A 121896-nucleotide genomic window follows, 5' to 3' on the forward strand; every position below is an offset into this window, starting at 1 on the left:
TACAAATAATGGATACTACAATTATTAATCGAACTAAGACAGATTATTTATTTACAATTTGTGACTACAGCTAGCTAGTACACAGGTTGCATATTTTGATAAAATAATCCAGAAATACACCAGCGTCGTTCCCCTTGATTAAACGTGCATTGCGTAACCTTTACTAAGGGACCCTAACGTAATACAAATTAATAAGAACTTGTTAGGTTCAATATCCCGTGACAAATTTGATAAGCAAGTTGACTCTAGTTTCATAACATGTTTTCAACAATATCTTTGTAGAAACTGAGCTATGTTTTTACATTCAAGTATTGCATCACATTATTTTATATTTCGTAGTCTTGAACAGTGTGTAATGAATTATATTCTTCTAAACTTTATTCCTACAATCCATGACCCAGCAAAAATAAGTTTTTTTCCCGATCTATATCTATAAAATAAAATCTTTATATTTTTTTGGTCTTTAACTCCTTCTGACTAAACAACGACAACCTAAAGCAGCATAGTCAAATATCATAAGAGCAATCAATCATAATATAGCATACATGCGAAATAAATTTGTATAATCTTGTTTTATTTATTTCTGAAAAATCTTTTTTTTACAGTTTTTCGTAGCACATAGGTAAAGAAAGGAAAATTTTCCTTTTATAAACTCCTATACGAGCACTAAAAGCGCATATCGCCAAAAGACAGTAACTTACTTTTCAATTAGATATAAAAAATATATATAAATAAATTAAACATGTATTTATTATTAACACCAAGCAATTTAAGTTTGTTGCATTTGTCTAAAAGAGCTTTCAAAGTAAAAGATTATCAAATCTGTCAAGCAAATTTTTTATGGATAAAACCATTTTTCCCTAACTCGTTTTTAAGGAAATAGATATCATACATACAAGCTTTAAGAACACTGTAATAATTATCTGGTAACAGTTTTTGGAGACGCTGGGTCTATTACTTTCAGTTTTATTCAAATTTATTCATTCAAATATGTATGCACGAGTAAAACTCCCCAATGTTAGAAATGTTTCCGCTGCATAAATCTTTAATCTTTATACTTGGCGTGATAACAATCAAGCCACTTTCACGCGATGCCTCGACCAGTTCAACTCTACTTTTGACCAAAATGTACTCACATCCACACTGCGATGTTAGTTGCTTATTCAAATAACCACCAGAGTGACGTAATGTGCACTCTAATGACGCACGCTTGGCTAGGTTACTCCAACAACTTCCATAGAAACATATAACAAGCCGCAGTTATGTTTCCTGTCGCCTCTACCACTGAACTGATACATTGTTACCCTTCTAATTATTTGCAGCAATATCATCTACTGACAAAGCGAGAAGAGAAAAAGAGAACGAATTTTGATCTCAATAAAATAAAATTAATGTACATTTAGGAGCCATGTGAATTTTTCAGAAATGAAATGGAGTCCACGATCCTCCTACACCTACAATACCCTGACCGTTAATGTTGACACTGCCGCTAGGATGTTTAACAAGCCTTTTAGAGTATCCGTCTTCAAGACACCCCCAGACATTGCTTATTCCGTTTAATGATAACCTTTCAGATCTCTTTAAGGATTAGATTTCCAGAACATAATTTATAACTCTTATAGGTTAGTGATCGTAACTAGTTTTAAGTCAAAACGGACTTAAAAGATTTTCGATTTTCTTCCCAGAGCACCCCGTTCATTTTCAGTAACCTAGTAATTTGTAAATCTAGCCATAAAATTATATGATATTATAACCATCTAAGACTTTATATCAAACGTATTACTCATTATTTTATTATCGAAAACCCCCACAGTACTAAAACGGGATATATATATTTTAGAAGAATAGTGAGTCAATAGACATCTAAATCTTCGGGGTAGGTAATATATTTTATATCCTCTGTAACTTGGAATACACCAATTAAGTATTCTCACATTTAGTCTGCTATAATTATTTCATACAACGTAAATCTTTATCTCAGATAGAGCGATAAAAGGAAAAAAGTGTGTTTATTTATTTCAGACAAAACTTAAAAAACTATTTCTGTTCAATTCACAGTTAATGGCATAAATATAATCTCAAATATTATTGTAACAAGCAATGTCTAACATTTTCCAACACTTCACTACAGAGTCTATTTACAGTAATTTTTAATATAACTAAAGGATCTAATGAGAGTCTTTTGGTTTCAAGTCGGCTAGTAGTAGGTTATCACTCCAGTCTCGAAATTATCAGCTCGCAGTACCAGGCAGCAAAAGAGTTTATGATTATCGTGGCGCAGACGTTACAGGCTGAACTGCCAATGATCTCTTCATCAGTCAGCCCGAGCATGCATGGGAGAAATCTAGAGAAGCCCTCTCAAGGGATTAGGACCTCTCCACCACCGACTGCTTCTCCTCCAGATTCCCATTTCCTGATCCCTTTCATGTTTCTATATCCCCCATTAAGTTTGAGTATCCGAACTTCCAAATGGAATTTATTACTATTAACGGTCTGAGTGGTCATCGATATAAAGGACTAAAGTAAAATATTTACTCGTATATCCTTAATATAAAGTTAATATTTAGAAGATTATGCATGTGGTGACCCTGTGCCGACAATTTTCCTTTGAGTGCCAGTTGTGTGTAAAAGCAAGTATTCTGTTATAACATATTCGTATATCAAATCACGGGCTTTACTTCGGCCCTGTATACGTGTTAATCTTGCCAACCAGTAAATTTCAATATTGCAACAGTAGGACCAACGTTATTGGCAAAAGGCAAGTACATTCTTCGGCCTTCTGATTTGGGACGTGGATGTGACCTATGTAATAAGTCAGGATGGAGAAGAATGGTTAGACTTATAATGTAATAATATTTTCACAACGGATATTAAATACCCCTCTTTAAACATATCAACTTTTGAATACTTAGCGCTCCTTTATTCTTTCTTTATTTTTAAATTGTTTAAATTTTTAAACTCGGAAAGGAACCTCAGGGTTATTCGAGAATATCTGACATTGAAATAAATATAATAAAATGGCAGGACGATATGTAGCAGATTATGGATGTTTACTGAAGTACAAAAATTGTTTGACACGTTTGGGTTATAATGAACGCTACTATATATAATTAATCTTTGTTCTTATAAACTTTCTCAAAATTATCTTTGCATTTGTTTAAACATATTATTTTGTGGTACATATTCGCAACTTCGAATTTTAATAAAATTATTATTAATTTCCTACTGTCGATCTTTTATGTATTTATAAGTGTTTAATAATTACTAAATAGATATAAAAAATTTTCGGTTATATTTCATAAATTAGAATCTTTAAAACATTATATAAGGGCTCCTAATGTATATTGTCGTATGCATACACACAGTAAGCGTATAAATAATCAAACACTGATTAAGAAGAATGTATGTTTTATTTCTCAGTAATAGGATTGTCTTTGTTTCCCTTTGTTTGTCCCAATATTTATTCTTGTTAACGCTAAGCGGGTTTTACCTCATCAGATGTTAGTCTTCTTTTCTCCTCTCCAACAATTTCATCGAAAATCTACACAAAATTTGAGTTACACCGTGGTCCATTGATTATATCCACAACATATATCGTTGTTTGAATTTGTTTGGTCATCTACATTATTTATAGTTATTCTATTGATTAATGCTAAATAAATTCATTATGTTTCAGGTAAGAAGGATACTGGAAATGTCATCCTTTATCACCAAATAAGCGGTATGTTATCAAGCGACACTTGCACGCTTGTATTAAAATTTTGCTTTAGTAGCTTTTCTCCCACCTACTCTAACAGTCATTCTTGGCAGTAAACTAAACCTATCGATTAAATATCTATTTTATTGATTAGTTTCCTGCTGGAGGGTATAAACCATCTACTGTAGAAGTGAACCCTCATGGGGGGATTCAAAATTGCTATAAAAAACCCAATTACAATCCCCATGCTACACTATAAGACTACATTTAGGATACAGTATCAAGTATAAATGTGAAATGGTTAATTTTATATTATTTAGTTTGATAGTGGAGCACTATAAAAACTACTAACTCAAGATGGTTTAAAATTTATCCGTCTGTAAACACCGAACTGAACCGTTATATTTAAAATTACTTTATGTGGATGTTTTATTTTTTTCGTTTTTTATAGTGTCATATTAAATGATCCAATGGAAGTACATTAAACTTGTTTAGATGAACTTTGATATTTGAAATCAGTATTCTTCTCGATTAACAGCAGATGTGATCAAGATAATCTGCTTATAAACACTGTTTACCCACCACTCTGTGTTCAGCTCTGTCAATAACTGGCTTTGTCTGTGTTGTCTTTTTCGTTTTATTAATCAGCTCAGGAGGCTCATTTACACATATGGACTTAATCACTTATAATGTACACACATACATGTATAATTTATTATCCGTGTATTCAATAAAAATTAACCAATTTAAATGAGGAAGTAGAAAAATAATGTTACTATTAGTAACCTGAACTGTTGCATGAATATCTTATAACAGTATTTCATAGTGAATATTAAATTCACTATGAATATTAAGTGAATATTAGGAAGATGATTCCTTTTATTTTAACAAGCGCTTTTATTTTATATCTATATCGCTTTCTTACATTTGAAATATACTATGGCAAATCTCCGAATTATTTTAAATTATTTTAATATTTACAGTTAAAACGTGAATATGTGCTGAAATGTATTATAATTTATTACTGAAATTTTAAATTGGTTCAGTATATTCCTACATGATAATCGGACTTAAAAAAAGAAAAATTACTTAATCATAAATAATGAGTTAAATATGATTATATCATGATTATATTTCTGAATGTTAGTAAAAAAGGAAAAATTGCCTTTTTAATATTCTAAGCAATTTAATATGAAGAATGCTCAATCAGCCGTATAATAACCAAAAGTTAAATATTACTATTGAGTACTGAGTATTGAGTAATAACTGCTTATAGTGATTTTTTTCGACTTTCATGTTGAACCACAGGTATATATGTATGATGATCTTTTATATCCAATTTTTATTGTTTCAAATTATTTGTAATGCTTTCATTAAATTTTTAGAGCTTTACACTAGGAAGCAAGGACGTATGACAGTGTTCAAATCACTGTAATTCTGATTTCTAACAAATATTTAAAGGAAAATTCCAATATCCGGCTGTCCGGTTATCCTGTCATCAATAACAAGGCTTAAAGAAAAAAACGTATAGTTACATCGGATGTTCCATATATGTTTTCATATATTATATTAATTCATATCTTTCAAATCTTACTGAACCTAACTCTTTTACTATAAATCTACTATTTTAATTTAAAAAAACTATTGTGTTTTTACTTTGTTTTGCAAGATAAACGCTTAATATCGAAGCAATATTAAAATGCAGTCCCAAAAATAATAAAATAAAATAATATTCAACTTATAAATCAAAATAGAGTACCTGGTGTTTTATTACTTTTAAAATGCTATTAATGTAGAATTGCAACTTTACATAACTTAAAAATGTCCTTACCAAGGATTTTCCAACTAATCTTCCATGTACCTTTGACACAAACTAGATTAATTTATCATTTACTGAAGTGGTAAACAGTAGACTTATATTTTGTGTTCGTAATAAGAATATATGAAATCTTAGTTAACTTAAATAAGAATATAAATTCCTTATACTAATCTTTGTGAAAATCTGAGTTTCTTGGTAAAATATAAACTATCTCTAACGAAGAACTTACCTACTCCAAGAAGGTTATTAACAAAATAATTATTTGATATTATACTAAGAAAAAAATTACCATGTTATTCTCTAGCTGTTTAAAGCTTCATGGAAAAAGAAAAAGTCTAATACAAATTTGTTTTACATAGCAGAAAATTAAAATTTAATAGAAAGTAACAATCTTGATCACATTAATTTTATCATTTAATGGAAATTAAATCACGAATATTCCATATAAAATTCTCCGTGATAAGTACTTTTGGATACTGTTTAGGTCGCGTGACAAAATGCACTTGTTTCTCAATGGTCAGTCATGGAAATTTGAAAATGAACCTTTGAAAAGAATCTTGGATGGTATTTTAAGATCACAAGGAACTCAGCTTGTAGCCTATTAATGATTGAAGAAAAAGCAGTTTCTTCGATAAATATTATCGATTATATTATAAGAATGTAAAATCTATAAAACAATATTAATGATTTAATCGCTTTAAAGGCATAGAAAGTAAGTATCTTTATGTTTTATTATCTCAAAACTTATATTTGAATGAATAGACCAACATATTTCAGTAACAATTTACATAGTTTCAGGCCAGATTAGAGAACACTATGCACGTCGTAGTTAATTTAATGAAAGTGCTTATTATGTAATAATAACTTTTGAATGCCACTAGACATGTTAATGGTACGTATCATTTAAGTGTTAACTTTAATAGTTTCCAAAGCTAATCAAGATTTTCACTGGCTCTTTTTTAAGGATTAGCGCGAAAGTATCATTTCACAACATTTCAGTTCGGATGAATTATGTTTCACATGTGATAATAGAAATTGTCATGTTGCCACGATAAAAAATAATAAAAAAACATATTTGCTCTAAAAACCCTAATTTAGCCTATTTTTGGCCCTTGTAATTATCACTTTGTCAATTTATTACCGATCTGTAGAAGTGTTTGCATCGTTGCCCTGATCAAGAATATATATATAATTTAATTTCAATAAACATTGAATCACAAAAAGTACTTGCTCCGCCGGGACTCGAACCCGGATCTCTCACTTCCCGGGTGAATGTGCTACCATTACACCACAGAGCCCTTACTTTATACGATTCAATTATTTTGTATTTGGCTTTTACTTTCACATGTGTTTTTAAAACACCAAACTAACATATGATCGGAAGACCAATTTAAATTCTACAAATTTAATGAATATAAATAAAAGTCATTTGACAGGTATTTGGTCTTCCGATCATATGTTAGTTTGGTTATTTAAACACATATGTGAAAGAAAAAGCCAAATACAAAATAATTGAATCGTAAAAAGTAAGGGGTCTGTGGTGTAATGGTAGCACATTCACCCGGCAAGTGAGAGATCCGGGTTCGAGTCCCGGCGGAACAAGTAGTTTTTGTGACTCAATGTTTATTGAAATTAAATTAAATTAGGCTATTGCCACTTCTACAAATTTAATGTATATATATATATATATATATATATATATATATATATATATATACCAGAAAAGTCTTCTTAGGTCACCTAAGGGTCCAGTTACAATTATAAGAATATATTTTCGGACTGAAACAAATCCGACACCCTAGTAGTGTTTGTATTATTTCCGTGATCAAGAAGTTGTATACATATGTAGGTATTAAAATGATTTCTTCTGCCGAAAAGAGTTTCTTTCCTACCATATAAATGGTGTCAAAGGTATTTTTGATGTGTATTTTGCATTTAAATTTGGCCTGATCATTAACCTGTATACATACATTTGTCATAAAATTCTACTTTTGTAAAATAACGAGAACTTATGGCAATTTTAATCTTCTTCGGGTCATAAATATTTGTGGTGCTGCGTCGTAGCAGCTTTCGAATTTGTGTTCTGAACAGTAAATAAATACGTTTATAGACTTCAAATTTGTATCCTATAAAAGGACGTGTGAGAGATGCCTGGAACAATATACATATGTGTTTCACCAATAGATTAAAACTATTACAAGTAGCTTAATTGTATATCATTAAGTACCAATACACTATCAGTAACGACCTGCTCCGTAGTTCTGGATTAAACCGAATCCAACCTGAACATTAACTGAAACATCGACGAAACAACTTTTTGATGGATGAAGCCGTCAGTAATCAGCACGCAGTTGGTGATGATGTATCATCTGCTTGCTGCAATATATCTGTGTGGCTCAGGGCACCTGACAACGCATCACCTGCATGTAACATTGCAACACAGCGCCTTCTGACAACACATCATGTGTTGTAACAATATGACGCAATCCTTCCAAACAATACATTACCTCATAGCATTGCGAATCTGCGCTACCTGTCACATATAATCATGTAGCAGTGCAGTATAATTACTGACAGTACACAATCTGCATTAAGCAGTTCGGATTGGGGCTACCTGGCAGCACACCAGCAGCGATTAGCAGTTCCATGCATCTCCTAATTACAATAACACTGTATTATGTAAACGTCAGTAGCCTACATTCATCAATTTGGATCAGAGCGTCATTAACATGCAGCATTTGGCACAACGCTTCCAGAACGTAATCAAAAAACGTTGCTCTAATTATAGCAAATAATTGGTATGTAAAATATAGTTTGATTTTTATAGGACGCTCTGTGAAGTTTTAATAAGGTTATCAAAGTTTGATTACTCGTAAAATATAGGGTTATTAAAAAAGAATTAAGCAAAATAGGGTTAAATTGTTTGTAAATTAAGATTGAAAAATATCATGAAAACTGTTTAAATCATTATGTTATATTAACGAGATTAAAGTACTTTACAGTACAATCTTTACATGCCCTACAAATACTACATGAGCACTCTTTAAATATTCAGGCGATATAACAAATTTGCAACATTTCCTGTGTTATGGGTTGCACTGCTTTTTTAACGTAATCATTGCAAGTTTTGAGACAAAAACGATATTAAAATTGGTCTTTGACAAACCCATACAAGGACAAATCGCAAGGACATAAGTTAAGTGAACGTAGTTGCAAACGCAACCTATTTCCGTATTCATTTCAAAAGCAATCCCTTGATGTAAAAATGTGATGTAATTTTTTACTTTGTTATACCAATTTATATGTTTTAGTTCATGGTTTAGCAATATAACATAAAAAGCAGAGTAAAGCTAGCGAATCAAGCAACGGGACAAAACATAACCTTATCACAATAACTTATAAAGATCTTGTTGTATTGCTGTAACAATCGGATGTTTTTATTCATGCAAACAGTAGTGCCAAATGGTTAGGTGTGAGTACCACTTTTCAATGTTGCCTTGGCATTTGTAGATGCACTCATTTCGAGCATTTCAATTACATAGTTTTGTAGTAATAATTTTATGTTAATGTACGTTAAGACTTGTTTATATAAGAATATATTTTTGGTTTGACCAATTTAACATTCTTTTTATGATTATCATTATCACTGTATCAATCTTTTAACAATCCTATATTTTAGCAAGGTCGTTTACCTTGAATTGAGATTACTATAGACATGTATCCGATATTGCCTGGTAGCTGTTTGAAATGAAAATTTATGTTATTTATTACAGATATATGAGCTAAATATTGTTGGCAGGTAACTCCTATGAAACGTATATAGCAGGTCAGCAACAAATCTAAATCTATCTCTGTTTGTTGGTCTCGCCGCAAGGGATTAGTTTTATTCAAGCAAACACTGTAATTGGGTCGTACTTTACCTATTGGCTGTAAAGTCGATATTTCTATACGAGTAAACACAATCTCACCCATCAATATAACTTGATACTGAAAATTTGATCAATGATATGAACATATTCTTATTGGATACATTAGTCAGTTGTACTTGTTATGTTGTTATTATTACAATTGAAAGTGAACAATTTAAAAAAATAAGGTTGTGTTTAATTGTTCAATATTTCTAAGCAAAGAGTGTGTGTGTAAAATATTTATTCAATTTAAAACGTTTTCGTATTAAATCTGTATTTGTTTTATGTTCGTTTTTACACAGAGAGAGACTTGTACAGCAAAGTTCTGACGTTGGTAACAACATATTCTGATGCTAAATCAGATGTATTTAGGAAATTTACGTAAACTAAATGCAGAAGTATTGCTTGTAACTAAAAGTTATTAATATATCACCGTGCTCACTAAAACACACAATAAGCAAGTAGCTGTGCAGAACATTGAAACACTGCCTCCAAAAATCAAAAATGCGTCTTAAATAATCAAAAGTACGGAACACAGCATCGCGTCAAGGCAATATATCATCAGCACACAAGTTGGAACATTGGAAAAGTTCATCACCAGCAGGAATCAGCCGTACCTCCATAATGTAACAGTCCGTAACATTGGAAATTTCTCCGTGCAGTGCAACATCAGTGCGTGTAAATTTATACTCATATATGATTCATTTTATGATATACAATTTTCATAAATACTAAAGACATTGACTTATGCCAATATATAATCAAGGAAAAGGTTGGAACCCTTGAATAATGCCTCAAGGATTAGGATCAGTTCAAATCCTTCATAATGTAACAGCGCGTAACATTAAAATCACTCCCAGCAGTGTAACATCAGCATGTAGTAGTGCGCCGCGCCGTTCACCTGAAAATACACATTCTGCTAGCAACAATATATTTAATGCAGAGTCTGTATACGACGATATCATATTAATTAAAACGAATTAATTAAACTTACGCATTGAATATGTTGAAGTTGATTTTTTATATAAATATTATTATTTATAATATTATTAAAAATAAAATTATTGTTTGTACAAATAATCATACTTGTATAATTAAGAACTAAGCACATGGAACATAACAAATGGATTATTCAATCATTAACCATGCTTTTGATTTTTACAAATTGTTTAATATCAGTTTAAATCACTGTTAATCTCAGTATAAAATAAATAATTTACACAATTTCATTCCTTTTCATATGTATATATATATATAATCATAGTTTTAGGAGGGTTACATTTGAGTAATTCATATATTTTGCTTTTATATGGGTTAAAAATTTTAATGCAAGGCTAAAACATGTATTATTGGCTCCTGTTTAATTCAAATTTTAATTGAATATGCAAACTGCCAAACAGATTCTAACAAAATTGCCTGCGGAAATTATAATTATCAATTATAGGGATTTATAAAAATTTTAATGGCCCAGATCAACCTATGCAAGTCATGGAAAATAAATTAAAAACATAACGATACTTGCCATTAGAGTAGGTGAGTAAATATTAAGCCATTTAAGCCAGTTAATTTTAGATTTTATTCTATACTATTTTGATGGTTTGGAATGTTTTTCTTACAATGTTTACAATAATATAAATGTAGGCAATGAATCTTTTTAGGTATGTTTGTATGTATTTGTGTCAGTGCGTGTGTGTGAGTTTTGTGTGTGTGTTTGTGTTTGTGTGTTGTGTGTGTTTTTGCATATTAAAGAAATTTCCATTCTGTAATCAAAGACACCGTGATTAAAAAAATAATCGGAACCAATTAGGGCTACATTACAGAAAACTTCTTCTGTAGAGCCAGTACTAATACAGCTAACAATAACAGCGAGGAAATGTGAGATGCCAAACAAAGGACAGAGAAAATGCCGCCTTTGATAGTGGAAGTCATTAGCCCTCGCGTTATTACAGCACCAATTTGTCTATAGTAAAAACATTTTCTTTTCGTAATTTAATATCTTTTAGCGCGCATGTCCATTTTATTTCAGTATTCCTTCATTATGTTGTAGAGAGAAACAAGGCTTGTTTATTTTATGCCCTGACATTATAAGTTTAAAAGAGTATTTACTCATGCATACAGACCTGTTCTGTATCTGGCTTTGTCATATTATAATTTACATACATGTAATAAATTGTATAATAAATTTACACCTGAGCTCTACCAACTATACATAATTATTACGGTAGCTGTTTGTGTCCTTCAACATATATACCAAAAATATGATGTTCTATAATAGTTACAGGGTAGGTTACGCCACGTATCGTAACAGGCTTCGCTGAGGTTGCAAGCACAATTTTAAAACTACAACTTATTTTGTTCTCCATACTTCCTGTGGACAGATGACAGAAAGACAATCATAAAACAAAAGACTTGACTCGAAAATGACGCATTATAAAAATCATTCTTGTAGAACCAAAGTTGTATGCAAAAGTAAAATTATACATATACAATTTTTGTCAACATACCTTGCTATGTGATATATTATTATTTATTCGTTAATTTGGTTTATATTTTGGTAAATAGTAAGAGTTTACACACCAAAGCACTATACATGATGATGATCATGGGATAATCAAAATAAAAGAATCAGAACTAGTAATTCTGCATTTATAACATGTGGTTGTAAGAGCTGAATTATTAATACTAAATAATGAATTCAAATATTTAAAACTCAAGATTTTTATCATGCACTCCTACTGAATGCATGGTTTTAGATGCTACAATAATCAGTAGTTTATTACTGGAACTGTATCTCTCCCTCTGCATCTCTTGTTAGACCAAATCCGAAGCCAAGGAAAGCCTCAGTGGCCAAGTGACTGACAGATTCAATCAGCGAGTGAAGAGTGTGTACTACTCTAGGGAGATAGTTTCTAACTCTAATTAGCAGAGTTCTACCACAAAACTTATATGTCAGAGCAAAGGTTTATTTTCCGAAGATTTTAAAAGTTTTGTCATTTAGAATAACTATACGGAAAATAAAATTGATCAACTTGAATTAGTAAAAATCTTTTAATCTACAAAATGTATGTGATATATTCTAATTATCATGTAAGATATCATTTTTCTTTTACTGACACGAAACTAGAGAAAGTCTAAGTTTACCCTCTATAATTATTAATAACTATTTATGGATTCAAACCTATTGATTTGCTATTACAGAGGAACTTTTATAATGCGTGTAATAAAGAGATAGCTTCCAAAATAAATGTTTTGATGCTTAGTCTTGTGTAGCCGGTGTCAAAGCTGTCTTTTAAATTGTACGGTTCAAACTTCCTTAGAAAATTGCTGGCATTGATATAATTAATATCATTAAACTGTAGTAAATTTAAGCTCGCTTTACAAGTCATCTTCAATATGCAGTCGCTGGGTTTTAAACTGAAAGTGGCTGAGCTACAATATGTGCATAACTGGATTTTCCAGTTACGGTTAACATCTCTTGGCTGTCAAATGAGTATTTTTATGTATTATCCTAGTACAGCTTAAGATCATTTATGTGGGTCTGGTGATGTGTTCCTCGAATACGAAAGGCCTCACGAAAATAAAATTTCTTAGTTATTGGAGTGTTTGTTTATAAATTAGGTACGTATGATGCTTTTATTGTGCTGGTTGAAATAGTGTACAAGCCGGGTTAGTGTATGTATTTGAGATTCGTTCCACTCACTTTATTGATATACGAGATGATTTATTTCACATTTTCTTTATATATACTTAAGGTGACGCGATAAATTTTGGATTTACAAAATATTTTTATGTTAAATTTAAACCTCTTTAAGATAACTACCCCCAGTACATAAAAGTAATAAAAAGGTTTAATCCACGTAATCAATATTACAGAATTTTAAAGTAGGAAGTTTAAGTAAGTTTGTAATCAACCTCATATTTATAGTTTCACTAACAGTAATTAATGTGTAATACATCAATTTATTCATTTCGTATTTAAGGAAACTATATTTTTTACTTAAATATTATTTATAAAAAGTACATGTTTTACAATATTTTAACGAAATTATTTTTTTTTTATAAATTAAACATATCACTCCCTGAAAATATAACATGTAGCGTTGTATGTACTGTAAGTATTTCACACTTTTACCTTCAGCCGTTTTCATACGGAACTGATTATACATTTGCTTAAATGTCCAATACTGTAGGCGAGTCACGAGATGGATGACCCCTAGCCTCTTTGCATACCGGCAAATTCAAGGCGCTTATCACCTCTCTTGAGACTGTAACTATTATGTGTACAATAATGTTGTAGAAGTAATTGCTGGCTTAAATACCTGTAAAATATTGTGTTTAACACTACAATACACAGGTCGTCTCATGACTCAAGTACAGTATTAATTAATTTTACTTGAAGCGAAACAAAAATGTCCTTCTTTTCAAAATTTAGGAAATGTAACTTAAATATATATGAGTTCAATAAAAAAAAATGTTATTGTAAACTCAGAATCGATTGCATTACCGTAAAGCAAATTTTCAATATTTTGTGGTTTCCTTGAAATATGCTTCCTTTTTTAGGCCTAATGCGAGTTAATTCACCCCTTCAGGTACACGGGAAGAAGGAATGTTACAGGTGATTGATTGAGTGAATGATTTAGTCAGGGCAATGTTTTATATATGTAAGTATTTAACGCATTAAACATAAAGTAACTCGTACTGTGGCCATTATCATCGACATAACTGACTCAAGCAGTCATCAGACTCCAGGCACCGTCAATAGATACTCGTCATCCAAATGTACAACATGACGGTACTAAAATGACATTAATGTTAATTACAAGTGGTTGTTGGATTCGTATACATTATTGACAATTCAGCACCACATCGCAGCTCTTATCCTCGCTCCCGACGCTCTCTTGTCTCATCCACTAAGACCGAAGAGCACTTCAGTTCTACAAGTGACTCAGTCTCTTTCAAAATCATATCTTACTTCTATTGCATACTCAATTCTTTGACATTTATGTTATGTTAAATCCTACAAGTTTATAAAATTCTATTTGTTTTACTTTCATACCTTTTTGACATGCAATATACAATCAGCTTCAAAAGTTTGCCTGAGTTCAAAGTATTAATAAAAAGAGAGATGTTCTTTGAATCATAAAATGTTTACATGAAGGGCAAAATATTATGTGTTTTTAAACCACAGCGCACAGCAAGTGTGCCGAGCTATAAACATGTCTGAATCTGACGTGTGACGTCAGAGCCCTCTCTGTGGGCGACACCCTATAATAGGGATTGTCATTACCAAGTGCGTGTGTGTTCACAATCATTAAAACAATATGTCATCCCGGAGAGAAGGCAACGTAATGTTTGTATGGAGAGAGCTCTTTTCGTTTCCTGTTCTTTATAATGACCATTGCAATTCATTAGTAGTAAATTTAAAAAATCCCTTAATCAACTTATTTTTAGTGATCAGCGCATTTTATCGTAGCTATAATATTTGCATACATTTTAAGAAATATTCAGACATTTTAGCTCCTTAATGAATTTTTACATAATGCAAAAGTATATAAAAGAGTTCCAAAAGTGTTGAATGTAATACTTTTAAACAAAGAACATGGTTTGAGCTCAAATTTGTTCACTATTTTAATAAAGTAATTTGATATTTTAATTAACATATAAAGTCATGAATTTATTCTGTTTTTATTTCGACTAAATACAATATGTTTTGTATAAATGTATATACATTATATTACACCAACTTTAGTAACTTAACGATACTTCCACATGTACACACATTTATCCATGATATTGTATTATTTATATCGTGCCCTAAAAATATAAAAGTAGCTCTTATAAAAAGTCTGAAGTTATAATTTACTGTCAAGATACCCCTCGTTGTTCACCTAGCTCACCGGAGCTAGAGGAGCCTACAATGGCCTATTGTTCTAACAGCTGAGAATACAGCAGTGGGACCTGCTAATTATCGTCTTCACGGCTAGCTGCAACAAAACTACAAACTATATGCAAACAATACAGGAAAAATACAAAGAGGTCTCATTCAACAGCCTTCAAAAGGTCAGATTCAGAGAGATCTGTGGTAGTGCGGTTAAATACTTCCTCGTATTTCAGAATTATTACTCCGTGGATAGAATCACCCACACTGTCCAATGACTACATTGAAATTTTACCACTGTACACAGTTACGTAATTTACAATCTAAGTTTGGAAGTTTAAACCAACTCTTATGTGTAAATCTACAGCTATAAGGAGCACTCCAATTACGTATCCCGTCACAGGTTTCGCTGAGATTCAATGCTAAATTTCTAAAGTAAAAGTATTTAGCACATTTTATTATTGACAGATAGAACGAATGACAACCATACGCCAAAAAATCTTCACATCTCCTGGCAAACAATACAGAAATTGTGTCAGCCTACTGAGTGATAGGCTCTAACAACGCTCAGTTAAATTGCATTGTTTACATGCAACCCATGCTTGTTTATAAAGTTTAATACCAAAGTTTGTACCCTGCAGATGAAATCACTTTTGTTCATTCATTTTGGGTATGATATCACTGGTATAATATGTAATAATAAAATTCTACACATAAAGTCACCATAAATGTGATGTTGGACGTGTTGAGATAATAATTAGGATACACATGTTAATGTGTCACATGTTGAAATCTGTTATGCGTATACTCAGTTTGTTTTTACTCAATATTTTACTATTCTCATATTTTCTTATTACCATCATGGTTACTTATAAGACCAATGTAAAAGTATTCACTGATTCTCAGCCAAATCCTATGGAGCAACTTACGCTATGATTGTACTCATACAGAATTGATTAAAGAAACAGATAGAAATACAAACTTAAATTTAAGGTTTCTAACCCCACGAGTGATAGGATTCGCTAATGCTCAGCCAGTTTACCTTACACGTAAAAAAGGATAATTCGTATAGCCAGGCAGTAAAAGCTCCTTCTTAAAATCACGTATTTATCTTCTCTGTCTGTGCGATCTTGCGATAAATCTTGATAAAAAGTTCTTAGAGACTTTAAACGTGGTTCATGGGTCCTCTACGTCCAATAAACATATCTTCAGGTTTCTAAAATTGCTACATTGGACTTATGAGTAACAATGATGACAGCGAGAAACTTGCAGATTAATAATACAAAAAAAGTACATAATCTCACATGCTTAAATATAACATATAGGAATAACTTTTTGGTACAGTACAGTTATTTACTCAAATTGTAGGTCATTTAGTCTTTATGTTAATAAAATGAAAACTTTCCTCTAACACCCTAATGAACAACATAAACATGAACTAAAATTTGCATCATTTTTATGGTTTTGAATGGGTTTGTTTATGAATTACATTAACACTGCTATTTTCAAATTGCAAGAAATGTGCTCTTCCAAATGTGCTAATCAATTACATTTAATTAATGGCCACCCCGCACACATAGATCTGTTGTTAATCCGAATCCTCCTTACCAACTAATTCCATGCCAGTAGATGTACTTGCATTTATCCTGTGACAGTAACTAATGCAAGCTATACGTTAGACATGCAGATCGTTTGATAACAGAGATATATGGTTATCTTTACTCTTTGTACAACCTAATCTAAAAATCAGTCGTTTTACAGTAAAGATTCGTTAGTAATGATTTTTCACGTTGATCCGATTAGACTGTTGAATTCCTACAAACTGTTTCGTAACTGTTACTTTGTGTATAATTTATTTTATTTTTAAGCTCTTAAAATATATTATTTGTTTATTAATAAGAATGTTGTGTAGATTTTCATTCGTATCTTTTTTCTTACAAGTTAGAATTAGCCGAATGAAAAGAATTAGTTTTTATAAAATATGCTTAGCTCTTGTTCTTAGTGCATCACGTGTATATGATAAACTATCTTATAATGTTTGTTCTGTGCCTGTAAGTAGATATACAGAATGTCACACAAAGGAGTTGAAACGTTTGATTTTATATTCCTTGCCCATTTATGCACTGAAATTTTTAAACCCTATACATTTAATAAATTAGGTTTTAAAAATATTCTGTGAAAATTAAAGCTCCCTAACAATTGTAGAAACAAAATTGTGACAAATTGAAACTTTTGCCATTTCGCTTCCTATAAAAATTCATTTCTGAATTACCTGATTTGATTAATGGGTTGCAGTTATAAAGAACAGCTGTAACAACGCTCATTGTTGAAAACAACTGTTTAATTGAAGAATATTACTTGTGCTATAAAAACATAACCTAACATCATCCATTACAATTTTACTGATATTAAAGTTCGAGAATGGCTTTTAATGTTGAACAAAAAGTGAAGTGTTGTGCGCAGGCTATTGTTTTCGGCAACATTACAGCCGCAATTGGACAATTTCAGATTGCCTACCCAGGAGTTGAACCACCTAGCAATCCAACAATACCTGAGTGGAAAATCTTTTGTTAGAGAATGGAAGTGTTATAAAAAATCACTCTAGAGGATCAAATGAGGAAAGAGAAGTACTAGTATGCGCATCAATGCTCCGCTCTCCAGGTAAACCGAAATTACTAAGGAAGGTTGAACTTGAAACTGGTGTTCGAATTCTTCAGTACAAAGAATAATTCAGAAAAACAAATTTAAATTTTACAAAAGTCCTAAAAACCTAGTCAAAATATTCGTGAAGATGATCCGGACAGGAAGGTGGAATTTTTTTCTCCTAACATTGGGTTTCATGAGCTAGATCCTAATTGGCACATTCAAATTGTTTTTCAGACGAGACCTTTTTCTACCGTATTGCTGCTGTATATAACATAATTGTAACTGTTACAACACCGATAATCAAAACATTCTTGCACAGACTCAACTCTAAATCAAAATGAATTACTGTTTGGGCAGTAGTCAGTTGTAATGGAGTACTATCCTACGACATTTCAGACAGTACAATGGACCTGGGAAATATGTATATACAGGTTTTAAATAAACAAATCTTTCCTCATTTTACGGTTCCAGAAATGGATCAAGCAATCCTCATCAAGATGGCGCTCCTCCTCATTACGCAAATCTTGTAAAGCGATTACTAAATGACAAACTTCATGGACCGTTGGATTGGTCGTGAAAATGATTTTTTAGATTGGCCACCGCGATCCCCAGATTTAACTGTGTGTTAATTTCTTTCTATGGGGTTACTTAAAGGAATAAGCTTATACTCGTAGCTTCAATAACGAGAAGGAATTAAAATAGTAAATTGAAGAGGACCTTCTCCGGATACTGCAGAATTTTTTTATAAGAGCTTACCGATTCATTTGTTTACCGCTGTTATCAGTCCGTCGCTTGTAGGTGGATTTGCGTTCGAATAACTGTGGACAATAATTTTGTAGGTTTTGTATTAGGCTGTGTTCCAATTTTCAGATCGAAACGCTTTATTTCTCTAGAAAATAACAATAAATAGTTTATTTTTTAATTACTGTTTTTCGAAATGTCACCTTTTGCTAAATTGTTTCAACAATTGCTAGAGAGCTGAAAGTTTTACAGAATATCTAGAAAACCTATTTAATGAATTTTGTAGAGTTTGAAAATGTTCGATGCATAAATGTCCGAGTAATATTTAAATCAAACGTTTAAACCTCTCCGTGGGACACCCGGTATATATTTTTTTTAAGATGGCATTACTTTGACAGTTTGTTAGCAACCGACTGTGCTTCCTTGAAATGATCCATCCTTATCTCTCCATTGATCTATCCGTACATCTGAGTGAACTCTCGATAGAAAGGTAAATATTTTCCTCTTGGTTCGAAGAAGATTGCTATTGATCAATGTGACAAAAAGTCAAAGGACATTGAGTTTGTCTGTCTATACGTCAGTATGCCAGTTTGTGCTATAACTCTCGATAGAAAGGTAAATATTTTCCTCTTGGTTCGAAGAAGATTGCTATTCATCAATGTGACAAAAAGTCAAAGGACATTGAGTTTGTCTGTCTATACGTCAGTATGCCAGTTTGTGCTATAAATCTCGATAGAAAGGTAAATATTTTCCTCTTGGTTCGAAGAAGATTGCTATTGATCAATGTGACAAAAAGTCAAAGGACATTGAGTTTGTCTGTCTATACGTCAGTATGCCAGTTTGTGCTATAACTCTTGATATAAAGGTAAATTATTTTTCCAGGTCTTGGTTCATGACATGTAGATTGCTACTCTTATGTGACAAGAAGAACCATATTGATTTTGAGGTTAAAAGGTCAAGAGGCATTCCACCGCCTGTTTGCCCGTCTGTGCGATAACTCATTCGTTACGTTCTGTTAGGTCCTCCGATGCTTCTTTGAATCGGATTGTTATAAATTATTACAATACTAAGGAACAACAGACTTTATCTTTTTAGTAAAATATTATTCTAACCGATCTAAATACATCGAGTCGTACAACTTGTTTGTTACTTTCACAAATAGCCAATGCTATTGAATATGTAAAGTTCATTTAACTAATTATACCTTTGAAATGTTTTATATATATTTATATATATATATATATATTAAACTGTATAAATGGCAATAGCCTTATTTAATTTCAATAAACATTGAATCGCAAAAAGTACTTGCTACGCCGGGAGTCGAACCCGGATCTCTCACTTGCCGGGTGAACGTGCTACCATTACACCACAGAGCGCTTACTTTTTCCGATTCAATTATTTTGTATTTGGCCGTATCTGTCACATATGCGTTTAAATAAGCAAACTAACATATGATCGGAAGACCAAATACCTGTCAAAACGACTTTTATTTATATTAAAACTGTATAAATAGCAATAGGCCCTTATTTAATTTCAATAAACATTGAATCGCAAAAAGTACTTGCTCCGCCGGGAGTCTCACTTGCTGGGTGAATGTGCTACCATTACACCACAGAGCGCTTACTTTTTCCGATTCATATATTTTGTATTTGGCCGTATCTGTCACATATGCGTTTAAATAAGCAAACTAACATATGATCGGAAGACCAAATACCTGTTAAACGACTTATATATATATATATATATATATATATATATATATATATATATATATATATATATGTTCTATATCGGTTTCTACCAGGAGGGATAGAATAAGATTGAATGGCTACCAGCCCAAACGGCTTGTAAGGAACTTACAGCAAAGACCATATGTGTGATTCTCTAGCAAGAATTATAGCGGTTGTCGTGCAAAGCATTTAACACGCATTTCGTTAACTCCGTTTCAGAACAGCTTTTTGCATTTTTTTTATGTTGAAATTTTATAATTTTTATTGTAATATATTTGAAGATGAGCCGTCCAATCTGAATTATAGACTTTATAAATAAATAAATATTAAATAACACTTACATTTTATTGGATCTCGTTTGACTGTTTTTGCTAGTGTAATATAAGACCTACTGCCAGGTTTTTTTTTATAAAAAATTTTACTCACATAATTTTTGTCTGCAATAAATCTTCATATAAGATTTTAAACATTGTTTGATTACTGATAATCTCTTAAAAATGGATGGTTTTGGATGGAATCGTTTGATATTTGAGCGTAAAAATATATTCTTAATAAATGGCTCATGCCGCCGAGATCCGCGAACTTAAACTGCAACTTAAAACTGCTATGACACTTATCCTTGTGACTGATAAATAATAAGTTTATCTTTTCTATTTTAACGTAATTCTGTTATGTAGTAAACTAAAATTGTATTGTGACTTAATTGTAGCACAGAAATAAATGAAAGCGTAGTAACCAAGTTCGCTGAAGTTTTGTGTTCATTTATATTAAGATACAGCTTTTATAGAATTATACTATCTTTATTTATATTACGTTGTTGTCAATTTATATGTTTAGTACCAACACTAATTTAATCTAAATTTTAATTAATAATCTATGTGACAGTAACATTCCAAAATATTGTTTTCTTGTTTCAGAAATACAACCTTACGAGCTAAAAGCAAAACAGTGGTGATTGAATAAGGAGCTCTTTTAATTATAAATATATCAAATTTTTATATGATATATATTGTTGTATACTATTAGTATGGCAGTCTTGTACCAAATGGGGTGAAATTTAGAAAAGAACTTCTTTTACAACATCTGATATTTACACAATTTCTGGAAAAACTCAGTTTTCATTTTCTTATTTCTTTAAGACTACAATTCTTACATAGAAAAAAAAAGTTTTTTTCTAAAATGTTTTTTAAAACGATGTCTATGAAACGTACGTAGTTTAAATGTATAAAAATTGTAAACGTTTAAAAAAAGTTAACATTGAATGGATGGATATTAATCATAGGTACATCATTAAAATGAGATATTTCTCACAAATCGAAGGCTAACACAGGGTTCGTAAAGGTTATTGACGTGTACCATTGTTGCTACGGCGCAAATACGTATAAATCAGCTGATGCCCTTAATTATTTAATGTAGATAAGTTTTACTATACATTTATTCAACATTTAACCGGATTTATGTCGTTACTTAAGAATGTAAACACATTTCAACAATAGATTAAGTATACTAGCATCCTGAATATTCGTCAGCTTTGTTTTTAATAACTTCTTATTTACATTATATGAAACTGATAAAGTTATTGTTTGCTAAATATAACGAGATGTGATAAATTCTATGAGATTATTTTCGTTTGTTTATAAAAACATACAAACTACACTAAAGAACTATGAAAAGAATTTTTACAAATTATAACATGTGTATCAACAAATATATAAACTTAAACAAATATATTTACTTATGACAAGAAAACGTATAACGTTAAGCCCTCATGTCCTCTGTAACTAACAATTCAGCTTTGTTTGAATGGTAGCTTAGTCTTGTATACTATATAACTCCCCACAGCCTAAAACCTAACAGAACCCTCATCACAATGTTGACAGCACTCCACCCCTCCTATAGCCCGCCTAGCTTTGCTTACCCCACATCCCATACAAACCACCGCTATCGCACCACCCTACCTTAGTCTACTAGTCAGCTTATATCAATAATTACTTGTAAAACAATCTCCTTAATATTTTAGCCCATTACTTATAATCCACTGTGATGACACGACCATATCTAATATCCACTATCCATCTTATATTTAAAGGTAAAAGTATTATTTATTGTTCCACCCCCATCACATTCGCCCCACTAGCACACTACATTCCCTTAAGATCTTACATTCCGAAACTATATATGATGTACTAATTTAACATATACATTTGAAATTGTATAAAATATTTATATGAAAAAAAACAAAAGTAGTATCGTGTTAGTCAAAACTTTCAACAAAATGTGCTGTTTACAAGTTGTGTAATCTGAAACAATCTTTGAGAAACAATTCAGGCTTTCCAGGAAATGTCTTACACTGATATATCGTGTCCCCTTCCTTTTCCTTTTGTAACGGTCTGTTACAAGAATTCTTTGTTTGTTGTTTCCCCCAAAGGTAATTTGGTATGGAGATGATGATTTATCTCTGGTTGACCTCATACCAAAGTGTTGTTGCCGAACATTTCGGGCGAGTGTAATAATATTTTCCACTACTTTCATTCTAAAATCAAAAAATTTGTTGCACAATATTAATTCCAATAATCTTATTGTCTTAGCATTTTTAGATTACCTGTGTGAAGGAGAAGGGCTTACAAGGTTTTTAACTTTTGCAGAGCCCATTCCTCCCATTTAGATATCTCTGCAGCCTCCTCCGTACAGAATAGTTCCTCTGTACACACATTTATCTCACGAAAAATATTTAACAAAAATGTTGTTTTAGAACACTAGTTCTTTTTTTGTGAAAGCTTCTAAGTGTTCCACATTGCAGACACTCTCGCTGACTGAGAATCTTTCATACATTGAAACTTCCCAGAATATTCCAGTGGGGACAAATTTTCATTGATCGACATCGTTTAGAAAGAGAAACGTTTCTATAAACAAGAGCTTACAGGGGAATTTTCAGAAGAAGATCAGCGCATAAAAGTATCTTGAAATCTAAAAATTTGTATAAGTTATTAGAAACGTTAATAATATGGAAGCTACCACAGACCATGCAACTATATAGCCCGGGATATATCAGAGGCAAGATATTGCATAACCAGATATCTTCTATAGCGTCGGAGCAGCCAAAGGGAAGAAGTTTACAAGGGCTACTTATTTATTACATCCTGTTCTTTCCCAGTGACTAGTAGTTACTAAAGGCCGAAAACTTACAGAGTCAAGATTCCAAGTGGCTAGACCTCTAAAAGAGGTCTCTTGTGGTGGGGAGCTCTAAATTAATTAACACATTTAAAGAGCTGGGGGATATAAGCTGGGAACATTTAGATCAAGTGACGAGACGTATAAAACTTGGAGTTCCAAAATCTCATGGAGTAGGGAAACGTATTTGAACTCTAACGTATTTAAAACGTCAACGAGCTGGAGGATTTAAGCTGGAAACATATAAACCAACTGGTTAGACATCTACAACTTTGGATTCCAAAAATGTCATGTGGCGTGTCAGGGTTTTAATTAATACATGATAGCTTGACCAAACCTTCGTCTCCCTAGATCCAGGTCTGAATGCTTATAAATTTGAACTACATAAAACATTCTAAAAACAAATTTGTATATTTTAGCGCACTGTACTTTAATTCTTCGTTAATAATGTCTAAAACAGTTTTTGATGAAGTTATCAAATTGATCATAATGACATAGTTAAAAGATTTTGTTTCTTAAAAGTTTTGTATTAATTTCACATTTCGTATCTACGTGTTGCGTAAAATCAAAGTAAATTAGAGTTATTAGTTGAATTTGCGGTTGAGACTGCTAACTTAGAGAAGTACCCTGTTGGTACTTTGAACAATAAGTAAATTTGAAGCCATATGAGGTCTGGTGTTTGCTGATGTTTGCTTCACTGCGGTATTTTCAGTTTGTGTGTTAAGACTGATAACTTAGCTTCCAGTTGATACTTATGTGTCATTCGCAGAGAGTCAGCATTTTAACACCAGCAGATCTGATAAGTTAGAATCCTGCAGAGAGAGATAGTTCCAGAAGACCGGCAGGATTAAGAGATTGGGTGGCGTCATACGTCGTAATTTTCTAGAAACTGAAATCTCGCAAGGTCCGTAAAAGTGGATAGTTTGCTGGAGGCCAAGAGTTTATATATTTGGAATTTACGATAAAAAATAAGAGAATTAACATTCTTTGAAATATCAGGTACTAATTTTTACAGTCAGCTACTAAAGGTAGAGCGCTGCTCTTAAACACCATATGCATCAAAACAAGACGAATTAGCAAGTCTAGATAACTCTTATTGATTTATAAAATCCGTTTAACTGTAATAGAAATGTTTTACACGATGTTCATTTCGTATCGTTATTTAATTGTGTAACGAGTAAACCCATGTGAGTCTAATTAGACAATTATTTCGGATTATATTACTATGAACAGAACCACGATTTATGTTTTTAAGAAGCCACTGCTTCAATGTTCTGAAATTCTTCATGTGTTGAATCTAATCAATAATGATGTCGGCTTTCAAAATGAAACAAGTGAATTAAGCATTTTTAATATGATAGACGATTACACTACGCTATGTACTCTACTTGTGACACGTTTCTTAACACAAAGTATTAGGCATTAAAAGTTTAATTAGTGTTAAAATTCCAGAGACTTTAAAAGATATTTTTACCGTGGCAGTGTGACTACTAATGACTTCCATTCAAAGGCTTAAGCTGTCAGGCTTTGTTTATTCAGATGTACCATGGAAGCCTTGAAACTGGACTCGTACTTTTCTTTTGCAATGGTTGTAATTATAAGACCCATTGTTTAATATAATTGTTGCCAAGTTTTATTTTAAACCGTACATTTTGCTTATTTATTTATAAAAACAAAAAATAACATAGGTTTTCCTGCTTAATGTTTTACTATAGGCCTGACTAATTTTTTATCAACTGGTGCTTTTACTTTTAATTGAGATACTTCCTCTATTATCGTCAATTTAGTTAATTGAATGGAAAAACTACGATGCAGTTAAAACAACACATTTTTCACAATCTTTATTTACTTATGAATTTTTCTTGCTTGATCCTTGATTAATATATTTTTTAATGTAACAAATATAGGCCATAAACATTTCATAGTTAAATTTGATAATTTAATTTATTTTTTGTAATATTTGTATTAAAACTCGTTTAAAATATATAAGAACTGGTTATTATAATGTAATCGTGGAATATGAGATAGCGCCATGAGGAATAGCACTCTAGTGCTATTTACATATCACCGCATATCGAAATTACTCCCTTGCAGTGCCACGCAATACTGTAATAGATGTTTATTTGGTTGATTTAATTGAGCAAAAGTTTTTAGGTTTCGAAATTATAATTTACGAGTATTTTAGATCGATCGAGTGCTACCTAAAGTTGTTTACTATCGCGTGACCTCTACTTTGAATATTGACCATATTTGCTACCACGGTTTGTCGCTAATTGTGATTTCTGCTGGTCTTGTAAAAGTTTTCTTAATTAAATCAATTAATAATTTATCTTCAAATAAATCTCTATACTTCGGATAGGGCCACCCTTCCGTATACCATTTTTATGTATACTTTTTATCGTAGCCAACGAGAATGGCACAGGGATGCAATAGTGTTTTAGGGGGTAAATTAGCGTTAAAGAAAAAGAAACCTAGTTCCAATACTATGCCATGTGGCTCTCCTTGTGAAGTAACCTGTCATTAATAAGTAAGAGATTCCATTACTTTATGAATAAAGAATTAGTTATGATTTTTTGCTCAACAAACAAGAACGAAGCTTATTTTTAAATAGGAACTTTAAAACAATAAATGTTAATTTTTCTACAGAAAGGTTCTTGATCAATGCATTCAAGTACCTTGCAGATATCGTAAATAACGGATTAATTGACCTTTGAAGGCATTCGTTGAAGAGCTTGAAGGTCACTTTCAATGCAATAAAAGATTATAAAATATGCCAAAATAGTCCTTCTTGGAACAAAATACTTTCCTACTTAGTACTTTCTAAGATCTCGGCGTGGTTCCGAGATGGAGATATTTGTAAGAAGTATTCAAAGATTGCTTTTATCGATTAGGAAAAATTGGTCTTCTGATTGGATTTTAGACGATTTTATTAGTTTTGAAAGTAATAGTGTTAAGGAATAAATTAATAACCAATGACAAATTCAGCGTTTTTCATCCTATTCTGTTACTTAAAGTTGGTTTATAATTATTAACTTGTTTGTGTTCTACCTAATAGACTAAAATTAAAATTAAATGTCTTATCTCTGATACTAAGTCAATAAATCTGCTGGGTTTTTGACTCTATTAAAACCATGATGTTCAAAGTTAAAAATTTAAAATATCTTTTAAACAAAACTAATACATTTTAAATATATTTTTAATCTTCCCCATCGCACTGTTATTCTGTAAACTAATGTTTCTTAACTTATGTATCATATTGATCATACTTTATATTCTAAATGGGTTTTTATAAGTTTTTTAAATTTTCTATAAGTAATGGGCAATCAAAACAGCTGTGGACAATCAATCAAACCGTCGTTGGAGGGAGGGCTGACAGCAAAATCAAGCCTCTAGATTTTCAAACATCTGAACGCTTGTGTGTTACCTGGATTTTAAACCAACTTTTCATAAAAATCTGCAAATCTGACAGTAATGAGGCCAAAGTGATCAGAATCATCGTTCTATGAAACTAATGTTAACTAAGAATATGCATCTGTGAAACTATTAGGTCTCAAGGACCTCCGGTAATCAATCAATATAAGAAGATGCAATATATTATTATGATACAACTAAAATAAATGTTCAATTATTTGAATTGATATTGAGGGTGAGAGAACACTTTACAATCCAATTTTTCATTGAAGTAAACTCCGGTTATAGCTCCGCATTCAGTTCAGTTTGCATTTATACATAAACAGTTAATTATGACACGCTATTATTATATAAAACAATAGTAAATTTGAGAGGATAATAGGGTTTTGCTATAAAATACTCTATGTTCTTATATTTTTTTAATATTGATTATGTTTATTCTTTTTTAAGTTATTCATTTTGAAAACGTCCCATAACACCAATTCATATTTAGTATACATTATATACCTTTTTCAAACTCTTGTTGCCTCCAACAATAGATTTGCCAAGTTCTGTAATGAGGGATTGGTTCAGAAAATAATTAAAAAATGAATAAATAAATAAGTAAGTTAATAAATTGGTGAAGGGATGGTTGACCATACAGGTCCAACAGTATTGACTACTATGTTGAATCTGACCTTAGGAAATGGAGATGAGAAGAGTTAGGCACCAAAGTTATTTTGCAGCAAACCTTAAACGAGTTCCAATAATATATTATATGAATACTTTTATTTTCTGCGAAAATAATTTTGTAAATTTTCACTGTTACACTTTCCTAAATTTACTTTTCCTAAATGAAGTAAGCTCTATAAAATCGAAATATTTTGATACAAATTGATTCTTAAGTTGTATTATGTTACGTAAATTAATTTATCAATACCTCACGTCAGTTTTGCTAATCCTTACGTAAAAATACAGTTTGTTGAAAAACGTTGTGAATAGTCACATCTTAAAGTCATATTTATTTAAATCGTTATATTATTATACTGATTCTTATTAGGATTTTATTGGCTAAGCGTTGTCCAACCTTATTAATCGGGGGATTGGCAAAACTTCTCTTCTGTATGTCTACTAGAATATGTCACAAAAATTGAGCTATAGACTTGAAATTGTGCCTTATACTTGAAGTTTCATTTACCTGCATGGGATTTTGGGTAAGCGTTAGCGACGCGCAAGATATCTCCAACGAGAATTAAATAATATATATTACTATTGATCCAACAACATGTATTGAGTTTAGTATACTTTTATATTACTCAAAGTGCAAGTGATATTACTCCTAAGTATTTTCCTATCCATGAAAACGTTGCACATTGTTCATCACTTAGGGAACACACAAAACTCCTACTGTCGGACTGTCTGTTTTTCCATCTGCCCGTCGGTTTTCAGCAGGTTATCGTGAGGACGGTTCGAACTATAGAATTGAAGTTTTTAATTAAACTTAAAAACCTGTTACACGACGCATCAGGGTCGTGTAAAAATAATAAAAAGTATAAAAATATTCCAACTTTTATACTTCAATTGTTCATATCGGTAAGTTGGACATTTGTTTTTCAAACTGTGTTTGTTGTGTGTGCGTTTTTTAATAGAGGGGAAATTATCTTATAGTAAAGTCTAAAATAGAAGAAACAAATTCTGGGTGTAATACAAATCACATCAAAGGAAAGTTTGCTTCAAAATTGTATAGTTGGAAATGTTCTAGAAAGTTCACTGAAACAATAATCAAACAAATATACTGCTAAATTGAAACTGTATATCTTGTCGTTACTGATATCAATAATATAAAAATGGCTTTTGAAAATGTTATTTTTAATCTTATGTGATGTCTGAATATGCAATAAATTCTTCAGAAAAACTATGGAAGGGACTTTTTTATAAAGACATCAAAACAATAACGCTCATATTTCACAAAACATTACATCACTTAAATAGGGGAAGAAATTAAAATATTTTGTACTGAAAACAACATAAAAATGCTGCGATGTGCTGATTGTACAACTTATGCTGACTTTTTTACGTTATGGTATGCGAATAACATCGGTTAATGGTAAGAAAACGTTACATAATCCATTAAGAAACATAAGTGCCCTATGGTATAAAGGCATTACAACATATTATAAATGAAAGAGGGCTACAGATATCTGTCCTAGCCGAGTATTAAATATAATTGAAATATATCGTTTTAGTGGTCCTCGTGTTCTTTCCTCTTCAGACGACACAACAACTGAAACAAGTTTAAATATTAAAGTTTGGTAAAAACATATTAGGCTAATTAGTTGTGTTATTTATTATACCTCAGTACGTAAAGGTTAACTACGGGGTTTCGGAGAAATCTTGAATTAGATAACTAATCACCATTTTTATTAAGAATTAAAATTCTTATAATAGTAATAAATGTTTTAGATCATTATTTTCAAACACTATAAAAATTTACGATATTTAACTTGACTCACAAACAAAAATAGGAGGACGAAGTTTGGCCTGATCTGGAAACATTGCAAAGGGAAATCAATTTAATATTTCGTGTCAGTGATTTATGAATTAATAATAATAAATGCAACTCTTTGAAGTGGAAGTTGTGTAACTCAAACAAAGTAAATAGGGAAAATATCCCACAGCTCCGCATTAACTTTCAAACGTTATACTATTTTAATAAATTTTACAATGTCGTCTTTTCCTTTTCAAAACTGTCGTTATTTTCATTTTATTCGTAACTAAAATAATTAGTTAACTTTCTGTAAAGTTTTTGTTTCTCATGTTTATATGTAAGGGTTTTATCTAGATTTAAAGTAAAAGTGTGGTCAAATAGCATCACAGTGAAAATTATTCAGACCTACAACAAAGGTTTTCCCTTAAAACCCCCCCCCCACCCCCCCCCCCCCCCACCCCCCCCCCCCCCCACCCCCCCCCCCCCCCACCCCCCCCCCCCCCCACCCCCCCCCCCCCCCACCCCCCCCCATAACAATAATACCATATATTAGTATTAAAAATGAGTAATTAATAAGTAGCTAGGAAATAAATTATTATATAAAATTGCAGTACACGACACTCCGTAGAGGCGCTTCCAATCACTCTTGAGCTGCGATAAGTGAGGTGTCCTTCCTCCTGAACAGCTGGCCACTGCTGTATAATCAGTAGCTTAATTGGTGAGAACTTCCACTCCCCGCGCGATGGTCCGCGCCTGTACAACCCCAGCAGAAAGAAGAGAGAAGGCCTGCCGGCGAACCTGGTGAAGTCCATCGAAGAACAGGTCACACCCAGACGCAACCCGATTTCCCAGGCGAATAAACCTTGCGAAAGGACTGTTGAAGTCGAAGTTGGTTGAGTGGTATCTTCGACCCAGCAGATCTCGAGATCTTGTGTTTGCCGGAACTCTGAGGTCGATTTCAGCTAGGAGATCTGGACAGTTCATGCGACCATTCACTATCTTCCAGAGAAGGACAACATCAGCAACGTCACGTCGCAGGGCAAGAGGTGACAAGTTCAGATTGCTGGACAGTTCCTCCACAGGCACATCAAGATAGGCAAAACCCAGCCGGACACCAATCAAGCGAAGAAAACGCCTTTGTAGAGCCTCCAGTCTCGTCCTATTGCCAACAGTGTAAGGCGGCCACACGGGACTTGCATATTCCACAAGCTGTCTCACAAGGGAACAATACAGAGAGCGAAGAGCAGAAGGGTTGTCGATGCCTCTGGAGAATCTTGCTATGAAACCAAGCATCTTGTTTGCTTTGCTACTGATGTGGTCTATATGTCCAGAAAATCCCATGTCGCTGGCAAATATAACGCCTAGGTCTTTTATACACTGGGACCGTAGAATGGATGTACCAGAAATGGAGTATACGTATATGACTGGAGATTTGATGCAGTGATAAGTTATACAAGAGCACTTACTGGGATTTACAGACATGTTATTCCTGACACACCAATCCTCAATTCCGGAAAGGCAATTTTGAATTTCTTGAGAGTCTTCTGGTGTAGACACAGCGATTGAAAATCTTCAGGTCGTCAGCAAATTGTAAGGCCTTTACAGTTAATTTGTCTAGTAGGTCATTGACAAAGACATTGAAGAGGCAAGGTCCCAGCAAAGAACCTTGTGGAACTCCTGAAGAAGGTGAGAACTGAGTGGAAGTGGCGGAACCAATCCTCACGACCAGAGAACGTTTTTGAAGATAACTAGAAATCCATGACAGAAGAGGTTCAGCCACTCCGTAACCCAGCAACTTAGACACAAGAATTGTGTGGTCGACCTTGTCGAAGGCTTTTGCCATATCGATGTAGGCTGTATCAACTTGGTAGTTCTTGCGAAAAGCAGACAAAACATATTCTTGAAAGAGCAGGAGGTTGGAGACAGTAGACTTGCCCTTCATAAAACCATGTTGGGAAGGATGGATTATTTTGGATAGAAAAAGGATTCAGTCTATCTACCACGATACTTTCAAAAACTTTGCCAATTGCCGGCAGAATAGTGATTGGACGGTAGTTTCCGTATGTCACTGGGATCATTTGCTTTATGTAAAGGAATGATGAAGCCCAACTTTAAAGAGCTAGGGAAGATTCCTTTGTTAAGTGATTCATTGAACAACACTGTGAGGGGTTCAGCTAAGAGAGATCGGCAGTGATGAAGCATAGATGGCGGTATATTGTCAATTCCAGCTCCCTTTGTAGTGTCCAGATTCTTAAGCTTGCTGAGAACTTCTTCTGTTGAGGTTGTTATGACACAAAGAGAATCGAAGACAGCATAGCTAAAGCTAGGTGAAACTCGTAACGAGGGAGAGTAGACTGAGTTGAAATAACTGGAGAACAGCTGGCAAATGCTTGTTGTGTCACTGGCCACTTCATCATCTAAATGCAGACTAGATGGCATATCAGGAGTATTTCTTTGAGCTTTAACTAGTCCCCAGAAAGCTCGTGGATTAGAAGATATGTTTGATTGAACATTGGACAAATATCGAATGTGGCATTCACGAGACAGCGACCTACAAGTATCTCTCAGCCTCGAGAACTCATAATAATGGGCAAGATTGAAACTTCTCTTGAAACGTGCATGCGCAGTTTTCTTTTCGATAATGCATTTTTTTAGGTCATTATTAAACCACCTAGGGAAGCGTGAGATACCAAATTTCTTCAACGGACTTGCATTTTTGACGATTTTCTCTAAGGAACTTTCCAGAATGTCGAACTTTTCATCAACTGAGATCGGCTGGTGAATAAATCCCATATCTGCCTCCTGTAGGGCTGTAAAAGCAGCTGGGAGGTCACATTTCCCCAAGTTGTAGCCGCTGTAGCTGTTGTCACAAGTAGAGGGCATATAGCACTCAAGAGTAAGGGACAGAGGAGGATGATGAATTTCAGGTTTAATCAACCAATAATTAGCCCTGCTAACTTGCACCTCGCTATCAGAATGAAAGACCAAGTCCAGTGTTACTCCTCTATGGTTCTGAACATGATTTATCTGGAAGAGAGAGTGCAGGGAAGACATGTCACGGAGGTATTCGCTGCAATGTTGAGGGAGGCCAGATACAGGTAAATTGACATCGAAGTGAGGCAAGTTGAAGTCTCCGAAAATGAGTGTCTTCTTTGGGAAATTTGCCAATTCGACTGTCTCAGTAACCACATCACAGAATTCACGGTAAACAGAAAGAGGACTTGAAGGGGGGATGTAGACACAGGCCAGAAGAAGATCAAAACCAAATCCTAATTTCAAAAGGGCAAAGACGCTTTCGATGTTGAATCCAGAGTATAGTCGCTTAGACAAAAGCTTCTTACGAACTGCAAGTAGGGTTCCTCCACCAGAACTTTTGTGACTTGTAGCAGCAGACCTATCACATCTATGAACAATGAAGTCAGTATCACCCACAACAACTTCGGAGTCGGGGATATCAGGAGAGAGATTTGTTTCACATAGTAGAATAACATCATCAAGGCATGCAGATAAACTATTTTTTTAACTCAATAAGCTTCGAACGAAGACCATTTACATTTTGGCAGTAAACATTCAGAGAAACATGCTGCTGTTTACCGTTGGAATTTATTCGTTTTTTGGCACAATAGAAGGCGTTCCATTCTTATATCTAATCGTTAGGGAAGTATCACCAGCATCCTGTTTGGACTTTAAGGTGGCACGAAGAGTCTCCAGATGTCTTTTCTCTCGAGGAGTGCGGTCATGAGAGATTGATATTCCACGCATGCTATTAGGAACATCATTTTCCTTGAAGTTTTTGAAAATGTGAATAGCAGTGCCTTCAGACGGCATACAAAGCATGAGAGGACGATTTGTCCTTTTTTTCCCCAATCTAAAATGACGAAACATCTGAATACTGAACATTAGATTTCAAATGAGCAAGAAAATCCTGGACAAAAACGGCATCCGCAGTTTTTGAGGTTGTGTTTGACTCGGGGATGTTATGTACAATAACATTTTTGGCACGTCGATTACGATCGTTGCATTCGGATAAAACATCTTCAAAAAGCTGATCACAACCCGCTACCTGTTTTATCCTTGATAGTGCTTATTTCAGATTCAACATAGGCCAAGCGAGGCTCAAGTTCCAGTAATTTGGAGGTCACCAATTCCAGGTCTTTTTTTATAAGTTGTAGTCCTTCTGAGAGTTCTGTTTTAGTGGCAAGGGAAGACAACTTAGAGAGAAATGGTATCCAGCTTGGCATCTATTGGGCTTGCCAGTGTCTTTTTTACAGTCAGTTCTATGACAATACCATTTTGAATTGTTGTCGTTGCTAAATCGTTGGTATTCAGATTTAGACATTTTTACACATTCTCTGTGAAACCATCTCTCACACTCGGCATCACAGCACAAGCCTTCTTCTGTATCTAAGACTTCTTTTACGCAAACAGGACAGGAAGTAGACATAATACAAAGAATGTACTGTATTTTATATCTCAAAACTATACTTTGTGAAATGCAACAACGAGAAAGCAAACAGCTCACAAATCAGTAGCTACTCAGTTCACCACTGAAAGTGTGCTTTTTATATAACCTAAATTGAATAATGTTGAAATAATGACTGGCAACACTAAGCAATAATTTCAAAACATGAGTAAATTATGTATCATAAATGGAAAAGTAAGTTGATATTTGTCACGTTGACTGACGAACTATGTTATAAAGCAGCGAGAAGCAACAAGGAATGAGATAATACACTCGTCAAACAACCATACTAAGCGAAGCGAATTAAAAATATACAGGCTACATGCATAAATAACCTGCTAGGCTCTTGGGATTCAGTTGATTGAATTTTAGTGTCTATGACTTGTTGAGTGATGATGACAGCTGGAAACCGTTTTGCACTCTCAACGGTAAGTGAAATAGGGTTGAAAAAATTAATTAAATTATGCAAAGATTAAACAATAGAATTTTAAGAACTAATAGGTAGATGCACTCACTCTGGTTCAATTGATGATATAAATATAGTCTAAATACACCTGAGCACCAATAACAAAGTATAAAACAGTAAAATAACTTGCACTAGTAAAATACGTTAGATTCAAACTACTATCCAAGGACCAAAAAAAGACCATATTTGCTCCTCTCACAGTTACATTTGTTTCTTTCCCACAAATTTCACATTATTGATTTTTCGGTACGAGTCCAACATGTTGAAGCCACGAAAAACACGTTTTATCATCTTTCAAAGTAATGTCGTGTAGTTTTATAAAATTGACTGTCATTTTTAATAATCAAAATTACTCATGTAACATTGAAATATTACCCTACGTGTATTATTTTAAAGGGTGTACAGCTGTTGATATACATTATTTAAGTTAATAGTTCAAAATAATTAATCAGTATCGATCGATACTGATTAAGTAATATAGTTTGTCAATTTCGATACAAAAAACCGGGTCCGCTTATCGTACCCTACCCACAAAACACATTATCAAAAACTAACAGAGATTACAGGTCATTCTTACGTCTTTGAAAAATCCTACACGGTTTCAGCAGGCCATAACATAAAATAATCAGCTGACCGATAGTAGCGTCCATGAAAACATGTGAGACATAGCTTTCCGTAAATGATCTGTGAGTCTGGTCTGACAACCCTACTTTAATTGTTTTCACGACATTCGTATTGAGTAGGAAACTAAACAAATACGTACATAGATGGAAAATTTAGAAATATATTTTGGACGGTAGTTTACAGATAAAAAACTAACTGAAATAGCTCGACTAGAACACAATAGACTATAAAATTTAGGAATGGTGGAATACTGACCAACTCGACAGAGCCGTAGTGTCGCCTGCTGAATACACCACGACGGGAGATGAGGTCATTGGATGTGGAACTGCAACACACGAACACAAAGGCGGTGGTTAGCAACAAGTGACATATACAGTACAGTACAGGATATAGAGCATGCATCGCTACCACGAAATTCACACAGAACTACGCTACAGTTGGTGCATATTAAAAACATAACAGTGTACAACTCGTTGAGCACATCACACCAGTTTTGTCAGAATAGTTTGGATGCTCAGAGTGCTGAAGTATTGTTCCAGTTAAATAATAACCGCATTATGGAATTATACATTGTATTCTGCATACATTATGTGGTTTATTCGTTCTGTATGTTTTTTTTCAATTTTACTATATAAGTGTTTATGCTTAATAGTTAATGCTTTGCCTAGTTCTTTGGTTCTTAACGACCAACACGATGCAGTCTCACTCTTCCATAATTTACTTTTCTCACACCAGGTTAGCCGATTTTTTTTTCTTATATGAAACAAAACAATGCCTAATTGAATACAATGCGGTTTGTTGTTGGTGATATTTAAATAGTTTAAGAGGTGTTTGTAATGCATTTTGTAATTCCCGCATTCATTGTTGTATACAGGGTGAGTGGCTCTTGGTGTGACAAAATGTTTTGGGTCATAATGCAATGTAAATGTGATATAAACAAATAAACAAAGAATTCGAGATTACAAAACAGTAAAACAGTCTAAAATAATTTGTGGATGCTAGTTATTGATTAATGGTCGCATCCTTTATCAATGTTTTAATTCCTTATCTTATCACTTTTACCAGTATTGTACATTCATTCCTTATCTTGTTTTGTAAGACCAGTGTCCACATGAATTACTTCTACCTCCAATAAACTATTTTTCTGCTCAATTTAGTCAAGTGTAGGCTGCCATAGACGTCACTACTGGAGAATACGCTGATATGCACTTTATTTGCGGGTTTTGTGATGGAAATGCGCGTGCTGCCCAAAGAGAGTATCAAGCTCGCTACCCTGATCGCCGACTTCCCAGTCATTCTGTGTTCTCAAGACTCCATCAACGTCTTGTGGAGGGAGGTACAGTTCAAAAAAGACCTAACGAAGTAGGAAAAATTGTTCATGATGTAGGATTAGATGAAGTAGTTCTAAATTCAGTACGTAATGATCCAGAAGTTAGTAGTACATAACTTGCTAGAGACATAGGTTTTGGACATTTTGCATAAGAATAAGTTCCATCCATACCATTTTACGCCTGTTCAAGGTCTGAAAGCAACTGATTATGCTCCTAGACTACAAATCTGTCGTTGGTTGTTAAACAGAGACATAGAGCAGCGTCATTTTTATTGAAAAATCCTTTGGACTGATGAGTCATTGTTTACAAGAGCAGGAATTTTCAATTGTCATAATATGCACCACTGGGATCAACAAAACCCACACCGGACAAGGGAACAATCCTTTCAAACGCGTGTTATTTTAAAGTTAATGTTTAATTAATGTTTGGTGTGGTGTCTTAGGCGACCAACTGATTGGCCCTCACATATTTGATGGAACTGTAAATGGAACAAATCTACTTAGATTTTTTGCAAACAAGACCTACCCAACCTTCTTGAAACAATTTGAACAATGTTCAAAGAGACGAGCTTATATCCCAGCAGGATGGAGCCCCTCCACATTTTAATGCAACAGTACGTCAATGGCTGACTAAAAACTATCCTGAGTGGATTGGACGTGGGGGAACTGTCGCATGGCCTGCCCGATCTCCCGACCTTACACCTATTGACTTTTTTGTGTGGGTTTTTTTAAGCAGGAAGTTTATTCCACCCCAGTAAACTCAGAAAAAAAATTACGAGGGAGAATTGGTCTGGCTGCTCAAAGGCTTCGGGAATAACTGTCTTTTGAAATGACCGCAGGAGCAATGAGAAAGCGAGCAAGAGCTTGTGTGAGAAAAGAAGGTCGCCATTTTGAGAATGAACTGCAATGATTTGACTTTTAATGTTTAAACTGCTTTACTTTTTTTAAATCTTCAATTCCCTGTTTTATGAGGCAGTTTGATAAAACATAAAAATTAAGTACAGTTGTTATTAAATTGTGTTAATATTTTTGTAGCTTGCATGTTTTTTTAATATTGAAACCAATAAAAGTAGGTAACCAAATACTTAACTTATGGTCATATGGCATACCATTTTTAAAGCCTATTAAAAGGAAAAGTTTTTAATATCACTTGACACATTCTTGTGTTACAGGGTGTGGTTAAAAGATGGGGTTCAATGATATTTCAGTTTTTCTGAAACTTAGTAACTTTGCCATTTGAATCGATCTGAAGCTTAATTTTCTTTTCTTACCGTTTGAACCGATAATTTTTTAAAATCGAACATTTAACGGAGAATCTAAAAATTGTGTAGTTTGCTCACATATGTCTATACGTTGCTGAGACATATCAGATTCACTTACAAAAACACGGGTTTTTTTAGAAAAACTGAAAATAATTCATTTCAGACCTAATTTTTGGAGTTGGACTTTTTTATAACCGCCATTGTATCACATTTACATTGCATTATAACCCATAAAAAATTTGTCACACCAAGAGCCACTCACCCTGTATTTTGTTTCCAACAATTTTAAATCATAATATCGTCCACAATAAGACTTCCACTTTAAACCTACCCATCGTTTTATCCAGTCCTGAAGATGAGCAATTAAGGTTTTTGGAAAATGTTTTCCACGTTTTTGTGCTGTATCACTGGCATGAAAAATATAATGTTTGACGTTTTTACATTTGGAATTCCTAAGACAAAGAAGTTCTGTAAAAACTTTGCTTCTCTGTATATAAATAACAATATGTGAAGCATTAGGGAACTAGTGCTTGTTAAACACGGTAAGCTAGGAAATCTGGAAATATTGCCCCTATGAGGATTTACAGCAGTAAGTTATATCATATTGAGAAAAAATCATTTTACTGCAAAATGTATAGGGTAGCAAATAAACTACTATTTTGTTTTCTTGATATAACGAAAGAATGAAACTAAAGCGATTTATAAATTGTATAGGATGTTTCTTTGAGTGGCAAAACAACCCATCGCAGTTGCCAGGGAAATATTTAAATGTGAAGAACCTCACTGTATTTTAATTATAAACTTTGTACAGCTTAACAGTTTGTATTTTGAAGTGACTAAAATGTCTCAAAATGAAAAAAAAATGTCGGGATATGTATTTATTATCTACTTAAAATTTTAACCTTACTGTGGCTTATTATGGTCGGTATGCCCCGTATACCTTCGTGACGTATTCATACAGTTCGTTATTTTCTAAAATAACATCAGAAAACCTCTTACAATTCACGCTGTAACAAAACATGGTTGATACATTATCACTGCTCCAAATGTTCATTTTAACTGAAGAACGGTACGAGTAAAGGCGTATTCATTGCACCGGAATGTCGCTTATGAAATATAAATTTAGTTTGACTCTAATGTAACGGATATCTATAATAGTATATACAACCAGAATATCAATAAAGGAAAACTCCATGATCATATTTCCTGTTCAAGTGAGAAGGCCGTAGTCAGAGGGGGTTCAAATTCCCTCCGAAATGCACTGTAATTATTAATGTTAATGTTAATCTGTGGTTTCATCAGACTAAGTTTACACAGCTAGCCAATGGACTCCAATTTTTTTCTAGCTACGGAATTGAGGAGTAGGAAACATAATTACTAAAAAGACTAAACTAAAAGTTTGGGTTAATGACAAATAATAAATAATTTATTTGTGTCGTTTTAAGAAAAAAGTAACAGATTCACTTTCTTCACTTTCTTGTGAGATATAAAGTAAACGTTTCCTTCCGATTTGCAGCGATGTTACCAACAATAGCGTTCAACTACTAACATATTCTTAAAATTTAATCGATACCAGCTATTCATTTTGTTTAGTGGATTTCATATTTTATAAAACAAGTTTTAATCTAATTTCTTTTCAGACAATTTTAGCCGGATATTTAATTGAGATAAAGCCGTTGTTAAATTATTTGTGTAGGCTAAACAAATTTAATGTCAAATGAAAACACATTAATATTATAAAATTAGGTAATTATAGTACATCCGAGATAATATATTAGATCAGTGGGAATTAAAAAAAAGTTGGAATTAAAGCCTGACAAAACAAAAAAGAAGATAATAAATTTAAAATATGAATAAAAATAATTGGAAACAAAAAGTCTTATTTACCACAAAGAATATATTAAAGAAAAAAGAATATACTTTAATTCTGAACAATAAAGAAGTATTCGTAATAATCGAGTCAATATGGATGAAATTATGTTCTCACTTTTCAGATATCCCTTTGTAAACTTGAGCTGTTAACCTGGAAACCCAGTTCGAGTCAAGATGATTTGTAGGAATGTTGTTCGCGGCAAATATAAATTGAACTACTTTTCTCCGCTGAGGACTGAACTGTCTGCAACTTGATCAACGTACCCGAACAGTGAAGCGCCTGGCAAAGGGGGTGGGTACAATACAGAGGGTCATTATTACTAAAATACAAATACTCCATCGTTTCTAATACTTAATGAGATAGAAATGGTTTGAGGATATTTTTGCATTACCGGCAATACAGATGTAGGGGGAGGGTAATATATACGTTATGAAAGGAATTATAGGATTTGCACCAATAACAACCCCGTACAACCCTGTTTAATTCAACCGTTTGCAATCCGTGAGACAGGAAGAGGGACAACTTGATCCTGCTTAGCCACAGTTATTCTGCTGGACGTCAGTCATCTCTCCACAACACAGGCTTTGGTGAACTGTAGTAATCATATTATTATCAGCTAAGATGTCTTCCGTGTTATTTGTTAAAGGTAGTATTTGATGCGACAACCATGATGCAGATGGAAGGTGGCAATGTTGATGAGTTTGATACTATGTTCAAGTTACGTGAGTGATAATTTCCAAACAATTGAAACAATCTTTGTACTATACAATCAATTGGTACATATTTCTTGTTCTGAATATTGTTGTGGGGAAGAAAATGATTCAAACGTGAGCAAACAAAAAATAATTACAACTACCATTTAAACGGAAGCAGGCCTCATCCGAACAGCTGAGACGGATTGTCCTTGAGTTCAAAAAATGTGTAAGTCTTTCAAAAATGGTTCCTTGGCTGGCCTGACATTGAAGCGACGCGACGAGTATCTTTTTTTGCAAAAGAGTGAGGTAGAGTAAGAGTTTATAACCATACCGACAGTTCTCCACCGTTTTCACTCAATGTGTTGTAACATTTCTGAGAACACTTAATCGATTGTAAGAGGTTCGTTAGTCTGACATTGAAGTGACGTTCCATGTCTTATGAAGTGAAACAGCGTGAGTTTATCCCCACCAAATGGCCTTTATTGTCCACGAGAGTGTTGAGAACGTCTCATTAACCAGGTAAGCGCAACACTTATCGCCTCTGCGTGTCTTTGAGCTCTCGGGTCGAATGTAGTAGGCCAGAATCTGGTTCTGAGGAGTTTTCTCCTAACGACGACACCTGACTAAACTAGCGCAGCCACATCTCAGTCTAATGGATGCTTAATCATACCTCCACTGAAGGCTACTTATGCCACGTATGTTAAAGTAGCTGTATGGTTTTGAAAGGTGATTCGGGTGTAATTAATCATCCATTTAAGTGAGTCAGATTGTTTTCTGTGTTTAATTATGATGTCCGAAGTTATGACGTAAAGGAATGGGATACGGAGGTTTATCCCACGACTAGTACGAAAATTCTTTGAGAATATGATTGAATATGATGAATTGCACATGACTATCCCAAATTAAGGTTCACAGTTTCGCTTTTCATTGCTGCTTATAAATTTGTCCAAGCTAATGTTTTATCACAATAATAGTCAAGAACCTTTACCTAGATTCCAAAGTGCTTCAACTAAAAAGGTTTATTTTAGTATTTGAACATTTAAATACTATAAAATATTCTTAAAGTTTTATATAAAAGGTTTTAAAATTTGAGCAACAGAATTGCAAGTTTGGAAAGCATTATTAATTTTATAGACATTTAGAATCTTGGAAATTTTTCATCTTAATAAAGAGGCAAATAGAAAATATGACGACAATATGACTATTAATCAAGTAAGTAATTTTTACGAATAAATATTTGTACAATCTGTTTTATTATTTAAATAAAGTGCAGATAACTAAAATTAATTTGTTAATTCTATTTGTCATAGGCAGCAGAATTACGTTTTATTCCTTTACAACTGTATTATGAAAATAACATGATGTATGATATTTTATTTGTCTAATTTTGACGGTGGCAGTTACATAAGCGCATGTCTGTTTAATCAGATCATGTAATAGTTACGCAGCGTTAGCCAGATTGGAGGCAACACAATGCAACAGCTAATCAGTTTGGGCTTACTTCGTATAAACCTAATTATCATATATAATAAGTAATTAATAAGGAAAGGCCTGCTATATTAACCTCTTGGGAATGCCCAGTAATTCTGAAGTAAGTGTAGTTCTGACCTGGAATAATAAAATGAAGATCGAACACTAAAATAAGGGATACATCAACGCATACTGCTCAATTATTCTTCAAAAGAGTATTGGAAAGTTTTTGGAGATTTTGAGATTTTATTGGAGACATCGGAGATTATTGGATCAGTTCTTTGTTTAAAATTTTATTGTTGTTGATGAATGATTCTAAAAGTAAAGAGTACCTATATTTGGAATTTAGCAGGATACAATTTGGCATTATTACCAGTTAGAACATCATAAACATGACGTCTCGAGAAGTAATATGAGAAAAATGGTCTTATACATCATAGAAAATAGTTTTAAAATTCCACCACTCATAGAGTGCAAATAATTTGGAAATTAAAATTATGTTCCATTTGGCAACAACATGCAGTGTGCTGCTCTACAATATACCTTGTTATGCACACAATGCATGCTGTAGCCATATGGCAACGAATGATATTTCATCACAACTTTAATTGTATTTGTTGTTGCATATAAAAACAACACATATTACATTTAAAACACATTTTTTATTTCTTATTACTAACATTTCCTTTCAAAATATGATATGTCACAACCTTACATTTGCCATTGTCTATGTTCGGGCCTGACAATCTCAGTGCCTGACCAGTTATCAAAGAGTATGATATTTGACAAAACAGTTATTTGTTTTGTTTAAGCACAATGGAACTGTACACTTAACACACTTTATAACAGTAAACCCCTTGCACTGTTCCATTTTACAACGCTGTTTTTTTTCTGTATGGTCTGGCCAGTGTCCAATGTTGTCCAATCTGACTTCTTTAGGATGACCAGAACAAGCCACAGCTTTCTTAGGTTTCTTGCTGGCAAGTGAGGGGCGGCCTCTTGTTGGTGTTGTTGTCATTCCGAATTTGCATAAACTTTGAGCTAGTTGTAACCGGAACATAGCTAGTTTTAGGTGTGGTTCTTGTCTTTCTTTGTGGATCCGGACGTAAATTAACCATGCATTTACAACAGTTAAATCCAGCAGGTGATAAAACAGTCTAATGTACCATTTCTTGCTTCTCTGGATTATCTTATATCTCCCAAGGAGACTATCCAGGAGGTCAACTCCACCCATATGTCTGTTGTATTCAGATATTATACTAGGACAGTTCACTTCCACATGCAATTTTCGAGATCTATCATATCTCCTGACTTTTGCTTCTGGTTCAACCCCTGCAAATGTTGACAGGAGGTTGACACACTTATTGTCTTTCCAGGATACTGCTGCTATCTTCCCATTCTTCATTCACCCACATACTCCACTGATTGGCCTCTTACCATGGATTTTTGAGTTTTTTTGTCAGGAAGCGGACAGTCTGGTATACGATCTGTTCGTACGGTTCCAACGCAATGTACACCCTGGGACAACAAGTAGTCACAAAGGCTAATTGAGGTGTAATAATTATCAAAATATATTTTATGATTATGGTGAGGTTTGAGGATTCTGGTAAGACGCACAACGGTATTACCGGTTGCTCCGATGTCGGGTTCATTAGGCAGCCTTTCCTCTTCTCCTTCCTGGCCAGTGTACACCTCAAAATTATACGAAAATCCAGACATACCTGACAGTACATACAGAATAAAACCATATTTATGAGGTTTTTTTGGCATGTAACGAATGAGAAAATGTCGGGCTTTTGACGAGCACATCTGTTCATCACATGCAACTCTTTCCTCCACTGGAATAGAATTGAATCTCTTCCGTATGGTTTAAATCACAGGTCTTATTTTGTGCATCCGATCATGGCCAGGTTCGTTTCTTGGTACTAGTAGAGAATTATCGTTGAAATGCAGAAAATGTCTGATCTTCTCAAATACATTTAGTGGTAGGGTCTCTACAAACAAAGATATCGATATAGATCTGTTCCAGTACAATCGCACATTGCTAATAGGCATTATGGACGAAGCAATACACAGTCCAATGTACTTTCGAACATACTCCTCGGTCACTACAAATGGGTTGCTTGGATTTGTTTGAGTTGAAAAAAGAGAACTTTGTGATGCTATGTGTTCAATAAGTTCTTTGGGGAAAAAATACAAAAAGGAATCTAGAGGTGAGTCAAGGACCTGGACATCATTGGGTAATTTACATTCACCTTTGAATGTACATTCAATTTTTGGAAGTGCCTCTTTCTTTCATGCCACTGTAGATCTAGTTTTACTTACTTTTTTGGGGGGTTTATATGTTACACTCTTAGTATAAACTCTTTTGGCACTGCCTTTTGAAGATGTGCCAGGTTTTGGGCTTACAACAGAGCTTCTTTTTTGTCTCATATGTTTTGCCACGTTCTGTATCGGAAAACCTGTAGAAGGACTCCTCATCCGTTTACAACCTTTTCCTAAAAGAGGAATTGCTGTATGATCAACTGTAGAGCACGTAGAGGATTCAGTAGCTATTATAGACACACTTGGATGGTCAATGTCAGGAGTAGGCCTAAGTTTAGATGGTGAAATGTAACTATGATCTAATATAATATTTTTAATAGTCATACCGTTTTCTTGTGCGTTGTTTATTCCCACCGTCAAGTTTGTGTTATTTGTTGGCCGAACAGCAGTCATCATATCATCTATGTCACTATCAGATTCAAATATCTTATCGATATCAATTAGTTCACTATCACTGGCTCCTTCAATAAAATTGTCCAAGCAACTGATGTTTTCAGCATCTATGGGTTCCTCTAAAATATTTTGTATTTCATCCAGTTCCTCAAATATTTTATTAGTATTGAGCTTAGGATCACTGTCTTCCTCGTCTGATAAGCCTTCAACTTCACTTTCGTTGAAATCAAAAATATCGGCTTCACTGATATGGTCTTTGTCCGTTTTGGGACCTATAAATCTAACGTTATTTGCCATTTTATTTATTAAAATTAATAATAACAAACTAAAACATTAATTGCATAGATAACCTTTTCACAATAATTACAGTAACTGGTTGACATCAGTATAAATTGAGGTTATGTTCATGAATACCTATAGTAGGCTCACTGCATACTGTAGCCAAAAGTCTACACTCACATTTTGCACACAAATCCACTTGTAAACCACACAATGTCATTGAAAATCACTTTTAACTAATATTTAGGATGCTGAATAACAACGTTGTATATTTTAATTGTTTATTTAGAGCAAATTATCACTGAAAATTAACTATCGAAATAAGCAATCTCACGTGACTATAAACACTGCGTACTTCCAATTGGAATAAATATCATAGAGTAAAACAGCTGGGACAATGTATGTCAGAGACCTGCAAAATACAGAAGAGTATTCATTATTCACATTTAAATGCATATAGTTGCCAAACAGCTACAGATTTTTTTATAAGTAGCCATAGAAACTAATGTATCCAAACGGCTACAGTATGCACTGTAGGGTTAATAATATCAATATACTCCAAAATTTAAAATATATTACAAGTTCGTTGTGGGATAGATTTATTTAAACTAGTTATAAGAACGAGACGCGACCGAAGGTTAAAGTAGCATTGATAGAATAGGCGAGAAATAATACGGTACAAATTTGACCACTTTATACTATCCAACACTCATGTGGACTAAATGAACAGAATATCTGATAAACAAAATTTTTCATCTGTATTGTTAATTTCTATTGTTCCTCCAATTAAAGTTCATTTATAATGGCTCATGATTTCTCTTGGTAAACATAACTTTCGATTGAAATTCAACGGGCCCTTATATGAAGACACATCTGAACTATGGGAACATGATGCCTCTGAATTCAATGTTAAAGACTTTTAATATTGTCAACGCCCGACTCGTTATTTCCACATTTGAATCTCATGATTTCTCTCGATTCTCATAAGCCCTCTTTTCCAGCCGCATACAGACCAATAGAAATGGGCTACGACTCAGACATCCAAAGACTAATTCCAAATAGAAACGATTTGACATAAATGTTAAGTAAGTGTCATGGAGGAATTTCCCGGAGTAGATTCTACGGGGTTGACGATGGAGTGGTATGGCTGTTAAAGAAACGGAAATAGCAATTCGTCACAACGATACCTCCAGTAATTGAGAAATGATGAGAGATACTTGGGACACTAGAAGAGGGTTATTAAACGTAAAACAATAGTTGAAACTAAATGTGGGGTTTTCTGTAAAAAGATATCTGAGATGTAAAAGTAATCATTTAAGTACAATAACTGAAATTCGTTTGGAAAAATTTACAAAATATTAGAACCAAAGAGTTAATAAACAAGCATTAAAATATCACAGAAATGGCAGAGGTTAAACATAGGGATTAGGGAAACAAGCTTGAGCAGGGAAAAGTAGTAATCACCTTACGCGGGACATGCCTGGAGACTGTTACCATGTTATCGGCTAGAAAGCTCAGGCTTCCGTCATCCCATCACGAAACGGCTCAGTTATCTAATTGAAACATTATCAACCCTTCTTTAAGAAGATTTTAACTTGAGCATCTGGTTTATCAAGTTTCTTCTTACCTTGTATTTAAACATTATTTTGTACATATACATCCCCAAAGTTAAATATTGTTGATAGGGAGATTATGGATAAAATATGATGTTCTATTGGCTGAGCCTTGGCGAAGCCTATCACTGGATGGTTTGGAAATATTTCATTTCTGCTTCCCGATCTATCTGTACGCATGACATTTTGAAATCTAAATGAGCATAATGATGATAATAATGATTTATTTCTTCATAAGAAGTACATACTTTACGTAGGTGAATTCTTAGTAACAGCCTAATCCCATATCCAGTTGTATGATTAGGTATACTAATAATGTGAACTAAATACAATAATTTTTTAGTTTAGGTCTCACTAAATATTAATCCTGGCCTCTCTCCGAAGTGACAGAATTTGCATTTAACTTTAAAATCAGAATTAACAATTAAACACACAAAAAACAGTATAAGCATTGTTCATTATTTTGGCATAGAATAAAATCAATTAATTTTAAACCAAATGAACACAGTGACGCACATTTTCTTATCTAGGATTTACCGGGAGCTCACGACGTAACCGTGACGTATGTTAATGAGTATATACATTATACTCGTACCATATAAGTATACACAAAATAATTTTACATTCAATGCCATATTCTTACTGTATAAATCTCATACATACTCAGAAAACAATATCTGCATTGGACTACGTTTTTAATCAAATACATTCTATATGTAAAACAAACAAAAAGTATTTTACTTTAGCCAATAAAGTAAACTAATGGAAAGTTTTTTTATTTAATATTTTTATCGGAAATTAAGTGGTAATGTATTGAATAATTTTGGGCCTTAGTACTGAAAACAAATTCTAAATATTTCTATTTTACTTTTGGTGCTATAATAATTATTTTCTACTTAGTTCCTTGCTCCGTATAAAAAAAACAAAAAAAAAAAAAAAAAACACGTACATTCATTACCACTTCAATATAAAAAAAATTAAGCGCTATGAACACATATAAGCGTTGAATTAGCTGGGCTCTAATTTGGTAGAATAGAGGGAACGGGCTGACTCGAACTTTTTTATTTAGCATTATGCGAACTATATGATTTTGTTAAATTCTAAGTTTATCAAATAAAACTTTCTAAGCACCCCCCCACCCCTCTTTAACTGATTAATCCGTACTGGAGTCTTGATTGGACTATGGAAAAGTAAGCTTCCGTAATAAGAAAGAGTCACAAAAGTTCTTATTGTAGATCTAATTTTGCGGTGCAGCTCATGAATATGGTTTCCTCAGTTTAAGTTTGTGTCAATAATGATTAATAAGTACTTAAAATGGTTAACTTGTCTATATATTAGCAATCACAAGTAACGGTGTGTGAATAATCCCGCGAGTGATATGTAGATGGGTTTTCAAATAAAAAAATAATAAAATCTAAATATATATATTTAGTTTGACCTATATACTTACAATTTAGTATGCAATTGTATAGTATAAAATTTTTATCAGCTTCTGTTCTATATAGGCAACACTTGGTCCATTGATAGTGTGTGTGCGTGCCATTTCAAGGGAATTGCCTGAGTGTCAGCAAATATTTTTAAATTGCTCTTATGGGAAAGTAACAGAGCAAATACATTTGTAAACAAGCCGAGTATAATTGTTTGAGGTTTTAAAAAGTGACATATTATCACATGTAGCTTATTTATGCAATGAAATGACAAAAAATAAAATAGTGAAAGTTAGTGTCAAGATTTGATTTCGGACCATCCCTTCGTTGTAGTGCATTGCCGGAACATTTAATATGTAAACACTACAATGAAACATAGCTCAATAAACGAGAATGTGAATGTATCATGTGGCAAGATAGTCTAAGAAAGTCATCTGTAGACGAAACTTCATTTTATCATTGAAAAGAATGATTTCTATAATGGTGCTTGTCAAACCATTGAATTGTGTTGCGCGTCATTGATAGTAGGCTGACATAACTTCTCTTTTATCTATCGGGGGGATGTAAAAGTTTCTTCAGGAAAACTAGAAAATGAAATGAGATATAGATTTTAAATTGTTCATGCAACCTCAACGAAGTCTGTTACGCGGAACGTGGTGTGGTTTACTTCTACCTTCCTGCCTTGTATATACAGTGTTTTCACATTAATTTCGACACTAATAAATGACAAAATAAAGAGAGAATTATGTTAGTAGAAAGACTGTATGTTTATATAAACATTGGATTTAATTAATTGTATAATGTTGACTATTTCCTAGCATAAAAACTATGTCATATTGTGTTTCGACACAACGAAAAAATACATGAAGGTATAAACCTACTATTTTGGTTATTCAACTTGTATTAATTTGATGACATTTAAGGTCCAACAAAACAAACTTCTGAAGAAACAGCTATTATTATAATGTTATGCACAATTTGTTTCTACTCTTCAATCTGGAAAGATATCAAGCTTAGTGTTTGTAACGTTTTTAAGTATAAATTCCATTTAACAAGTCGTTCCAATAACGAATTGTAAGGTTAAATAAAATTATAAAAATAAAAGAGAGACAAATTTTATTTAAACCTAGTATTTTATTGGACTTTGTTAGCATAAAACTATTCATCATTTAACTTGACTTTTATAACTTTAAGATCCAGAAAATGTTCGTTATTAAGAGAGAAGGATCTAAAAGACTTACTTAGGATTAAAGGAACAAACTTGAAAGAATAGAGAAGACAGTGTATCAAGAGGAAAACATTCATTGCCTGGAATATCATAACACAAGAAGGTTTGTTAATATACTGTGACTCGATTCAAGAAAGGTATAAACTCAGTCCAATTAAATACATAAATTATTTACTAATTATGCTTTAGACGTCGTATAAAAGTACCAATAACTATATGGATATTGAAAACTCAAAAATTTTACACTTACGAAAGATAAGGAAAAACATACTTTACCTATTAAAATACTCTTAAAGAGCTCAAAAATTACGTAGCTAAGTATAGAATTCGTTATTTGTATTTTGGGAGTAATGAGGAAGAATATTGATCAATGCACATAGATACAACATTTGGGTTTTCTGTAACATAATTTGTAATAAATGTTATATTTATAAAAAACAGAACATGAGACTGTATCCACATATGTATTATACGTCTTGAGAACTGATAACAGACAACTTTTAACCTCAAGCTTGCTTAACTATGATGAACTCAATACATGTTGCGTGTGTTCTGAAGCAGCTTGTAGATATCAATTGAGTTATTTGGGTCCCGTAATCTCTGACATATCTGATATCTCTCAGCTGATTGCTCGTATGTGGAGATTTAGGTTAACGTATGAAATAGTTTTTAGCAATGTAGTTAAAAAATGTTTAGGTAAGACATCCAAATATTTTTAAAATAATGCTCAATAAGGAAAAACTAAAGAAATTGAAATTAATATTAACTCAATTAAATTGAGTGTATAATAAATAATAAATCTCATTACTACTCTCGGAAATTACCAATTGCGAGGCGAGATTGCATCTACGCGTGAGTCGAAGCCAATGATTCAAACTCTGTTACGTTATTTCTGTGCGTCATCTCTGAACTAAAGGAAGCACAGAAATCAGCATACCAGCAGCAAGATAATTTCCCAGGACAAAGAATAAAGTAGTTAAGTACCTTACGGGAGCTGGTTAACATGAAACAACTCAACAATTCTGAGCTTGGAGAAAAAAAAAATAGGACCATTGGCTAAAGGCTAAACGTTACGCTGCCCATAATGCCCATTTTACGTTCAAAATAAATGGATTGACTTATATGTACCAGTTTAAAATGATCTTAAGTATCTTCAACACATTTTGGGGTTTACCATTTTATATTAGCTCCATATGGGTGTCTTGCACTTTCAGCAGTACGGAGTGACGGATTCAGTGTTGTAGACTATATGGTAGAAATCCGTTATTACAATCTATTTTAGCTTATGTTATTAATGTATATTTACTAAAATATATTTTTATGGTGGGTTAAAAATTACACTTTCGCTGTAGTAGCTGTGTGACTCGACCTCGAACTCGCTTTATATACTCAGGGCTGTTCAGGACAACTAGTATCAAGTGAGCTAGAGTAGCTGTGTGACTCGATCTCGAACTCGCCTTGTATATTCAGGAATGTTCAGGACAATTGGTATCAAGTGAGCTAGAGTAGCTGTGTGACTCGATATCGAACTCGCCTTGTATGCTCAGGGCTGTTCAGGACAACTGGTATCAAGTGAGCTAGAGTAGCTGTGTGACTCGATCTCGAACTCGCCTTGTATGCTCAGGGATGTTCAGGACAACTGGTATCAAGTGAGCTAGAGTAACTGTATGACTAGATCTCGAACTCGCCTTGTAGTGTATACTCAGGGCTGTTCAGGACATCTGGTATCAAGTGAGCTAGAGTAGCTGTGTGACTCGATCTTGAACTCGCCTTGTATGCTCAGGACTGTTCAGGACAACTGGTTTCAAGTGAGCTGTAGTAGCTGTATGACTCGATCTCGAACTCGCCTTATATACTCAGGGCTGTTCAGGACAACTAGTATCAAGTGAGCTGGAGTAGCTGTGTGACTCGATCTCGAACTCGCCTTGTAGTGTATACTCAGGGCTGTTCAGGACATCTGGTATCAAGTGAGCTAGAGTAGCTGTGTGACTCGATCTTGAACTCGCCTTGTATGCTCAGGACTGTTCAGGACAACTGGTATCAAGTGAGCAGGAGTAGCTGTATGACTCGATCTTGAACTCGCCTTGTATGCTCAGGACTGTTCAGGACAACTGGTATCAAGTGAGCTGTAGTAGCTGTATGACTCGATCTCGAACTCGCCTTATATACTCAGGGCTGTTCAGGACAACTAGTATCAAGTGAGCTAGAGTAACTGTATGACTAGATCTCGAACTCGCCTTGTAGTGTATACTCAGGGCTGTTCAGGACATCTGGTATCAAGTGAGCTAGAGTAGCTGTGTGACTCGATCTTGAACTCGCCTTGTATGCTCAGGACTGTTCAGGACAACTGGTATCAAGTGAGCTGTAGTAGCTGTATGACTCGATCTCGAACTCGCCTTATATACCCAGGGCTGTTCAGGACAACTAGTATCAAGTGAGCTGGAGTAGCTGTGTGACTCGATCTCGAACTCGCCTTGTAGTGTATACCATAACACTTTCTGTACCAGTTTGTTTCAACAATAAATATCGGCGGTTCCGACCGGAATTGACGGTTAAATTCCAGTTCCGCTCCAGATACATGAACATAGGGAAGTTGAGCTTCAGCGGTGATACTCTTCACAAACAGATAATTTCTGCGCCAACAGTTTACTTAACTAACATCAGTTATTGACTCGAGTTCTATCGTAATATCTAAACGTATTATTGTTACAATGAAAATTTGTAAATCTGTTATAGTATAACTTATTTACAATAGTAAAACATTTTTATATTACTTTTTATTTATTTTATTCTCAAGGTAACAACACCACACCAACGAGCGTACACATATATTTTTAATAGTACGTTAGTTTCCATCGGAGTTGCACAAAAAATATTTTCCGGTTTGTCTGTGAGGCTCTAGAATAATTCCTACCTGTCAGTGAATCTAACACTGGCCAATGGTAACCAACGTGTACAATCACATGATACCAGTTGTCCTGAACAGTCCTGAGCATACAAGGCGAGTTCGAGATCGAGTCACACAGCTAATCTAGCTCACTTGATACCAGTTGTCCTGAACAGCCCTGAGTATAAAAGGCGAGTTCGATATCGAGTCACACAGCTACTCTAGCTCACTTGATACCAGTTGTCCTGAACAGCCCTGAGTATACAAGGCGAGTTCGAGATCGAGTCACACAGCTACTCTAGCTCACTTGATACCAGTTGTCCTGAACAGCCCTGAGCATACTAGGCGAGTTCGAGATCGAGTCACACAGCTACTCTAGCTTACTTGATACCAGTTGTCCTGAGCAGCCCTGAGCATACAAGGCGAGTTAAAGATCGAGTCATACAGCTACTCCTGCTCACTTGATACCAGTTGTCCTGAACAGCCCTGAGCATACAAGGCGAGTTAAAGATCGAGTCATACAGCTACTCCTGCTCACTTAAGACAAGTTGTCCTGAACAGCCCTGAGTATATAAGGCGAGTTCAAGATCGAGTCACACAACAACTCTAGCTCACTTGATACCAGTTGTCCTGAACAGCCCTGAGTATATAAGGCGAGTTCGAGATCGAGTCACACAGCTACTCTAGCTCACTTGATACCAGTTGTCCTGAACAGCCCTGAGCATACTAGGCGAGTTCGAGATCGAGTCACACAGCTACTCTAGCTTACTTGATACCAGTTGTCCTGAACAGCCCTGAGCATACAAGGCGAGTTAAAGATCGAGTCATACAGCTACTCCTGCTCACTTGATACCAGTTGTCCTGAATAGCCCTGAGTATATAAGGCGAGTTCGAGATCAAATCACACAACTACTCTAGCTCACTTGATACCAGTTGTCCTGAACAGCCCTGAGCATACAAGGCGAGTTAAAGATCGAGTCATACAGCTACTCCAGCTCACTTGATACCAGTTGTCCTGAACAGCCCTGAGTATATAAGGCGAGTTTCAGATCGAGTCAGACAGCTACTCTAGCTTACTTGATACCAGTTGTCCTGAACAGCCCTGAGCATACAAGGCGAGTTAAAGATCGAGTCATACAGCTACTCCTGCTCACTTGATACCAGTTGTCCTGAACAGCCCTGAGTATACAACGCGAGTTAAAGATCGAGTCATACAGCTACTCCTGCTCACTTGATACCAGTTGTCCTGAATAGCCCTGAGTATATAAGGCGAGTTCGAGATCGAATCACACAACTACTCTAGCTCACTTGATACCAGTTGTCCTGAACAGTCCTGAGCATACAAGGCGAGTTAAAGATCGAGTCATACAGCTACTCCAGCTCACTTGATACCAGTTGTCCTGAACAGCCCTGAGTATATAAGGCGAGTTTCAGATCGAGTCACACAGCTACTCTAGCTCACTTGATACCAGTTGTCTTGAACAGCCCTGAGCATACAATTCTTGTTCGAGATCGAGTCATACAGCTACTACAGCTCACTTGATATTAGTTGTCCCGAACAGCCCTGAATATATAAGGCGAGTTCGAATTCGAGTCACATAGCTACTCTAGCTCACTTGATACCAGTTGTCCTGAACAGTCCTGAGCATACAAGGCGAGTTAAAGATCGAGTCATACAGCTACTCCAGCTCACTTGATACCAGTTGTCCTGAACAGCCCTGAGTATATAACGCGAGTTCGAGATCGAGTCACACAGCTACTCCAGCTCACTTGATACTAGTTGTCCTGAACAGCCCTGAGTATATAAGGCGAGTTCGAGATCGAGTCATACAGCTACTACAGCTCACTTGATACCAGTTGTCCTGAACAGTCCTGAGCATACCAGGCGAGTTCAAGATCGAGTCATACAGCTACTCCTGCTCACTTGATACCAGTTGTCCTGAACAGTCCTGAGCATACAAGGCGAGTTCAAGATCGAGTCACACAGCTACTCTAGCTCACTTGATACCAGATGTCCTGAACAGCCCTGAGTATACACTACAAGGCGAGTTCGAGATCTAGTCATACAGTTACTCTAGCTCACTTGATACTAGTTGTCCTGAACAGCCCTGAGTATATAAGGCGAGTTCGAGATCGAGTCATACAGCTACTACAGCTCACTTGATACCAGTTGTCCTGAACAGTCCTGAGCATACAAGGCGAGTTCAAGATCGAGTCATACAGCTACTCCTGCTCACTTGATACCAGTTGTCCTGAACAGTCCTGAGCATACAAGGCGAGTTCAAGATCGAGTCACACAGCTACTCTAGCTCACTTGATACCAGATGTCCTGAACAGCCCTGAGTATACACTACAAGGCGAGTTCGAGATCTAGTCATACAGTTACTCTAGCTCACTTGATACTAGTTGTCCTGAACAGCCCTGAGTATATAAGGCGAGTTCGAGATCGAGTCATACAGCTACTACAGCTCACTTGATACCAGTTGTCCTGAACAGTCCTGAGCATACAAGGCGAGTTCAAGATCGAGTCATACAGCTACTCCTGCTCACTTGATACCAGTTGTCCTGAACAGTCCTGAGCATACAAGGCGAGTTCAAGATCGAGTCACACAGCTACTCTAGCTCACTTGATACCAGATGTCCTGAACAGCCCTGAGTATACACTACAAGGCGAGTTCGAGATCGAGTCACACAGCTACTCCAGCTCACTTGATACTAGTTGTCCTGAACAGCCCTGGGTATATAAGGCGAGTTCGAGATCGAGTCATACAGCTACTACAGCTCACTTGATACCAGTTGTCCTGAACAGTCCTGAGCATACAAGGCGAGTTCAAGATCGAGTCACACAGCTACTCTAGCTCACTTGATACCAGATGTCCTGAACAGCCCTGAGTATACACTACAAGGCGAGTTCGAGATCTAGTCATACAGTTACTCTAGCTCACTTGATACTAGTTGTCCTGAACAGCCCTGAGTATATAAGGCGAGTTCGAGATCGAGTCATACAGCTACTACAGCTCACTTGATACCAGTTGTCCTGAACAGTCCTGAGCATACAAGGCGAGTTCAAGATCGAGTCATACAGCTACTCCTGCTCACTTGATACCAGTTGTCCTGAACAGTCCTGAGCATACAAGGCGAGTTCAAGATCGAGTCACACAGCTACTCTAGCTCACTTGATACCAGATGTCCTGAACAGCCCTGAGTATACACTACAAGGCGAGTTCGAGATCGAGTCACACAGCTACTCCAGCTCACTTGATACTAGTTGTCCTGAACAGCCCTGAGTATATAAGGCGAGTTCGAGATCGAGTCATACAGCTACTACAGCTCACTTGAAACCAGTTGTCCTGAACAGTCCTGAGCATACAAGGCGAGTTCAAGATCGAGTCACACAGCTACTCTAGCTCACTTGATACCAGATGTCCTGAACAGCCCTGAGTATACACTACAAGGCGAGTTCGAGATCTAGTCATACAGTTACTCTAGCTCACTTGATACCAGTTGTCCTGAACATCCCTGAGCATATAAGGCGAGTTCGAGATCGAGTCACACAGCTACTCTAGCTCACTTGATACCAGTTGTCCTGAACAGCCCTGAGCATACAAGGCGAGTTCGATATCGAGTCACACAGCTACTCTAGCTCACTTGATACCAATTGTCCTGAACATTCCTGAATATACAAGGCGAGTTCTAGATCGAGTCACACAGCTACTCTAGCTCACTTGATACTAGTTTGTAGCACTTTCTGACATATTCATGAAACATTGGTTATTGGTGTATTTATTAGTTTTGAAAATACGATTCATTGCTCTTAAAAAGTGGAAAACAATTATACATACAATTAAGTAACCTTTACTGAAATGGAGGAGAAATCAGGGGGATTTGGCAATCTGAAAATTTATGTAAATATTAAATATTTTCTTCATATCTGGCAGTATCATGATTTATTTGGCATTTATTCAATTAAGTAGACAAGCAAACACTCTCTGGTGGGTAGATATATCCTGAGTGTCGCCAAATCTTTAGACTGTGTTGAAACAGCATTAATGCAGAGTTAAACTCATTATAATGTATAATAAATTCAATATTTATTAAATAATTAATCGGTATAATTACCACTTCTAAAGTTTTATAAGATTACATTTTTCCAATGCAGTTGAATCCTGCTGGAATTTCAGATGGAATATAAGTTTTAAGGCGAAGGCGGTTTCCAAAAAAATGTTATCTTGAGGCAAATAAGATGGGGTTGCCAGCGATGTTTCAATTTTTACTCAATGACGATTTTTCAAACTGGTGATATGAAATTCTTGATAATACTGTTGAGTTTTTTATAAATTCTGCCATTTTATAGACAAAGTTGGATTAAACTTATTTGCATACCTGGTTTATTTGAGGGCTACTGGAAATAAATTTAATTTTGTTGGCTGTGTAAGAAGTCAGTAAAACTTTGAAATTTCATCCGTCGTTTCATAAAACCCTTGTAAAGAGCATAATTTTGTAACAGTCTGATACATTAATTTCCTGTAAGAAATTTATTGTCATCCGTAGTAGTTTTTGTGGAAGTGAAATAGGGTTGTAAAATATGAGTCAGAAATTTGGCTCTCAGAAAACATTTTTCTTATCTTGATACAGTTCAAACGAACCACTAGATCGAAAATGAAAGCTAAAACACATTCAGCCACCCGTATGCAGATTGACATTGTCACTGAAAGTAGTGATCTTTTTCTTTCACACGCTGTATCACGTGGCTGTGTCATGAGGCTGAGTTTAACTGTCAAGCTAAAAAAATGTATTCTGAGAAAACATAATTCTTTGACATTTTAAACCTATCAATACCCTCACATTTCGATCGCTACTAAAACTAATGCAGCTGGCGATCGAATTTTTTAGAGACGATTTTACATAACCAAGGTGTGTGGTTATAAGATGAAAATTGTCTTTACAAGAGTAATTCTAGATTCTAGATTACAAATGTAACTGTTTGATACCATTTATTTATCGTACAATTAGCGAAGTGTAGTCTCTGGGTGTACTGTTTGCATATGATAAGTCATGTATTCTATTTGCGTTAAATGCAAAATAAGCAAACAGGTGGTTACCTCACTTTATCAAGGTAGTTTACATTGTTTCCTAAATGAGAGGGATAGGAGATAGAGTTGCTATGACAACCGGTAAACAGGCACAAACAATGAATAATGTATTAGTACGAGGATACGTGCCGGTAATAGAGGGAGAGGTATTGTAGTGGCAGAGAAGCGATTTAACTATCAACCTAATGACAGCATGCGGTATTTATTTGCTCTATGAATGTTTGTTTGAGCTTCTATCGGTTTCAAGAGTTACGTGATTTTTTTTATCGTAAATAAATCAAGGAAACTACATTAGGTTCATTAATAATATAATAGTACACCAAATACTTAAAGCAAAAAGTGTTAAAAACCCCAGAACTCAATATTACACTGTAAATAGACACAACCAATGTACTATTATTAAGAGTTGGGTCATGCTTTTGCATCAGGAGAATTTCTCACATCCTGAATAATCGGTCGCGATAACAATATCAAGTGACAGTACTACAGAATTACGTCAACACGATCGTATGACTGTGATCCCTGTTATATCCCGCATGTCACGTTATATCTATATATGATCACTAATATGTACTCTTATTCTTATTGTATGTTTATTTCTATAAAGGCTAGATTAATTTTAAATTGTACGCCTACTTCTTAGCTTAGTGTAATTCTATGTAGCATCTAGTGTATATGTTGTATAACTAAAATATATTTATCTTGCATCCAGTTTAGTAATGATGTAATGACACACGATAAATCAACAGTATAAAATCGTTGCTGCTCAGTGCAGGAGTTCAGTTTAAATGTTAAATGATCCAGTCACTTCATCTTTCAGCCTCAATATTTTTGTTTCTATTTCTTGAGTAAGGATATCATCAATTCAAATTAGGCCATTTGAGCTTGTAGTAGATAATTTCTCTAGGGATATGCATTTCCATGACCATATCATCCAAATTATTGTCATCAAACATCATCGCCACTCATAAATATTACAATATTATATAAAAAAAGTTCGATAAATATTAGTATGGGTACTGGTTTTAATGGCATTTGTTAAATATTACAACAAAAATTATTAAGGAAACGACAGTTCCTAACCCTTTACGTAGTATGTATTTAAACACATAATCCTGTGTCTTATTTAAATAGTGTGACTCACTTATTATACACTAAAAAGGAAAAAAAGCCAAAAAAGGAATCGTGTCATTGTCTATTTGTTTATCCCTGTTTATCCATCTCTTCAGTAACTCTTGATACATAGTTTCCTCTTTGCCTAAGGAAGAACTCTACTGATTCTGAGGATCAGTACGAGCAGAAAATTTCAAGTACCAATACTTTTTACGAAGGTCTTATGGTTTTATGGGTAACCATGATGCCAATGAGGAAAAGATTTCTTGTCCTCTGAAAGATAATCTGACATAATCCAGGAGAGTCGATCTTCATTGTATAAGCATAAAAACCAAGTTTTTCTTCAAATAGATAGAGAAATTCCGTAGGAAATAAATTGATCTTCGGTGCTTAAATGTCATTAAAGGGCTTAAAAAATATGTAATGATTATTTTTTCTCATATCATATTTTTCTTGTCGTGCTTAAAACCAATAGTCAGGCAGGTAAATAACTGTTAAATCAGCGTCAGCAGACAATATGCAGACCCTAAGAGTGAGGATTGGCAGTATTCTTTATCCAGTTGTTTGACGATGGTATAACTATTGTTTTGTTCTGACGTTCGGGTTTTAGTGCATATTGCTAGAAAAAACTTAAATTGAGATATAATTATCTTTTCATATTTTAACCCTTTCTACATATATTTCATACACATATTTATAATCTTTCATTTGACCTCCACCAAAAAAAGCGTAGCTGATGTTCGATTTCTTTATTATGAAAAATCAAGAAATCGATTTCTTGAAACACCTTTTGAGTGCTTATTAAGTACAAATTGGCTCTCAGCTCCTAGACTGACCGTGTTTTAGTAATTTATCAACATTTACTATAAAATTATTTTGTTGGACTGTTTAGTTTCATAAATGACGAATTTAACTTCGTTACGTTCTATCAGTTCCTTAGATAAACCATGGTATCTTTTAATCTAAACTAAATTTACATCACTTTATTTCCTAGAAACATACAGGTGTAGAGGCAATTAATTACAATTAAACCAAAATAAGGTGTAATTGCTTTGTATATTTATTATCTTTCTTTATAATTTTGTAGTTTATTATAAAACCACCCGCTATTTAACAAAGTATCAGTTATTCAAAAAAAGGGCTAAATTGTGTTGAACCTTTTAACAGATACGTAAACATACATTTGGTATTTAGCTGTAATAGTGAATAGTAGTACTAGAAAGATGGATGTGAAGTTATATTTAATATAGTAATAGACAGATAGAGAATAGTGTCATTGTAATTTAAACAATAAGGCATAATTTTGACAGCGTGGAACTGGATTCTCTATGTGCTTCACTTCACTCAGACTTGTAGACTTTGTGGGTAGTATTATTCTTCATAATATAAACTGTTGAGCATCTTGTTATTTTGTAATAAACACTTTAAGTGTTAATTCGATAGTACACTTATTTGAATCATGTACACTGCTACAGCTTATAAACGAGAGACTAATAAACCATCCAGCAGTTGCCACTGTGGCTCTCGGTTGTTGAAATCTTATATCATGAATTGTCATAGAAGAGTTGTAATGTAAGAAATCACTACACCTGACAGAAAGATATTTTCTAACATTTGCTGCTGCAACGCTTGGCAATGAAAGACTATTGTACTCCGTACATACTATTCTGAAAATAGAATACAGTATTTAGTGATTTCAGCTCGCGATACTATCGTAGTGGGAAATTTACATATAACTAAGTAACTTATTTTTTCAAAAATGATATAAACATTCATTAAAAAAAATACGTTTTTTCCAAAAAAGCAACAATGACTAAGTTCATCCGTTCTACCTATAATCGTTGAAACACTATAATCATCTACCCTTTTCTAACTCTTTGTACTTTAAAAACTTCAAACAAAGTTCACTTGAATATTCAGGTACAAATGACTCACCTGTATAAGTTTGTATTTTTTGAAAACGCTAAATGTAGGTAATATCGTATTTTGTTTAGTTTGATTTGCTTCCAATGTAGAAACTGGAAATGAAAAAATAAATGTTTCGTTTTATGTATTTATTTTTGTTACAACGCCACGCTAAAATATCTTGTGGAAAGGCTCATATTTGTATCAGTGTTATCTCTACTTTGTTTTATATTAGTCAATCGGCACTGTTTTAGTTACCTGGTGCCAAATTCATTACCAAACTCGATAGTTACACATTTATTTAGTTTTACGGTGCAATTTATATGTCATTTTAATTTATGCAAATTTTTAACAGTTATTTGATTAGTAAATATTTATTACAAAATCAATATTTTTTAATAGTACTTTAGTATGAAAATCTTAAAAAAGAAATGAAAAATTATTAACTCGTACATTACTACTCGCTCTGTTTTTGTTTGAAAGGTGACATGTACACAACATCGATCAGCTAATACATAGCAGGCGGAGTGCTACCCTGTGTAGATAGCCCGAGGTGGCGTGTATTACGCGGCCAAACACACACAGACCGGTGGGTCGGCCGCCCTCCCACACCACACACATAGGTTACTGTAATATCACAGTTGTATTTACTCACAGGTGCTGTTGGTGGATTCATTTAATATTGTCGTTTCGTCATGCACAATAATATCAACTACTGATGTAATGTTTACTTAACTCTGGTGGGTGGACATTACATTACTATCAGTTTGTCTCATATTTATACAACAGTGAAAGAGCAAAGTGTATTTAGGATGTTACATGGAGAGGAAGGGTATATTTTGCTGACGGTGTCGCCGAGGACTCTTGACCTGGGACTTCACCGAGCCGCCAAAAGCGCATAACTGTGCCACAATGCCCTCTTCACAGTACAGGATCTCATTGCCAAATGTCAACCTATGAAAGCAACAGTTTTTTCGTAATTAATTAGAATTATATATTATATATATACCAGTTGTCCATTTATTTCAATTTGTTATTTCTACCCAAATTTATTCAAATATCGAATAAAACACTTACATAATGTAAAAAAGGATCCATACATTTTAATTTGTGCTAAGCTTAAACATGAACAGTTAAAACTTATCAAATTATTTATTGTTTTTCACTTTTGTTTATGAAATTATCAATGCAAAGAAATAACATTACCTCACGTACTGGTCACTTACAAAAGAATCATATTATGCTTAAACTTTACAACAGTATATTCTGTTTATTTACCAAATTGTGTATTCTGTGTTTTATGACTATTATAATATTTACAATATAAGAACAATATAATGTGAATGTAATAAAAATTTAATTTTTTCCTTATTTCAGACTTTATATAATTTTGTTCTTATTATCGCAATTGTATATTGAATTGTCATTCCGTTATGATTTATGTTCTGAATTTCAATTCTCTAGTTACGTGTAGCTTAAAATAAAAAAAATTATTTAATTTACAAATTTAAAATTTCAAAATTTGTAATTTACAGACAAACAAGAAAGCGAGTTAATACAAAACTTCCCAAAATGTACACGGTTGTTGATGTAGTCGGATTCCTTTTAAAAAACATAGTAATCCAAATGAATTATTTACCTCAGAAATTAGGCTAGAAACTTTTAAGACTTTTGTGATTGCCACTAGTAGTAGGCTAACAGTTTAAAATAAAAGGGTTTAGCATTTTACACGCGTCCTTTTATGAAAAAAAACTAACAACAGTTTTTAATAATAACCAAACAAAACTTTGTGACAGTTGTAATGGAGGTTGGCAATACAAATACTTTGCACGCTTCAAAGCCGGCGTTGGTGTTTATCAAAACATAATCTGAGGGGCGGTGGACTTTAATCTCCCCGGGGAGGTGACATTTAGCGCGTCTGTGATGAGGCACAAACTGCCCGTTCCCATTGCAATTTCGCGGTCACTACCGATTCTGTATCATTTTACACTCCCACGCATAAGCCCTTGAAACGGCTAGAGAACTTCAAGAGATGCATTTCGATTTTATAATTGACACTAAGCACAATTTTACCAATTTAACTAAAAAATTGCACAAGTATCATCACGATTTCTCACAGTGGTATATCTGTTGAATATACAATATCTAGAATTCAAACTCGAATATATTCTAAAATTGCAGAAATTTGCAGAAAGGTTATACAACCGTAATTTCATGATGCAAGCAAGAAGACCGCATCTCTTACAACTACGCGTCTATCTCACACATTTCCATAACACCTGTGACTCGTTATTTTATTCATGAGTACTACCGCAATAAAATTTAAAAATTCACTTGATACACCTGTGTGTGTATGTTTATATAGTTTACCATCTATGTGTGTTTTGGAATGTTTAGAAGTAGAAGACAAAATAAAAAAAAAACACATACAGTAAAGTTTAGGATGTATATCCATGTTTATAGTAAATAAAACAAACAAAATTATTTTTTGTTATTTATTATATGTTGTTTTGTGTGTGGCAATAGCCGAATTTAATTTTTTCAATAAACATTGAAACACAAAAAGTACTTGCTCCGCCGGGAGTCGAACCCGAATCTCTCACTAGCCGGGTGAATGTTAGCACATTCACACCATCACATTCGCCATTACACCACAAAGCCCTTACTTTTTACGATTAAATTATTTTGTATTTGGCCGTATCTGTCACATATGTGTTTAAATAACCAAACTAACATATGATCGGAAGACCAAGTACCCGTCATACGACTTGTATTTACATTAATTAAATTAGTATAAATGGCAGTACCCGAATTTAATTTTTGCAATAAATATTGAACTACAAAAAGTATATATATATATTAGAAAATCTCGAGCAAATCCATCAGTGACTTCTAAAATATAAATACCCAAATGGTAAATTTAGGACAAAATAAACTTTTCCAAATTTCCTTCTGTACCATTCATGATATAAACAGCTGGGTCTTTAAATGTTTTAGTTGCGTATTTACATTTGTGTTTATTTTCTTCTTATTTGTTGTGTTTCTTGTTCTTTTGATATTTGTATTTTGCTTCCTGAAGATGTGGGTAAATATAGAAACGTCATATCTTCGTTTTTATTTTATTTAAATAAGTGAAATTATATATTTATATATATTTGTGTGTGTGTGTGTGATAACCTATATATAGATCTGTATAGATTTGAGTCGTATCGCTTTGTTCCATATATGCAGTAGGCAAGCCCCAAATCGATGGTGAAGTGTGTAATGGCAGGAAGACGTCTATCCTCTCTCAGCCCCATTAATCCCTCTGTGGAGGGGGGACGGTTGGAAATGTCCCTTTTCTTTCGTAAGTCTCGTACGGTTTGCTGGTAATGACTAATTGTTACGAACCGATAAATTATAATCCAAGCCATAATACTTACCTAAGATATAGGCTACGTGTTACACTCAGGATTGACTTTTACATTAAATCCTTATTTTTTCAAGGAAAGTATGTATTCATTTGATGACTTAAGACTTATTACATTATTCTAAAATAATGGCCGTTTCAGACGTATATTGCGCTTTTGAGCAGAGTAGCAAAGTGTTCCTTCCCCTAAAAACGCCAACTACCATGCTTCTGCTTGATTTTGTAAAAGACAACACACTATAATCATTTTATTGTTCGTTTTGCTTCACATTCTCACGTTAAAACCTTCGGAATCAGATTTTCATTCATTCTTATGTTGGAACAGAGAGCAAGGACATAGACTAAGGAATAAAATAGTGAGACATGTATTCCAAGCCAGTCCCGTTTCAAAAGTTCACCATTAGGAGGCGTACCAAGAAATACATTCACTGATTTATGCGAGTAGTTTTCACATTGATTGTCACAAAGTTGTGTCTTATGGATGTATCTGACTAGGTTTCGTTACAAGTTAGAATGAAAAATGTTTTCTCATTTTTACCGACTTCTACTTTCTATAAAGCTTTTAATTTTTAGATTACTAGTAAAATCAAAACTATTTTATAACTTAGATTTCAAGAATTCTTAGTTTGACTCTTATTGGATCTTCAGAAGGTATGTAAGATGAGAATGGTGGGGATGGTTGAACATTTATATTTAATTTGAAGTCTATTTCCTAGGTTGAGATAGGAAGAGTACATTCTGGTATGATTTTGCATCACGAACAATGTCTGGTTGTTGTTACCGTGGTTATGTGAGGAAGAACTCTACACAATTATTTTTTTCTCGGTATTGTTTATCAACATTCCTCTTGTTCCTGTTTTTGAGTGTAAGTTTCCGTAATTCAGATTTTTTCTTCTCGCTCGTACTATTTCAGTTTATCAGTGTCAACTACATTATCACATGGCAACTGACACCTATTAATTAAAGTTAATTAGGCTAATTATAAAAATACGCGTGGCGCTCCACTGAACAGAAACCGAGTGACTGAGACTAGAACTGTGCGTATGCGTATCAACAAGCACGGCAGAGACAGACTGCGACGCCGCCACGCCGGGTGGAGAGGATGGAGGGGAGGTGGTAAGATATATACAGGCGGTTGGTTCAGGGTGTTACAAGCACTTACCGAGATCGTGGTGACGGTTTAACCATACTTTCTTCCTGCTGACTCAGTTGGTATCAGACCGCAGTTAACTAATCCCGGTTTTCTGCTAAAAGGATGGCTATAAACTTTCATAATTGCAACCGTAATTCGGTTGAAGGCGTGGTAAGTAACTTAAGTGTCTCGGACTTTTGGATATAGCACAACCGACTACACCTGCCGACTTGTTGCAATAGAAGTTGTTCTTCTATTTGCACATCAATGAATGAAGTGAACGGTAACAATAAAACACTTTTTTAATGGGTTTAAAAAATTACTTTCCATTATTTTTTCGACTTAATCTGTGAATAACACTGCCACATTGTAAATTGTTATATGAGGAGACAAAGTTTGTTAACATGTTGATTTATTCTATTATTTACCTCTTACCATTGCGCTTAGCCATAAGACCAATATGACAATATTCGCTAACGCTCAGCCAAACCCAAAGAAATGACATGCACCATCATCGAATTTACTTTTGCCTGTATAGACATGAAGGTTTTTGCAAAATTTTAAGCCTATAGGTCGGTTTTATTCCAAGATATCGTGCGGACAGATAAACAGAAATGGAATTTTTCCGGACCCTCGAATGATAGGCTTCGATAACGCTCAGCAAATAATGCAAAGCACTAACGATAACTATAGAATGACGAGTAAAAGTTCCCCATAGGCCATATTTCTCTCTATACTCGCTATTTCAATTGCGGAATACGCCTCAGACAACGGAAGGGTGGGACGCGGTTTGCTGACGACGCGCTCTCGACAACCCTTCAGCCGGTTGCCTCTCCATGACCCGTCAAATGACGCCCCTTCTTTCACTTTATAGACACATCTTGTTTGACACAATGTATTTTATATCCAACAGATGGTAATTGATATGGCTACATTTACGTGTATATCTGACACGTAATGATTACCTTAGGTGTCTTAGCTACATACTCGTAGTCACGCGGAAGACAAAAATATTACTTTGTACAAACAAAGTATTTTTATACACAGAAACAACACAATCACGCACAGGTTCAAGAACACAAATATGAGATTTTATTAAATTTAATACATGGTAGACAATTTTCTCCCCAGGCACTAAGAGTTGTTTTGGACATACATACAGACATACATTTTACATAGTTTCGAACATTTTGTTGAACGATTACATTATTAAGATATTATTAGTTCCGTATTTATCATGTCTTTAAAATAAGACATATCCCATAACACTACCATCAAGAATGAAGGCACTTGATTTGTTAGTCGTTTAATCTTTTTTTTATGTGCGTAAAATCAAAGTAACAGCCATTTAATCAGGCTAATAATTGATTTACCTAGAAACATTCACGTAGCTCTCAGAGAACCAACGATACTGCAACACCCAAGCGGGCTATGACACGTGGTCCAAACACAAACATCAATGATTTGATACGTATCACTATTGTAAGTTCAAGACAGTACCATCCTTGTCGTCTGGTTTCTTTAACGTGATTAAGTTTAACTGTTTATGTTTGGCTTTATAAATGGAGCTATATCAATAAACAATAAATATATAATTCTGTACATACACAATTATCTATTTGTAAAATAACCAGTCCTTGGAGGACAAAACACCTTAATTGAAATTGAAATAAATTAAATTAATGTTTCATTGATAGTTGAATGTTTTAACTTCAAAGTAAAGTAAAAGAAAAATACAAAATTTCAAAAGTAATTAAAAGCAGCATTAATATTTCAAAATTAAAATAAAAGTATATTTTACTAGGATTTACTTTAATTTAATTACTTAATTAAAAATAGGGCCTTTTTCTAACAGAAAATTTGTAACTAACCGACTGGAAATCCAAAAATGCAAAAAATGGAAAGTTTTTAGGTTTGTAATTGACGTACGGGAAAATACAGTAGAGTAAGGACAATTAATGCATTACAGTTTTGTTTAGATGTATTCAAAGAAATATATAATTCTATTTAATTACGAAATTTCTAATAACTTTACTGTTGCTTTCATAGGTTGACATTTGGCAATGAGATCCTGTACTGTGAAGAGGGCATTGTGTCACAGTTATGCGCTTTTGGCGGCTCGGTGAAGTCTCAGGTCAAGAGTCCTCGGCGACACCGTCAGCAAAATATACCCTTCCTCTCCATGTAACATCCTAAATATACTTTGCTCTTTCACTGTTGTATAAATATGAGACAAACTGATAGTAATGTAATGTCCACCCACCAGAGTTAAGTAAACATTACATCAGTAGTTGATATTATTGTGCATGACGAAACGACAATATTAAATGAATCCACCAACAGCACCTGTGAGTAAATACAACTGTGATATTACAGTAACCTATGTGTGTGGTGTGGGAGGGCGGCCGACCCACCGGTCTGTGTGTGTTTGGCCGCGTAATACACGCCACCTCGGGCTATCTACACAGGCTAGCACTCCGCCTGCTATGTATTAGCTGATCGATGTTGTGTACATGTCACCTTTCAAACAAAAACAGAGCGAATAGTAATGTACGAGTTAATAATTTTTCATTTCTTTTTTAAGATTTTCATACTAAAGTACTATTACAAAATATTGATTTTGTAATAAATATTTACTAATCAAATAACTGTTAAAAAGTTGCATAAATTAAAATGACATATAAATTGCACCGTAAAACTAAATAAATGTGTAACTATCGAGTTTGGTAATGAATTTGGCACCAGGTAACTAAAACAGTGCCGATTGACTAATATAAAACAAAGTAGAGATAACACTGATACAAATATGAGCCTTTCCACAAGATATTTTAGCGTCGCGTTGTAACAAAAATAAATACATAAAACGAAATATTTATTTTTTTCATTTCCAGTTTCTACATTGGAAGCAAATCAAACTAAACAAAATACGATATTACCTACATTTTGCGTTTTTCAAAAAATACAAACTTATACAGGTGAGTCATTTGTACCTGAATATCCCCCACCCCCCCCCCCCCCCACCCCCCCCCCCCCCCACCCCCCCCCCCCCCCACCCCCCCCCCCCCCCACCCCCCCCCCCCCCCACCCCCCCCCCCCCATAGTGTACTACATAGTAATATTTATATATTATTAAGGTATAAACACATCCACGGGGACTCATATCCCCCGAATCCACTGAAATCTAAATTTCAATAAATGTTGTTGTGCCTATAAGGTTCGGCAATCAACTGCGATTAGTGGTAGTCAGTATAAACCATCCAATGCTCCCCCAAAAACTACTACCTCCCCATGGTTGCTAACACACCTCTATTGGGTGCTATCTAGTAATCTAGTAATGGTGGGCGGTTGTTTGCGATCGTCAAGCCTGCATGCTACAATCGGTCTGCTCGTATGAGCCGTTCTGTTTGATCAGGTACTCTACTAAATCGCACCACAATTCTCCCTCATGTTTGAACCATGTGCCTTACGACATAGTCACAGTGAGGACACATGTTGATTAATTTAATTGCAAGTTGTAGAGATTATTACGGTTTGTAAATTAAATTCACGGCTTAAAGGTTTTTTTGGTGGAGGAAATTTGAAGTTTATTCCCATTTTCATGGCCGGCGGGGGAAGGATCCTGTAAATCATAAATCTTAGGATGTTTTCATATCTTGCAATACAGAAAGTCAACTTTAGTGATATTTTACCTAGTTTACAGAACAGATCTTCCAACAGAGAATCTGTATTCCAACATATATGAGACATTCCTTTTTTCTAACATATATTTTCTGACACGTTTTAGTGTGCCATTAGCGATCACTGCACTTTTAGACTAAATCATGGAATTGTTCATAGAATAGCAATAAAACCAGAAAAGCACTAATAATAATAAGCTATTTTTACATAGTATCAATATAAAAAAAATGATTGATTTTGTAATAATGACAATTGTAAAAAACAAATTATGATTCTATAAAAGTAAAACCAAACAGTACCTTATTTGGTAGTAAACTGGCAAAGTTCCATCTCATCATAAAGCTTTGGTACTGGGGATGTTCTCTCAGTAGTTTTTTATCGCACCGACTCTCTAGTTTGTTCAGAAATTGTAAGGTGTCACTGTAGCACTGGAACAACAACAGTTATATATTTAACTTGTTTCATCGGGTTTAGTTTATTCAAATTTGTTGTTAAAACAGTATCAGGTGGGTTTCTTATTATTAAAAGTAAATCTCTAACATCATGTGGATAAAAAGTCTAAGGAAAAATAAGATATTTGAGTTATAGATGTTAAACTCTGCAATCACTGTGGTACAAAATTTTTATAAATGCTTTATAATATGAAAGCTTTATTTTACATTTTTACTTTTTACTAAGATAAATATATTTGCCTTCCTGGCAGCTATTATGTTGTGATTCTGAGTCAGTTTTGGAAGTAAATAGTGATAGAATGTTATTTTAACATTATCTTCTTATTCAATTATATAATTTATAACCTTATTTATCAAATTATTTTATTTTACCTAAATAATACATTGCGTTCCCCATGCTCAACCAATTCTTTATGTCCAGGACCATATGTATAAATTTGATACACGGTTTGAGTTTAGTCAAATTTTGCTGTCTTCTAATGAAATAAAAGGAGTTTTCTCTTATATTGTTCATAAAAAACCATAATGGCCTGTAGTGATTTTTTTAACCAAAATTCAGGGGCTGCACTGCTAACACAGCTGTATGTGTAGTGAGTCACAGAATACTGAGCCCATCAAGATGGCAATCATAGCTCCACTCCTGCTCACACCATAAGTTATTTTTATGTTACTGTTTGATAAATATTACTGTTCTGAATCATCTTACCATGAAGAAATGATCGGGGTTACCAGGAGCATAGATGGAAGTCAAATTTAATTCAAGACGTTCTTCCACCTCTGGCCAGTAGCTATTTACCACAAAGTCAAACCCATTGATTTTACATCGCCTGCAACATACAACTATCAATTAATACTAGTTGATACAATCAAACATTAAGATATTACATGAATGAAAATATATAATTATTTGAATAAAATCTACTAGAAAAGCTGTCAATTAGAAATAGTTTTTACTTTCTAACTTATTTTCTTAATTTAAGTATATCTATTGTTTTTTAATTAATTTGTATAGTATAAATAATACTCTGAAACACAAATACACAATATATACACACATAAAACTTACTTGTCTGAAAGTTGTGTAGCTATACGTAATACTTTCATTTCATCGTCAATGAATGCTATCAATGAGTTATACAGTCCAGAAAGGCCTCTGGGATTACTCGCCAGTGCTTCTTCATGTATCAGTGTCCTCATTGCTGGAGATACTTTCTCTCTGCGATAAGACCGCTCGGCCTGAGAGCTCATTCCCAAAGACAAGTAAATTCCGAGAATTCTACACAACTGATCCTCTTTGTCCTTATTTTGACATTCAACAAACTGTGTATCCAGAAATTTGTAAAGGTTTCTGCCAATTTCTTCCAAAATTCTACAACAAAAAGAACTATTTCAAGTGACCCCTTTCAAATATTTATATAATTCAAAACGTGAAACAATTTATCTTCTAGGTTGACTATCTTATATGATTGAAAATTATAATTTATTCCATGATAGAGGAAATACTCTGAGACGGTTTTAACATTTTTTTTAGTGCTATAAACTATAAAAGTTTAACTTTTCATTTCCATAATAGGAACCAAATAGCTATTTTTATGTAATTTTGTGATTTTTAATTTCTTAGGAGGAGGCACCATGAAGGGTAAACAACATTATTAAGGTAATTCTGGCAGTGAATTTTATCAATAAAATGGTCATCATGGAGAATTAACACCAAGTACTTCACACATGACAGGATCTTCTATTGTGCTACAATCGGACGGAGTACATATATCATGTCACAGTTCTGGTGTGCTCCCATTTTTGCTCAGCAGATTGTATCTTTGCTGTCCATACACAAACTAATATATAAGACAAATTTAATTTTGTAAATTCTATTATCAGACAAAACTAATAATTCAATAGAAAATGTGACCTATGTACAAGATCACATTCCCTCCCAGTCTGTTCTTGCACACTGACAACTCCTTAGCAATTGGTACCCTGGTATTATATAGTAGTCTAAAAAATTTGGAATGGGACCAGGTCTAACAAGGTACCCTTTTTAAGATTTCAAATGTAGAGTATTATTATGTAAGCCAAGGTATTTTGTGTTTAATATTTATAAAAACTGGCTCAAAGATATAAATTTTATTTTATAGATTTGAATCATTATTTCAAGCACATATATAGCCAATTTCAAATAGTAAATTAACACTAGAAAACCATTTAAGGCACTACAATTCATATAACTGCATTCCCTTATTTTCATAGTACTACAAAACTGCACACATGTGAATTGTTTGAGAAAAATATTTATTATTACTCTATATGTATTTTTAACCTTTTCTGGACCAAAACAATTACAATTAAATTCTCTTTCTTTGTTGTTAAATTGATGCATAGTTTTTTTTTACAATTCTCGCATTTTTTCTACCATACAAAACATAATAGTAAAAAAATGTATTACAGGAGATGAGATAATATGATAGTGTTTTGGTTGGCTACAATACTACCAAATTATATAAAAAAATGTACTAAGAAGTCAATTCAGCCAAAAACAAACAAATCAACTTTCAGACATACAAGACGTTTAAAATAGCATGACAAATATTATTTCCACTTGGTAGATTGTTTAATAGAACAAATACATGTAAAAAGTACTCTTGAATTTTGGCTCATTGTTGTAAGGAAGTCAAGAAAAAACTTTCTTCCAGATAACACAAAATATTTTTAAGCAGTTTTTTAGTTTCAAATTTTAGCAACAAAATCCAGTGTTTCCAGTACCTCTTCCCTCTGTCACCTGTTTCAAGGCGTAATTGACAGCATACTGGCTTTGCAGACAACCCTGCCTCTGTAATGTTTCATTAATTCCACATGTGGATTTATTCTAACTGTTACCATCATTAAATACTGTCATCTACCTCTTTAATGTTTCATTAATTCCACATGTGGATTTATTCTAACTGTTACCATCATTAAATACTGTCATCTACCTCTGTAATGTTTCATTAATTCCACATGTGGATTTATTCTAACTATTACCATCATTAAATACTGTCATCAATTCATTTTCGTGTATTTATTCTTTCAGAATATATTCCATTTACATAAAAATGTATATATATATATATATATATGTATATATTTATTTATTTATTTATAGAGAATTTACCTGTATTTATGTACAACTATACTAAATACTATATATATATATAGATCAAATAAAAATTAGCGATTGTCTATTTACCGCTGAGCAGCTAACATCCATGCATAGAACCAGCAGACACGCTGGTGTTGACATAGAAAATACAAACTTCAACTAAAATATTAAATCACGTTATTTTGTTATTATATGTCTATAAATAATTTTGATAAACAAAGAACTATAAAAATACGTTTTAAGCAATTGGTAATTTACTACTGCCGATCAGTTGTCCACGAATAGACACAGCAGACTATCGACGTGTCAAAATAAAAATAAAAAGTACTAATTATAATTTAAATATTATTTGTTAAACTATAGTAATTTGTTAATTTGGTTATCTATCTACATGTTTTCATATAGAAAGCACAAAAAATGTTGGCCGGCCAATATATGAAGAATGCATCAGAAATTTATCTGCTACAGAAATTACTGAAGTGCAGTTAATTCACGATCTGTAGAATAAGTAGACAACAGTACAGAACAGAATTTTCAATAGATTCCACTAGAATACGAGTATAATTTATTAATGTTGCCAATTACTGGCTCTTAAATATTATTATATATTGTACTTGCCCTTTAATTTGAATAAAATTACTCCATCATGACAACAGAACTACAAGTAAATAAATACAAGAAAGGCTGTAGTTCAGTTGATCAGAGAACTGATGGAATTTCTACCAGCCTTCATCCAGCTAATGCTGCAGTGATGATGAAAAATGTGTGGTAAATTTGTCTAGATGGCTGTCTACAGACTGGCGATGATATTAAGCTGCATTAAGTAAAGAGAATTTGTGCAACTACTGTCGCGTAATGTGAGCAAGATAGCAATTTTACTAGTGAGAACTACTTGACGTGGATGTATCGTTGGTTGTTGCGGGAGTCAATATGAAGACTGTCCAACAGATGATAATATTCACCAAACTGAACTCTAAGCCTGTTTATAGGGTGAACATTGTATCCGGCTTATTCTCGGTCCATTAAACTCCTGGCTTATTCCCGGTTGGGTGGCTATCCTGTTTACTATCAATTCTATTTTGCTACAAACAAAAATAACTGAGTAATAGAGATTTTACTTAGCCTCATCCCTCAATTAAAACACATTATTCGCATTATTAATTTTGTTTAACTGTTGGTTAATAAACCACTAACTATTACATTTAACAACTGAAATTACTTACTCTCTTATTGTTGTCATTTTGGACCTGCTATAAAATTAGTATGGATGGATTACATGTTATTTTGTTGAATTATTCTATAGTTTTTTTGTATAGTTATATTATTACAAAATACCACTTATTAAGTACAATATGAATATCCATGTTGCTGTAACTGCCAACAATGGCATATCGAACAAACTAAAAAATTAATACAATTTAAAACTACACTTAAAACAATTTGGTAATTGTTCAATAATTTGTGTATCTGTAGGTGGTAGTCAATAGTCAATAGTCAATAGTCAAACGTCTTTATTCGTGAATCATGTACATTGGTGGTACAGTGAATAGTGTCAAAATAAAATATAAACCTAAAACAACAAATAAATACATACTACATACAGAAATGTTGTGTAACTACAGCTAACTATGGGAGGTGGAAAACTCATCTAATGAATAAACTGCTAAATTTATTATATATTCTTTGAGCATTTTCTTAAATTTTGACCAATCATTCTCTTTTTTAATATTTTCAGGAACACATTTTAAAAATGTGTTACCTGCATATGAGGGCTTTTTTCTCGAAAAATTTTTAACCTGTGAGGCTGAACTATCTCATTTCTCCTTCTAAAATTATAAGAGTGGGATAATGGTAGTGATTTTGCCTCTAGTTCTTGTTTTTTGGCAATAAGAATTGTTTCAAATATATATTGACCAAAAACTGTAAAAATTTTTAATTTTTTAAAATGTTCTCTGGGCTGAATCATCACGTTTCAGCTTAAGCATAATTCTAATGGCCCTTTTTTGTTGCTTCAAAATGTTATCCATATTTAATTTTTTTGTTGATCCATATAACGCTATACCGAATAAAAGGTGGGAGTGAACATGGGCAAAATATATACTTTTTAAGGTTTCCAAATTACAATAAAAGGACATTTTTGATAATGCAAAGATTCCGGAATTAATTTTAATTAAAATTTTCTGTACATGTTCATCCCAATTTAAATTCTCATCAACTGTTAAACCTAAAAAGTTAATTTGATTTTCCTTTTCAATGTTAAATGAGTTATAAGTTATTATTGGTTTCTGTTGTGATTTTGTTCCGTGTTGTTTTAAAATTTATAAATTTGGTTTTCTGTGAATTTAACAAGTTGTGATTGTGAAAATAGTTTTCCAATATTATTCAATTCCACAAATGTTAAGATTTATGTTTCTTCTGGAGAATTAGATGACATGATCAAATTAGAATCATCAGCATAAAGACATAGTTTTGAATTTTGCCTATAGGTTAAGGTATCTTCTATACCCCTAAGATAACACAAAAAAAAGCAGAGGCCCTAAGATTGAACCTTGGGGACACCCCAAACTTAATCGCTCACAAACGATCTTCCATTCCGGAATCCATTGCTGATTATCATCTAAAATATTAAATTTTTTCCAAAAATTCAGCTAATTGTAAATGGACTGATTTTTCATATACTTTAGAAATTGAAGGGAGAACAGATACTGGGCGATAGTTTGATATATTTTCAGGGTCATTTTTTTATGTAAAGGGATTATTTTTGCCTGTTTTAATTTGTTTTGGAAAAATGCCTGATACAAATGAAGAATTTATTAGGTGACACAAAATTTTACTGATGCTGGTTTTCACAGCTTTTATTACCGTCACAGGAATTTCATCATGCCCACTGGAGTGTTTATTTTTTAAAGATTGTATGATTTTTTTTCCACCTCCTTTTCATTAATCGGTTTCAGTTTCAAACTTTGGTTTTTACAAACACTGCATCAATAAAATCAGTTTCCACATCAATCTCCCCATTTTGATTATTACTATTTACATTCAAATCTGTAACAATTGTACTAAAATGAACTATTTCTGAATATTGTTTTAAAATTGTATTTTTAAATGGTTTCCCTTCATTTTCCCCAAACTTCAGAGTTAATTATACTCCAGACAGTTTTTTGAATGTTGTCGGAGTTTTCAATTTTTTGTTGTTGAAATATTTGTTTTTAGCTTTATTTAATTCTTTTTTGTAAATAGTCTTTTCCTGATCTAAATATGTTTTTAAACTATTACTTCTTTTATTTCGATATTCCTTTGATAATTGGATAATATGTTTTTGTTTATCTTTTAAAACTTTAGGAATCCATGTACATTTTTTATTTCTTTTTGTTACTAATATTTTGGGAAAAGCCTGATCAAAATAGAAAACGGAAAATTTTGAAAAAACCGTCATATTTTGTTTCTACTCTAGAGTTGTAGACATCGGACCACGATTCTTTAGAAAGTAATTGTGAAAAAAGATTAATGTTTTCAGGTGAGAATTTTGCGTACTACTTTTTTTATTGGCAAATTTACAGTTTTCACTGCATGTTTACACTTTAAATTTAGTAGCTGACCATCATGATCAGATACAAAAAGTAATTAGGCCTTCTACATGTAAGTTAGATAATTTTATATTTTTAATCAAAAAGTTATCTATTGCTGTCTCTGAGTTTTCTGTAACTCTTGTTGGGAAGTTGACAAGGTACCTCATATTATGACTTTTTAACATCTGTTTCAATAATCTATGTTTGCTATCTAACACTAAAACATCAATATTCAGATCACCTGCTACGATAATTTTATCATATTTTTTACAAAAATAAACAATTAAAATACTTAACCTATCAAAAAAAATATTTACATCTGATTTAGGTGACCTGTAAATACCAATAATAAGATATTTTTCCTTATTTATACTCCAAGTACAGGCACAAAATTCAAATTGCAACTCCTCAAGTAAAACATTACATAATCCATCTGGCACAGTGACCCCTCTCAACTCAAAACCCTTCTCTGCCAGAATAATAACTCCACCTTTAGTTTTCAATTTTCTAGAGAAACAAGATTTTGTTAAATAAGAATCTATATTAAGCCGTTTTATTTTCTTCTGCTTTCATGTCATGTTCTGTCAATACAACTATTTGGGGATTTGTTTTCGTCTAAAATTGCCTGTAATGAATTTAATCTAGAAGGGAGATGTTGAATGTTTTGGTGGAAAATTTTGACTAAATTATGTTGTGTTTTTATTTTATTGGTGTAGTGGTTTGGAGAATTAAGTTTAAAGTTGAGAAGGATGACCGGGCCGCACCAAAGCTGGATATCATTGTTTCCAACCCAGCACTGACTCCACCACACTCACCATTACTCTGCTTTACCACTTCACTGTATGAGAGGTCACCAGGTGCCACAGTAACTTGCCCACTTTGTCTTGATGTCTGCGCTGTGAGTTGACCAGCCGCTCTCGCCGCCGCCATGGCTGATGGAGTTAAGTGATCCGCAGCTGGAGCAGCCGCACTCTGACTTGACTTCTTTGATGTTTCCTGGATATCTGCCGGAGACTGAGACTCCTCCACAGTTGCTGTAGGGAAGTGTGACATTTGAGCGTCTAATTGGTATGGTTCAGGATCAATGTCATCCGCTTCAAGATCGTCATTTACTTTGGCTGGTTTTGCAAACATTCCCTTATTATCGTGTTGATATTGCTCTATAACTTCTGCCATATGAGCTTCAGTTCTTTGTATTGGTGCAGTTTTGTTTTTTGTCTTCAAATCTGGGAATTTGGCCTCCTTCTTCATTAATGAATTTTCATTTAATGGAAATATTTTTGCCAAAGTGTCTCTTATACAATACCCTAGTTTTTTTTTACCTGTTCGATTTTAAGTGCAGTCCACGTTTGCTAAAGTGGAAATATTTAAACTTGTAAACATCCAAATCAATAAAATGCATGTTTTTAATCCTATTTGTCAATTCTCCGATATAACTGTTAACTTGATCGATTTCAAGATGCACTGGGTCCATGATATCGGCGCCAAACCTCCTTGGAACAGAAGTAATGAGTACAGTTTTATTTTCACTCAGCACTACTAGATTTTTTTCCAGCAATGTGAATACAGATTTAAAGCCACTGCAAAACGAATCATTTGTCCCTCCCATTATAACGATAACCTCATCAGATGCTTGCTTAGCTGAATCAACTACATTTAATAAGCGGGCATTAGGGTAAACAAACCCAACTGCTTCGATTTCCCCCACTTTACAACTCTCTTCAATGAACTTCTGTACATATCTTCCTTGACTGTCTGCGAACAGTGAAAGCTTAACCTTTTTACTTAAACATGGTTCTGTTTCTTTCTTCTTCGTATTAGCTTTGTTTCCTGCTTTAGATATTTTATTATCATATTTGATTCCTTTTGTTTTGCACTGTACCTCGTTTTCCTCCAAAACTTGAAATCTGTTTGAAGTGGTGACAGTTTCTTCTTTTTCCCTTATGCTTTCCGGTGTTGACTTTGCTTTTCTATTTGGTTGCTGTACCTTCCATACAGATACATTATCATCATTAAGTTGAACTTCCCTAACATAATGGTCATCATCAGGTGATGGAGGTATTTTTATCATCATTTGAGAAACAGTATAGGAATCCACATCAAGAGTAGGGTTAAAGTACATCAGGGCCAATTGTGCCCGTTTTCCCGATCCAAAGTGTTTTTTTTTTATATCTGTAAATGATAGTTGTAAAGAGTCAAAGGATTCTTTTTCCTTTTTGATTTTTTGTACAATTATTTCGGTAAACAGGAGCAAGTAGATCCCGCAGTCAAAACCATTACTTTGCTGAGGAACGTTTTACCGGAGTGATTTTACATTTAACATTTTTGTTTAGGAATGTTTGTAAAGCAGAGCTTATCTTTACTGCGTGATCAAAGTTTTTAAGACCCAATGAGTCATAGTACAAAAATTCTTCCATTTCAGCCACGTAAAGTAAAAGACTCCAGTGTGAGCCGGAACCTCCAGGCTTATCCACCGCAGGAGAATCATTCACTGGAATGACTATATGAGTTTTACCCTGCAACTCTACCTTATCTAACACATGTTCAAAATCTGATAAACATTTAATCGCTTGAGAAATTATTGGGTTCATTAGTAGAATTTTTGTGTTGTCAATTACTTTTGCAGCTAATACTTGGTAATAAAACTGTATGGATTCATCAGTTAGCCACTCATTTCCCAATATTTCCAGACTAATTTGAGTTCTTTCAGGTAACTTGTTCTGCTGTTGTGTATCATGTGTTGTAGAAACATCTTTTTTATCCAAGTTTATTAGGGGCTGTTTTGTCAGCAACCATCGACTCATTAATGCTCAAGGATTGAGAAACTTCTCTACAAACCTTTGTGTTCAGTGGAGTGCTTGTAGTATGAGTAAATTCCTGTAGACTTTTAGAACTATCTGTCAATTAATTAACCTCTGTTTTTTAATATATTACTGTTGGTTGTGTCGTTAAAACTTATATTCATATTTTTTTCTGCCTCCTTCATTGCTTCATTGAATTTAAGATTTCTCGCCCTATGTTTTCCATAAAGTGATTTGTTCTCTTGAAATGAAGAAATATCCACTTCCTTAACTACACCAACTTCATTTGTGCCATAGAAATTTACAGTGTATTTTTTATATTTTTTGAACAATCTACACCAATAATTGCCGCTGGCCAGTGTGGATACCCTTTAACTTTTGCAAAAAACGGTGTGTCACCATGATTGAATTTGTTTTTTATTTGGCTCATAATTAATAATAAAACTCAAATACACAATATCCAGTCAATTATATACAAATAAAGGTTAGTAGGGATTACAGCAATGCAATATAAAAAATAGCAGTAAGCTGAAGTCTAGATAATAAAATAAATATTTACAATTTAAAAACAACTTGGAAAGAATAGTAGAGTAAAATAAAGTATTTTATTTTATTTCTTTCTTCCAGTCAGGTGTATTAGTTCATTAATTGAGTGCAGAAAGATAAGCAAACCAGACCAGATCAGGTGAATGGATGACTCATCCATTAAGGCTCTGATGTTATCAGCTGTGACCTTGCTCCAAACTTCCTGGTTATCTTGTCAGCCAGTCTTATCTTGTGGGAATTTCCAATAAATCACGATCTTGATTTAAATAGTTAAAACTCACACATCCTTTCATCACTAATTCGTTTCTGGTATGTAAAACTTTTCTCTCTGACAATTCATTATCAATTTAACATTATTTAAACCACTTGAATTTTAACTTTTCTTTAGAGCCAATTCACTAGTAATGTACACTATCCACCATTTTCAAAGTGTTAAAGTCTATAGTAAAAGTTAAGTACTAAGTTAAGTACTAAAGTAAAGTCTATAGTCTATAGTAAAAGATAACCCTAATGTTTATATAATTTTTAATAATATTATTATAAGTAGAATTCATAAAATAAAACTGTGCTTCAATGTTCTAATATTCTAAATAAAATATTAATGAAAGTGAAATTAAAGATGTGAAATATTATCTCCTATAGACTTTCTTGTTCAGTTCTTATTTTACCATACAACATTGGATCTACCAAAACAAAAATCTTAACAAAAAATATTTATCAAGCTTTTAGTTAGCTACATTATTATGACCAGCAAAGTAAGTGATAGTTGGTAAAGCTGTAAACATTAAAACAGTGTACTTACCTGGTTATCAGTTTTTTGATAGGTAGGTAGAACATCTTGACACATGAAACTGCAGCTGATTGTATTCCATGGCTGCTCTCTCGAGCTGCAGACAGTTCAGAGTGAAATCCTTTTCCCTGCTCATCTCAGTTATCAAGCAATTTAGTTTCTTCAAGGAACAGTGAACCCTGTTTAAACTTTTAAGGCTACGTTTCTTTTCTTGGATCTTTTTTCGCCTTAAAAGCTGAGCAGAGACTTCATTTTAAGGCATCTTCAATATTATTTTGTACCACCTAAAAGCAATAGGAAATGTAACAATTAAGAATGTATATTTTAATTTAGACATTAATGTTTGTTGTATGGGGATTGTATGGAAAGTAACTTCAATTTGATAGAGTATGAGAAATAGCATGAGTAGCAAAATGGTCGCTGTATTAATGCTTATAAGCCAATTATGGTGCAGTGGAGAAAATGTGCTATTTGTTAAAACAGCCTGATAAAATTTAAAAATGCAATTTAAAATCCTAGTAACTTAAATGTAAAGTATGTTCAGTAAAATAGCCAAAACCCAAAAACTTCAAATCTGTTGAGAATTATTGGGGATTTGAGGTGTATATGAACCAAATTTTGATTGATATTTTGTTCAACAGTGGTGTTATATATTAAGACGTGGATTATTTACTGAGTACAGAAACTGCTCTTTTACTATTATTCAACTTCGAAAGGGATCTCCATCAGTGCCAACAACCTCTCATGATTTTTTTTTCATTAGTCAGAAGAGAGAAACTGCAAGTTCACTACATAATTGAAGCTTCCGAAGGGATTTGATCTGCAGCAGAGCCAACAATCTTTCATGTTTTCATCTTTTTTATCAGTCAGACATGTATCGGGCTAATAGTTTGGCAGATCAACAAAAAGTTCAGCGTATAAGAATCAGCGTTTTTAAAACCCTCAAAATACTTAATAAAGGTGGTAGTAACCTTATAATCTAGTAAGATTATTTCTAAAAATTTGACATTTGATTTAAACCTTCTAATCATTTTATGACAGTTAAATTTGTGGGAGCCATATATGAGTGTTTGAATATGAGTCACTCCAACAATGGTAAAAAACAACTATTTATAAATAAAATAATGTACGTAATATTCTTTAGGAGCAATGGACTGGTGAAGGCTCTAAAGCTGAAAGTGCAGAGGAATGTCATAGCCAATTGACAAAATCAACAATATTTACCACAAGTTTTTTCAAGAGACTCTAATGCTGCCACAGCAATACCTCATCTCGCTCTGTTGCACAAATCTTAGAAATTTGTAAGAATAGTATTTATAGTAATAGTATTTAGTAAAAAAATGATGTCTTTATTGCCTGATCTTGCTATGAATGACTACTAGTTATTATTGAACCCAAAATAGCACTTGCACGGCCATCAATTTGCCCTTGAAATTTACATTCGAATTGAATATTTTGATTAAATCCATAAATTTAGTGGTTGAATGCTTTCATCAAATGTGAAATTCGACTTTAACAGTGCACTGAGATTACATTGAACAAATGTGAAATATCATATATGTGAAAACCTATTCTCATATCTCAAAATTTTTGTGACGACTCTGAACACAGCCAGGTTCTAGCAATTGATATAAGACATTACCAAAACAATGATTTTAGAGTCATTTTCTCCTCTTCGTGGAGAAGAACTCGTCGTATGAGTCCAATCAGAGTCACCTAAATAATGCTGGGCCAGACAAAAAAAAATTAAGTTTTTGATTTGAATCCTGAACACAAATTCAATAATTAGAGTTATGTGGGAACCCATATATTTTCTGAAAACATCAAATTATCTTATATTATAAGTTAACTATTTCACTGTTAAATTCTTAACCTTATTAAGTTACAGCTTCTTCATTAAAGAAGTAAGGAAGAGCGAAGTGTATATTTTGGCTTATGTGCATTTCACAAGAAACTTCCTAAGCTTGAAATTAGGTATACCATGGAGAGTAAATAAATAAATAAATAAATGTTTTATTGCGAGAATATAGTACATGTTGTGACAATCAGAAAACAAATAAGCTAAAACTTTCCACTCATTCTTGTATCAGTTTCATTCAAACATATAGTTTTGACATTAACTCTCTCCCAGTCATTTGAATTGTTCCACCCTTTCTCCAGTCAATAAACCAATTGTTAGGTCTCCCAATTATGTGCCATGAACTCGTCTGTACTGTAAAATGTGTTAGATAGGTGCGAGTTCTCTGGGCGTAAGCCAAAATTAGGCCTAGCCCAAATTTTAAAGCGATAAGCGGTTTCCAGGCTAGAATCCTAACAGTACAGGAGGTTTTTAGTGGGTATTCTACGTAAGTAGGAGTCCCACACTACAGGCTTGCCACCTGTGTGCACAAAAGCATTTTCCTGCCTCTCCCTAAAAAAAAAAACTGTAAAATGTGTGTACGGTCAGTGTTGTTTTTAGATGAGTCTTAAATGCTTTCAGCGTTGGGGCACTTTTAATTGAGCTTGGCAGTTTGTTGAAAAATTGAACTCCTGTCTGAGAAGGCAGTTGTTTCATGAACTACCGTTCTGTCTAACAGATTGGTAGTCGTCCCTGCCTCTCGTTGCATAAGGGTGGATGTCATTATGGTTTCGCATTTAGACTTGAAAAAACATGCAAGTTTCCAAGATGCAGAGGCAAGGAAATGTCAACAGTTTCAGGTTTTTGAAAGCTGGTCTGCACGACTCTCTCCATTGCAGTTTTGCAATATTTCGGACTGCTTTTTTTTTTTAAAGATGAAAAGTAGTCACATTGTTAAAAGTATGAGTATATAGTTAAAGAAAAAGCAGATTCAAATCCTGCCCTACTGATTCACTTTTTATCATTACTGATTATCTTATTCTGTTCCCATTCTTTTCCTTAGTTGATTTTTTTTGTTTAATTTCCAATGTAGATGTGAGGTCTTTGCAAAATAAGCTTAATAAGGCTTCAAAGGAAATTAACCTAACCTTTTTCATAAAAAAGATTTAAAAAAGCTTTTGATTGATTATACATTTAAAATAAAAATCGCCCAATAAAATTAACACAAAATTTATGTATACTGTGCAAACAAATATATAACAAATTATTATCAAACAATATAACTCTTTTTTAATCGAATTGAAAATAACAAAAATAAAAATTTTAGTGCATGTGTTTGAGCACACATCTGTGACTCCATGAATTACCTTCAAGCGCAGCAATTAAATTACGACAGAAGATTTCACTAACATAAGATGTACTACTGTACAGTATCATCATAGAAATTGATATAATATTAATCTAAAAATACAGTAAAAGCTGAAGTGATTGTAGGTCTACCACCTCCACTGAGATAACAACATGCTCGATTTTAAAAAGTACAGCTTTATAAATTTTATGCAAAAGCTAATGCAGAACAAAAACCAATGATCTGTTGGTTTTTGTTCTGCATTAGCAAAATCAACAAAAACCATGTGTTGAAAATGTTTATAGTGAAGGTAATTTATTCTATTAAGATGCTTCTGCAGGTGTAGTAAAAACGTTAATTCGGATGACATTTTTGGTCAAACTTGAGAGCATAAATTTAGTTGCTCTTCCAAACCATATACAGGAATTAAGGTGAGTTCAATCAAAGGACACGCTTTTCATAATCAATTCAAATTGCCAAGTACTATTCAAGGAGGCTCTGTTTCTGTAGTGTAACTCTTGTGTTACACATAACTTGTTGCATGAACATAATTCAGAGGTTGTCATGATACTATTTTCAGCAATATAATTGATGGATTGGTTTGAGATTTGACAATGAATCCTGATTTGAGAAAGTTGTTAAATCATTACTGGAAAGTTAGTTCTGCTCTCAGGTTCTTTGACAGAAACTACCTGTTGTCTCACATACAGAGTGTGCTGTAAATCTTTAACTTCATGCAAACAATCAGATGTGGCCAATGAACAAAACAGAATTCAGATCAAACACTTGTCAAATTTAGAGGAGAGGAATTTGCAAAATGCTTGTTAAAAGTTGATGAACAGTTTTTTGTACCGTCTTAAGGTTATTTGTTTGTAACAATTAAGTGTCCTTGCAATATCAGCACCAACACTCTGAGGATTATATGAAGCAAAAGTGTCACAATCATCATCAACTTACAAGTAACTCTTCTTTCAGTTGACCAAGTGGCAGTTGTATACTAGTGATAGCTTTATCTAGGCCAATAAGATTGCTGGATAAGTTTTACAAAGTCAGCATAGTCTTTATTTATCAATTCTATCATAGCTGAGCGGAGGGTCTTCAGGTAAACTCCCAAATCATCACGCATTGTCTCCAAATTGGCCATATTGCGGTGTTCTTGTAAGAACTGATCCACAGAAAATGAATCCTGAAACATAAAGTATCAGCTGTTATATATAATACGTTTATTAACAGTTAATCATACTTTTAAAGACTTTTACAATCTGAATAAAACAAATCTAATTGGCAGATTTTTAACTTAGCTAGTTATTTATCATATTTACAACAACCAAGGATATTAATTTGTAATGGCGAGATCCCAGTATTTATTTAACCAAATGTTATGCTGTAGATGTTCTACTTAAGATCTCAAGATTTAAATTTCCTAAATCTACCTAACATATCAACCATATTGTCAGAGGATAAAAGATTTTTTAACATTTTGTTAATCTTACAAAAATTTTATCTTCCCCTAACCAAACCATTATTCGTCCCTTTTTATTTAAAATGATGAGTCATTCTACTAAGGCAGAGTTCATATTGGATTTTTCTGTCTTTCAGAGTTGTCTTTAGTGTGTGCAGTCAGAGTTGTCTTTAGTGTGTGCAGTCAGAGTTGTCTTTAGTGTGTGCAGTCAGAGTTGTCTTTAGTGTGGTGCAGTCAGAGTTGTTCTTTAGTGTGTGCAGTCAGAGTTGTCTTTAGTGTGTGCAGTCAGAGTTGTCTTTAGTGTGTGCAGTCAGAGTTGTCTTTAGTGTGTGCAGTCAGAGTTGTCTTTCGTGTGTGCAGTCAGAGATGTCTTTAGTGTGTGCAGTCAGAGTTGTCTTTAGTGTGTGCAGTCAGAGTTGTCTTTAGTGTGTGCAGTCAGAGTTGTCTTTCGTGTGTGCAGTCAGAGATGTCTTTAGTGTGTGCAGTCAGAGTTGTCTTTAGTGTGTGCAGTCAGAGTTGTCTTTAGTGTGTGCAGTCAGAGTTGTCTTTAGTGTGTGCAGTCAGAGTTGTCTTTCGTGTGTGCAGTCAGAGATGTCTTTAGTGTGTGCAGTCAGAGTTGTCTTTAGTGTGTGCAGTCAGAGTTGTCTTTAGTGTGTGCAGTCAGAGTTGTCTTTAGTGTGTGCAGTCAGAGTTGTCTTTAGTGTGTGCAGTCAGAGTTGTCTTTAGTGTGTGCAGTCAGAGTTGTCTTTAGTGTGTGCAGTCAGAGTTGTCTTTAGTGTGTGCAGTCAGAGTTGTCTTTAGTGTGTGCAGTCAGAGTTGTCTTTAGTGTGTGCAGTCAGAGTTGTCTTTAGTGTGTGCAGTCAGAGTTGTCTTTAGTGTGTGCAGTCAGAGTTGTCTTTAGTGTGTGCAGTCAGAGTTGTCTTTCGTGTGTGCAGTCAGAGATGTCTTTAGTGTGTGCAGTCAGAGTTGTCTTTAGTGTGTGCAGTCAGAGTTGTCTTTAGTGTGTGCAGTCAGAGTTGTCTTTAGTGTGTGCAGTCAGAGTTGTCTTTAGTGTGTGCAGTCAGAGTTGTCTTTAGTGTGTGCAGTCAGAGTTGTCTTTAGTGTGTGCAGTCAGAGTTGTCTTTAGTGTGTGCAGTCAGAGTTGTCTTTAGTGTGTGCAGTCAGAGTTGTCTTTAGTGTGTGCAGTCAGAGTTGTCTTTAGTGTGTGCAGTCAGAGTTGTCTTTAGTGTGTGCAGACATCTTATTTAGTGCAGTAACTTGGTTGGAACATGCTCTAGTCACCCTGGACTCTCTCAGGTATATGCTTGAGTTTTCTTTTACATACAATGTGTTCTGTTGTTGACCATGACTTGGATAGGTTTATCACCACATCTATATTATTAACCTTTGGAACACTAAAGTAAGAGCCACAAAAGAGTGCAGTTGGCGGTAATACATAATAAAATGGACAGGCCCGCACAACATTACCACAAAACACATCAACTGCCACCCGACAAGAAGTGCTGTGGTTTTAGCGAAGAAGAAGTTTGACAACGTCGCTCATTAGCTGCTCCAAGGTCACGTGTCAAATAGGCTCCTCCATCAACTGCACTTTCTGGTGATTCCTAATGTAGATAGCTTATACATTTCTTTGTTTCTTCCAAGTGTGCAATTAGTTAAAACAAAATTAATGTTAATTTTCTTAATTTTTTATTTGAATTAAGATTTCTGAAGTTAGTATATGAAGTAAAAAAAATAAAACTGCTTTTTTCACTGTCATATTTTGTACAAATAAAAATGTTGGCTATAAATGAAATAAAACAATACTAACACAAAACTTTCCACTCCATTGAAAACAGAAAAAACAATCATAATTTTAAAGCAACACAACTGAAGTCCCATTTAAAGTCATCCTATAACTGTAAGCAATCATATAACACGGAATTCTAGATCGGAATCAAAGCTTGCAGATCCCAAGAATTGCTTCGTTATCCTCTCTACATGGAAAACAAATTTCAAACACACATGCATACAAAAACTAAATGGCGTTAAGATTACTACGACAACCAGTTTTGACGTGATAACAGGCGGCAGAGCGCAGTTGTCTAGTGTTCAGTTAACGCATTTTATCACTAATTTTACAGACTATAGTAGACCTACATGATGAGGGACATAAACTTTGATTGCAACATTTACTGTCATATGTGTGTAGAGTAATTTTTACTCTGCAGGATTTCCCATAATACATGTGGGAAGGTTTAAAAGAATTCCTTGATGTTCAAATACCAATTTCAGGTAATCTATAAGTATTATCTTATATACACATTTGGTATTAACTAAAAAAATCTTATATTCTAGATATGCCCTTTTGTGGGTTTCACATACATTTGACTATAGGGCTCTGCCTCATTGGCTTCCAAAGCTCATATGTTAATCTTATGAGAGTTGTGTAAAACAGCTAATTACAAAAGCATACATTTGGCTGGAGTATAGTAAGCGGGCACCATCACAATAAAATCAGAGAACCAAATTATCGATTAGAAAATACTAAACTCTCGAATATAAAAACATTCTAATTATAGTTAATAACAATTAATTATTGCCAGCTTTTTTAATATATTGAGTAAAAATTTTGTTCCCAATTAATTCAATCGAAGTAAAATCGTTTCGTGTACATGTTATTTGAGTTAATAATGGCCACAAGTAGGTACAACAGCAATGTACGTGTGTTGTCAGACAAGTTACCTTTCAAGAGAGTAAAACGTGACAAAATGTTACATGGTTTTGTTTGTTACATTTTATAAATAAACATCGCCTAGATAGTTTTTTATTCATAATTAAATTATTACTTTTTTAGATATTAAAACAGCTGAACTATACTGTCATTTGAAATAGGCCTACTTATAAAGTAATTTGGTTTGACATTTTGGTTTTGGTAGTAGTTTAGATAATCATGTAGCCTATATTGATAATTCGATTGTGATGGTGGCTGCTTATTATAATGAAGCCATACATTTTGCTCAGCAGTGACTTCCAACCCATAAACAAACTTAATATTACCTGATTTTCTACGGTATAGTATGTATTTATAGGTATAACAAACTGATTTTATGGTAGTACAAATTTTTAACAAAATGTGTGGGTAGAGTACAAAAAGTGGATCTAGTTTTATAGTGGGTCTACTTTAATAAATGGTATTGTATAATTTATTACGTAGCCACTGTTACAATCAACCAACATTGATTAATTAATTTAATAGTTATCTTAATTCATGTGTGTACACCATAATAAACACATCTTAAGAATGTAAAACATATTAGATAAGTGATCTTTTAAAATAGAAATGTTAGTTAACATTAAAAAACTAAACAAAATAGCACTGAAAGAAAATATCTGTCTTTCATGGTTTATTTTAGTTGATTTCTTTATTATTTAAATAAGATTATTCCTATTACATATCGTAATTGTTAGTTTGATATGTTTCCTTTATTATTTATAATTTTTTGCTATAGTATATATGAAATTAACCCTTTAAATGTCATACTTATACCATTTATTTAGTTTTTTAGACAAATAATTATATTTATATTAGGCTATTCCGTAACTTCAGTTACAATGATGAAACTAAGCGATATATATACCAGGTCCGCCTATCGTACTCTGTCCAAATGTGTATTTATGTGTTATTGGCAGTGTTTAGTGAAGCATCTGCCAGTTGCAGATCACAAAAATTTAATTTCTATCTGTTTTTAAGCGTAATAACTGTTGAACGAGTTGACCTAATGCAATGAAATTTAGAATGGGATTATATCTTGGGTAGGGTACGATAAGCGGCTTTTTATATCAAAATTGGCAAACAATATTACTTAATCACAACCATCGATATAATCAATCCTTGCTGATTAATTATTTTGAACAATTCACTTAAAAAATGTACATCAACAGCTGTAAACACTTTCAAATAATACACATTTATTTATTTATTATTTCAACGGCATCCGCCAATATACAATAATTTCACAACATTTTCATGCAACTTAAATATAACATCAACAAAATAAATAACAACTAATTAAATTACAGAAAGTAATGATTATGCAGTGGAATAATAAATAAGTATTAAGATTTGTGAAATAATGTTACAATAGTGAAAAATCACAAACATCATCTCCAACTGATATTAAGGGGAAAAAAACTCTATCACTCATTACTGTTGCAGTCTCTTTTTAACACGTTCGCTGCTGCAAAACGGACAACCATACACGACGAGTGCTGAGAGCACACTGACTGGGTTTCTAAACAATGGCGCTGTGCAGTAGATCTACGTCATGCGCGCCTGGCGCGAGGCAGCCGTGCAGTAGATCTACCGCAACCGCATTGAACGTGTTAAGGTGTGGATGCTGTCATAAAACATATCACCATCGGAAGGAATGCTGTTTCCACGCCTATGAAGTCGAGCAATAGGACCGTGATAGCTGTAATTGTTTGAGTGGTGGCAGGTTGAAAACATATTCCTGGATTTGGTTCCAGCAGGCACTAAGAGGGATATCCTACTCAGAAGCTCTGGTGAATCGATCGCCCCGTTGATAAGCTTGTGCAGGAAAATAATATCAAACATTCTCCTTCTGCACTCCAGCGTAGGCAGAAGAAATTCCTGCTCAAGTGCGGGGACAGAGACCTCCCGATAGGCTGCACCTCTCCGGACTCCTTGAAGTCTGCAAAATTTGTTTTGAATACTCTGTAGTTTGTGAATATGAGATGCGTAATGAGGGGACCAAACAAGAGTACAATATTCCAGATTAGGCCGAACTAAAGCCTTATACAAGAGCAGTAGTGTCTCGCACCGAACGTCCCTCTAGACATTCGAAAAATGAATCCTAGCATTTTATTTGCCTTCAAGGATACCGCATCAATGTGTGCATCGGGTGACAAATTTGTAGTCAAACTTACTCCAAGGTCGTTCATCGAGGTCACTCGCTTGATGTCGCCGGATACAGTGTAATTGAAAGCAACAGGATTCTTCAGACGACAGAAGGTGATTGTAAGACATTTGGTTGAGTTAATGACCATCTTATTATCATCGCACCACTCAGCAATTAGGTTCAGATCACGTTGAAGATTGACAGTCATCACGAGAGTAAATTTCTTTGAATATCTTGAGGTCATCTGCGAAGAGGAGATATTCCGATGATAGGTGGCTGATGATGTCGTTGACAAACAAGTTGAAAAGAATAGGGCCAAGCTTGGACCCCTGTGGGACACCTGAGGTGGGAGGAAATTCTTCAAACAAATGGTTTCCAAGTTTGACCCTCAGCGAGCGTCCACTTAAATAGTCTTGAACCATTCTAGAGAGAGTCCGCAGAAACCATATCCTTCGAGCTTGGAAATCAGAAGTGAGTGACTAATCTTGTCAAATGCCTTGGAAAGGTCTAAATAAATGCTGTCCACTTGATGTCTTCGATTAAACGCAGAAAGAATATAGTCTGTGTAGATGACAAGGTTGGTCTGGGTGGAACGACCCTTGCAAAACCCATGTTGTTGGGGGACAATGATACTCTTTATGTCATTAGATATCAATTCCAGCACTAAACCTTCCACAACCTTAGCCAAAGCAGGCTGGATGACGACTGGCCTGAAGCTGGTGACATCAGTAGCATTTGGTGTTTTAGGAATCGGCACAACATAACTGGACTTGAGTGCTGTGGGAAAGATGCCGTCCATAAATAGTCTGTTAAGTAAATTGGTGAGAGGCTTTGAAAGCTGAACGCTACATTTCTTGAGAACTATAGGTGGGATGAGATCAGGACCATTAGGGGAGACCGGGGCACTATTGGACTGGGGCACTATTGGACAATGCCTTTTATAGCTAGAGGGAAATTTTTGTCTCCCTTCAATTTCCCATTTTGGTATGCCTGAGACGGTCACATTTCACTGTGGAAAGTTTGGTTATTGTGGCACATCTTCTTAGAAATTGAGTTCATATTTTTATGTTTTTTACCCAAAATGAAGTGATTTTGCATATTCACAAACTTATCTCTTTCCACAGTAAGTATTATCCTGAAACAATTGTGTCTATTATTTTGAAATTGTTAGTTTAACTGACTATGCAATGAATTCATTCATTTTGAGGTTATGTCACTTCCTTTCTGTAATCTTCAATTTTTATATCTTAAACCTACCTCGGGGCAGTTTTGGACAAAAGTATGGGGCACAATTGGACAAAACATTATTTTATGTTTTGTCATTGCTACATACTGTTTTTTTGTTTTTCCAGGTTAAAGATGGTTAGGAAGTATATAAAGAAAACAGACAGGGCTAATATTTCTGAAGAATCTATAGTAGCGGCATTAAATGACTATAGAAATGGTAACTACCGATCCATTAGAGAAGCTGCCGAAGCCCATGGGCTTAAAAAGTCGACCCTACATTTCAGACTCAACAAAGTAAAGCAAAAGGAAGTCAACAATGAGAATAGTCTTATAGCTAATGAGCCTAACAATGGTAATGGAGTTGATGAGCTTAACAATGAGGATCATGTCAATGAGCCTGTGGGCAATGAAAATGTAACTTTATTTCAAGAGGTTGAAGATGAGCACCAGCCAGTAAAAGAGGTTACTATAGAAGATATGGCCCCTGTTTATAACACTAAATACTCTCAAAGACAAGTATTTACACCTGAACAAGAACAAAAAATTGCAGACTATTGCATTGAAAGGTCCAGAATGAACTATGGCCTAACTTACATGATGGCCAGGGAATTAGCCTTCAAATATGCCTTGGCTTTGAATCTCGATCAACGCATACCTGCTAAATGGCGTACTACAGGCTTATCAGGAGAAGAATGGCTAAACCATTTTATGAAGAGACATCAAGGACTTTCACTTCGCCAAGCAGAAAAGACTAGTCTGTCCAGGAACACTAGCTTTAATAAACACAACGTGGGAACGTATTTTGACAACCTAGAAGCTTTGTTCGCAAAAGTAGAAGTTCCTCCGTCAAGAATTTTAAATTTAGACAAGAGTGGAATAAGTACTGTGCTGGAGGCGCCAAAAGTGATTGCAGCAAGGGGAACAAAACAGGTGGGCCAAGTCGTATCAGGAGAGAGGGGGGAAGCAAATAACTTTCTGTGCCGTCATATGCGCCGATGGGACTTACTTGCCACCAATTTACATTTTCCCCAGAAAACGCCCAAACTTTGCCTACATGATTGGGGCACCTGAAGGAAGCAAAGCTCTTTATTCTGATTCTGGTTGGATGACATCAGCTCTCTTTTTAGAGACGCTTAAACATATCCAAAAGGCCACAAAATGTTCTAAAGAAAACCCCGTGGTTTTAACCCTGGATAATCATGAGTCCCACATTGGCTTGGATGTGGTGATGTACAGCAGAGATCATGGCATCACTAGCCATCCACACACAACGCACAAAAGTCAGCCGCTGGATGTAGCAGTTTTTAGTCCGTTTAAAAGGCGCTTACGTTCTGAATTCAATCTCTGGCTATCTCAACATCATGGTCATACGATTACAATTCGAGAAATTGCTCAGCTTACTGCTAAACCATTTGTTGAATCTTTCACTGCATCTAACATCAAAAGTGGATTTCGTAAAGCTGGAATCTATCCACTCAGCCGCAGTGTGTTCACTGACAATGATTTCAAGGGTGCCAGTGTGACTGACCGTGTTATGTCATCGCAAGTAGAAGAAACCAACAACCATAATCCAGTGCCTGGTACGTCATGTGACTTTCCGTTGATGGAAAATAGCCAAAGCTCTGACGACCCACAAGGCTCACAATCATCAAACAAGCCAACTATTGACCCGAATGTACCTGGCCCATCAACGCCACAACCAGTAAATGTTAAAAGACCTACTACATTGACGCTTACTCCAGAGGATGTCATGCCTTACCCCAAATACGTTCCTAAGGGAAAGGAAAGGCGAGGCCGAAAAAAAGGTCGTTCGCGAATTCTGACTGATACTCCAGAGAAAGATGCTCTTGTAGCAGAGTTAAAAGAAAAAGAACATAAGAAAATGTTGGTGGAAAAAAGAAAACAAGAGAGGGCAGTAAAAAAGGAAAGTAAGAAGAAAAAAAACTGAGGGGGCCTGTAGAAAGCTGTATCAAGATGACTCATCTAGCAACGAAGATGGAGAGATACAAATAAAACTAGACGATGGAGGCCTTAGTCCTGAAGACTTTTCTGAGGATGAAGAAGAACTGTTTGATTACCTTCCTGATAAAAACTATGCCACAAATGACTTCATACTGACAAAGTTTGCTTCTAAGAAGGCCATCTACCACTTTATTGGCCAAATAGAGGAGCATGTGACTGATGGTTTTCAGTGTGAAATTTCTCAAAAAGAACCAAAACTCTTACAAGTTTTACTTCCCAGAAAATGTTGAAGTCAGCTTTGTCGAAACCAAAGACATCGAGTTCAAGCTGCGACAACCAGATATAATTGGTGGGACATCCAGAGCAGCAAAACTGCTTTGTTTTCAAGGAAAATTTGACTACTTTTAATTTCAAATAGTTTTTTTACGTGTGTCTTCTGTTTTTTTCAGTTATAAAGTTTGTATATATGTTTACTTAAATATAGATGATGTTTGAAACCTATAAATGAGTTATTTTTATGTCCAATTAAACCAATTTTTTAGCACTGTCCAATTGTGCCCCAATAAAAAATCATTTTGTCCAAAACTGCCCCGACGGGGCAAATTTGGACAAAATGTAGAGGTTTATAAAAAAAAAAATAATCCACATAAAAGGGTGCTTCAAATTATCTAGAAAATTTGTTGTGGGGTTCTAGAAGACCAACTAAACACAAGGCAAAAAACTAAAATTTTTTAACTAACAGTTTTCATAATTAGAAAAATGCATAAAGTGAAACATGAAATTACGTCCAATAGTGCCCCGGTCTCCCCTACCTTTGTTGACATCAAGTGACTCCAGCTCCTTCCGTACTCTTTCCTCACTTACATGGAAGCGATTTATATTGAAGTTGCTAGCAAAATGAAAGTCTAAAGTTGTGTCATCCCTGGGATTGAAAGTTGAGGCGAAGAAGCCAGGTAACATAAGGTAACATTTTAATTTTACATAAGTAACATTTGATTATTAAAAAATGGCAGTCAATTTTAGAAAACTACACAATATTGCTTTGACATACATGTTTTTCGTGGCTTCAACATGTTGGACTTCTACTGAAAAAATCTATTATTTAAAATTTGTAGGAAAGAAACAACTGTAAACTGTGAGAGGAGCAAATATGGTCGTCTTCAGTTTTCCTAATTTTGGTTATAATAATTTGTTTGATCACTGTAAATATTAAATTCATATTTAAATTTAAAACGTGTTATTGTTATTGAGGAATATAGATACTTTTATATCAATTGATAGTCTAGAATTTGAGATGCGAATATTAGATATCGATGATTACATTCTTTGATATAAAAAAACCGGGTCCGCTTATCATACCCTACGCTATATCTCTATATCAGTATTGAAAGTTGTATAAATTGGCCTATTAGAAGTCTCAGTCTCAATTTTGTTTACAAAAAGTGACTTAAGTTACATTGGTCTTGAGTAACCATTTTCAAAACTATAACAACACAGAATTAACTAATTATTAAACATAAAATTTATTTTATTTTGTGTTTAAGTTCCAATAGCTTCATAAATTTATATAGACTCAATTGTTTTTGTGGCCAGAATTGAATTGTAGTCCCGCAAATATATTCCTCAGCATTCTTGTCACCTTGACAACACAAAATTAAAATTATACCATTTATAGTATATATTTATTGTTAATGTACCATGTAAGTTAGCATTGACACTAAATTTATAAAGTCAAGGAAATACTGAACCATAACTCAGGCCTACCTTTGTGAATTCATTGCAGTTGAAACACAAATCACTTGGAGGAGATGATATAAGATTGTCCAGCAGATTTGACATTGTATTAAACAATTGTATGTTATGTCAAAAACTCAGAGACCGACACAAATTTCATTAAAATACACTACAAATTACGCCTTTTCTGAACACTAAACGAATACGACACGTCAGATAAATTTATCATGAGCGTTAACAATTATTTTAACTTGTTTAGAATTAGACAATTTGGAAATACACTCCCATTATTATTATTAGCGATTACTTGTAAACATAATATTTATTTCAATTTATTAAAAGGTAAAAAAAACTAAACAATTTTTACGACCAAAGGTTAGATTTAAGTTGACAATCTAACTTGACTTGACTCGTAGTTTTTTTTCCTAGGCTGGTGTTGATAATTCCTTTTTTTTTGTTTGCGTAAATGCATGTTGCAGTTACCTAGCCCATAGAGTATGAAAAGAAACATTTAACCATAGCCGTTTTAATGCAAAGACTCTAGTGCCTCAATTCTTTTGACTAAAGAGTGAAAATGATTGCGATTTAATGTATAAGTAAGAAAATAAATTTATATATAAAAAATGGTTAACAATATAATTCTAATAAACCTAAAGTAGCAAATAAAGTTTGATTGCATTAGTTACAAAAGAGATTAATCCTCCGTACAATAAGGTGTGCTGAGGTCCTAGGGATTATTTCAGTTTCGAGGTCCAACGGACGGCTGCGCCACGTAACTTTGTACAATCAAATATAATATACACATATAAAATAGCGTATAAAGTAACAAATACATAATATGTTTTTATTTTACATAAGGTGTCTAGAGTAGGTCAAAATGAAATACAGGGATACATAATAAGATTATTACCGCAAAGAATTAATTCAAATGTTGCGTTATTGTTGTTGTAAATTCCTTTCCCTTTAGCTTTTTTTAATAAAATAATATAAGTAATGTTACTTCTTTATCCAAATTTGGGCAGTTATTTGTGTTAAAATATTTTTAATAATTTATGGTTTATGTTGGGGAGTTTGTAATATATTCGGATGTATCTAGGAACGACTGTATGGAACTATGAATGTCTTAATATGCCTTCTTGCCAATTGTAGCATAAATCGTTATAAAATATCAGCGAATAAAGAGTTATATTAGCAACAACCCTATACACATCTATACCAGACTGGTCTATATAACTTGAACTAAATAAATTGTGTAACTAATGATTTATGTGTTTTCCTGGACTTTGCCTTCTGTAATAGTAAAAACGCGATCACGTCTAGAGGTGAAGTTTCTTCATTGCCAGAAGAACATTGCCATCTGGCTCCTTACTCCAGTCTTGACCATATGGACGAACCTCCTCAGTGGCTGACCACCACGGATTTCAGAGAAAAGAATAAAAACTTAGGACCAATCGCATTATTTTGCTGATACGTAGTTACATTGTATATAGTTACAATGATTGAAATTGAAGCTACTATTAGAAAGATTTAAGGTAAAGATATTTAACCTTTACAACAAGATGATGATAGAAGGTATTACCGACGGAGGAGTGTGTAATAGCCTTCTCTGCATTCTCTACGTCCAAAAGGTTAAGTGAAAGTAATTACCTAATGATCTTAAAATCGGTCGTCAAAATAGAGCTTGTTCATTCATTCGTTCTTTATGTGCCAATGCTCCGCAATTTGTACTATTTATTATCCTTACTTCCAATCCATCTGTAAAATTTCACTTTTTCCTTCTTGCACAGTCATTACTAGCTTTGGTGTTTGATGTTCAAACTCTGTAAATTGTGTTTTTTTTTTTAATTAAGATGTAAATTCAGATTGTTTAGAAATTGGTAGGCCTGTGACAAGACTACGTTACTGTTAATTTCGAGTTCTTCTGTACTGTAATTAGAAAATATGAAGGCAATATCATCACCATACATAACAGCATTTTCGTGGTTTATAGTGAGCACTAAATTATTTATGTAAAGGTTAAACAAACAGTGGTCCAAGTACTGACCCTTGGGGGACCCCAAATTTAGTATCAATCAGTTCCGAACAGTGGTTATTGAGTTTGACAAATTGTTTTCGATCCCTAAGATACGACTCTAGCCACCTCAGTATCTCATTTGCAAAACCTAGGCGTTGTAAACCCTCCATCAGTCTGTCATGACTGACACAGTCGAACGCCTTAGCCAGATCCATCATTACACTGTGTCCGCTGTCTTCTCTCCAGTCCCGTGACCACATGGGATATAAAAGTCGCCAATGCCTCACCAGTAGAGCGGCCCTTGACAAAACCTTGTTTGTTAGAATATTATTTGTGAGCAAGTACGGTGATAATCTATTTTAAAAAATCAGTTCAAATACTTTACTTAGGCTTGAAATTTGTGTAATTGGTCGGTAACAGTCAAGAGACGCACTGTCCTCCCCTTTGAATACAGGTATCACTAAACCAGTTTTTAGTAAAGACGGAAAAGTAGCTTGCTGGAAAGAAGAACTTATTATAACAGACAGGAATTTACATATTCCACATGAACAAGCCTTCAATAATCAATTGGATATATCATCAGCTCCACTTAAATGCTTTAACATTTTGATGGCATTTACAACCTCAGCAGGGCTTACAGGATGTAACAAAAAAGGATATTCTAATCTCGGCAAGAAATGATCATTATTAAGTGGTGGTTCATTTGATTTTTCATTTAAATTAGCTCCAATTGATACAAAATGGTTATTCAAAATATTACATACTTCCTGTTTATCTGATACTATTCTGTCGTTGATATGTACATGTTATTGTTAGTACTGACACTATTGTACTTTTCTTTTATTAACTTCCATGCATACTTGCTTTATTAGTTGATTGCGATAGTATGTTTTTTTAAATAGTTAGCTTTAGCCCGGTTAATTGTTTTAGAATATATGTTCTTGTACTTTCTTAATGAGCTTAATTTGCTTCACTGTTATCCAATTTTAAATTTTTCATGTAATGTTTTCATTGTTTGACTTGACACTTTAATACCTGTTTTTACCCATCCGTTATCCTGATTTCTTCGACCTTTGCGTATTTTTTTAGGGCAAACAAAATCAAGAGCATAATTAATAACACTTATAAAAGAATTAAAACTGCTCATATACTGGCTCGGCAACATCGATAGCGTCCCAAGACCCTTGACTTAATATGAAGTTCAGAGTAGTCAAGTTCCTGGATGTTAGACAGCGCCTGGCAGAGGAACCTTTCAGGAGGTTCATAGATATGGAGACTAGCTGAGCGAAATGGTCCAATAACACAGTACCCAAGATATCAACACTTACATATTCGTTGACTATGTCAGTCATGACCCAGTCCAGCAATGATTAGCAACCAGCAATAGGATACACTCGAGTTGGGGAGTTAACTAGCGCAGTTGAACCAGCCAACCAATCAACATTTATATCGCCAGTGATAACAGTGTATGCTTTATTGAAAAGTACAAATCTCTTAAATAAATCCGCAGTTAGGCGTGTAAAATCTCTACAATTGCCACTTGGAGAGCAGTACACACCAAAAATGTCAATTTCAAGCGATTGTTCTAAGAAGAATTCGATCAGCACCTGCAATTTCTAAATTCATTTCTTCGGCCAAGGAGTGCAGATCAAAAGGCTTTATGTTTAATTTGACTTTTACAGTATATAAGTACTCCGCTTGATTTATGGTGTACTCGACTATAACTGCACTAACCTATAACTACAAAAATCATGTATAATTTTTTCATGATTTTTTATCTCATGTTCAGTTATTATGAGAATGTGGGGTTTCTCATTTAAAAGCAAAATATCAAGGGAATCAGCTTTTTCCCTTATGTACTGTATGTTGAGATGCAAGACCTTGCAGCGATTGCCAATTACATTTTATCACAAATATTTCTAACATATGAGTTGTCAGTGTTTATATTTATTATATTTTATTATATTTTAAGGACAGTAAATATTATTTAAAGGTTTATATATATATATAAGCAGAATTTATATATATATATATATATATATATATATATATATATATATATATATATATATATATATATATATTATATATATATAAATTCTGCTTTTATACACTCGAAGTGAATATATATATATATATCTCTTTTTCTAAAAAACGTGGTTGTACGATTACAGGAATGGCAGAATCACTTTTAGTACTTAACACACCATTAACATCACTAGGCACATTCTTCTTACAAGGTAATGTCGGTTACTCAACTAGAGACTCCATGTCAAGAGCCGGAAAGGATGCACATCCACGCTGTTGGTCCACTGCGTAGTTTCCTTTATCATCTCCAGAAGTAGTTGCCGTCTCCGCAGCGACATCAGCACCAACATCCCGAGGGTCACCGGCGCAGCAACGTTTTGTGTCCGACAGTAGAAGTTGCGTGTCTAAACGGGTGCAAGAGGTCTCGGGAGCGTTGTCATGATCTGTGTCGGACAGTTGTATACGAATATTGGAGAGCAGTAGCAGGCATTAAAGTTTAATTTGTCGATATATTACTGTAGTGTGTAAACAAATTTTCCATTGACACCCGCAACAACCAGCAATGCAGCTGTCATAATTACTTGTGCCAGTGCTCGCGATTAAAAAAGGATTATCAATCTGTTTACATTATGCGATTGTAGTTGCTCAAGGTCTCTCGCAAACTTTACTCGCACATTAAAAACTCGGCTCTATAACAATCGATGTGTCGATCCTTGATATCGAAGACTAGCAGACGATTTTATTAAGTGACAGATCGTTTTGTGTGACGCATGCGCTCGTTGTAGAACTGCCATCTTGTGGATGATCCTACAAACATTTTGTCAATAAAGTGTTAACCAGGGTTTTGTATGTGAAATTACTGTGGTTTGTGCAGTGGTTTTAAAATTTGTTACAATGGCAGACAACGAAAGTAAAGCCATGCAATTAATGGCTGAAGCAGAGAAAAAACTAACTTCCTCTAAAGGATTCTTTGGTCAACTATTTGGGTAAGAACGCAATTTTATTATTACATTATAGTGTACTTAGTCATCGCTCTGTAATCAAATCGATCGACCAGTCCTACTTTTCCTGGGAAGAATGACTAAGTTGCAACAATGTAAAATCAAACAATGATTTTAAACAAAATGTTAATTTTTTTACAGCATTAATGATTACATGAACGAACAAATATACAAAAATCAAGTGGCCTATTTAGGGTATAAAGGTTACTGATTTACTGTCTCCCTTATTGATTCTCTAAACATAAAGGCCTATATCAATGTAATTATGATATTATCATTGTAAGCAAAGCCCACAACAAAAATAGGCCTATTTTATAGAGAGATTCTGAATGTTTTAAATCAATCCAAATAAGTAGGCTACAATTTGACTATGTTTGTGATGATCTGTTAAGCCTATGTAAAGTAACTTACTTTGTAGCTATTTTAAAATTAGAAATAATAACCAGCTAGAATGTAAATTATACAATTCTTATATGCAAGTGGTGAGGTGGCATTCCTCAGTTATCCCATAATATGGGATAGACAATGAATAATATATATTATAGACAATGAATGATTCAAAAAGATGTATTTCAACATTCACCATTTTTATATGGTACCAAAAAAAGAAACTACATTTACAAAAACGAAAAGTATAGCAAATTTTTGTGGTGATGAACCGACCAAAGCCGTGGATAACAATTGAAAAAGTTCTAAGCCTAAATCAAAAAACCTCGAACATACACCTGAGAGTCCACGATGACTGGACCAAGCATGAACGATGTCTCTGGAAAGAATAGTCGCAGTGAACAACACAGTGAATTACTATCTCCGTAACTGATCAGCAACTGTGAAAATTTCTGCATTTAAAACTTAAATTGAGATCTTGAAAATACACCAGATGATTTTGGTAGAGTACCTATGAAATACTAATCAGTTACAGACTTTATAGCAAAATAATCAAACTATAACCCTCTAACTGATGACCGACGGCACAGACATTCATCAATACTGCTCTTGTGAACTGATCAAAGATGGCACAGAGGTCGGTCAACTTTCTGCTATTATTATGCGAAAACTTTTTAAGTTACAAAGATATAAGTTGAATCCTTTACTGTTCATTAATTCATGTTATATAGTTAGTAATATTACTCGATATCGATCCAAATGCTGCTGCATGCAGCTGGTGACATGCTGCACTGCCTTGACATTCTTGTTGCTAGGTTAGGAATATTATGTAGGCTAGTTTTGTGCAATTGATTGTTATGTTGTGAAATGGGCGATCTTCGTTGTTCAAATTATATACGTGAACTATTGGATGATGAAAAATATTAGTTCTGAATATCAAAGTGACATATTGGCAAATTAAGTGCATGATGATATTTCTTTGTCAGGTAGTCTGGATGATAATAAACTGGAATGTGAGTTGGGTTGAGGAAATTGATAATGACAGTGAAAACAATTATTTCATCATTATCTGATATTCCTCTTGCATAAACAATTCATCAAACACCAATATGGACACACGTAATGCCAATAAAGTTGTACATACTTTATGTTTTTAAAAGCGTTTGTGTTTTAAATAAGTGTATACACACACACATATACGTAATGATCTTTTTGTTCACTACAAAACTGTACCTATATTTTGTACATTTACAGTGTCTTATTATCCTGTCTTGTGAAAGTTACATGTAGGTGAAACTTGGAAAACAAAAAAATTGCAATATATATTTTTTAATTGATGTACAAATAAAAAAAAACAATACTCTATAAGTTCATATTTGTACTATTGTAGATGATTTTTCTCTGGGTTCTAACAAAAAAAACCATATATGTCACTTATTACTTAGCATATTTAGCACATATTTTTTTTTAATATCCACAAAAATATTGTGCGAAGACAAAAACCAGTGTATCATTCTGGGAGTTTTTTATTATCAGTTGGAGGGTTAACCTTCGTTTTCTATAAGAGACTTTAATAAGCGGCCTTCACTTGTTATTCGATTGTTATCATTAAACTATTCTCTATATTATCCAAATTCGATTTTATATATTAATCTTACGAAACAAGAAGTATGATACATTAACATCAAGAATAATACATTACAATTTGTAATAACATAAATTTATAAATAACATTATAAAATACAAATCCAACTGTGGCCTAGACCTACACAACAGAAATACATTATAATAGTTATAGATTGCCCCCACGGAAAGCAGTGAGCAACAGCTTTTGTGAAGGCAGTAACCAAACTCACATTTATCTAGAAATTTATTACATCATTTCCTCATATTCATCATTTTCAAATTCTCAACAAATTAGTTACTTCCTTCTGTTTATTGTTTACATGATAAATGATTGTAACTTATAAGTAGAAATCATGTTTTGTTAATTAAATTGGGTACTTTGGGATTATACCGACCACACCAGTATGAAGAACACAAAAATAGAAATTTATAGAAACAAACATGATAGAACGAAAAAACAACTCTTCAATTACAAAATTACAAACTTACAAGCATTTCCAGGTATTGTGATCGGTATTGTTGTCGCTGTTATCTTATCTTTCTCGAGAATCCTGATTACGGCAGGCCGCGCGGCATCACGTGATTTGCACGGTACATCGTTGCCTTTCCATTACAATTCAATTTATATTTCTGATTAGCCCCTCTAGAATTTGATATTTTACTGATAGGTACTATCTCGAGGGGATGTTTTTCTTTCGTCGACATCAGCGCGGGGCAGCACCGAAGGTGTGCTGCCGAAGCCCGCGCTGATGGCCGGAGGCACTCGCATTTTGGGTGGCGGAATGTGATCAAGAATAAAAAAACAAGTTTTGAGTGTTTTTTTTAATAAAAAGTTTAGTTTGGTAAATGTTTGTTTTTTGTTGAATTTTTGTGTTTGGAGAAATGTAGAGGTTTAAAACACGGAAGTACAACAAAGCGATGCACCAGCTGAACGGGCGGCGAGACTCTGCAATCACGTTATCTACTAGACGCTCGACTTTGACCTCTGTCTGAGGATGGGGAGGGGTTTGCGATAAGACAATTCCTGTTTTATATTGACGAAATATTGTTCTACGCTAATCTAGTAATCAGTAGAAACGAAATGTGAAATAACGATTCATGTCTGGGTGTGGTCGGTATAATCCCAAAGTACCTTAAATTGTAATATTGAATTATTCATTCTGATAAAAACAATCAAACCATTCGATAAAAAACAACTGAATAAAGATGTCCAGTGTAGACCTCTTATTAAAGTCTACCCGTTTTCTAAAACGCTAGGCTCATTGTTATTATTTTTAATTTTTTGTAGTCTCTTTATACATTTACACATTAGGTCTTAACTATTGGACACACTTATCTACTTACTTACTGTGTGGGGCTCTTCCTTGCTTCTCCCCCAGCTATTGACTTGGCAATGTTTGTTAGATAAGAGTTAAGACGATTTTAACCCTAAATAAGTGCTATGTGTCATCTAAGGTGTTACTCTTGTACACAGCAGTTGGCTTTGGAGTCTTGGGTTCGATTTCTATGCCTGACATCCTGTGCCTGTGGTCTGGTATACATATGAAAGTCAGTGGTCGTTGGTAAAGCTGGTGGGAGTGCCCACGGCTGCGGTGTAGTAAACGGCTACATTGACAATAGAATTTTTGACATTTCTGATTATTAAAACTACTGAACAATAAAAATCAAAATGTGGAACCGAATTATGTTATGGGTATTTCTAACTATAGTATAGTTCAGTTTTCATATCCAAAAAACTAATACTTAATTTAATTAAATATTTGTATTTACTAAATTTTAAATGGCCATTATTGAAATACCACAAAAATTATTTTACTTTGTTATAATTAATTTTGCAGAATATTGTTATTTAATAAATTGAATACCGCTAGCAATAATTATCCCTTAAGAGGTTGTGTTTATTATTGTTTCATAGAATATTGCAGCAAAGTCAAAGTTGTCACCTACTGAGCAGAAGGACATTACAGGCTTTTTCACCTGGTGTAAAATCATTTATAATTTTACAGTGTTTTGTAACATTAAAATTTTTTTATTATGTGAGTCAATACAGTACAAGGCCAATGGTACTAATAAAAAATGCAACGGTCACAGACAGGATTTAAACCTGCACTATCTCTAACTCAATCTCAAAGTCCAATGTATTAGTCCGCTTGGCCACTGTTTCTATTTATACATATATAAAAGCAGATATCCTGCAACTCCTAAATGCAAAAACAATGACAAATAAAGACCGTGGAATTTGTTAGGTGAATTTTGACCTAGAGGTGCACTAATGAAAGATTTTTCTCTGATCTCAAGGCTCCTTCCTACTGGCCTCTAAATTTGCCTAAATTTTTATAAGATTGCAATGCAACAAACACCTTATCAATAGAAAAACTGTGTAATCAGCTGTTCTATGTAAACACTGTAATATGACGATACACTTATATGTTTTATCAATTTAATTACCATTTTTATTGATTTCTTTGATTGGGGCAACAATACAAACTCAACCAAGGTGGAAATATAGTAATTCATTCAAACCCAAAATGCTCATACACACATAAATCCTAAGAGAAAAGCCATTCACAATTTCGCTTAACATAATTAATTATATGAACACTGAAATAATATCTACCTAACCCCCTGCCCCTCATTTTAAAATTACATAGAGTCCCGTTATTTATCATATCATTGCATTAACTGAAAGGCTAAGGACTTAAGATTCGTCTATTGGCTTAAAATAGTTTAGTTGTTACTGAAATCGTTGGAACACTCAATCAAATGTCATGGAATATTTGAGAGAAATTCTAGTTATTTCACAGGTACTTATAAAAACTGTTTCTCTCACTGACTCCATGGCCCCAAATCACTGCTCTTTAAACTTAAATCTAAAGTGGTTCAAAAGATTGGAATATTTTTCAGTGACTATCACTTATATCAGGAGTGTTTAAAATATAAAAAATATAATTTAAAAAGAATATGCACATTGTGGTCCTGTTTCCAGCAGTATCAACAGGTAACTGCTAGTGTACCGTATGTTCCAAATTTTAATGTACACTGAAAGGATCTTCTTTTGATTAGCCAAATAGCATGTTAGTAATTTTTGCATTAAAAAGAATGTACTCAAACCATACAGCTCGTTTGCTTGAAACATTTTTCATTATAATATTTAAAAATTAGACAACATTTTATACAGATTTCATGAAAAAAAAACAAAAACGTTTCATTATAGCTACTAATAAGAGAGCTGTGACATTTTGAAAATTTTGACCGAAAACAGTTTTTTTTAGTGTAACGAGTGAACGATGCAATCAATAATCAACTTGACCACATTAATTTGTTGGTCTTGTTATTATGCACAACTTCGTCCATTTAATCTTTGTTATATCTTTTATAGTTTCCCCCGGTTTAGTGTGCATACAATTTTGGAACACATGGTTATATATAAGAACAAAAAAGTGACTATTCTCTATGAACTGTTTAAAAAAAAAAAAACAGATAAATAATAATTGTTGATTGACTAACATCATTAAATCCTTTTATACTAAAAGTCAAATGCAGTCTGATCTGAGTGATAATTTATTGATCAACTCATGATGTTCCATTGAAAATGGTGTTAAGTAGAGCACAAACAACACGTACAGATATAAGATGTGGTAGACAGGTAGACAAAGGATAAACATAGTGTATTACAGCTAGGAAGGTGCAGATATATAACACTAGTATACTGCCTAGTCTGTAGTAAGCTTACTTCTCATAAACAGCTTTTTATGATGAGTTAATTGTCCATGTACTTACATGACGGGACACTGGTATTGAAAGGGTTATATTTATAAAGATTGAATCACAAAAAGTAATTGCTTCACCAGAACTCAAACCCAGATCTCTCACGTGCCAGAAGAGTGCTACCAGTACACCACAGAGGCCTTACTTTTTACGATTCAACTATTTTGTATTTATGTGTTTCTTTCATATTGTGTTTAAATAACCAAACTAACTTATTATTGGAGGACATAAGGCAACATCTTATGAGGGTGGGCCTTAGCCAGACTGATGAATGCAGACTCTGCGGAGAAGAGGAGAAATCAGCGATGCATATTTGGCTAAATTGTCCTGCCATATAAAAAAATTCTGAAAAGGTTCCTGGGAGCATATCTCCTCAGCCTCAAGGACATCAGAGAACAGGAGCCCTCAAATCTGATCGGCTTCTGTAAAAGTCTCAGATTCAGAGGATACAAATATAAGTAAGGGAGGCGCAAAGGTCCTTTTAGGACTAAGCACAGGGACAATCCGTCTTTTTCCCTCGGGATAAAAAAAAAAACTTATGATCGGAAGACTACATAACTGTCAAAAAAAATTTTAACATTAATTAAATTTGTATAAATGGCAATAGTCTATAATTTAATTTAAATAAAGATTGAATCACAAAAAGTAGCAGAGCCTCCAGGAATTGAACCTGGATGTGTGTACATACACATTTACATATACATAATTCAAGTTTTATACATATTCCAGGTTCTATTGGTTATAGTTCAAAAGTGATTGGAATATTTCTGAATAGTTTTTGTCATAGTAATGTACATATTTTAGAGGATCCTCCAAGGTGGAGGAGGCTGTGGAGTGCTACCAACGTGCAGCCAACATGTTCAAAATGGCTAAGAAGTGGGCTCAGGCTGGTAATGCCTTCTGTGAGGCAGCTGCATTACACTCGAAGGCTGGCAGTAGGCATGACGCTGCTACCAACTATGTTGATGCTGCTAATTGTTATAAGAAGTCTGATCCTAATGGTAAGTAATCTGTAATGTTTAGCTAACACCTTTAGTGCCCAAACTACTTATACAATTCACAGTTTGGATGCATACAGCTACTTCCAGTTGAGACCAAGTTTAAATCCATTTGGGATCAATCTAAGTCTCTACATTTGATGTAAATACAGGGGTGCTGAAAAAGTCCCGGGGCGGTCTAATAACTTTTTGAACTAATTACAATATAAGAACCAAAATTTACATCAAGCTTTTGCTCATATAAAACTATTATTTTATGTATTTCACCATGATATCCTGCTTATGGGGGACGTCCCGCTAGGGGTCTGTGAAAATTCTTAAAATAGAAGCATAGGTCGAGTCGTACATCAAATTAAAGCTCTTTTTAATTAGAAACATTTTGGCGAAAAATCTGACGTAAAACAGTTGACGCATTACAAAATGGCGGACACTCAAAGATTATAAAATACAGAATTTTTCAAATGCAAACATTCTGGTTGTTAGAGAAAACTGAGACACTTAATCTATTTATTTTACTTCTTTTACTTCAAATCACTAACCAAAACAGTTACAACAAATGTTCAAAGGTGTTTGCCTTCAGTTTGCTGACAATATCCCAATCGATTGTAGAACGCATTGTTTAAAGCTTGGACAGGAACACCCTGAGCCTCTCTCTTACAAAACGGTTTCTCAACTCATCCAAATTTTGAGGTTTTGTTTTAAACACTTTTTCTTTGAGGTAGCCCCAAAAGAAGTAGTCTAAAGGGGACAAATCTGGAGAACGGGCAGGCCATTCTATTGTTTCCCTTCTACCAATCCACTTATGTGGAAAGACATTGTCTAAAAAATGTCTTACATGTACGCCATAATGTGGAGGGCTCCATCTTGCTGAAACCAGATATTTTCAAAATTATCACCGGAAACACGTTGAATTTCAGGAATTATCTGGTTTTGGAGTAATGCTAAATACACTGCAGAGTTTAAATTTCCCTCTACAAAGAATGGCCCTACCACATGCCGCCCCAAATACCGGCCCCAAACATTTAACTTTTCCTGGATGCTGAGTATGTGTTTGTATCATCCAATGTGGGTTTGTATAGCTCCAATAGCGGCAGTTGTGGCGGTTTACTGTTCCAATTCAAGCAAAATGTTGACTCATCAGTAAATACAATGTTTGCTAAAAATCCCAAGTTTTCATTGATTTTATTCATCATAACTTCGCAAAACTCGATTCTACGATCAAAGTCGTCTTCGCTTAGTTCCTGCACCAATTTATCTTTATTATCCTTTGTAACTATTAGTTTTTAAAATATCTGAGACTGAATATCGACTAATTCCTTGTTGTTGTGCTATTGAGACAATCGATTCATGTGGGTTCTCAACAAAACACTGTAAAACGTCTAAAGCTTTGTCCTCATTGGTCGCGGTCTTGGGCCTTCCGGGATCTAGGAAGATCTGCAATGTTTCCTGTCTGTTCAAACCGCTGTATTGTCCTTCCCACAGTAGATTTTGAAATTGGAGGTCTATTGGGAAAAGTATCATTAAACAGATGCCTTACCTCATCACATGATCTAAATACGGTCACCAAACCCGCGCATCATTAATAAAGTTATTCTTTTCTCCCTCGGAAAGCGCCATAGCAAAATAAACTAGCACTACTGAAACTACTTGCAAAATTAGGGCTTTGAAGACTTCTAAGTGACTGAGTTGATAAAACAACTGTATCTGTCAGCTGGCAATTTCATTGTTGTCTTTTTGGTCTTGTTTGCTCCAGCTGATTACCTTCCAGATAAGGAAGGTAATAACCTTACCTGCTGATAAGGAATTTCCAGATAAACAATGCGATATCAGCGTTCTACAATCAATTGGGATATTGTCAGCAAACTGAAGGCAACACACTTTGAACATTTGTTATAACTGTTTTGGTAAGTGATTTGAAGTAAAAGAAGTAAAATAAAAGATTAAGTGTCTCAGTTTTCTCTAACAACCAGAATGTTTGCATTTGAAAAATTCTGTATTTTATAATCTTTGAGTGTCCGCCATTTTGTAATGCGTCAAACTGTTTTACGTCAGATTTTCGCCAAAATGTTTCTAATTAAAAAGAGCTTTAATTTGATGTATGACTCGACCTATGCTTCTATTTAAGAATTTTCACCAACCCCCTAGCGGGACGTCCCCCATAAGCAGGATATCATGGTGAAATACATAAAATAATAGTTTTATATGAGCAAAAGCTTGATGTAAATTTTTGGTTCTTATATTGTAATTAGTTCAAAAGTTATTAGACCGTCCCGGGACTTTTCAGTACCCCTGTATAATTGTCTGTCTTTTTGTTGTTTACAAAATAACAGCCAAAAGGATTAAGCTAAACCTTCAAGGTTTGCATACAATTAATTCATCTTATAAAGATTTATGTAGGTGACTGCAACTCAGGGAAATCCCTTAGCCAACTAGAATGTATTGGAACTGTTAAACAAACACTACAATATGAGAATACAATCAGTTCATGCTAATATTGATTGGCAGATATGTTTACAGTTAGATCACACTATGTTATGCAAACTGTGTGATACTCAGGGTTGTAATTAGCTTCTTGTCAACATTAGGCTATGCTAGGATTAAGTTCAACTCATCTTCTTACATATACTATAAGTGCAACTAACAAGACACTTGGGCCGATCATCACTGATGAAAGTGAGGGTTGGTACAGAGCAGAAATAATGCTATTCTATAAGAGTTCGCGATTTAAAAAAGATTTATTATATTTTTGCGTATTTTGGTGAAGCGATTTTAATGTGAATTTAATGTAGATGCACCCACCTTGTATTTGTTATATGAGACGTGTTCATAAAGTAAGAACCATTAAAAAAAAACAAGTAAAACAATTTTTTTAACACAATTTTATTTCAACATGAAAAGCCCTAACCTTAAAACTATTGTTTAACATAGTTTCCACCGATGTTCACACACTTGTCGAAGCGGGTGATCAATTTGTCTATACCCTCTTCGTAAAAGGTTCCTGCCAATGAATGTAGCCATGACTCCACAGCAGTTTTCACTTCGTCGGTTTTCAAAAAGTTGGCCGCCTAACTCGCGCTTCATGTGCAGGAACAAGTGGTAGTCAGACGGTGCCAAGTCCTCGCTGTAGGGCGGGTAATCGAACTTCTCCCAACCAATGTTTGAGTGTCACCAACGGTATGGGGCTGAGCATTGTCATGGAACAACACAATTCCGTTACTGAGATTTCCTCTCCATTTGATTTCTATTTTCCCGCCTTAGTTTACAGGTTTCGCAATACCTTACCACATTAATGGTTTCACCTCATGGGAAAAAATCAATCAGCAAAACACCTTTCCGTTCCCAAAAGACAGTGCTTATAGTTTTTTGAGCAGGCATTGAATTTTTGTTTCCTCGGGAATTGCATGTGTCGCCACTCCATTGGCTGCTGTTGGATTCCGGTCTGACATAACGGATCCAAGTTTCATCACCTGTCACAATTTTTTTAATAAAAAATCCTCACCCATCATCACTGTACAGTGTGAGAAAAGTTAAAGCACTTCTGAGTCTCTTGGTTTTGTGTACATCAGTGAGCATTTTTGGAACCCATCGTAAACACATGGGTTGCGATAACCTAAGCGGTTCATAACAATTTTGCACAAAAGAGTGCATGAAATTTGTTAGAAAACGTCAGATAGCATTGTCATAGTGAAACGTCTATTCTCTTGGATTTTTTTCGTCAACTGCCCTTACCAGATCATCGGTGACGAGAGAAGGCCGACCGCTCCGATTCTCATCATGCACATTTGTTTGACCGCCATTGAACATTCTAACCCACTTTCTCACCATTCCTTCACTCATTACGTCTTCCCCGTAAACATCTTGAATTTGACGATAAATTTCAGCTGGTTTCACATTCCTTGCGTTCAAAAATGTTATTACAGAACGAATCTCACAAGTGGTGGAATCACTAATAGTCTTAAACATTTTAAACATTCAGAGAAAACTGAAAACACAATGTAGAACAAAATGGCATGAATCGACAGCCAGTGAACAAGGATGACTAGTGCGCATGTGTGGAACACCAATTGCTGCGCTATGGCGACAATAGAATGAAATGGATTTACTTTCTGAAACATATCTCGTATCTGACACATGAATTCTAAACAGTCTATCCTACTAATTTTTGGCGTATTCTGAGTCTTTTTTTTAAATGTGTGCCGCTAGTGCCTATCACCTCCTGCTTACCTCACTGTATTGGCTCTCTGGAGGCAAGCATGTAAGAGTTTGGAGTGAGGAATGTTCAACCTCTTATGACAAAATGAAATTGTATTGCTACATTCTACTAATTTTTGTTCTAATAGAATTATAAGAGAGTAAAGCTTGTTTGTATTATGTAGTTGTACTAAAGTAGAAATATCTGTTATAGAGGCTGTAAATTGTCTTCTGAAGGCAATAGAGATATATACGGATATGGGACGATTCACGATGGCAGCCAAGCATCATCAGACGATTGCTGAAATGTACGAGACGGAAGCTGTGGACCTAGATCGGGCAGTGCAACATTACGAACAAGCTGCTGACTATTTTAAGGGAGAGGAAAGCAATTCTTCTGCCAACAAGTGCATGCTTAAAGTTGCACAGTATGCTGCTCAGTTGGAAAATTATGAGAAAGCTATCAAAATATACGAATCGGTAGGTACTTAAACTAGCCAAATATTTTTATCTTCTGCTGGATGACAAGTATATTACCTGGAAAATATATATTCAAAAATGAGAAAACAAACTTTTGATACATGCTGTAGATTTTAAGTAGAAGTCATGAAAACAAATAAATAATTAGATATTTTAGAACCAGGTAATTAATTATTTGATCTGATAATTTTATAATATAATCATCTATTACGCAATCTCTCAGAATTTTACTTAGAAAGTCTCTTAGATTTTAACAATTTTGTTATTTAGTAATGTCTTGTAAAAAAAAATGTAATATATCAGTACCTAAAATTCCTGAAAAATAAAAATACCCCTTATGGATGAGTCAGACTTGATTAGTTTGATTCATCTAACACTTTTAGGAGGGCTTGAGATTACATGGGTATAACTCTTAACATAGTAAAATGACGTTACATTTAATAAATAAGATATACTATTCACATGTAGGTCATTTCAGTCTTAACAAGCAGAATAGTAGTGAGTTTCCAGAGGTCAAAATGTTAAATCACCATTAATCTAGCTATTGTGTATAATATTAATATTTTGGCTTTCAAGTAATGTAGGTTAGTAAGATGTGGTGAGTGCACATTCAACTTTGAAAGATTAGTAAAAATTAATATTTAATGTTGGTTTTATACTGGATGTGATCTTTTAGTGACAAAAGATAAAATACATCCAGATGGGATACAAACTTTAAACATCCAATGTTCTTAATATTGTATAATTAGAAATCTCCTGACTGACTAACTTTTCAAAGTTTTAACCGTACTTGGTATTGTAATAGGAAGCGGAAATTTAGCACAATTATAGAAACACATCCATGCCAAATGACAAATTCCAAAATTTTTATTTTTTAAAGTTTTATCCTGTTAAGGTCATTTTTTTTACTAATTTGTTTGAAATTTTATATGGACATGTGTAAATTGATTTTGGTCAGGTGCCATTTTTATTTTATATTATTTCAATTTTATAGTGTACATATAACAAATGTTAAAGAATTTCAAATTCAAAACATTTCCACTATCCATTCATGTTCCATTGTACTTACAGTAGATACAGTATAAGTGATAGCAAGTGTGTAAATTATACATTTTGAAATCATTGGATCTCATAGACTTTTTCAGCGAACATCACTTATCATTCTTTTATTACAGAGTTAGCTATTCAGTTGTTTAATATGACCTATGATGGTGCACAGTCTTGCTGGTAATCCACTTTCGTGTTTTACACTTATCTATGTTTCATTTGTAGAAAAATGTACAACGCCAACAAACCCAAATAGACCATCACATCAAAATACCAAAGGACCCAAAAGAGCGTAATGAAAGGGTAATCAAACAGAGGGATGTACTGCCCTGTTTCCTTAAAACCCCAAAAACAATACAGTTCTTCCTTGGACCAAGGTGAAACCTTTACAACAAATTTGAAGTCTGTATCACCTTTCCATTTAGATTTATTGCTTTGATCTTTTGACCGCAAAATCATTAAGGATTTTCTTTGGAACAAGAGGAATCTATGTACGTTCATTAAGAGTTGTTGCACAAACAGGCAGTTGGATGGACAGACTGCTCTTTGTGACATTTTGACTCCAAAATCATTAAGCTTCTTCCTTGAGTCCAAGAAAAATTTATATACTAAGTTTCAAGTCTGTATAACCTTTTTCTCAAGAGCCAATGACACGATTTCAAGAAGGCTCTATGTGCCACTATCAAAGTTTACTTGTTATTGTACATTTAGTGAAGAGAAATGGGCCTATCATGTGATTGTCCCACATTTGATAACTTTTAGTGAATCTTGCGCATACACCTTCACTTCATTACATTGCTCTAATCTTCAAAACCTTCAGTTATATGGATTTATACATGTGTTAGTCAGAAAAGAACATTCTATTGAAATACATAGCCTTATGGTCAATAACATTAAGAGTATCATGTACAAACTTAACACATTTCAGTCAATTATTGGGTTTTATTTCGTGACAGCTGAATTTTGTTGGCTTGTCTTAGTGAAACATGTTTTAGATTGTGATTTCGATGTTCCAAGCTATAAACCCTGCCAGATTAGATTCTTTGGGTTTCGTGTAAACAGGATTGGCATAGGGTTGACAAAATGTTTTCTTCTCACATTTTGGTTAGACTAAGAATATTTTTTCCATGGTACAACTTTCTTTGGAGTGTTTCAACATGAAATGTTCATTATTTTAAATATGTCTAAAATTCTCTTTGCACACTAATCACCGATTCTATTTTTATTTGGCAAACCACAAACTGCACTGCTAAGCTTTCTGCAGAACAGTCAAACTTGCACTGATTCTTTGGTGGGATGTACAGAACAAACTTTTATTGTTAACCCTTTAAGGAGTGCGTGTAAACGCTACATAATGAGTAAGGCCGTCATATGACATATATTCTTATAGTGGCCCAAAGGAGTACGGACGTCGTATGACATTTAGCCTCTGTATTTTTGTATTATCGTAAATGCATTGCTAATACTGATTGCCTTTAGGTAGATTAGTCTGTAAAGTGGTTCCATCTATCGGCAACATACTTAACTTACATGTTTGTGCTCGCATTTACTTGTAATCTGATTTTACCACCAGATCGCAGTAGACACCTGGTAGAAACCACCAACTCAAGGTCGCGTCGCGCACGCATCGCTTTGCTGTCAGAATATGCCGCCACATTATACTAGCCATTCCTCGTATACTGCATACTGTGGCTATATTTATCTTGTGAGAGTGACATATTTTTTAAACAACCATCTAGTTTGTTACTGTTGTCCAAATGGCAGACAATGCTGATTGAGTCTGCCATAGTGAGGAAATAAGACCTTTGATTTTGAAAAAAAGTACTGAAATATTGACTTGTATAACACATAGTCGTTTTTTATTAAGCTTTCAAATGTACATAAACATTTTTTAAATATTGACTTGTATAACACATAGTCGTTTTTTATTAAGCTTTCAAATGTACATAAACATTTTTTAAGAGATTTTAAAAATTTTAATTTTTTTCTCCTTTTGGTATTTTTTTGGATTTCATCCATTACTCATTTTAGACTATCAAAGGAAGATGTCATATGACGTCCATACTCCTTAAAGGGTTAAAAGAAAGTTTTGTTGTTAATCAAAAATTAATTACATAAAATTGTGTATACTGTAATGTAAAAAAATTTAAATAGTTTGAAATATAATTTTAGTTTTTAAATTTGAAACCAGACTTATTTATTAGTACAGTTACTAATATTTCATTTTTCAGGTTGCCTCAAACTCATTAGAAAGCTCACTGCTTAAATATAGTGCAAAGGAGTACTTCTTCCGAGCAGCTCTGTGCCACTTGTGTGTGGACGTGTTGAATGCCCAGCATGCCTTGGAGCGGTACACAGAGTTATATCCAGCATTCCAGGACTCCCGAGAATACAAACTTCTCAAGGTGATTGATTATGATAGGATTAGACCAATGAGTTCCTTTATGGAGGTTTTTTTAACATATTTTTTTAACAACTGTAAATTATTTCATTATACTAATTTATTGTTTATTTCTTGTTGGTAATTTTATTTCAGTTCTAATTAAAAACACCCATTCCCTTTATATTGCTTACTGACAAAAGCAGTTTAATAGCTAAAATTATTTGAACCTCTCTTACTGACGTTGTCGGAAATTTCTGACCTGTTACTTTTTTGCAAATACAATTTAACGTATTACAACAGTGTAATAATTACTAATATAGAATAATAATTACTAATATGCATACTAATATAGAATAAAATAGACAGTTTGAGAAACATCTAAAAGAGACAGTACAAATCCGCAATAGACAGATTGTTTAAGCATCAGCCTTTATTTTATTTAGGACTTTCTGATATCAGTTTTTGTAGTCTCCAATTCTCAATTGCTCTTTCTGGCTGCTGATATTCTTTTTTCCTAAAATTTAAAAGTATATTACTGTTGAGGCCACAAGTAAATTAATGTTGTATCGTTTTTTTCTTAACTTTTGAATGATTTCAAAACCAAATGACATATCGGTCTGGTAACTTAAACCTACCTTTCATTTAAGTATATTGATGACTGATTTTAAGTGAAGGTCAGTATTTCTTTTACAAATTATAAATATTCATTCTGACAAAAACTGCCTACCACCAAGCATATTTTATATCAGTGCCAGTTGGTCTGTTTAGAATGAAACAGTTAATATGCATGAAGTAGTCATTTATTGCTTAAAAAAAAAATTTTACATAGGTGTTAATCCAAGCAAAATCTCTTTAGATAGATTACAATAAAATTCAAATACCAGCTCAAGTGACCAATGTTTAAGTTTTATATGTATACTTTATATCATCCTACAAGTATTTAGATTATTCTCATTGCTTCTGAGCTATAAGTTGTTTCAAAGGGAAAAAATATTAATTATTTATTGTTAATATTTCTTTAACTATTTATTTATCGTCTCTCTTTTAGTTACCTTTTATTTTTTCTACTAGACTTTGTATATTTTTTATTGTGTTGTTTGTGTAATTATTTTGAACTGGTTATTTAATAATAATATAGTAAACCATCAGAAACAGTTCAACAAGTACCTTTAAAATATATATGGATTATTGTAGGTCCTTATTGACCATATGGAGGAACAGAATGCTGACGGGTTCACAGAAGCTGTCAAGGACTACGATTCTATCTCTCGACTAGACCAGTGGTACACGACGATCCTCCTTCGCATCAAGAAACAAGTCAATGACAACCCTGACCTACGTTGAAACCCAACTATCCACCTCAATAACAGACTGAGACATGTTTTGGCATACTTGTTGTAGTTTAAGCGCATGTCACATAACTTCAAATTTATAGGATGATCTGTGAAATGTAGATCCTACATCATTTGTCCGTATTATCAACCACTGCTTGTTTGGCAAGTAAATTATATGGGAAGTATTTTCCAATGATCTAAATTTGCTTTAATATCTTATTTCTTATTGTTGTTCGCCTATGGTTACCAGCTTAACACTGATTAGTTTTTAAATATATTTTACCGATGTTGAATAACTAATAGTCCAATAGACAGTGTTAATGTTAATTAAATTTAAGCAAAAAAAAGTTAATAATTTAGATTATTTTCTAGAGTAATGTTATATTATAGACGGTTTGGCCTATTTTTGCAGGAAATTTCATTTTACATAAACTTTATCATGATTATTTTAATATATCCATATTTGATGCTGAATATGAATATACATCCTAATGTAATACATTACATTTAAAGTCTTGAACTTGAAGTATATAGTTCAACTGTGATAGTAGATTTGTTGTGTTAATATTGTTATAGTTTTGTTACTTCACTATGTATATTTGAAGTACCTATATAATTATTTAAATTTGAAATATTTACAATTTATTTTTAAATGATTGTATGTACATATAAAATGGGGCTAATGAGTCAGATAATTCTAAACCAATAAAATAAATCTTATTTTAATTACAAATCAACCCTAGTGTCTTTTTCTGTACTTGTAGTTAATTTAGAGAGAAAGAACTAAAAGTGATTTTAGTTATAACATTAAAAATATATTTTCCATTTAACTGGCACGAACTATTACTCTCATTATGTAGCACCATGTTATTAAACATTACAAAAGTCAATCATCTTATGATATTAATGGATATCAATCATCAAAGTATTAATGGAGACCAGCCGATGATGTTAATAGATATAGTTTGTAACTGAACACATAATATAAAAGATGGCCATATAAGGATAAAATTTCTTAAGAATATTGGCAATGTTTGCGATTCCTAGTAATATAAAACATACATTTTTGGTAAAGTTTTATTCACAAAAAAATAAATTTTACTTTCTTATAATTTCTATACTCTTGAAAAATACAAACAGCTTCTCTCTAGTCTGCCTAGTTCCAAAATGTCTTAATGGATATTCCAGCGTGCTGTCAGCCCAGTGTTATCAGTAAATTATTTGCAGCTTTTTTGTGCTATTCTGCTAGCCTAATGAAGTTTGTTTTAGTCTGAAGCTGGGCGTACAAGTGAATTTTGAATAATGTGTTGGCTGGATGGCTAGTGCCTGTACTGTTGCCTATTCACTTGTAGTCCTTGTTTGTACCTTCAGGTCAAAGGTTCCTACCTTCTTAGTGCATTCAGTTGTTGGATAATACAGTGAATACTAATAAAGTGAATTTCAGTTTGATATAATAATTAATATTGTTTAATAAATAAATCATCAGTGATTTAACCACATCAATAAATGTTATTAATAACTATTATTTTATCTAAAAAATTGACTAGGCAGAATGAATAGTATGAGATGATGAACCAAGGGCTAGTTTGACTGTAACACAAATAATTTTCATTATCTAGTAAGCTAATTTTGTCAGTAATAAAGAAGCTAGTATTCAATAATTATGTTTATCCCAAAATGAAGATTGAAAGGAACAAGACATAATCAGTTATATCAATGATAAGCAATAACATTTTTGCATTAGTTTTGTGATTTTAATGCAGAATAAGTGTATTGTGTTTATTCTCAGAACTCATAGCCAAATAACTTTTTGAAAATAACTATATTATATTGATTAAATATATGTGATAGATTTCAGAACTCATAGCAGAGGTTGTTGTGATACATTTTGGGAAAACGTAATACCTCATAAGACACCAGTTTGGTGTTCTTCATGTTGGGGCTTATATTTATTTGTCAACTCCAATTGTCTTACTGGAATTTAACAATAACAAAATAATTGTATACACTGAACAGACTTTGAGAAAATTAGTTACTTCTTAGTGCTTAAAATCTTAGGCAAATCTCTTCCCTCCTTTTAATATTCAAAAATATATTACTAATTAAGCAGCAGCTAAAAATATACATGTATAGTTCAATGTACATAATTACATGAGAGGTTAAATCAGTGTACAGGTATGGGATCCTGTTCATCTTAAAACTCACTCTTATTAATACATATAAAGGCTTTACTTCAGAATATAGTAGTGGATTGTTCTGATTGATATTGTTTTGAAAAGTGTCTAGATAAAAGTTATGTAACTGATAAGAGTTACAGACTCTTTAAAGTCATACTCTTTGCAGGTGGTTGCCTATTCTCATACTAGTAATGAGAAATATATGGGTTTTATTCAACTTGAAAGTATTTAGTGTTAATGTGGGTGTTTCAAGAGGGTGGATTTTGTGAACTTACAGGCTTTTCCGCATTTAAGTTCATACATTTCAAGTGATAATGATAGCAAAATTATGATACAAAAATACAATTAACTTATAAATTAAGTAACATTTGTTTATTTAATGATAGGGTAGTTAAGTCTGCATTGAATTTTTCAAAACTACTATCCTAAATTATTAGAAGTATTCTAAAAATTACTTCTATCCTTGGCGTATCACTGAAAATTATTACTAATGTTCAATTCAAAACGAATATTGTTTTACTGACAGTAAATTGTAAATTTTGTAAAGTCTCAGAAACCAAAAGTTGAAATATAAAGGTTAACTTGTTTTGTATTGAAAAGTAGCCACTAATAGTTGACTTGTTACGCACTATCTAAAAAGTGATAAAATTGTTCACAACATTTTAATACCAAGTTTACTGCAAATGTGAGTGGGGACAATGCTTCTATTATGCATGCGACGAGGACATGTTGACTATCAACATCTGACTCGTTTTGTGTCTGGGACAGGAAGCCTTGATAGCAATCAGTTTATTTTTGCGTGTAAAATCAATTACGTAAATTTAAAGTGTACTGTTCATATCTGTTTACTACATTGGATTATCTGCAAAGCAAGTAAATTTTTACAATGAATTTGGATTTGGTCCACTCACTATACTTTTAAAGTTGTAAGTTTTCAGTGTCGGTAAGTAGGCCAAAGCCTGTTGAATTTTCCAGCTTGACATGACTATGCGATATGGAAGTGGATGTTTAGTGCTTGGTAATGAGTCACTGGCAGATGATCACGATGTGAGGTAGCAATGTAATATTAATAGAATGAGTTAGAATGGTTACAGATAAATTAGTCAATTTTTCAGGACATTTTAGTCTATTTGGTTGCTCTGCAATAATGTTTGTTGCTTTCTCTAAATAACTTTTTATTAATTTTTTTGTTTATATATATTTACAATTTTTTTAGTAAGAAAAAAAAATTAAAAGCAACTGTCAATATTCTGTTACTTGTTTTGTTTATCTGTTTAAATAATTGTTTATTCAAAACAGCACAATGTTTTCAATATGCTTTTCATCAAGCTTTAAATTAATTTAAACTATTGTAGTAATCAGATAGAAAGAGCAGGCTTAAATTTACCACATTTGAAGAATATTACTCAATTTCTTAACATAAAGGTGTAAAAGAAAACAAATTGAATAGTTCATTCATGATTACTATGCACTTTTTCAGCCACATAGTGTAAGTGCACAATGTCAAAGTGACAAAGTGTTCATCGGGCATATATCCAACTTGTGTTTTCTTTTTAATGTCCATTTATGTTAAGAAGAATAGAAATAACTTCCAATCTGGTAAATGCAAGCCTGTTCTTTCTGTTCTCTTAAAAAACTGTTACAATCTGGCGTTTAGCCCTCTTTGATCAATAAACCCATTTTATTAACCAGCAATCTTTGGACAAATGAAGTAGGATTAAATAATTGCTCGCCCCTTTCCAATGTTATGCTAATACTTTTTTTCTTTGTAATTGAAGTAAATCAAATTTTGTCCTAATAGATAATTAAATAAGTGACCACTTGTTAGCCAACGACATTGTTCATTTATAATTCATTTTATAGGGTCATTCCTTTTTGCTGTCTAAAAAGGTTGTAAAAGGAAGCCTTGAAAGTCTTCTATATAGAATGATGTAATGTAAAAATGGAATAGATTCTCACATTCATCTAGAAATGAAAAATAAACAATAAATTCTGTCAGAGTATCATGAAGTTTGTATTGTCAGTGCTTAGCCTCAAATGTTAGCACATAATTCGTACTTAATTTATTGTCTTGTTTTAATTTAATAATAATTGGTAAAAAAATATTAACATATTTTTTATTGACTTTAAATTTCAATGTTGGTTGTTTAAAATCAAATTGAACAAGACTCAGACAAAACAATGCACTGACAAATTATATCAGTTGTAGTTAGTGGTTGACTACATAATTTGTTTTATGCATACTTGTAAATACATTCTTATATTTGTAAATGTTATATTAAGGCATATCACTGCAAGGTTAATTACAAGTTGTCAGGCTAAATCTTAGTTTTATATAAAAGTTGTGAATTTTGTGACAAAGCAAAATTTCAAATTCTAAAATGTATGACAAAATTCAAACATTTTTTCAGTAACAGTTTTTGCTTTCATGTTGTTATTCTGAAACTGTGCATTTTGTTTTGGTTTTTCTTATCTTATTTTCCTGCAGAAAGGGGCAGATGTAATTCATAAGTGTTGGTTATACATAAAACATGTAAAAATAATGGTTTTAACTAGCACTTGCCATATACACCTTGGCACTCTCAGCACTAAATGAGCAAATACGTAAAACCATAATATTTTTAAGATCTTCAACATAAAATGTTGTGCTATTTAAACTCCCAAGCTAAGAAGTGGAAATTAGTTTAAGTTGTTTTCTCATTTCGTAGAACCTCTGTTAGTAGTAAAACAAGTTGTGGTTAACACTCTCAGTGGCTGTGCTGTGTGTGTATGTCCCATTGTTATGAATGTGAATTAACATCTCACAGATCATTATAAGCACAAGCACAATGCTTGATTTCCTAAATTTCCTGAATGTTATGTAAGCAATTATTGTGTTACAACTTTTACACAATTCAATTTTTCTGATCAAAGCTTGTCAATAAATAGTATTGACCACAACTTTAATACATTTTCTCTGTACCAGTAGTTTAAATAATCGGATAAACAGTCATTTAATAGTTGACAACTAAGAATAACCAAGCAATTTATAATTTTACAATTTTTGATGACTGAGGTAAACTTTAAAAAACTAGTACATAAGTAATTTATTCTTACAAGTGTTTTTGTTTTACTCGATAAAAATGTTCTAAAGTAATCAATGTTACTAACTTTTAAGTAAATGGTTGTGTTATTTTTTTAATGACTGTATCACAAAATCTTAGACATGCATCAAATGTAAATCAAAATGCTAATTGATATTTTAAAGTGGCTGTCCAATGCTATGATTGGCCTTAAATACATACTGTACGAATTAACATTTTATTCATTTATGCACTATTAGAGGATAGTTTTAACTTGTCTTGGAATCATGAAGTTGCTCCTACTTCTATTATTATAAACAATATTTAAATAAGTTTAACATTAATGCAGTGGTTTAACTGCATTAATAGTGGAAGGAATAAACTCGTTCCTCTTTATCCAGTTTATTGTAAGACTGTGTTGCGTACATTAGATCTTTGATTAACTTTGAGCTGGTGGTAATCAATTCATATACTGGTTAATAGGGACACAAACTGGAATGATGTGAAACAAGGCAACAGTGACAGGACATAAACCTAATGTACATTGGTAAAGCTCACGTTTTTTAGCATATCTATTGCACTGTTAGCAGGCAAGCTACTTCGGAAGTTGTGTTTGGTATTTCTAACAGGTAAAAAGTACTTGACTGAATGAGCTTACCTGATCAGCTGGTGAAACACAAGTGATGACAATATGTATTGAGCATGTTGCGAGTTATTTCAATCGACCAAGAGCAACCTATCCACACCACTGTTGATCGTATCAAGTAGTCATTGGATATGAGATAGCAGAGACTTTGGGTAAAAGAATTGTAGTTCTGTATTTGGCCTAACAGCGATGGTAAATAAGTGCAACTGAGTTGCTTCCACCATGACTGGTACAATTTCTAACAACACAATATTTCTTTACTCTTATTTGAGAAATTATATTAGCTTGGGGGTAAATTTCTTACATTCCCAGAAGCGGCAGTCAGGTGTTATTTAATATATTTTGAGATTTCAAATAACCTGGCGTACTGTATGTAATAAAGTTATAAATTCCCTCAAAGAGTTAGATGTAGCTAATAGAAACTGCACTGTGTTGATCTTACTAATTGTATAGTTATTTCATGTAAATAGTTATGTGTACTGTTATATAGTTTTTGTTATTTTGTCTGATTAATTTGTACAGTTACACTCTTGCCAGCAATGTATAAATTAAAGATCACATTTGTAATAGTGAGTGGTGAGCTTAATAAAATTCAATAATAAAAATATTGACAGAATACCTGATTCACTTTATTGGAGTCCCGATTTCAATAGTTTTATTTGTCAATACAATTATCTTGTGGAAACTAAAAAATTTAGTTTAATTATTTCTATTTAAGTTTTTTAGGTATATAATTAAGGATGTTTTTATGCTGGATTTTTAAAGATCTCTTAATAATCCTTAATATAATGTTAAACATGTCCTATGATAAACCGACATCCATTGCATTCAGCTCTGCATTAATGCAGGTT

General features: G+C 33.7%; 2 protein-coding genes and 1 non-coding gene across 3 annotated transcripts; 1 reads left to right on the forward strand and 2 right to left on the reverse strand.

The window, feature by feature from the left end:
• Positions 1 to 6743: 6743 nt before the first annotated feature.
• Positions 6744 to 6814, reverse strand: Trnap-ggg. Its single transcript has one exon. It is a non-coding gene; the product is annotated as a tRNA-Pro (tRNA).
• Positions 6815 to 68336: 61522 nt separating this feature from the next.
• LOC124361239 (conserved oligomeric Golgi complex subunit 2-like) lies at positions 68337 to 94193 on the reverse strand. Its single transcript, XM_046815283.1, is given in 10 exon segments — positions 68337 to 68458; positions 68460 to 68563; positions 69294 to 69414; positions 69654 to 69956; positions 76086 to 76329; positions 79463 to 79685; positions 79687 to 79716; positions 83575 to 83658; positions 83660 to 83803; positions 93934 to 94193. Coding segments are annotated over 10 exon segments (1377 nt in total). The 5' UTR covers positions 94009 to 94193; the 3' UTR covers positions 68337 to 68409.
• A 4509-nt stretch (positions 94194 to 98702) lies between these two features.
• Positions 98703 to 121661, forward strand: LOC124360359 (alpha-soluble NSF attachment protein-like). The gene is made up of 5 exons (XM_046813915.1): positions 98703 to 98931; positions 105532 to 105728; positions 110131 to 110396; positions 113675 to 113848; positions 115021 to 121661. The coding sequence occupies exons 1-5, from the start codon at positions 98840 to 98842 to the stop codon at positions 115168 to 115170; spliced, it is 879 nt and encodes a 292-aa protein (XP_046669871.1). The 5' UTR covers positions 98703 to 98839; the 3' UTR covers positions 115171 to 121661.
• The last annotated feature ends 235 nt before the right edge of the window (positions 121662 to 121896 follow it).

This window comes from Homalodisca vitripennis, chromosome 4 (genome assembly GCF_021130785.1).
Source record: "Homalodisca vitripennis isolate AUS2020 chromosome 4, UT_GWSS_2.1, whole genome shotgun sequence".
Lineage (NCBI taxonomy): Eukaryota > Metazoa > Arthropoda > Insecta > Hemiptera > Cicadellidae > Homalodisca > Homalodisca vitripennis.

What these genes read in the sequence shown, in the direction of transcription:
- LOC124360359 (XM_046813915.1), top strand. Translation starts at nt 98,840, where the DNA reads ATGGCAGACAACGAAAGTAAAGCCATGCAATTAATGGCTGAAGCAGAG. An exon ending in TTCTTTGGTCAACTATTTGG is followed by an intron (nt 98,932 to 105,531) that starts GTAAGAACGCAA and finishes TACATATTTTAG; the next exon opens with AGGATCCTCCAAGGTGGAGG. An exon ending in TAAGAAGTCTGATCCTAATG is followed by an intron (nt 105,729 to 110,130) that starts GTAAGTAATCTG and finishes TATCTGTTATAG; the next exon opens with AGGCTGTAAATTGTCTTCTG.